Source organism: Prosopis cineraria, unplaced genomic scaffold (assembly GCF_029017545.1).
Source record: "Prosopis cineraria cultivar Desert tree isolate PC_DT_omini unplaced genomic scaffold, ASM2901754v1 PC7, whole genome shotgun sequence".
Classification (NCBI taxonomy): domain Eukaryota; kingdom Viridiplantae; phylum Streptophyta; class Magnoliopsida; order Fabales; family Fabaceae; genus Prosopis; species Prosopis cineraria.
The window spans coordinates 33,966,003-34,110,181 of record NW_026555338.1 but is presented as its reverse complement, the minus strand read 5'-3'; the positions used below and the strand labels follow the sequence as shown (position 1 = coordinate 34,110,181).

Genomic DNA, 144,179 nt, shown 5'->3' with positions numbered 1-144,179 from the left:
ATTTCTTTGTTTGCTCTTTATCTTAATCTCGCTCAACTTTGGGCTGAAATGGAAGAGCGCATACATTTCTTATCAGCTGGCTAGAATCATGTCACACTGAGACATATATCAATTTCCTCTCTTCTTTTGTTTTTCTTTAATTTTCCCCTTTCAATCATATGTATTCCTAGCAAGCTAGCTCCTTACTCTGCGTTATCCATAATAGTGGGACCGGATTTGATTTTAAATTACTGTGCTTCCACATGAGATTTAACACCTTGTTTCGAATTAAAGGCCCTTCTCTTGATTAATTAGTTGAAGCATTATCATCAAATACATGTGTGTATTGTCTACACAGACATCACATTTGATTGACATTCTTAAGAATATAGTTGACATTATCTCTCTCTCTCTCTCTCTCTCTATATATATATATATATGACCAAGCATAAACCTAAGTTTAGTTTTATTTTAGGCTCTAGATATGTATTGATTCATCTTAACTCTAAATCTAAAGAATTTAATTTATGAATTATCAAGTCCACTTATACATGGATAATTTAATAAAAAATAGATTATGTCTGAATTGACTTTGTTACCCATTTTTTAATTATTTTTTCTAGAATTGACTTGCTTGATGAGATGAGTGAAAGTCGTTGAATAACTAATCAATTTATTAATTACAAGATTAAAAGAATGAACCCAGTGCGATCCCAAAAACAAAGGCTCGTTGATGCAAGCGGGTGAGCAAATAATGTAGGATTAAATAGTAACTTCAAATGCTGAGGAGGAATGTTATACGAAAAAAAAAAGAGTTTGAGATTCTAAACATTCATGAATATATAGTTTAAGAGCCAAAACAATAATGTATATGGGATATGTTATGGTTACACACGCACACACAAACCATGTTGTTAATTAATAGATATTGCAGGTGAAGATGCACGGATGGGAGGATGAAGACGTGACACAAAAGTTAGTGCAAAAAAAAAAAAAACACAAAGCAAAATAAATGGGATGATGATTGGGGTCAAATAATTGTTGGACTGTGTATAGTACAAATCAAGGAGGGTTGAAAGCAGAGACAAAGGCGAGCAGAGAAGTGAAAAATGAAGGGACAGTGGCACGGGGCATTCTGTGCTGTGATTGGAGGGTGGGGGTCCCACCCCTTGCTTCCCCTGTCTTTGACATGAAGAAAGAGAGGGTCATGGAGGTGGACCCCTTCATTATTGGGACGCCTAGTCAACGCCCTCTTCTCATACGTGGCTCATTCCTCGGCATTGATTGGAAGTGGGTCTCTCCACTTCCTTTTTCTCCATTTCCCTCCACTTCCCCCATCCTCACCATTCATTAATTTTATCATTTAAAAAAATTATTTAATAAAAAAATTTGAATGGTGAGGATGGAGGAAGTGGAGGAAAAGGGAGGGAAAAAAGTGGAGAGACCCCTGGTCCGCATTGATTACCCACCTTCTCATTTTCATGCGTCTACAGGCTTCACTGTAAATATAAACTGACAGAATCAATTTATCGGGCATGTTTTAATGATCTGATATATCAAATCCATACTTTTGAAATTTCAGTTGGAGGTTATTCTTATACCTTATATTTAATTTCTTCAAGTTCTAATTATAAGATAAAGTTTTGTAGTTTTATTTGACCTTAAATATAATGCAAGGCAAAAATATGATAGTAGTTATTTTTTTAAATCTTGGCCCTCATTAATTACAAGTTATTAGTGGCATGCTTTTAATTTTTATATAAAACAATTTATTATGATTATTAATTTCATTTAATGATAAAATTGAAAAGTCGCATCTTTTTTGGCTGAAAGGAGTGTGTGTGTGAGCTCTATCATTATCTTTTTTTTTTTTAATAAACAAGGATATAACTATATATAATTAAGCTGCAGGGACGATACAATCAAGAGAAAACTCAAAAGAACAAAATGACATTTCAAACAAATCATTTCAACCTTTCATCATTCACCACCTTACAATAACAAGATGGAAGATGATTAGAAGCTCAAAATGGGAACCCTATATTATGAGAAAAAGTAGTTAAGATATTTGCTATCTCATTAGCCTCTTTAAAAGTGAAATTTAAAACTAAAGTCCAATCTTTGTTAACAAGCTCTCTAGCTTTTAGAACATCTTTTCAAATAAGATGGTCAATAATGAAATCTTTAAGAATTAAATTGATAGCTTTGATTCAGTCACTAGTTGCTTCCACTTATTTTTAGCCAAGAATCTAACAAAATTCCAGCCCTTTAGTTATACCTTTGATTTAACTTCAACATCCATAATTACTCCCCCACAGCCACAAGCACTCCTCCTATCTACTAATACAAAGGCGTTAGTGTTAAACTTAACAAAACCATTAACAGGAGGAACCCACTTGGTTGAGGTATTCCTTCTGCTAAGATTGAGAGAATAAATCATTATGTTTTTAGATATAAAGAGACTTGAGGGAGTACTGCAAAAGTTCTATCCATGTCTGTGCCTCTGCCTCTGAGGTGCAAAGATGCTGGTACGGATGGAGTTGAGAGCATAATTGTGAGGAAAGATAAGGTTGGGGGAAGATATGTGCATGAACCACCATACCACGCTCAGCAGCTGGGATCCAAATCCAATGTACATAACATTGTAGCTTAGCACGCAATTGGAAACTCCACCAGGACCTCCTCAAGTTTTGTTTCTCGTACCAATGCTGCATATTCTGTCCACTAATTCTGTCCCTTCCCTTGTCTCCATCTTACAATAATCGTGCTTCTCTCCCTCTCTTCACGCCCTGCAACTTCAACACGTTTCAATCACACACTACCTACACACTTCGGTCCGTTTGCTTATTAAAAATGAAAGGAATGTAATGGATTAAAAAAATAGAGGTAAAAAATTAAGATGATTGGAAGGAATAAGTGAACATATTCATATAAAGGAAGGATAACTTAGTTCACAGAGTTGGAAATTATAATTTATGAAATTTTTGGAGGGTGTGATAATTCTCACATTTATAATATATATTAATGAGTTTTATCATACTTACTATGAGGAGAAGGGTGATTTTATTCATTTTTATCTTAATTTTTTTAATTCATTCTATTTTATTTTATTCTAGTAACCAAATGGGACCTCCATCCTCTAGTCTACAAACTTCTTCTTTCCTTTGCCTTTTGTTGCTGCTATTTATTTCCTGCCTACTTTTCTGCCCTCAAGGCCAAGCCTTATCTTACAAATTTATTTTATGTGGTGATGGCTAATGGCATCTTTTTAAATTTTTTCACCCCTGTTAAAAATGAAGAAATTAAATTAAGAAGTTTCACATCTAGAAGATAGAAAATATATTAAAAATGTATAAATTTAGAGTGTATCTAATCAAATGACTTAAAATATTTTAATAAAATAGACTGCACCCTCAAACATAATTAATATAAAGAGTTTAACATAATATTAAAGCTATTTGATTGGGGATAAAAACGAAAAAAAAAAGAAAGATAGTGAAAGAATGAAAAATAAAAAATAAAAAAGAAAGAGAGAAGAAGACTTGAATAGATTTAGATTAAAAATGTAAAAAGCTTGTAATGCGATAAATTAAATGACTTAAAATATTTTAAAGTAGACTCCTCTCAAATATAATTAATACTACAAAGTGTTTAACAACCACCACTTGATGCTGCTGCTTTTTTCAATTTCGTTCTCAACATTATTCAGTCCCCTGTTCATTTGATGCCCACACCCTTGAATTTTTGTTCCTTCAGTTAGTGACAGAATCTGACACAACCAATATTATATTAAAAGTGACGCAGAGAGAGAATCTGGAATCAGACTATTGCATCCTCGCCATCTCCAGGACTATGAGTTTATCAACATTTTTCATGCCAATTATTCTACTAATTCTAGGTTGAGATACCGACAAAACCTTTTCGGCCAGTGGGGAGTAACCAAGTCGTATTCTGCAATTAAATCACTCAGAAGCAGCTGCTGCTTCCTTTTTTAATAAAAGAAAAAAAATAATCGAATTCATTGCAATATGCAATTTGAACAGTTAATTAGTGAGATAGCAGAAAAAAGTTGGCAAGCCTTTCCCTGAAACTACAGAAAACAAAGAGGAGTTCAGGAGTGATGGCTCTCTCGTTGCCGTCATGGGATTAGCCCCATGACACTTCAGTGAGCATAATTTCTGGCTGGAATTAAGAATTCAATTCTAACGAAACGTGATGACGATCGAGTACAGCGACAAAGTAAAAGTTAATAACTGGCTGCTATTTAGAATGGCCAAGTTCTGGACAATGCAGATTAACACAACAGTAAAGCTTCAGGAAGGGGGTAAAAACTTGAAAGCTGGCTGAAGACGTCTTTTAACATGGAATGAAACTAGAAAAGTTAGGATCAGCTTTTCCCATTACAAGAACAGATCGGGTCCACTTGTTTACATTCTTAATTCTGATTGATCCATAGCTTGTGTCCCGGAACCCACTTCGGACCTTTGGGACTAAAGTAGCTTGCCACTACCCTCGAGTTTAACAGCTCTACAACAGGTGCGAATTTGACGCACCTGGGCGTCTTGTACTGGTTTATGGATGCTCCTAAGCTGATAGCATAATCCATGATTTTATCAAACGTCCCCTGTTCCACAATCTTAATCTCAAGTGGCCCAATTGATTTGTCCGACACACGTCCTTGACGGTACACGCTGTTGAGCGATTCTTCAATGGTCTGACAGCAATCCTCGTACACAGATGCGGGAATCGGAGTCAATCCATTAAGGTTGATCTCCCAGTACAGCACATAATGCCCCGGGATTGTATTTGTGTCTGCGTAACTAGTGTACTCAGCCACGGCAGCATCAAATGGAGCCAAGTGGGTCACAGCATTCTTCATTGCGTGCTGAAGCTCAACCTCGTCCGTTTTGTCTGAATCAATGCTCAGCACCACGTTCTTCCTGCATACGAAGTTGAACTGGGGTGCCTTGTTCTTGAATCCAGCCACTCTCAGCACGTCTCCCACCTTATACCTATATAACCCTGAAATCTCCAATCCAATATGTGCATCAATATCACTGAAGTTTAAATATTTTTTCCGCAAAAAGAAGATTCAGAGAATATGCAGTCTAACCGGCAAAGGTTGTGACGACGAGCTCGTATTCTTGGCCGAGCTTGACATCCACGAGGTCCACTACCTCTTGTTCATCGCGGGATGTCGGGTCAGGAATAGAATCGGTGGGTCCATTGGTTCTGTTAACAGGAAGGAATTCGAAGTAGGCCATGGTGGGGATGAGGGTGTAAGAGACCTCGCTGGGTTTGCAAAGAGGGTCGAGATTGAGTCCAAAGTAGCACTCGCTGGAAGCGTACATGGTGCAAACAAGTGGTAGGCCATTGGAGTAGTAATCAAGCGTGGGAATGTACTGTGACATCGTCCCCGTCACAATAACATCCACGTACTTGGTGTTGGGCCACAACCTGGTGATGATCCCCTGCCAACAATTTTTCCTGCACTCGGATTCAATGAAACCTGCTAGAATCGGGTCGGGTTTCAGGATCTTCATGACGGAATCTCGCACGGAAGTGTCCGTGATCTGGGGGTTAAGTGTTCCTGTTCTAATGTCGTTGCAAAGAAGGGCCCAGTGTTTCTCAAGGAAGCGAATTCCCCGGATGAAGCCAGAGGCAAAAACAGCACCGACCCTAAGGACGACGTCGTTTTGGCAGAGACCGCAGAGCAATTGGGAGTACATGCTTTGGTAGGAATCAGGACAAAGGATGGTCTCAATGGGGCTGGTATAGTTTGCGTAGGGATCGGTGGGCGATCTGTTCTTAAAATGAGAGCTTTTGTAGTAACTAGTGAGAACGGGACGAGCCAGGAGGCCTGAGGGTGTTTTGGCCTCAGATTTAATGAAGTACAAGTACATTCCTTTGCCTTTTTCCAGGCCAGGCACAAACTGGCTCATCACGGGCATCAACAGGCTATAAAGCGAACTCCTTCTCTCGCCTTCTTCTTCAATTGTGGGCATCAGCTTTCTTTCCCCTCCCGATGTCCCAGAGCTGAATGCAAAAGCCAAAACCCATTAATCTCACCAAAAATACATACGAAGAAAAGTGACGTTTGATATAAATATACATGTATATATATATAGAAAGAGAGAGGGAGAGAGACTATGGAATTAACCTAGTGAGGAACTCAGAAATGGGCTGGGAGCAAAGGATGGGAGAAGTGTCGCCATTGGCGATGCGGTTGATGTCAGATTGGATATGGTCGTAGGAAACGAGGGGAAGAAGTTGCTTGAAAGTATGGCGGTCGGTGCGGCCGCTGAGGCCATGTCTGAGCAAATACTCGACGTTGGCATTACGGGAGAGAATCTGGGTGAGGACCTTGTGTTGGAGTTGATCAGCGTTGGAGGTGACGTCCTCAATGAACTGAAGAGCTTTCTTGTTGAGCTCAGAGAGGCTAATGGTGGAGTCCAAGGGTGCTTCAGGCATGGTGCTGGTGGCGTGAGAGAGAGAGAGAGAGAGAGAGAGAGAGAGAGAGAGAGTAGATATTCTTTAGAGAGGAGAGGAATGGATTGGGTGTGAGGTGAAGGGAATGTGATAGAGGGGTATATATAGAGGCACATTTCAAGTTAGGATGACTACGAAGCATGGACCATCACAAGTAAATTTACAATGTGATCAAGGGTGGATTCGGAACTTTGTTAATATCACCTTTTGTTGTTGTTGGATAAATTAGGTTGCTTTCCATTGAAATAAAATCTTAATTATTCCCTTTTTTTAAAATGCCATTTTATTATATTGATCAAATATATCTTTATTATTTATTTTTTATATACTACATAACTATAAAAATGTTTTTTCTATGAAAATAGTTCTAATTATTAATCATTAAGTTTTATAATCATGAAGTAAAATTTAAATATCTTTTAAGACGAAAAATTCCGGATATATTATATTTGTAAGTCCGTTGGCTTTTCATTCAATGTGTTGTCGTAGAATGTTAACTTTTTACCCGGCCTATTCATTCTTAGAATTAGGAAAACATTGTGTTAACTATTGTCAATCAGAGGACGAATCTAGACATACCTACAAGCTACGTCCAGGAAAAATACAAAATTATTCATGTAAGTTATTAATAAAAAATAAATTATTCCCCCCCTTCTTACAATATAAATTTTTAAAAATAAATAATTCGCACGAGCCTTTTGATTGGATGTGATTGATGATGGAGTACGCTCGTAAAAAAAAAAAAATAGAGAGAGAATGATTCAAGTGAGATAAAAATGAGGTGCTGGGGTGAAGATATATAATAAGTTAATAACTAGATTTCCAAACCCTAATTATGTAATTAAAATAATAATAATAATTTAAATATCTTAAAAAGAATTAATATAATTACCAACAAACGTTAGATGGAAGATGTTATGATCATTTAAGTACATGAGGTTTTGTGAGTTCGTGTAAATATTAAAAAATATTTAAAAAATTTAATCTGATTATATTTGCTCATGATAATATCTGAATATGATTCAGTCTAACATTTCTATTAAAAAAGAATCAATAATTCTTGCAGTTGAGTGTACTGTGTAGACATTCGTAGATAAGAAGCTAGCCAACAAGAAACAGGATGCATGGACGACTCTGTGATGTGAAGACAATCAACAATGACAATTAAAGAAAAGAAAAAAGATACATACATACATACATACATACATATATATATGAAGTTATTTGGGGGATGGTGACACTTGGGAAATTCGTCGTCAACACACCAAGATGAAAGAACTGCTTATTTAGTTTACAAGCTTAGTATCTCCACGGAGATAATATTAGACAATATATCTTGCGTTGTAACATTCACCTCTTGAAATTTATTTGCTTAATTTCCTAAAAATTACATGTGTCTAACTATATCTCTCCTTGTTTTGTTTTTTTTTTAATCATCCCAATCCTTCACCATATACGGGGCCCTACACACATTCACACCACACCAACCACAAAAGCCCACATACACATTTAATAATAATTTTTATATAATTTTTAATTCCTACACTTTACTTGCATTTTTGTATTAATCTTGTATTTTTTTTATGTTATAGATTCTTACATTTTTATTTTTTTTATTATTTTAGGTCCTTTCATAAACAAAGTAAAAAGACTTTAGAAAGACCTAAAATAATCAAAAATAAAAGTGTCAAAACCTAAAACATAAAAAAAAAAGATCAAAAGTAAGTTGTGAGTAAAGTGCAAAGAGTCAAAACTATATTTTTTCATTATTTTTCTAATCATTTGGGATAGAATTCACAACTTCTCTCTCTCTCTCTCATATTTTTGGATGCAAGCCAGCTTTGAACTCTCCTTTTTAAGAGAGTTTGGGATGCCACTAAACCAATAAGCTGTTAGCATAATTATATATCTCTTTCAATTGTTCCACAATATAATTCGGATTTCATTCAATCTTAACCATGTCAAGAAACCAAGTTCTTCAAAATTTTGTTCAAATTACACATAATTGGACGCCATAATTGTTTTTGCTTTTCTCTTTAGTCAGCATGTATATGCGAAGATTTACCAATATAGATTGCCCCTACGTGTCCTGCTATATTTGAATGAGGGCAAATAGGTCAGTGGCGAATTGGAATGAGAATGAAAAATTTTCAGACTTCCCATCAAGCATAATTGTTTTAATTGGTAAAATAAGCAACAAATAGAAACAGATCAGCGTCTTCGATTTAATTATCGATTGATCGCATTAATTTATCACACTACGCCACTCTTCTCTTCACACACACACACACACACACACACGAAAGTTTCCTTTGACACATTCTTATAGTCTCTTTAACCTCAGTATAGTATACTAAGAAAAAGCCGACAAATTTGTCGAGCGCTTTTGTCTGAAAATATGCCATGTTGAACTGCTGACCCGTCTGTATTATAAATCAAGTAAAAAAAAATTGTATTATTCATACGAAACGTATTTTCATCATGACATGATGAGTCCTCCATTAATGTTTGCGTTCTTTGGAATTTTACTCAAATTAAAAACCAACACTCACTGGGCAAGCCGCCCTTAAACTAACGCTCATTAATTTTACTCCTAATCATGGAGATTATCTGGAAATTTTAAAAAGCTCTCATTAATTCTTGTCTAGAATTGGAACCAGTTTGAGAGGTCATTATCTCTGGACAGTTTAAATTTAATTTTCATGGTCCAGATTTACAATTTTTCAACAAATATTTTTTAAATAAAAAATATTTTTAAAAAAATAACAGTTAAAAGATTATCTTTATTTTAGATTCTGTATCAATTAAAATACTTTTTTTAAAAAATAAAAATAAAAAATTGTAAATCTGAACCACCCATATTAGATATGAATGATCTAGAGGTGATAAGCTCTTAATATTCATCTATATGATGAGTTCAAATGAGTACTGAAACTGGTTTCTAATTGATCAATTGGAGAGATCCACTAAAAGAAATTAATTAACCTTATCGTTTTACTGTATATTATTAGTAATAGATCTGGCCGATTATAGTGACAGCAATGGACAGATTATATTGACGTTTTATTCTCCTTACCAAAAAAGTTTCATTGAATCTTTGCCAATTTATTCAGCGAAAATGAAGGGCAGGCAAGCCCTGTACATTTATAACTATGGCACCGAGGTACATTTGACACGTTCATGGTTGAAGATATATGAAAACAAAGAAATTAAATAACTATCAAAATAAAATCATCAACATAAAACATATAAATTTTAACAAAAACACAGGCAATATATTCATAATGAGTAGCTAGTAAATGGCAGATTGCACGTCACATGAGGACTGAAGTCCTGAATCGGAAAGAAAACATATAGTGTGTTACGTACGTTCGTGCATGGTGCAAAGTGGGCACCGGAGAACAGTCAAGCTCGTGTGTCATATTATTCAGATCTCTACACATTTTCTGGGTTCTGTAACATCTACAAATCGTTCTTTGGCTTCCCACTACTTCATCTTTTTTCTTTCATCCTCTTGCAATATTCTACGTACCTTCCATATCGTGTTGTCTCTGATATATTCAGCACACAGCTACAGAGATCACCACCTCCATCACCATCAATAAAGCATCATCTTAATTAAGTGATTTTCAGAATGTGAACTCATACTTTGATATTTACAGTTCCACCGGGAAATATAGCGCTTACGTTGGTCAATGATCATTGAAGAGTTTAACGCTATCATTTTTAGGCACAGATCGAACTTTATCAAACCTATTACATTACGGCTTGTTCCTAGTATCAAACCTATCAAGACATCCACGTTATAATTAAAGTAATAAACAAGTGCAGATCAAATTCAGTTAATATGTTTTCTTTTCACGACTCGATGGAAACGCGGTTTAATCATTCTGCATTCAGCTCTGCTAAACCATCATCAGTTTCATGATGTAGCCCCCACCACCAAAATGAAGACAACTTTTGACAGAACGAAAAGATGTTCCACGCAATAAAAATGTGCATTTTTATCTGAGGGCGCCGAATGTGGGACAGATTAGACCCGCTTATTATTTGTGTCAACCTCACTTTAAATTTATGGCTTAGAAACTGAATGGGAAATAAACACTTGTTCATTCTTTTCAATTTGAGATGCTTTACACAGGTAAAAAAGGTCTCATTTATAGTACTAGAATCTTGAAACTGAAGCAAACAAAGTAAAAGAAAGGTTACAGGAATTAAGGGAAGGTTATAGAGGTTACAAGAGTTTATTGTGCTCCATTATGTGACTTCCATTTTTTTCTCTTTTATTTTTCCATTTCATCCTCCCCAGGTTGGACAGAACTCGCCCTTGAGTCAAATTCATCATCTTCATCAATGTAAGGAGATAGATTAACAACATTGAAGGTAGCAGATATTCCATAAGAACCAGATAATTTCACCTTGTAAGCATTGTTGTTGATCTTTTGCACTATCTTCAATAGATCATTAGCTCTCGGGTACAGCTTGGCATTAGTTGTTTAGGAAATCATTCCTTTCATAAATGTATCCAAATCAATTCGCTCACGTTAAAAGTTTGATACTTCTGATGCTTGTCACGTTGAGTCTTATATCTCAAGTTCTGCTTCTGTATTCGTGCATGAACTTGTTTATGCAACTTCTTGATTTCTTTAATCCTTTAGTCAGTATCAAAACTATATTTCTACTTATCAAGTGAAAGAGTCAAATTTAGCGGACTAAGAGGACAAGTGCCACAAACAACTTCGAACAGACACTTTCCATTTGCTAGGTTGAAAGAGTTATTGTAGAAAAATTCAACTTGAGCAAGGATGAGGTCCCACTGTTTCAAATTCTTCCCCAAAAAACTACAAAGAAGATTATCAAGAATCTTATTTACAGCTTCAATTTAACCATCTATCTGGGAGTGACTAGCACTGCTAAACTGGAGCTTAGTTTTCATCTTTTTTCATAACGTCTGCCAAAAGTGGCTGAGAAACTTTATATCACGGTCAGAGTTAATAGTCTTGGGAATGCCATGAAGATGTACAATCTCCTTAAAGTACAAGTCTGCTACTTGAACAGCATTGTTACTTTTTTGGCATGGAATGAAATAGGCCATTTTTGTGAAACGATTCACAACTACCATGATAGAATATTTTTGCCTTTGAGTCCGTGATAAAACCAGAACAAAATCTATAGTCACATCTTCCTAAGGTGTTTCTGGAATTGGCAAAAGCATGTATAATCCAGTATTTTAACCCTTAGATTTGGCCAAGTGACAAATTCTACATCTCTGTAATGCCCGTTGACATCCCATTCAAGTCGAGGCTAGTAAAAGTTCTCCTTCACTAGGTTAACTGTTTTATTCCATTCAAAATGTCTAGCCAATCCACTATCATGTGCTTCCCAAATTATGACTTCTCTTAAGGAACCCTGTGGAATATATAAGGTTTTGCCTCGAAATGAAAACCCATCTTATTTGTAAAACTGGTGGAAAGGTTGATTCATAGTGCTTTCCACACTCCTCAAAAATTAGGATCATTCTAATACAACTCTTTGACAAGGTCAAACCCAACAACTTTGGTCTGTAGTGTTGTGAGCAGCATACGTCGACGGCTAAGAGCTTCAGTTATGGAATTCAAAGTTCTAGCCTTATGCTTGATAAGAAATGGATAAGACTGCAAGAGTTCACTCCAACAGGCATGTCTACGACTGATCTTCTGTTGAGAATTCAAATACTTGAGAGCCTCATGATCAGAAAAAAGTATGAACTCTTTGTTCAAGAGATAATGACTCCAATGTTGGAGAGCTCAAATAATGGCACAAAACTTTTTATCCTAAGTAGAATACCTAAACTTCGCATCATTGAGCTTCTCACTGAAAAAGGCAATAAGATAGCCCTCCTGGCTTAAGATAGTACCAATGCCAGTATTAGAAGCATCACAGCTAATTTCAAACACTTGGTCAAAATTAGAAAGAGCTAGAACTGAAGCTTCGGTCAACTTCTTCTTAAGCTCCTTAAAACTTTTCTGAGCTTACTCTATCCACTAAAATTTTTCTCCTTTAGTGTAATCTGTAAGCGGTGTAGCAATAGAGCTAAAATTATAGATGAACCTCTTATAGAAAGAAGCTAATCTGTGGAAGCTCCAAACCTCTTAGATAGATGTTGGAATTGGCCAACTGTCAATGGCTGTAACTTTGCTTGGATCAACTTGAACACCCTCTGTAGTAATAATATATCTCAAGAACACAACTTCACTAGTGAGGAAGGTGCACTTCTTGATATTAGCATAAAGCTTCTGTTCTCACAAGGCTTGCAAAACTTGCCGCAAGTTATCTAAATGTTCTTCTTGACTTTTGTTGTAAACGAGAATATCGTTAAAGCACACAACAATAAATTTGCCAATGAAGGATCTCAATACCTGATTCATCAGGCGATAAATATGTTAGGGACATTTGTTAACTGAAAAGGTATCACATTTCACTTATACAAGCCATCTCTGGTCTTGAAAGCAGTCTTTCACTCATCTCCTGGCCAAATTCTGATTTGGTGATACCCATTACGGAGGTCAATTTTGGAGAAGGTAGTAGCACTATGTAACTAGTCTAGCATATCATCGAGTCGAAGTATTAAAAACTGATACTTAATAGTGACCTTGTTAATAGCTCGACAGTCAATGCATATTCTCCAACTCTCATCCTTTATAGGTACTAGAAGAATAGGTACAGCACAAGGGTTGATAGTTTCTCAAACCAACCCTTTCTTCAACAACTCTTCAACTTGCCGTTGGACTTCAGCATGTTCTTGGGGTCTCATCCTGTAAGTAAGCTTGTTAGGAATGACTGCTCCTAAAACAAAGTCAATGGCATGTTGTATGTCTTGCATGGCAAGCAACCCTAGCAGTATCTCATCAGATATTACATTTAAAAATTATGACAGTAATGAAATGACTCCTGGTGGATTGGCAGACTCGTCGTTCACCTCACGTACCAGAATAAAGCTCATCATTTAGGCTTTAAATTTTATCACCTTGAATTCCTCCTTAGTCATCAAAGATACCAATGGCTTAAAGGCATTAGATTCCCTCAAAGATTAGCTAATCTTGGTAGAGGAGTTAATTTGAACTTGACACCATCTTTTGTAAAAGAATAGGTGTTTGCACGCCTGTTATGCATAGCATGTCAATCATATTGCCATGGCCTCCCCAAGAGAAGGTGGCATGCATCCATAGGATCAATATCACATAAAACTTCGTCACAATATTGATTCTCAACAGAAAAGATCACAAGGCATTATTTAAAAACTTTTACCCTATTCCCCTTATTGAGCTAGTGAAACTTGTAAGGTTACAGATAATCTTATGTTGGCAACTTCAATTTCTCCACCATGTAATCAGATACTACATTTTCACAGCTTTCACTATTAATGATGATATTAAAAACTTTTCCTTAGGCTATGCAACGAGTATGAAAAATATTACATCGTAGCCAAGGTTTTTCTTTAACTATAGTTGTATGCAGACTTCATTTAAGCACCAATACTTCTCCTTGATTAGCAGGCATGACCTCCTCATCATATATGGGATCAGTTCTATAAAACTCAGTCTTCTCCTCATCTTCTTCACGTTCTTCATGCTCTTGTCCTTCTCTAATGGTGACAGCCCTTCGAGTGGGACAATCCGTAACAATATGGCCAAATCCTTAACATTCAAAGTATTTGATTACTTTAAAGCCAAATTCCTTGGCAGTATTGATGGTTTGTGCATAACACTAGATTGCGGTTTGCTTGAGGAGTTAGACTGTTGAAATTTTTGCCTTAGGGGGTTCTGGATAACCCTTAAAGAAAGAATGCTGGAAAGAGGATCTCTTAGGCATCTGCTTCTCAACATGTATGGCTAGACGGATTACATCATCCAAAGTCTAATACTACTGAAGCTAGATTGGCCAGCTGATATCAGTGTTTAAGCCTACAAGGTACCGGGCTATTGTTTTCTCCTCCTTCTTTTGAATGGCACACTTCATCATAAGTTACTCAAATTCTCTAGTATATTCTTCTATAGATAAAGACCTGTGTCAAAGATTTTATAGTTGGAGAAAATTATCCTGGTGGTAATGGTCTGGTAGAAATTTTCTGGTGAGCTGGCATCTCATTTTTTCCCAGGTCTCAATCTTGTGCTTTTTCCAGGGCTATTATTTTCTCCTCTCTTTCTCCTGAATGGCACACTTCACCATGAGCTGTTCAAATTCTCTAGTATATTCTTCTACAGATAAAGATCTATGTTAAAGATTTTACAACTGGAGAAAATTATCATGGTGGTAATGGTCTGGTAGAAATTTTCTGGTGAGCTGGCGTCTCATTTTCTCCTAAGTCCCAATCTTGTACTTGCCCTCATGTTCTCGCTTTCGTCTGAGATTTTTCCACCAAATGGAAGCATGTTTCTTGAATTTGAGGGTGACAATCTTGACTTTTTGCACATCTGGAATCTCCTTATATTTAAATACTTGTTTAACAACTTGAAGCCAATCTATGAACTCATCTGGCTAGAGTTTTCTCTTAAATTCAAGAATGTCTACCTTAATGTGATTAGGGCAGAATTGTTGTTGTCGTAGACGATGACAGTTGTTAGTGGATGATGAACTACTACTTCCCGAATCTCCTTCTAGGTTTTCTCTGTTATTATTTAATAGAGTTCGCTGCATTTCCACACTAGCTTCTAACTCTCGTATCTTACATCTCATCTCTTCTATCTCAACCTTATGCACATGCCTGCATCTTGGAGACATTTTGATAGGTGTCAAGACTAAGGATATTGGGAAGATTGAGGTGCAAAATGGAAGTGTTGAAAGTATATAGGGGTAGAATGGGAATTTTGGAAGGCATAGGGGCAAAATGGGAACTTTGGAAAGTTTAGGGGTAAAAATAGAAATTTGAGAAGTACAGGGTCAAGTGTAATTTATGAAAAATATAGGGCTCAAAATAGAATTTAGGTTAAGTTAAGGGTAAAAGTGTAATTTTAAGAAAGATTTAAGGTCAAAATGAAAATTTGGAAAAATTTAAGGTTAAGATGAAATTTCATAAAGTTTAAGGGTCAATACAAAAATATGAAAAGATTTGGGTAAAAATGTAATTTCAAAAAATGTGGCTAACTAGGCAGAATGACATGGTGATCGTGACATGTGGCAAAAAATTATTGGCCTGACTTGTTGTTAATTGATCAAATCAATGACGTGACAGATGATGTCATCATCTTCTACCTACAGAAGGTGTGTGAACTGGCGATGCGATGAGTGGAGTTCCGACGGTGGTGCGTGGATGATTTTTTGGCAACGAGAAACTTCTTGTTCCACGTTTTCAGATCTCCTGAGCATGATGGTGATGTCAGTTTTTTGAGAAAACACCTGGATTGCAAAATGTGAAGATGTCAAGGATTCCTCCTTTGAATCTCTCTCTTCTCCAGTGTACTTCCTCAAATGTAACTCACTCTCTCACTCTTTAGACCTACTCTGATACCAAAATGGCTCAAAAGCCGAATGGGAAACAAACATTTGTTTATTCTTTTCAATTTGAGATGCTTTACACAGGCAATAGATGTCATATTTATAGTACTAAAATCCTAAAATTAAAGCAAACAAAGTAAATGGAAGGTTACAGGAATTAAAGAAATGTTACAAAGGTTATAAGAGTTTATTGTGCTTTATTATATGACTCCCATTTTTGCTCTTTTATTTTTCCATTTCAATTTAATTTGTTAGTTATTTCACCAATTGTATTTGACATTTAGTCGGTTACAAGTTCATATTCAATTTGCCTGAGTAATTTTATGTTTCTAATGATTATTTTTTAAACTAGTAATTTTGATCTACTACAGGAATCATTTCTGGTAAAAAGAAATGTTAACTCCAATTGATATTGATATTATGTAAAAATGCCTTGTATATTGAAATATGAGACTTTCTAAACATGACAGTTTATAATATGAAATGAAGGGAGTGCCACGCAAATTCTTTCTTTTTCAAGGTCAATGCAAGGAAAATTCAGCTTTACAATAGTAGTGAATAGAAACTCCTAAGTTAAACAGATTTAAATTTGATGATTATATTTAATACAGGTATTAAGTATATATATTATCTGAGTGGTTGAAATTTAGATTAACAATTTAAATAAACTCACTCATTCATTGATCTCAAGTGAAGTATAAATTTAAAACTATTAATTTAAATTTTAATGGTTCAGATGGTATAAATATTTAATGCCTATATTAATAAATATAGTCACTAAATCCAATTTTAAGTAAAAAACTTTGCTAAATATATATGATTAGTTTATAATTAATGCAGTGAGAAATAATTGACGAGCCGTTTGCAATTTAGCTCAGAGGGAGGACGGAGGAGACACCACGATCTACAAATAATGTACTTTTGACGGATATTTGCGCGTCAAAATTTCTTTATTCATTTCGGCACTGTGGTGTAGTGGAAGCGGGGTGACTTCCAGGAAAAAAAGATCAGACAACTTGGATTCTTTTTAAAATTTAACTGTGCTTTTAGTTGTCCTCGCAGTGGGAAGCTTTTTTCACCGTCAAGAAGATCGTCGTTGTATGCTGGGAGAAGAAAATCCATGCTTTGCTCATCAGTACTTTGGCTGTACCATCAGAAAGTAATGAAGAGTGCAAAGGAAAAGCAGATAAAAAGTAAAATATACCCTAAGGCACTATGGTTTGATAATCAAGTATTATGATTCCTCGTGTCTACCACTTGATGCAAAACAAACAGATGACACAGTGCGCCATTACTACAAGAAAACAAAACAAAGTTTGCTGGCAAATTCTGATTCCTTCTACGAACTGCGTCAAAAGCTCACTGCTAGGAGAAAGATTTTTCAGAATCTCAACGAAAACCTTTTCCTCGTGAGCATTTTAAGAACTCTTCTTCCATGATAGATGGGTCAGAATTCATGTGCGCCATTATTTTGAATTTGAAACGACGTATACCAATGATTTAGAACTTGAGAAAGCGTTCCTTTTTGTCCGTGCTTTCACCTTTTCCTGTCTGATATTATGTTGCTTTCTCTTTCATGTTTACTCTTGTATCGTGAAGAGATGCAAAACTTCGTGCTCATGGCTAGGTCTTGATGGCTTATAGCTGGTCAATCCAATATCTGCTGCTTGAAAAATACAGATATAACCTTGATCAGTATATACTGGAAGCTAGCAGGAAGACCTGGTTTTATGTTTTAACACGGCACGCACATGAGCAATGATGAATAATCAATAGAAACAAGATTTTTATTCTTGTTTGTTTGTTATTAATCTGCACATAACGTCTGTATAACAACATAGTGAAATGATTGATGTCGACTGGAAAGACAATGTTGACTCCGTAGCCTTCTTGTCTGTATTAACTAATTAGACAACTTGACTAGTAAGTCGTCGCTGAGTTGTAAGATGCACGTTAAGCATGTAAATTTATATAGTCTGTGTACAATGCACTGCATGTCGTGTGGTTCGAGGCTGGAATGGCCCTCGAAGTCTGGTTGGAATCCACTTACTATAAAAGTACAGTCAACCAAAAGCTTTTCAAGCCACCTTACCATTAATTAACAGTGGGAATAGATCATCACCATGCATGTCAGGTCTTTTTTACTGGGGGGCAACTAGGAACGCATGTTTGATGTTGGAATTACAGCAACATAAATTAAAGAACAGATTGGAGGCTGCTAGGGCTCCGAAAAAATACATGTATTTGGAGATTGGCGCTCAGTTTCTCCAAGTTTTCTGAACTCCTTGGTTCCCTTTTTTTTTTTTTTAAGGTAAGGTAAATTGGGTTTGGAGGTTTACCAGGATCAAAACATATCTTCAAGCTCGAAAGATACTTCTAAAAGTACTTACATATCACCTATTAATAAGATCTTCACATTGATAGATAGATTATTTGAACTTACAATCTTATGAAATGTAGGCCAAATCTTTATTAATTAGATCAACTTTTATTAGCTTGGTTCCATGTTGATTGTGTTCAAAGAGCAGAACCCAAGTCTATGGCATCTTTCCATTTTTATAATACAGCCATTTCCAAAAGCACCATGGGCAATGGACCAAAACTGGTGGGATGGCAAGGATATCAATCAATCAAAGATTTCATGGCTTGTCGATTTGAGCTTTGAAGCCCAGGAGCCTTAGTTTTTTGCCTGCTTTGAAACTCTTAATAATATTCGGAAGCAAACAAATGGAGAGTGAGCGTCAGTTTCTTTCCACCAGAGTACACTATGGGCCTTTTCATGTGGCCCATTATTCTCTAACGGGCTTGCAACCTAAACTCTGAAGTGAATCGCCGAGAATGGCTCGAGAGAACCACTTCAGTCCCATAAAAGGTCACGTGTGTAGCATATGATATGAGAGGGAAACAAGAAAAGAAGCAAATTCATTTTGATTTAAAATTGGAAAAACAAGAAAGTATAAGAGAGGTAGCTTGGATTTGAATAATGACCGCGAGGAACAGAAGAGGAGGGGGTAGGTCCATATATATATATATATATATATATTCTTTCTTCCTTCTTCAATCATTAATTATTATAAACTCAAGGGCCTACTCTCATTGCCTTTGCTTCTTAGGTTGATAATATTCATTGCTCACTAAAAAGCACACACCCCCACCCCAACGTATATAAAATAAGCTATCCTTCTACATTATTTTTGGCCGTAATTATATCATCAAACAATCAAAATAAAGAGTACTGGAATAAATAAATTATGCCCGAATAGCTTCTTCTTCTTTTTTTAAATTTTGGTCGTCTGTTAATAATTATATTATTGACGTAAATGTGAGGTCATGCTGTGCAGCACCTGCTGGCCTCGAAACTGACCCACGCGGCTGAGTTTGATTGTCCGTGTGAATCCTGTTGGTGAGAAATGGATATAGTTATCATTAATTAATAAGATCATAACGTTGCTTACCAACATGCATGTTGCTACACGAACTGGATGGTTCTGTGTGCTAATAACATTGATGGTATGCAATAACTCTCACTTATTAACTCGTAGACTTCTCCTGGCTGCCTAGCTATTTTAAGTTGGAATCATGGGTAATCCATGATTCATCTCGTTGAATGTTAAAAGTTAATTGATGATAAGTGAATTGAATTTAATTTGTTGATTAGCGAAAGGTTTATACCTCAAATATTCAATTAAATGGATGAAAATTGAGAAGGCGCGCAATATATATGGGTGAAGAGTGATGAGATGTGAATAGGCTTTATAAAAAGGTAGCAAGGGATGGACTGGTTGACAACGTCACGCATGTCAAGTTGCTATTATCTAAACATTCGTAAAGAAGCAGGGAACGAGAGATAATGACAATAATACTTGTTTTGAGAAAATTGTCGTCCTCAGCTTTTTATCAGCTCTTCTTCAATTACCATCAAAACATATTCCTGTCTAAACATCACAGCTCTAAAGATCATTTAAATAATAGAACAACTTTATTTAACTTAATATATATACTTTGATATGTATTTTATATTTTAAAAAAAACTAAAACACGTACGGCTGAAGTGCTTTTAAAATTAAAATAAAGAAGGCCGAAGGGTAAGAGGACAAAGAAATTAAAGGAAGGGAATTCAAAAAATGAAGGAAGAAGAGTTGAAGAATAAGGAATGTCAGATGGAAGAGGGTCAAGATACTTGTGAACCCCACCATATCCCATTATCAAAGTCTCAAATTTTTTTTTTTTGGGGGTCCACGAGACACAGGCTCCACTATCTCAGCTCCTACATAGTCAAATTCATTCCTTTTTTTCGGTGGGATTATCAGTCATCAGTCATCACCATCATATTCATCTTCGTCATCTTTTCTAGCTGAAGCGTCTTCACCTAGAAAAGATCAAATTCCACATACGAATTCTATTCCCAAATCACCACTCTTGGGTCAATGAAAACTGAAATGAGACACGGTCCTACTTAATTTGTGCACCACCAAGATCCTAATTTCTTGTCGGAGGACCAATTCATTCATTAATATGTTAACAAATATATAACATATACAACAAAATTTGCTTTTGTGGTTCCTGGAGAATGGGGATATTAAACTTCGGTAGGGTTTGGTAAATATTATGTCTTCTTAATTATAGACAATATGAAGGGATAGAAATGATAAAAAGCATCTTGCGTCCCTTAAAATTCGCTCCAGAATATTTCAGGTCAACTCTTATTTTCTACCTCAACGCCCCCCCCCAACCCTTTTTTTTTTGGCGTTTCATGATTCTTAGTTCTCACGGTCTTGCAACTTGTCGGATTTAAACAAATTATAAACTAGAAAACTCTTGGACAAGAGGTGGTGGCCATTCACATCTAGGAGCATAAATAGACAATGATTGTGATAAATAATTATATGCACTCACTAACTAAGAAATATATATTAGTTTTCGGGTGTTCTAGAAACTGTGCATGCGCCGAGAGACTTACTCCCTTCATTTAAAAATATAAAGTATTTTTAACTGAATTTTACCCTTTAATAAAGTAGTTACTTACTTTTGAATTAACTTTATTTTTTTATATTTATCCCTATTAAACACCCTATAATAAATATAAAGTCATTATCAATAAGGGCATTTTTAAAAAAAAGATAATGATTATACCTCAAAATATTAAAAATACTTTACATTTTTTAACATACAACTTCTCAAAAAATACCTTATATTTTTTAATAAAAAGAGTATGTAGTTGCGTGTTTATATATTATTGAAAAGAATTATTTTTCTAATTAATACTTTATCTTTAAATATTATATACCACATTATTTGTTAATCTCTCTTGGCCGTGAAAGGATTAATGTGAACGCGGCGTTTCGCACGAATCAAGTGGAATTCTTAGCTGGTTTCGTTGGAAAATTATGTGATTAAGTGGTAAGGATGTTTCGAATATTCCACAAAATAATGATGTTTTCCCAGAAGGAAGAAAAAAACAAAGGTAGGAATGTAATAAATGGAATATTGGTTGAATTAATTAGCAGAATAAAAGCGAAATTTAAAGAGGCTTTATCATGATACTCATGTATATTCATATACACATTTTCTAAATCTGTTAATTAAGTCCAACAAGTTGTCACATAATTCAGACATGACCAACTATATCTATGTGTGTTTACAGAGACAAATGATTGAAGTTAATTAAAATGATATGCTTCATTAATTAATCTATTAAGAAGCTACATGAAACTGTTCATATTCTCGTGTGTGTGTGTGTGTATGATCAGTTTATTTATTTAAAAGTAATGCTTGCATTTTTCATTTAAAATATGAATTACCATGAAATTTAATTAAAAATTTATATACACCGGTAAAGATGCTGCGACATATATTATGTAATATAAAAATGTACTTTTCATTATAGACATGTAAGAGACACATCACACATGTATATCTGATTGTAATATGTAACATTATATAATGTTTTTATGTATCAAATGCACTTCATGTGTGGTATCTTCACAACAATTAATATATATAATATATAAATAAAAGTTTGCATTATGAAAATAATCAAAATACTATATATTATTTTTTAAAAATATTAAATGTTTTTATCTGGCCTGTCTTTTAAGGGTCGCTTGCTAGATCAACATATAATATTTTATTATTTTTAATAATCACTACACACACATACACACACTGTATCTCCTTAATTAGAGACGACAAATTTGAATGTTATACATGCACGCGCCTCACACAAGATGGGAAAACAAGAAGGAAAAGGTTAAATGAGAAATAAAAAAACGTGATTGGCTAATTGAAGTCAAAGGCTTTCGTTGTAAAATTTAAACCATTCAATATGCTCCCGAAGCTTCATCTGCTCCCATTAGTCAGCCTCCAAAATTATATCATTTGACTTCTATTATAGAAGTTTATGATTGTTGACTTATGACTAAGCACTGCCTATAGCCAACACTCACATGCATGCCCCACCACCAAGAATATATATCCATGGCCATCCTACGACCACGCTTGTAAAAATATCTTAGCTCAGAGATCAAAACGCGCTCATTAATTTATTAGTCAATATCTGCTTTAAACAGAGGCTAAATAACTTCAAATTGATTAGTTCTAATAAATTAATATGTTAATAATTTAGTTAAAGAGAGTCAATTCGGTGTTACATGTCCGAGAAGTGATGAAATTAAACCAAAGATATATATGATGAGTCTTTGGCGTGCAAGGCACACATGTTTCAATATTTCCATGCGCCCCCCTCTTCATCTTTTTGTGGCTGACTTGACCTAAAAATAATACAAAGAGCTTTATTGAAATGGAGGACATTGCAACAAGTCAAACACGTCACCTGATTAACACAAAATGATAAAATGTAAAGTAAAAATTCTCCTATGTTCATCACCGGCGGATCAAATCTTTGGGGAGAGATAGGGAGAGACTAAGTACTGCTGAATAATATATGGTTGATGATGTTGTACTAGACAAATTTCTCTTTGAGGTTTCTGATTCCTCAATTGATCGTGTGGCTTTGTCCCCTTTCCTTACTGATCATGTGGAGGAAGGTCACCACTCACTACTTTCTGTCCTTGGCACATCTTTGATTTTAGCTTTCCTTTGTCCCATTTTTGTCTCTTAGCACACCTCAAGCTTACTGCACTGTGACCTCATTCTCGTATTTATTTATTTATTTATTTATTTTCCCACTACAGTTTATATGTTCAGAATGATTAAGGGCAGCATTCACGGCTAAGTTTGCTTCCATATAAGTTTTGTTTCATGCATGGATCGGTCACCTGTTAATGATTGCCCAAAACATATAGCAAATAATGCATCAAATTGGCTTATCTAGCATGCATGCAATGTTATAGATGGGATTTGGGGGTTCATAATCAGGAGATATATTTTGTCCCGAATTGTAATTTTCTGGTCAGCCATTAGGCATTATAATTAATCAAGCATAATTGTTATACATATGTGGAGGGATGATGAATGATTCTGTTAATCATAGAGAAGCCCTGTCGATTAGCTGCTCGGTGACTTCCACGTACAGCATTCATAATGCACTGGCCTCCCAATATAATTTCTCAGACCCATTTAATTATTAGTATTTGTTTTCATTCCATTCGGACAATCAAGCAAACATCATTCAAAGTCCTCAGCTATACATATATTGGGAAAAAAATCTAATAAAATATGTAGACCTGTGGACTTAAACTAATGTGAAAAATTTCATATAAGATAAACTTGAGTTTAATAACTAATTCAAATAAAATGGTTTTAATTTGAGTTAAGATGTACGTAGTTTTTTTTTATTGGTATTACATTGTTCATTTGTTTTCTCTTCTATTATTTTCCGACAGCTGCCTCCCATTCCTGACAGTAAATTATCTTGAAAGACGCTCGGTCCAATTAATGAAGCCGTAGGATTTCCAGTATCGAAACTTTGGGCTTGTTATTATTCGTTAGCCTGGGATCAAACTTATACTAACAATGTACAAACACTGGTCAGCTATTACTCTTTCCATGTTACATATGGATAATAGATGTTATAAACAAGCACTAGTGTATGATATTTAGTCCAGAAACATTCTAAGACGCACCCCTGACCTAATAAATTAAGAGCCTTGACGCATGCCCCGTTGCAACCATGGTTTAATAATATGTTGTTGAAATTAAACTTATATTATCCGACCCAAAATCGGTGGTGTTTTTGTTTTTTTGGAACGAAAATAGGAAGGGGAGAGTAATTAATAATTTGAGGAGTGACGCCCCCTGCTTATTGAGAGATGACGAAATTAAGCAGTGGGGTAAATATATGCGAGACTCTTATATATCCATAAAGCACAAGCATGGCATGGCCGATTTCATCATCTGCCCAAAGTCTACCATTATTTTAAATATTTAATTGTATAAAATTATGTACTTTTTCTAATATTTTCTTAATATTATTTTTGAATTTGATTTAGAAATACTGTATTGGGGAAAACTATAACGCAAATTGATTATTTGGTTTGGGCGGAGGGGATGATGGACACGTGAGAATGAGATGAGAATATTCAAGCTGATGAGTGAATGAAGGAAGGGGGGATTAAGGAGTCATTTTCAGGGCTCTGACTCTGGAGCCTGAAGGGAAGGCTTCGGAGAATTAAGGTGGGTCCGACGTGTCGCACACGCGTGCACGCCGTCCCTGCCCCACTCGTTGACTCGTGTTTCCATTCCCTCCTTATTTTCAAGCAGCACGTCACTCCCCCCCCCCCTCTCATCTATGTCTTCTTAATTCTTATGCTCGCTTCTCCAAGTAGTTTTTTTTTTTTTAAAAAAATATATTTTACTTTATGGTTTTAATATATTTTTTTAACAATCCCATTATTTACTCTCTCACTTTTTTTTCTTTTTATTCAAAAGCAATTAATCTAATGCGCCTAGCTTTTCTTCACACACACCCCCCCATTTAAGTCAATGATATTTTACTCATATTTAAATAAAAAATTTTAAATTTATATTAAATTCTTTTTCATGAGTGATGAATTTAAATATAGATACTATAAAAAATATAATTAATACCTCATTTAATGTTTTATATTAAGGATTAAAAAATCATTCTAAAAAATGTCCTATAACTATAATAAGAACCCGAAAAAATATGTATTTTCAGATGACCAATTTGGGCTTCTCATTAGGTAAGTTATTCACCATAAGTTACGGTTCATCATCTTTCCGTTTTTTTTTTTAATTTCAAATATACGAGTATTACATTAGTTTCTAAAGTGTTACTTTAATTTACTAATATAATTATAAAGTGAGGTCGTAAAAAATATACAGGCATAAAGGAAAAAATTGGAAAACTACGACAATTTAAAAGACGAAAAGAAAATTAATTGGCGTGGCGTCTGGGGCCATGTAAGAAATTGACTCTGGCAAGAAGTAAATGGAAGAAGACGTATGAGAATATTTCACCAACCTACAACCATATATTTTCCTCCAACCGTTACGTACAGAACAAAAATGTTTACTTTTTCGGAGAATTTCGTCAAATACCTAACATCCTTTTCCTCTCCTCCCAAATCTTGGCCCAACCATATTTTCAGGCTGACTTTTGAGAAAATGAGAAAATCTTTTTATTATTAGAGCTTTTGACCGAGTTGCGATATAATTTTTCCATTTTATTTTCAATTCTTATTTTATACCAAAGGATCCCCTAGCATCTCTCATCGGTTTTTATATGATCTTGAATCTTAATGGTTGATTACTAATAACTTCAAAAAAAAAAAAGTACAGTACAATTTTATTTACAATGCTGTTGATCATAACTATTTTTTTATTTTTCAGTTAGGAATTTGTATACAGAAGGTCTAAATTAAAGTGGTCGTGTCTGTCTTTAATTTCTTATATTTAATTGAGCACAATCATCAACATTCTGAAATTGATGTTATTTTATAAGCATGAATCAATTATATATAATTAGTGCTGGAGAATGACATAAGGTCTTCAAAATGTGGGTTGACGTCCCAAAATATTCAACTCGGTTTTACACGCCACGATTCAACATTGTGATCATTAGAGCACGACTCCTAAAAGGCTTTAAAATATCTTAATATATATTGATTATGATTCCTCAATAAAATTTTTCAACTCACGCCCCAAAAACATTTGCTACCACGCATGGTTACAAATTAAACTATGGTCTTTTCGATCACTTCCCCCTATTGATACAACCATTTTTCTTTTCTCCTCTACTTGATGGTACTAATTATAATTTAAAATATTTTATTATTGTTATTATTGTTGTTGTTGTTATTTTAATTTTACTCCGAACCTAGTCATGCACCCATGCATACATGCATACAAACATGTCAATAATGTTGGATTTGAATACAGAACTTATTCCAGAGGAAAAAAGTGGCATTACCATTGAAACACTTCCATTGACAAAATATTTTATTATTTCGATGTTTCAATGGTGCCTAATTAATATCTTTATCATTGTTATTTATAGGAAAAATATATCCTTACACTTTGTCGCATTTTATTATTAGTCCTGCACTTTTTTTTTTGTGTTTAGGTCCTTATACTTTTACTTTTTGATGTTTTAAGTTCTTCCAAGATCTATACAATTTGTTTATGAAGGGACTTAAAACACTAAAAAATAAAAGTGTAAAAATTTAGAATACAAAAAAAAAGTGCAAGGAGCAAAGTGTAGGGACCAAAGTTATTTTTTCCCTTATTTATATCATATTCTTTTGTTAATGTTATATTATACATATATATATGCCTAATACAACTTATTATAGTTTCTATATTATTTATACGCCCATATATGACACTCCTTATTTAATTTATGGCACTTCTTAATTCTCATTGAATGATGCATGTCTAATTTACTTAAAATAAATTCGCGTTTTCTTGTTGTCCTAGGCTCAGAGAAGGATACGCTTATCTTTTTACGAGGAAAAATTTTAAATATCCTGGCCAGTTGTTTTTGAAATTTAATTTCCATCATATAGTTTTTTTTCCTTTTTAATTTAACATAGTACATGAAGTTTGTAAGTTTGAGGTAAGAAAACAAAAAACAAAAAAGTTTGTAAGTTATCCAATTTAGCTATTTTGGTGAGTGCTATTATGCTAATAAGGTGATGCAGCGCCTACACACGCATATCAATCACTGTAATTTTCACTAATTATCAATCACTGTAAATTTCACAAATTAAGAACATTAAAATTCATGTCACCGTGAAAGATTCTAATTACTCTATCTTCTTTTTTTTTAAAAAAAAACTAAATTTACTTTATATTTAGTCAATTCAATATGATTTTTTTTTTTGCGAATTTATATAAAAAAATCCATCTTTTAAACGAATTTTGTCGAAATTGATTATTACTCTAAACGTGGGAAGCTTTTTACAACTGTATTTTTGATATTAGGCATCATATTTGGTCTCTTTATTTACGCTTTCCTGCGGTAAAAATAAAGAGTTTTTAGTTAATATAGAGAGTTTTTTTGGCCGAAACTAATGGGTAGTTGTGACTTGTGAGCTTGTGATCAATTTGAGTTAATGACCTTTTAATTTTTTATTAAAAAATTAATTCTTAAAATTATAGTCAATCTTGATCAATATTTTTATATATAATACTCCCTTTGTCTCAAATTATAGGGCATTTTTAAAAAAAATTAATTCTAAAATATAAAACATTTTAGATAGATTAAGATTTTATTAAATACACCAATTATAATATTATCCTTTTTCTTTTTATAATTAATTTTCATCTCTTCTCTTTTTAATGTATTAAATGATAGGTATTTTAAAAATTTTATATTTTTATTTTGAAAAGATAAGACTGTTAAGTGTATTTAATGAGATTTATTGACACGTGATATTTTATCTAAAAGTGTCTTATAATTTAAGATGGAGGAAGTACTTTCTTTGTTCCCAATTATAAGACAATTTGACACAAGATTACATATATCAATAAAGATTAATAATGATACTTTACAAATTATTTTTTCAAAATAAAAATAAAAACTTGCAAAAATTACCTTAATTTAAATTTATATACTTAATCATTACTCCTCAAATCCTATTTATAGAACATAGAGAAAAGATTAATTTTAATCATACTTATATGGTATTTCAGTATTTTATATGTTCATCTTTCTGTTATTATTAAATACTAAAAAAATTATTAAAAATACTTTTTGTCCATATATTAACTAGGAAGTAAAGGTAAAAATTTATTAAATTTTAAGATAAGAATGACTTATAAATAAGATTAAGAAGAGCACACTATAATCATCTTAATTCCACTTGAAGAGTAATATTAAAAAACATTATTAATAAAATATTATTTTTGTTAAATTATCTTATATTTCAAGATAACCAATATGAGTGACAATAATGTTTGATAATACTACTAACTTTCACCAAAATTGACCGTAATTGTTTCATGATTGACTTCTTAATAAAAAATTACAAATATCTTGACCCAGTTGACTAAATATAACTTTAGGGATTAAAAACTATATTCTCTATTAAAATTTGATGGTTTTTTTTTCAAAGATTTTAATTTTTGTTGCTACTTTATACGCATAATTTTTATTTGCAATTCGAAAAAATGTGTGTCTTAATATTTTTAATTATTATAGTCCATAAATTCCCTCCTTCCCATTTTAGAAAATAGTTTTAAATGTCATTTGATATCTTAAAATATAAAATGATTTAAAAATAATATTTCAGTAAAGATGATTATTCTAATATTACACCATTTCACTTTTAAAATATATTTTCTTTTCCTCTCTTAATATTATAAACTATATTTAATAAATTTTATTGATATGTTTAACTTGAAAAAATACCTTATAATTTGAGAGGGGGGTTTAGTATAATACTGTGATTAACTCTACCCCCTACGACCCTATAGGTACAATAGCATGTTTCGATTGCCACTGTGTGTCACGTTAATGAAGGTTCTTGCATGTGCAGCTTTTATAAACACGGTGTGGCAAATAATAACAAAATTATAAAAATAAAAATCGTCACTCGTTAAAAGAAAGAAATTAAATGAAGGAATCGGCAACCTGGCAAGTCCTGGTTTTAAAAGCATGGCGATTTATCGCTTTCCTTTTAAAATTATTAGCAAAATAGAAACCAGTGATCTGAAAACATGCTTTTAATTTGCAATATAGTAAACTAGGATGCTTGGCGGCCGAGAATGTGATTCAGCATTTTAACCAAAATAGAGTCAAAAAAGAAATTAAATAACCAGAGAACCAAAGGAATTCAATTTTTTTAAAAAAAAGGACGCTTTTAATTCCAGCGTCTAATCAAGCGCTCCCCGAATTTTCCCAAGTGCAGGTCCTCAACTTGCCTGTTTCACTCTTCACCTCCCAATATAAATACTGCGAAGTTGCGAACCGTTTTAGATTCATTTTCTTCTCACGAAACAAGAATCTGATGCTCTTCGCAATCGCAAGAACACCCACCCACCACCATTTTCATTAACCAGCCATGGCGGAAGATCAATTTCAAGCCACTGGAAACTGGTGGGACAGCTCAACCAGAACCTCCAGGTTCGAAACTGAGGCTGCTCAATCTTCCTCCTCCATCCCCAGCTTCGCTTGGCAACATACAGATATGTCTCATGATGTCAAGCCGAGGTCTTCCATGGCTGCCTCACCTCCTTCCTCCGACCCCAACTTGCATATGATGGGTTTAGGCCTCTCTTCCCAACCTCTTGACTGGAATCAACCCTCCTTTCTGTAAGTGCACTCCGTAAAGATCTTTTCTTTCTTTTTTATACCGCGTTAATGATGAGCATAGAATTTAATCTCCGGGAGGAAAAAAAAGTTTGTAACTTTGTGCATGTCGTATAGTCGAGTTGCGGAGAAAGGTGGGGAGAGCAGTTTCTTGAACACATCAAGCACGAATTTTCAGCAAGAAAGTGCGATGGGGTTGTCTCAGGTTCAGTGGAGGGACAAGTTGTTTTCTACAGAGTCGTCTTCTTCAATGAACGAGTTAAAACAAGTGAACCGGGGTTTCTCTTTGGATCAAACGCAGTTTAGTCCTCAGTATAGTTCTGGAGATAGTACTGTCACAACCCAAGGCTTGGCCTCAAGCACTAACTTTCAGATGGATTTGTATGGAAACTCGTCCATATTACAAGGACTATTAGGACCTGATCATAATAACAGTCAAGTCCAGTATGATCATCAGAATCGCCAGGTAAACTTCCCGTACCAGTCAAGCTACGGATTGAGCACTAACGATCAGTTAATGCCTTCATGGTCTAAAGTTCCTCAGTTTCTGAGAGCTTCACCTCCAAAACAACAACCACCCCATAATAACAATCAGTTGCATTTCACAAATAACGCTCCCTTCTGGAACGCTTCTGAGTCTTCCAATATTAAAGATGTTAGATCTGGCGTCTTTCCCTCTTTGCAACCTCCATTCCCCTCACCAAGCTTCGATGTTCAATTCAAGGTATAGTTTACTACTATCTCACATACTTTTGTTTGTGTGTGTGTGTGTAATTAAGTATGCGTAGTTGTAAGTTAATCAATGCATTAATGTAACCATAAACGTATGGTTTTGCAGAATATGTGTGAAGTGAGGGAATCGAGTAGTGTGGCGAAGAAAAGTGGGAGCGAGGCGGCACCCAAAAGGCCTCGGAACGAAACTCCGTCTTCTTTGCCAGCGTTCAAGGTAATCAATACTTTTTGACAAGAAGGGACGTTTAATCTTTTCATAATTATTGTCGTTGATTTTATCTTTTTGTTGTTTCTGAATCCATAAACATGGATATATGAAGCTGAAGTTCTGGTGTTAACAGGTGAGAAAAGAGAAGATGGGGGACAGAATCACTGCACTGCAACAATTGGTTTCGCCTTTCGGAAAGGTGAGAATGATCATTCATTTCCCTCTGCAAATTTTATGATCACAGAACATGTGTATGTTTATATTAATGAGATTTGAAATTCCTTGTTATATTATTGTGTCAGACCGATACTGCCTCGGTGCTCTCTGAAGCCATTGAATACATCAAATTCCTCCATGGACAAGTGACAGTAACTCCCATTACCTATTACTGTGCAACTATAAGATTAAAATTATAGTACAAAGTTTCGTCTTATCCTTATGTGCTTTCCTTTTTCTTTTGTAGGCTTTAAGCACACCGTATATGAAAAGTGGAGCTCCCATACAGCATCAAGAGGTAATGATACAGGCACTCGTAGCTTAATATTACCACAACCTGTAGAACACGACTGAGTTTAATAGGAATTTTTAATTTTAATTTAAATACAGAGTCCTGGTAAATCTAAAGAAGGTGAGGGTGGAAAGCAAGATCTGAGAAGTAGAGGGCTATGTCTGGTGCCAGTGTCGAGTACATTTCCAGTGACTCAAGAAACCACGGTTGATTTTTGGACGCCAACATTCGGAGGAACTTACAGATAACCAATGGTGGCAAATTGGTGCACGAAACTAGGACATACCTATCTTATCAAACCTGGCCAAGTTGGGGATGGCAAGATTTTTATAACATCAAAGAAAGAGAAGACACAGAAGCCCGCATAAATTTGTAAAGTTGTCACCTCTGTACTTCTGGGTTTTGGAAAGAGAGAGAGAGAGTGAGAGAAAATGTGATGAAAGAGAAAGAAAGATGAAATGACTCTCCAAAAGAGAGAGAGAGAGAAAGGCCATTGTTGGGCCAGCCGAATGCAGAATGATGCAGCGTGTGGCAAAATATTGGGACCAGTTGGAGCATATTAGTTTGTAATAATTGAAGAATTATATGCTGGGGGTGGCCAAGTGTGATTAGGAAGGACAAGGTTGGTCAGTGTAGGGAATGTTATTAGACTACACTAGACGGTAATTTGTTGTTTGTAGGAGAAAAAAGAGGGCTTTATCAATTCCTTGTTACTACATATATTGTTAATAGAGTTGGCACTACCTTAAAAAAAATCCAATCTGTAGGAATAATTGAGATATAGAATTCAATACAAGATTGAGTTAGTGTGAGGATTTGTTTTTGATTGGAAATCTCACTGATTTTTTTACATCCTTGGAATATGTAAGTGGAAGTCAGAGGGTGGCCCACACCTCCTCTTTTCATGTTTTAGTTTCAATTAACTTTCATGTATCAGAAATAATTTGCAGTAAAATATATATTTTGCAGATGCTTTTTGCACATGCTTCTGTGCTTTATACCGAATGGTCACATAAAGGGCCATCTATTGGAAGTATATGGAGGGAGGAGAGATGACCCCTCAATACTTTATCCTCGTCAAAATTCAGAAAAAAAGACTTTCTTTTTACCATTAATCATTCGCAATATTCTCCTAGAACTTCCCTGCAACGTAGAACAATTTGAACCTATGTTTTAGAATATTGCATCATAATACCTTTAAAGTATTCACCCCCTTGTCGTCCGTTTTTTAAAAAAAAAAATTAACAGATATGATAACAACAATCCAAGCCACATGATTGTCACATATATTTGTAAGTTCCATCCATGAAAATAAAAAAAATTATATATGATTATGTTATTACCTTGAACTGGCTCACAAAGTTTTCTAATTTTAAACTAGATAACTTGTTATGAGTTATGACTTTGCAACTATAGGACAGGGAATGATTACTAATGTTGATCTGGGCCAGGGGATTGGAGCCTTCTGATTTAAAGTACTTTACCAAATCTCACTTTCTAACTTGTGAAGCAAGATTAGAACATATATTAGTGCAAAGAAAGAGCATCTAAGCATTAGTCATTATTATGCTAACAAAGCTAGCCTGTCATGGGGCTCCTTATGTTGCCCTGCATTACTTTCTGCAAATTTTGTCTTCATTAAGAAACTGTCAAACATTATTTCAATCTTTTCTCTTCTGTCTCAGCAACCTGAACTTGTACATTCATCTTACATAGGGTATGTATAGTGGGAATCTGTTATCCTCCTCCTATTAGACATTGTTTATGTGAAAAAGGCCTTTAGCATGAAAGGTATGTAGGTAAAGGAGAACCCCCTCAGAACTGCTTCCTTATTATTTTCTTTGGTTTTTTTTTCTCCTTTAATTGCTACAGATTGACTTTAAAATTAAATATAGCGAACGGCATGTTCAAGCGAAAAGACTTTGAAAATAACGGGTGTTTCAGGTCCTGATATTTTCTTATTTTTGTTTCTCTCACTGTTTGATTATCGTGTTCTCCGTCAGGCGTGATTGTTCCCATGGATATGCCAGTTCCTGTCTAGGAACTAGAAGACGCTATATGTCATTTTACATTATTCTAGCAGTTTCCTTTTTTAGCGGTAAAGAAAAATCCTTTCGTTTGTCTTTTAATCGTTTGCTAATAAGTGAACTTTAGACACCTTGATTTATAGATTAGAAAGTGGAGGAATAGAATCTTTTGGTTATTTTGGCCTCTATAAATTTACTGATGTTTCCATGATTTCTATACCTTTTTACCTAACACAAGTCCGCGGACAATTTTTGGCTTAGAATTCGCTTATTGCTCTTCATCATGGTGAGCATTTATATAAGCAGCTGAGGAAACAGTGAGCTAAGCTTATTCTAGAACTTGACCTCACACCATAGATAACTTTAATGCAGATTCCATTCCCTGATTTTTCTTTTCTTTTCTTTTTTGCTCTGAACGTGTCAAGTGTATGTCAGATCCTCTTCGTGATGTTTGAAAACGACAATGCCATTGGAGACCGAAAAACTGTTGCTAAAATTCATGGGCGTGGCTAGCTAGTTAGAAAAAGATAATAGGGCAGGTGGCTTTGTGAAGAAATGGTGGCATTAGATGCTTCAAGGCCACATGTAGAAACAGGTCGACGCAAACAAATGATAGGAAGGGGAAAAATGGGACATAAATGGACAAGAATACACAAAAGCTCTGTGAATCACATGTCACAGCGTTTCTTTCACAATAAAGAGAAAGTATAACAGGTTTGTATCAGAATATATTTCTTTACTGTGTAACCACTGCCTACTTAATGTCCCCTGGAGGGTCTTATCAGTACCGCCATAATCAAAATTGATCAACAAAAAGTTGATAGAAATAAAGGAGAAGTTGATAAATCATGCACAAAGCCTTATCATTGTATTTGCTTGCTTATTGGAACTAGAATTCATGAAACGGTAGTACAATAGAAGGAAACGGACAAAAATGAAAGGACAATACAGTACAATACAAACTCTCTCTCATTAATAGATAGCAACAACCACCACTGGACTGTATAACACCCATAGCAATAATTTCTATAAGAAAGAAAAAGAAAAACAGTTATTACCTGCAAGCAGAGAAAAATAGAACTTGTACATTCTAAAGCTAAAAAAAATGGGAAAGTATTTTAAAGCAATATTTCTGTATCCATTTTTCCTTGATAAATAGTATGTCTTGGTTGACCTAACATAATTATGCAGCTTGCTTGAGCTTCTTTGTAACGGTGGCAACATATTTTCCTTGATGGAATGCTTGCTCCAACTCCAGCTCAGATGGCTGTCTTGAGCCATCACCGGCATAAGTTCCGGCACCATATGGACTTCCACCTTTCACTTTCTCCATCTCGAACATGCCAGCGCCAAATGTGTATCCAATGGGAACAAATATCATCCCATGATGAACCAGCTGAGTGATAGCAGTCAACCTGTCATAAAATCCACAATTTCTTAAACATAAATTTTTTATTCATTTTGGATTTGAGAAGAAAACTAAATTCCCAAGGAGAGGCTCTTACGCTGTTGTCTCTTGTCCACCACCTTGAGAACCAGTGCTGTAGAAGATTCCAGCAGGTTTGCCTGCAAGCTTTGTGTCCTCCACAATCCTCCAGTTGCATCTAAAAATGATTTGAACTGAGCAGCCATCATTCCAAATCTCGTTGGAAAACCGAAAACAAAACCATCAGCCTCTGCTAGTTCATTAGGAGTAATGAGTGGTACGTCACTCTTGGGTGGTGCACTCATCTTTCCAAGCACCTCTTCTGGCAGTGTCTCAGGTACCTGTTCAGAAGCTCAATAGAGTCAGCCTGGTAACTTCATCATATTTTTCCTAATGAATTCTTTTAATGAACCTTCCCAAAATTAGCAAGGACGAATTTGGAAGGCACTGAGAGCCTTCCACCACAATGAAGGAACTTGGCCAACAAGGGACAACAATATTGAGTTAATTTAATGCATGAACCTGCTACATAGAGCAATGAGCCTTAGCTTTGAGATTGGTGTAGCTAGCTTATTACTTTTTTATGCAGTGAAAATTTGCAATGCATGGGAATGAGAAATTAAACAGACACATGCCTGCCATAGTTTAGCCTCAACTCCTTCTACAGATGAAGCCCCTCTTTTGATTTCCTCTGCTAGTTTCTCCACATGTCCATACATTGAGTAGTATCTGTCAAAGTGAAGGAACATTTACGTTGTGCAAATAAAGCTTACAGGAACTTTGTCAATCAAATAAATAATTTATATTTTAAAATTTCCAAACACAATAACACCTTGCTTCCATAAGAAAGTTCCCTTCATAGGTGATATCTTTTGATATAATTGCGCTTTGCCACTTCAATAATTAAAAAAAAAAAACAAAGAAAGTTTAAGATTGTCTCTCTAATTCTAGTAAAAAAGTGATTTGAACAACCAAACTGACTTGATAACCGCATACATCAACAGCCACTTGGGAGTTTACACCGACCAGGATCAGGAAAGTCACAACTCAAAAATATTCATCTTCTAAAACTGTGTCTACTCAAAATCATGCGCCTATAAGTACATCCTACTGACCAATTCCTTTCATATTACAACTATTGTAAAACTATCATGTAAAAGTGATTCACAAAAACTTTAATTAACAACAATTTCCAAACAAAATAATGACGACATACATAATTCACTTTGCTCACTGATTTTCTCTTCCCTCATTCACTCTATTCTAAATAGCAGATAGATAAGTAAACAAAAACACCACCTTAAGATGCCAAAATGCATTCATGGACACGTTCAACAGATAGAGAAGTGACTTTCTATTTCAATGTCAGCATTATTGGTCAACTACTGTAATAATATGGTTCTTGCTATGATCATAAACATCTTATATTGTGTCAATTTTATACAACAGAAGTTAGAGAAAAAAGGAAAGTCAAGCAATATAAAGCCTTAGAAACTCCCAGTAAGGTAATGGGGGGAGGTGAAGAGGATTGCAACCAATTTCTATTTTTACGAAGTCATAATAACTTCTGTTTATTTGCAACTTTTTGGTCTGCAGTCCCTCGAGGAGCAAACTAATGATGTCAAAGAATATCGGCTCAAAGTAGCATCAAAAACCTAATGTTTCAGTGATACATTCAGAGACTTGTTAAGCCTTGCTCCACAATACCAAAAAGAGATATGCTCCATTCTCATTTTCTTCTGTCTCTTGTGGTTTAACAACTATTGTCTACAAGGTAGATAACACATTCACTTTTACTACAACCGTGCAAATACAAATTCATCTGATGTGCCCATTGTTTGACATCGCAATGGAATAAGCCAAAAGTTCCAAATAAAACAAATCTATAACTAACCGTACGCAAATCTAGAAAGAAAACAAATTTTCCAACTCATTGATTTGCTGGGATCTTTCTTAGTAAAAAAGGATAATGGCAGTTTGAGACAAATCTGGAATGAAAACAATCAACGATCAAATCCTAAAGCATACACAAATAGACTCTACATCTTAGCTCCAAAAGGAGGAAAAGTTTCTGGTTGGATAGTTTGAGCCATCCTAACTTAATATTCTGCTAAAGTAAATAACATTTATAATAATAAATTTTTTAAAAACCAAATTCGACGCAGAACAATGGAGTGTGCGTTGCTATCATTCTGATTATTTCCAAATAAAATGCATCAAGACAAAAAAGTTAATGAAGGGATCTTCTGAATCAGTGCTCAACAAATCGATAAGGTTAGTCAGGGAAGCTGAGAAATAAAGAAAGAAAAGGGCTTTTGACATTCATGGCTGTTGAGCGGTACCCAACCAACAGCAGACAGTAGAAAAAAGAGAAGTTTTTCTTCTATTCCTTCACTGATCAAACAAAGCAACATCTCAAAACAGAGCGAGAAAGAAGAGAAGAGTGAAAAGAAGAATGCATCAGATCACAGAAAATTATACTCGCAGCTCAAACTCAAGATCTCCAAAGAAGTTTCAAACACATTAATTTTCAGTACCCGTAGAGCAAGAAAAGGAAACCCAGTTTTTTTGGATATTGCAGACAGAGAACCATAAAAGGCAAGCAAGAATAACAGACTAATGACAAAGACAGTTCAAATCAGAGATTGTCATTGCAGATAAACGAGTTCAGAAAGTTAAGGAAAGAAATTCAGCATAACAAAGAAGTAGAAATACATACACGATATAAACTTTGACAGCCATCGATCAAGTTCTGCAAAGTCTCTGTTTCTTCTCTGTATGTGAGTGTCTCCGATTTGTTTCCCAGCTGAAGAAAAAAAGCAAGTGATTGTGAAATGGTGGGGAACGCAGGCCGTATATATAGTTGCTCATTGGACTAATTAAAGCAGAAAGACTTTTAGTTCCGGGAAAAAAAGGAAAAAAAAAAGAAAGAAAGTAGGAAAACTTAGATTAATTTTGGGCGAATTTAATGATGAACAAATGTTATATTATCTGTGATTAATTTAAGAAAGAAAAGAAATTTGAATGGGGAAAGAAATAATGATGGGAGAGTGGTGTCACGCTGATCAGCATCATCGTGGTCTTTGGTCGTTTTAAAACAAACGCAATTATCTAGAAGACGTCAATTTTGGGAGAATATTTTAAAATTAGAAATAAAGAAAAGTAAAACTAACTTGATTTGAATAAGTTGCGTGCGAGAGGACACAGAGAGGGTGGTTTGAACGTGGCTAAGTAATGGCGAATTATGATGGCTTTTGTCATGTGGAGCAGGACAAGGGTAGGATTGACGGAATCTGAACCGTTCATGTGGATTACGTGGCAGCATAAGGCGTGATCGGAGATTTGGAGATTTGGAGACTGATGGAAAGTACTAAAATTGGTATTCAAAAAAAAAAAAAAAAAGAGTACTAAAAAAGTGATAGAAATAGAGGCCATTTGACTTGAGGAGATTGATATCTGACGTAGCTCGCGCTGCATGCTCATGACATAAATATTGCATTCAAAGCTCTGAGTCTGTGACAGCATTCCTGATGTCTTGTGTTATTATTTGTTACCCAATATACTTTTAAAAAATAATAATAATAATTTTTTAAAATATATAAATAATAATAATTTAATTCTTTAGAATGTCAAAATTTCATAAAATTTTTAAAAATTTTTTATCATTAATAAATTTATATAAATTATTAAATTATTTTTATTAAAAATAAATGATTCACAAGTTTTATTTAAATATTTATAATTTTTTTTATTTATAACAATGCAATAACAAATCATATCTTCATATGTTAAATTTTTTTTATATATTCATATTTTTGAATATGAAAAGTAAAACTGTAAATATTTAAACAAAATTTATAAATTATTTATTTTTAATATTTATATATTTTAAAAAAATTATTGTCATTTTTCCTTATACTTTCATGTTTCATCCTAAATGTCTTTTTTTAGTTTTATTATTATCAATCTTTCTTATTTAATATTTTTGTTTTTTACGTGAAAGTGCAAGATTTAACTTTTATTCTGGTAACAAAAGATTTTAAGGGGAAAAAAAAAAACTCCTTGCAGCAATTGGAAGACCAGCGTCATCAATGTAGGTATCTCCAAATTAAGACGTGCACTGATCAATGAGTTAATTTAAGCTTCAATTATGAGTTTGGTTTGATTTAGTTACACAGATCTTCCAAATAACACGCCTTCCGTTTACTATAAAAGAATCCATGTGTACAATATGAAATAAAAAATATAATGAAAAGGCTAGTTTTTTTAAAAAAAAAACTTTAATCTTAAATTGATATAGGAGATTAGGATTTAGATAATTAATTTATGGTAGAGATTAAGAAAATTTATTAAGTTAGTTATCAATATCAATATAAATAAAATATATATATATATAAAATATATATATATATATATATAAATCTTGCAGAATGAAAGTGATTGGTCACAAATCTACTCTCTTCCATTGGTCAACATACTTTGATATAATGTTAATTATCCTCTTTCATTGGTCTATTAATTTTATATAATGAATTTAATTTTAGTCTAATATTAATATTACAATTTCATTAGTTGATGTGATTGGATATTTTTTCTCATTGATTAACAAAATTTAATTTATTTTAATTTATTTTTATCTTCTCACGAGACGAGAGCATTAATTAAATTAAATATCTACAAATATTGTAGAATGAAGGTAATTGATCATAAATCTCTTCTCTCCCATTGATCAACATACTTTGCTATAATATTAGTATTAATCATCATCTCCCATTGGTCCATTAATTTTTATATAATCAATTTAATTTTAGTCTAATATTAATATTTCATTAGTTGATGTGATTAAGTATTTTTTCTAATTGGTTGGTTGATAGAATTTAATTTATTTTAATTGATTTTTATCTTTTCACAGGACGAGAGCATTAAATTCTATTTTAAGAGTCATCTATCATAAGAGTATTAACTATGATGTTTTCTATGCTTTCAAGTCCTGCTAGAGAATTTTTATTCCCAATACAGGAATATCTTGCGTCTCTCAATTTTATATGCCCCAATTGATGATTGACCAGCCATTCTTTTAAATGAATTTGTTATCAACGATAGAGAGTTAGGCAGCTAAGATAGAGGAGTTGTGTGTCTCTTTCTAGTCAATATCAAGGAGAGGGATCTCGTAGCTTTAATCTAATTAGTAAAAAAAATTGACTCTCATTTGATTAATGGATTTTAGGTTAATTTTAATATAAATTTTTTTGATCTATTAATAATATTTAATTTATTTTTTTATTTTTATGTATTTTTAATTTAATCCCACAAGAGCATTGATTTGAGAGTAATCTCATTTTTAAATTTTTCTATTTGTTAACATTAACTCCATCTGGCTATCATTCTTCATTCACTGTACTTTCTCATACCTTTTTAATTTTTCTTATCAATGTAATTTAATTTAGTTTCCTATTTTTCATATATTTTTAGTCTATTTTCATGGGAGTATTGATTCAAGAGCAGTTTTATTTTTTAATTTTTTTGATTGTTAGCATTAACTCTATCAAGCTATCATTCTATATTCGTTGTATTTTTCCATACCTTTTTAATTTTTTTAATCAATGAGATTTAATTTTCATGTACCTTCCTTATTCATTGTACTCAATATCAATCAATTATCATCCATAAAAATTATCTGTAAAAAGAAAAAATGAAATTACAAAGAAGTTTAAGTTTGATTTGGATAATCAATCCTTATTTTATGGTCTTGGCTTTTCAAATTATGCATGTTTTACCATATATTCTGCACTATTAAGATAACACAATGACTCTTCATCTTTTTACATAAAAAAATTGAGGTGGAAACGATTCAACAGACATTACATATTTAATTCTATGACCACACATACATATACACATGTGTGTGTGTAAAAAAAAATATATCTCTTTCCTTCTTGGTGAGGAAGAGATAAGATTGTACTTTCTTATATCTTAGGCACAAATCCTTTTTTTTTCCTTATGACCTTTTAATATTTTTAAATATTAAAAAAATTAACAATTTAAAATATTAGCAATAAATTTTAAATTTAGCCAGCAACAAGATGTGTACAAATGAAATACTCAAGAAGAAAAATAATTGAATAAAAAAATTTTAAAAATTTAGCTATCTTAAATGTGTCAGTGTCAATGATATGAATAGTATTTATTTTAAATTTCTTAATTTTAACTTGTGCAACCCGAAACTCTAATTTGTATAAAACATGTGCTAGTTTTCTTAAAATGTCTCTTTAATTATTTGCACTGAAAACTACTCTCGTTGATAGAAATATTTTTTAAATTTGTATAATTAATAAGAATAGTTTAAAAAAACATAAATTTAGAATACAAAATGGATTAAGTTTTTAGGTTTAGAACCAAAGCAAACTGATAAATATTTTCTACATTTAGGGTCCGTGAGAGAATTATAATTACATTATTATTTTTAAATAATAACAAAATAAATACTAAAAATATTATTAGATAATTGATACAAAAAATTTAAAAAGTACTCCACCCATCTCATCTAAATATGAGCAGTTTTCTATAACAATCTTCATGTTAATAAATTTTTATTCTCAAAAAAATATATATTATTTTTTAAAATCTTAATTCCAATTATGATAAATGAAAAGAACGTCATAAATTTACAATAAATATAAGAATACATATTTATAAATGCAAGGAGTAAAATAATTTTTTTATATAAATACTAAATTATTTATATTTTAAATCAAAATTTTAAAAAATCAATTTATATTTTGAATAAGAGGAGTATTTCTTATATTTCATACCATTTGGAGGATGATGGGCTAAGCAGATTTGGTGGACCCGGCAGTCGTTGATATATGACCTTCCTTGCAGTTGCAGACTCGCAGCGTTATAGCCTCCATGTACACAAGAAGTCTATATAAAAATAATAATTATTAATTTGGACGTATCCCGAAAAATTATCCAATGAACATATTCTCCGAATCTGAACCCAGACCGAGAATTTGAGACTTAGTAAAACAAATAATTTCATATTATTAGTTTCTGCTGAATTGAATTTTTTTATGATAAACAACGGGAAAAATCTGGTAGAGAATATACACAATAAAGAAGATTGAGGAAGAAGAAAGGGAAGAGAAATCTCGCATCGTGGGCATTAATCAAATATGAAAAGTCAAATTTCCAAAGCGGCTAAGTTGGGATTTTCGCTGCCCCTCACGCGTTTTCGGACGATCACGATGTTGCCGAATTAAGGTTTTGGTTTTCCAAAACGGTGTTTCCGCCTTGAGAATACTAATCTTGACTTTTTTGTGTCTTAGCTTTTTAAGATAGGATCAGCCTGTCTCTGTTTGTCTGTCCATCATATCTTTCCGTGTAGCACCATCAATACGGATCGACAGACTGTAAGAGTAAAACAGACATGTGAGCAAAGTTAATGAATTCTCAATGTCAAACTCAGAATTACTTTAAGCTAAATTTAATTCGATCGACCGACAGGTTATCGATTGCTGGTACAAAATGGACCATTGGACCGGATTCAGATGCTTTATAAAATCGGCATATCATTTTTTCATGGTCAACAAAGTTCAGCCTCTTTATTCTCCAACTTTGAATTGATTGCAGGAGATTCATATTAGAATTGTCGTCCAAAAGCTTCAAGGTCCAATAACATGCGGGTGGCCTCAATAATGAAGATGGAAAATGCAACTTCAACCTTCGTGATACGGTGGTGGTGGTGGTTGGCGGTGGATATTATTAGCGTTTAATTAGTTAAACTATTAAGTTGATATATGAAGCTTCACTCAAAGTTTTAACAGTTTACATGTTTAAATTTAGGTTGATAGAATGATTCTTAAAAAAAAAAAAAAAGAGGTTGGTAAATGCAGGGGCCCAAGAGGCAGATTTCATCGCCGGCAAGTTTTGTCATACAGTTAGAAAAGAAGCAAACTTTGCTTCACTTGGATAATCGGGAACCACCTGTATCACCATCATTGTTATATCTTTCATCATTCCTAAAAGAGTAAATCTGCAAAAGAGTCCTCCTGAGTCATGTTCACGCTCAATTGCAAATTGCCTTTTGCTTCACCAAATTCAACCCATTATTAATTGTCTCCTTCCATCGTGTTCAAAAGTCTCTCATTACTTCTTCATCAAGCTCGCCCCCTTCATCATCCCTCAACCTTTTTGGCTGCACCAACATGTTTTGTATTCTCGTGCTCACGCTATATACCGCACGACGTTCAGAAAGAATACCAAAAAAGTAATGATAACTCTGTTTAACTGTGAATTAATGTGCCTTCCGAAAAATAGTTGGCCTTCGATCCATGACTTAGGGATTTAATAGAAGAGTTTTATATTGATTGTTGGAGGCTTAAATTTAACACAACCATTTTCCTTTATCTAGCCACTAGTTATAAAGAAATATGGGTAGAGTTACCCTAGAAAAGGAAAAAGATTATGATTCCCACGTGGGCCAACTCAAGCACATACCTTTGAGCCTGTGACTCTCTTTAGGTTGCTTTCTTTTATTTTATGCAAGGGTAATAATTAATTGAAGAACGATGCAGCCCTAATCATTTAATTTTGGGTTATAATTAATGGAGCTCATTTCACTTCTAAATTTCACATTCATTATGTCCTTGCTAAGAACAAATATTAAAATTAAAGCTGACGGGTGCTGAAATTTGAATTGTATTCCATTGCAAAGGTTCATGGTTTCCTACAAAACTCTTGCTTGATGAGAAAAAAAGTCTGTTAAAAAGGTCCGAGTCCATTCACCAATTGGGATTGAAGAAGATATAAGAGGATATCAAGATGTAGTATGCAGCAATTTTTGTGCAAATTTGAGCATAAATGAAGCTGTTTTTGTTTGATGGACAAAAAGTGTTGATTCCAACCAAGGGCCTAACTATAGTGAGTTCTGAAAAGAGCTTTGACTCTATATTTTCAAGAAAGATAACTTCACACACATTATGATCATTTTACCACAGAGAGTATTAACAACAACAACAGACTTTATTCTATTAAATGAGATTGGTTATATGAATTACATAATATTATTGTATTATATTATCAACCAAGCTTTTAAAAATATTATTAATTAACCCCTTGTTTAGTTGGAGGTAATTTTCCCTCCCCTTCCTTACCCATTTTCTCTTTGTAGATTGTTTAGGGCCATGGTTGTTGTTATCGTCATCCTTCGGAGGATTTTTGTTTCTACATAGAGATCTAAGATGCTTGGGCTCCCTAGTCCTTCTTCTGAAACTACAATCATCATCATTTGAATCGTTCCAAAGATAACAATCACAATTTGAATTACACATTTCTAGGCACAATTTCAGATAAAGTGACCATTTATGTGAGAGACATAAACTGGTTTGGCTTCTACAGTAAACCATTCAATTAGAGGATCTTTTTCATCTCCTACAAAAGCTGGAGAGATTGGCAATATCCTACTAGAGATCTTGGCAATATCCTACTTGAAATCTGGTTTGGATCTTAAGCTCCCCTCCCCTTGTTTGGCAAAGTAGAGGGGAGGGAAAATTTTAACCTCTAATACCTCCCCTCGAAATTAGGGGCATTCCTCCCCTCCCTTCCTCTCCATTAAAATCCTTCTTGTCTCCTCCCTTCCAACCAAACATAGCATAAAAGATCTCGTTCAATAACTTTCATAATTATTCGCTTTGGTCTTCCTCAATCTCTCCTCATAGGGTTTAAGATTATTTATTTTACTTTCTTCACCGATGCCTCCAACAACCTTCTCTGTACATGTTCAAACTATCTCAAATGATTTTCTATCATTTCCCTCTTAATAGATGCCATACTTACTTTTTCTTGTGTATGTTCATTTTAACTTTTATCTTTTTATATATGCCCGCACATTCATCTTAGCATTTACATTGACCTTTATTACTCCAGATTTATGCTCATGCTATCTCTTAAAGCCCAAGATTCCCTACTATATAATATGGTTGATCTTATAGTAGTTAGATAAAACTAATCTTTAAGTTACTTTTCAATCACAAATAACTCCTTTAACCTTTCTTCATTTGAACTACCCAACTTGTATTCTATGTGCAACATTCTTATCAATTTCTCTAGTTGAATAATTGCTTCCAAATATCTAATTTTCTAATTTACTTTCAAATTATTATTGATTAATCTCTTATCAAAATTATAATGTAAATATTTCGTCTTACTCTTATTTAGGCAAAGAAGCTAATTTTTTATGATGCTTTACACAGCATAGTATCTCTTTGAGCATCACAATATGCAGCTTTACTTCTTAATGAGTAACATGTAAATCTAATTCAGCTTCATTATCTAGCTTAAATTGAAAACTTGATTGTTGTGCTAGGTTACTTACTATCAATATTATGTTATGTCAGTCAAGCTACCTGTTATGCTATTTAATACAGTGTCATGTTTGCAGCTTAATGTGAATGCAAGCTTCTCTGCTATCTTGACCTAGTCTGCATACTTACTAATTTACATTCACAGACTATACCAAATTAAACAAAGGAAGGAAAGACGAGAGAAAATATAGTCCATGACCTTTATATTAAATTCCTAACATAACATGATACTGCATCTATACAATCTGGATCTGCAAAGTGAAGGAATATCATCGAGGTTCTATTAGGGTAATGGTTATTTCATTTGTTGAGCTCAATTCCTGCTTACCTGTGCAGGAATATGCTTCCACAGAAGCATTCCCAAAGTAACCTGGTTGTTTAGGCTCAGGCAATTGGGTCTCACTTAAGAACATCAACAGGGCACATGACATTCTTGGTCTATCCTCTGGATGTTGTTGAACACACAAGAGACTAAGATGAATGCAATGCAATATTTGAGATAGGAAGCATGAGTCTTGCATGCTTGAATCAATCAATTCTGCTGGTTTCCCTTCTTTCCAACATTTCCATGCCTGAAACACGTAAAACTTCCTTATCATATATCTGTTTGATAATATGAATAAAATGGATACCTGTCATACACTTACATGACCAATGAGGTTATGGCTGTGATTTGGATCATAATATCCTCTACTTCTCTTCCCAGATATAATCTCCAACACTAAGACACCAAAACTAAAGACATCGGATTTCACTGAAAAAAGTCCATCAGTTGCATATTCTGGTGCCATATAACCACTGCAAAATTTTATTTGGAATAAGCCTCTTAATGAAAACAAGATATATAAAATTTTAAATTTAGAGTAATGAAAAACACTCACTAAGTTCCAACTATTCTCTTTGTGTTTACTTCATTTTGATCTCCAAAAATTCTAGCCATGCCAAAATCTGAAATCTTTGAATTCATATCTTTATCTAGTAAGACATTGCTTGCTTTGAGATCCCTATGAATGATCCTTAGTCTAGAATCTTGATGAAGGTATATGAGTCCTCTTGCAATCCCTAGAATAATGTGGAAACGCTTTGACCAATCTAATAATTTACCCTTGTTCTCATCTGTCAAATTTTTAATCAAAGAAAAATAAAATCATCAATCCATGTCAATAACTTACAATTTAGCTCTCAAATGGTACTAAAATTATAAAACTAGACAATATCATTTCCTTAAAGTATTGTTCCTCCAAGCCATACCAAAAATAAAGGAGTCCAAGCTACCATTAGGCATATATTCATAAACCAGCATTTTCTCCTCCCCTTGAAGGCAGCAACCAAGGAGCCTTACAAGATTGCGGTGTTGAAGTTTGGCAATTAGTTTTACTTCATTCTTGAACTCAGTTAACCCTTGTCCTGAGTTTGCCGAAAGCCTCTTCACAGCAATTTCTATCCCATCTTTCAGCCTTCCCTGGAAATATAAATGTCAATTGATTGAAATGTGTTCAATTAATCTTACTTCTTTTCCTAATTCCACAATGGTCTTAACCTGTGAAAAAAAAAAAAAAAATTACCATGTATACAGGTCCAAATCCACCTTCTCCAATTTTGTTGTCGATTGAAAAGTCACAAGTAGCAGCAGCAATTGATAACAGGTCAAAGAATGGCAGGTCCATGTCATCCACTTGGCTCTCTCCGTGATCTACTCTAATGCTGCGGTCTAATTTAACACATTTGACGCGGGTGTTGTCAGTCTGTCATATTTGTGATGATCACAATAAATTGACAGAATATTTACTATATAGACCTCCATTAATATTCAAAGAGGCAAAACTCGTTTCCCTTTTCAAGCAATGAAATATAATCTACTTCTTTCCTTAAAATGATCAAGACAACTACTTTCAACATGTTCTATTTCAATTGGTGGTTTTTTTTTTTTTAATCAAGTGATGATTATATAAAACTTCCGTTGAGAAACATTTCACACAGATGTTACTGTGATTACTTCTAGTCTAGTCATCAGAGAGAATTGACAAAGAAATTATTACAACAATTTCAAAATTTCAACGCAATCATCATTTTAGCCTCTATTATTAGTTAGTTTAGCATGTAGGGTTCAGAACAAGTGTTATAATGATTACTTCTCAAGCATTGTTTACTACATTGTAGCATGTAGTTACACACCAAACATCATGCATTGTTTACATTATCTTTTACTTGGCTAGTACGAACTTTCAAAGTCAGTTATCACTAACTTGCTGAAAGACTGTTTTATGAACATGAATTAGCAATATAGGTCGTCTCAGAAGAGAAGGGTGGAGATTTACCTCTCTTTAATTTGCTTCCTTTCTGGGTATAACGCCACCCCAATATGAGTGCAGCAGTAACTGTAGCTATAGAAACAGTTGCTATCACTGCCACCATGACCCCCACCTTCTTGCTGTTACCATCAGCCTCTTCATAATTTAATTTCATCAGACAGGAATTTGAGGTTAGATCATAAATTTGAGGAGGGAACTTAAAAAGTCCAAAAAAGAGAATGTCTAAACGAAAGTTCATGGTCATACCTAGTTCTGAGGCAGACATTCGAACATTTAGATCCTGCCCACCAGCTGCAAACTGTCTGATGTCAACTAGATCGCCAAGCCACAAGGCGCAGCCGCTACCTTTTCCTCTTATATCTGAATTAGTGTAGGCCATACAAGAACAATTGTTCAAGCACTTCTCTCTGCATTGCTCTAGATTCATGGCCTCATCAAGCCAAGAATGTTCAGTATCTGGCAATTTCAATCCACCGAACGTGACAAACCCATCCTTGAGTTTGTCCTCGCAGCTCAGTGGCTTCTTCCGGACACAGCCTTTAGACCAGTCCATTGAGTCCCATGCTTCTGGTGACTTAGGCCTGAATCCTGTTAAACATTGGCACACTGGTGATCCTGAAATCACGCAGATTCCATAAGGTCCACACAGATCATAGCTATCACATAAGTCCAATGGCACCGAAGCATAGGGCCTCCAAACTTTATCATCTTCTATCCACACAAAGCGTTGTCGAGCTTTAATTGTTTGGTTCAGCACTTGTCTTGAGATCACAGACTTGTTTTTAAGGTTGTACATGAAGTACACCTCATTCTTGTTTTGTACAAACTCAAAGTGAAAAAGTGGATTGTCCTTTAGCTGTGGTGAACCAGTAGGACGCAGTCCATTCCAAGGTCCAGCTCTGTAAAACTTCTGATTACCCAACATCATGTAAGCATCAGGATAGCTATTAAGAACCATGCCCCATGAGAAATCCCCTGTAGCTGGATCATCTGGGCTCTTCCATGCTGTTATACGCCTATTCAGACCAGTTCGTAAGTCCCACCCAAACTTCATGCCCGGCAAGAATGTATCACATGGATAATCGAAGCTTTGCCACAGATAGGCATCTGAGTTTGGGTCTTTCTTGTCTCTTACCACTAAATTGCCAGAATCTAAAAGCAGAGCCTCAGGACTCTCTGGCTTTCTCAGAGAGGCTGTAGACCAGACGACTGTGTCATTCTGACTGAGTACGAGGTTACCAGTGCTGTTCAATGTTAGGATGCCAGTGGAGTCATTGATTGGATTGTTGCGGTTGGCAACCCAAACGACCGTTTGAATTGGGATGTTTTTGTACCAAACTCCAAGGTAACGTTTGTTGGAAGAACCAGGACTGAAGAAACCTAGTTCAAATGTTCCGCCTTCGGAAACTAAGGTCATGCCATCAGTAATGAGCTGGGATTGAACAACACCAAAAACTGCTAAGGATACCTCAAGACAAAGAACAAGAACAACGGCGTAAATATCCATTGGGGAAAGAATGGAAATGGAATATCGGTTTATGGTTCGATATAGCGAAATTCATCGACCGGCCATAGTGCAACTGTTTTCTTCTTGCCAGCGCATATGTTGCCCGCATAAACATCGGACCAGAAATAAAGTTATGTATTTTGCACGTAAAGACATGAAGTTGACAGAAGTATGGAAGAAAATCATATTAATAAAAAATAGGAAGAACCATCCTGCTCATAAGATAAAAACAATGCAAGCCATTCTATCAAGTTGTTTCACTTAGCCCTTCACCGACAATTTTTTATGTAATTAATGCACGCTTCCTTAGATAAGAAATGTGAAAGGGTCAAAGACTCTGACAGAGTTAGGGTGAGCATGAAGGATAAAGTTCCATAGGACAATATTAGTGCGAGAGTTGGTGTAAAAACACCGGCAGCTCCAAACCTACCGTGATTTTAATTTCCCAGAATCGACCTCCATCGCCCTTGCTAGTCAATTTTCTGTGGAAAACTTTTCAACCACGGACCCACGTACAGTCACGAAAACGTAAGCCATTTGTCATGATGGACGCAGAGTTTATTCATCGCTATTAACTCGCTTTCCATTTATAAATTACATTTTAAAAAATTTATTTATTTTTATTTATAAGTTACAATCTAATTTTTTAAATAATATTTAAAATATATTTTTAAAATTATTTTTTATAAAAAATAACATGACATTATTTTTTAAATTTTTTATATAAAAATATATTTAAAATTTTACACAATTTTATTTTTTATATTTTTTTATATTAATATTGATGAGGTTGATGAAAATAATTTATAAAAAAAAACTGTAATATCACTGAAAAGAAGACAGAAAGGAAAAAAGAAAACAACAAGAAAGAAAGAAAGAAAACAGATTGCATATGTTAATGAAACGAAAATAATTGCAAATACCAATACGCTGACAAATAAAAATAGTGATGTTGAGGCAAGTTAGGCGTAATGAACGCTAATAAGAATCTAAGTTGAATCTAGAAGCAGAGCACAGAGTGTTGACCTCTTAATTGTGGCAGTTTGATCATCAAAATTCATTCGTGAGGGTAACCAGAAGGATTGAGTGGGTAGGATTTTTGTGGGGGTTGGTAATAACCAAACAAAAGCAACTCTGGCCAAGGAGTATTTTTATTAAAATTGTACCGAAGAGGGTATTTTAAAGAAGATTTTGACAAAAGAGAAACCAAAGCTAATCAGAGATTGAAGAAAATTCAAAGGGAAAGAAGAGGAGGGTGTGGGAAAAGTAAAGGGGTGGGGACGTTCCACAACAATCAATTTTGCTCATTTTTTATTAGAATTTGAAATTTCTTAACGTAGTTTCCAGCTTTTGCCTCACGTCGTCCAATGGCACTGGGACGGGTGTAAAGTAGATGAACAAATAAATTTGCAAAAATCAAACATGATGTGAACGAGAACAGATGCCATGACTTGTACGAAAAGAAGGCAATGCCGCAATAGGGTTATGAAAAATCACTTTCCAAGTCTTATATAAATAATTTAAATACAAAATAATTTTCCACAACAAGAATGCAAAATATTTTATAAAATTATTAATTATTGCTGGACAGTTATTAATCATCACTAATTTTATTAAAATTAATTATTATTACTAAATTGTCAATTAAATAACTCTACTGAGGACTATTCAATATAGTAAATTGACAATCTACTGAAGGAGATGGAATTTTAAAATAATTTATAGTTTTATAAAAAAAGTATATTTAAATTTTTCATGTGGGACTGAAAAGTGAAAATGATTTCTTTTAGAATGATGGGAGGACGCACAAGATGAGGTCATGCTATTGTAAGGTTTTTCTTTCTTCCTGTTTCCCCCATTCTTGTCGGGGTTCAAGCACAAAGGGAACTTTTTCAACTGTAGAAATTCCCCAGCACGCAATCACCCATTCCACTAGGTTGGTTGATTCAGGGTGTTAATCATGGGGCCAATAATTAGGAGATGAACAGAATGCCAGAATCTGATCCCCGACCATATCAACGGCAGATTCGTACCTCGGATGAGCGCTACACTAACTACTCTTCCATGTTTTGGTCTTTATGGACCGAGTGCGATCCACTGCAGTCAACCCATATGAGCTGAATTTATCCTTCCTTTTTTGGGCCTAGAAGTATTCCAATTAAAACGGGGATATATTTCACAAGACACATTATATTGTTCCTTTCGTTTCACAAATATCACCTAACTCATTTATGCTTTGACATACACCTTTTTTTATCTATTTATTTTGTTTATTGATATAGAATTAGCTTTTTCTGCAACTCGACACTATGATTTGTTTTTATTACGGCGATCAAATGAGTTAAACGACTTCATATTTTTTGAACGAATGTGTGTGTGTGTGTGTGTGTGTCATGCATAAGTTCAATATGTTGCCCTGCACGGAAAAATTGAGAGAGGTATTGAATGACGATTGTTTGACAGAAAAAACAAGTTGAAGTCAAATTAGCTGAACTTTATAAAAATATTAATATAATTCAATCTTATTTTGTGTACGTTCTCTCTCTTTTATAATCCATACATTTACTGCCACAAAATTATCTAAATAAGAAGCTTCATGCTACACGATTAATTGAAATAAGCAACGAAAAAAATACGTGAATCATACTTGACAGTTTTTTTAAAAAAATTTCCAAATAATTTAATATATAATTGATAATTATTTATAAATAACAGTCGAATATCACACGCGTGGATGCACTTTTTATGCTTGTTTAAAGAGAACCATCAAATATAAGCTAGATATGCTTAACGATTTTCTTTTAACAAGCGTCAAGTGAATAACATTAAAAAGAATTTTTTTAAAAAAAATATATTTGATGCTAGTTCTATAAAACCCATCAAGCATATCAAGTATATATTTGATGGTTATTTCGAAACCAATGTCAAATATAACATGACAGTTTTTTTTAAATAACCGTCAACTATTATGTTTTAAAATCATATTCCTAAATTGAATTGTTCTCACTTTAGACATGCCTAAACCTCTCAAAAACTCTCTAGACCCTTGTGAAAATGTGTTTTTGGCGATCTAACCACGCTTTTACACTATATCAATGATGGGTTTGTGATTATTATATTGTACTTATTTTCTCATTGCAAGGCTTGTTTGTGGGTTTGTCATCCCTCTCATGCCCTCCCCTCCTAGTTTTTGGTGTTCTCTCATCTTCTTTGATTTTTCTATCATCAATCTCTCTTTTGACTTCATAAGTTATAGAGATTTATTTATTGCAAAAGGTAATTTCAAATTTGATTCTTGTTTGACCCATGGTTGTTCTTGATTTTTTTAGGTGGTTTTAGGTGTTTTGGGTTTTGATTTTTCAAATTAAATAATCATCCTATTAATTTTTTACTTAATTTGAATATTTCCATTATTGTTGTGTGCATTCCCTTACTCTCTTGATATTTCCTATTGGTGTGTAGACTGAGCTTGTGCTATTGTTGCTAAGTACTTTTGAATGTAGTTAAAAATTTATTATTTTGTTGTTGTGTTGAATAGACTAGAGTATTTAGGATTAACATTTAGAATGAAAAGCATAACATCCTAAAAATTTAACCCTAATTAACAAAGCTAAATTAGGATAATTTACTAAATTAATTTAGTGTGTGGCTAGCAAGGTCTAACCAATATTTTGAGTTGTGGTTTTAACTTTAGATTTGAGTCTAAAATGAAGTCAGGTCATTTGAACCCCAAAAGGGAAGAAAAATTAGAGAAAAATGGGTTTGTGTCACATGTCATCATATATCCCACCTCCATTGTGGCACATGTGTGACAACTCACAAAGGGATAATTTCTTTGTGCCATGTATTGGGGCACATTGTCAAATTTTTACATAAGTGAGGCTCCATTAGTTCAAAAATCAAAAGGAGAAAAAGGGAGAAAATGAGGAATACACATCAAGCTCTATTAGGGCTCAAAATTTTAGACTATTAGGGACATTTTAGAGCTTTCATACTAAGGGCAAGTTTCTTATGTTCATTCCTTTCATCCTTCTTCATTTTTTTGAAGATTTGAGCTAAGGTTTGTAATGGGATGGTGCTTTTCTAACCTATGAAGTTATGGGTTTGAACCTAATGACCTAAATGGAGTTAATGGAGTTATTTAGTTTATTTAATGTCAATATTAATGATTAAATGGACTATGATGGTTGAAAGGTAATCAATACCCATAAATTAGCATTAATTGGGGTTGTTAAAGGTATTGACTAGCCTTTAATGGTGGCTTAATGGTTTAATGATACCTATGTGAATTAAAAGAAGCTAATAGACTCTATAGGTAAGTTTAAATGTGAGGGATTGAAATTTTGGATAGTTATAGAAGTGTTGAGTAAATATTAGAAATTATCCTAATAGGGATATTAATGACAACTGATATAATTAATTGTAGATTAATCATCTCTTGGTACTAAATGAGGCTTTGGAGGTTTGGAATATTAAAGAGTAAACATTTGATCTCTTAAAAGCTTGAGGTAACTAGAAAAAATTTAGTTTGTGTATTTATTTATTAGTTAATATATGTTGAAATGAATGGTTGAAAACCAAGTAATGCTTGCAAACTTATGCTCGATGTATATCGTTGGAATTTGTCAAGATTTGCAAAGTGATCATGAATTGATGAAAATGATATATATGTATATATGCTTGATGTGATTAGGAGTAAGAACATGATAATATGAAATTGTGTAATGACATTAGGTGAGCATGATTGAGCTTGTGCATGAAAATGAATATGATTGTTGAAAATTGGCACGTTATGTCTATTTGCTTGAAAAGCCACAAACTAATGATAGGACAAAAAGAGTCATGCTATGTGTAAGCATAAGTTGCAATACATGATCATTTAAGATAAGAGTTCGCCTATAAGCTATAGGGAGAGGAGTTGTTGTTAGAAATCCACTAGTTGTTGAAAATCTTTGAGGGATTATCCTATTTATTCATTGAGAGACTTAAATCTAACTAGTTTTTACAAGTTCATGAGAATGTTAGCTTAGAGGTATGCGTACTAAGGGTGTTCAGTCTGGATCAGTCCCGATTGGCCTGGTATCATTCCAATCATATCGGGACGGGTCTTGTCCTGGCCCGAAAATAATCAGGATGAGACTTTATGGACGAGATAGGAAAGCGGTTTGGGATGGGACGGGACACGGGATTACCATCGGGACGTCCCGTCCCATCCCGAATATTATATATATTATTTTTTATTTTAAATATATTAATTATATTAATATAATTTATACTTATAATAATTATATCAATTATAATTTTAGTACTTACAATTCTTATTTAAAACTAAAGTATTTTTATATTGATAATTTTAATGGCATGAAGTAAACATGACGATATCTTTCTTTATAATATATTAATTATATTAATATAATTTATTCGTATATCTATCTATTTAATAACTTTTATTTATAACATATTTCTTGCTTATTTTTAGAAGAGTAATTAGCTTAGTACATCTTCACTAAAGTAGAAAAACAATTATTCGATGTTGTGTTTAACTTGTCTGTTGTTGCTAATCTTATAGCATAAAGATCACTTGTATTTTTTATTATAATATGTAATTATGATTAATATAATTCAATGATTGATTTTAAATTATTGTTATTTATGTACTTGTGTTATTTTGATTTTAAACTTAATAAATTATATAATTTAAAATTTTAATGAACGTTATTATCCAAATCTTTTTTTGATATTATTTCATTTATCAGGACGGCGGGACGTCCCGATCTTGTCCCGATCCTGTCCCGACTCTTAACAGGATGGGATGACTTTCGAGACGGGACGAGACACGGGACCAAAATTCAGTCTCGATCTTTTTTTTGGGACAGGACACTGGACTGGGGTGTCCCGATCCCATCCCGTCCCATGAACACCCCTAGGTATGACACTCTATAGTTATTAGTATTGAGAAAAATCATGATTCACAAGTGAGTGTAGTAGCCTGGGCTAAATAGCTCCTCATAAGAGAAAAACTTAGGTAGTCCAATCACCTAAACAAATCATACTAAATCGTCACCGATTTGATGTTGCAGGTGTCAATTTTATGTTAGAGGTATCAAAAGAGTGTAAAGATGACATTGATCATGCATAACATCTAAAGGTTATATGATTGTTATTTTTATGGTTTCGTAAGTCATTTAGAACTACATGGTTGTTATTGTTGTGATTTTGCATATTACTTGTACGGGCATATGGTTGATATTTTTATGTCCCTTTTGATGATTTTGACATATGCAGGTGCCCAATCACATATTTTTTTTTTAAGTTTTGTGGCTATAGCTAGTAATTTGAAAAAAAATATAAAAATTTATGAATGTTATGATTTTTTATTTGCATTACTATAATCAATTGACATGTATATATATAGACTAAATTAAATTTGGTTAATAAGTGGTTGTATTTATCCCTTTCTTTAATATTTACAAGTCCTGGCTAAAATCAAGACAAGGGAAAAGCACCGGTGGCTTAGGACATTGATTTCTAATTTAGAGGCCTCTATTGTTTTGTAATGTGTATTTTGATTATATAATTTCCAACTACAAAAATCATATTATTTTAGCTTACTTACACTACATGATGATTTGGAAAAAATTGGGTATTTTAGGCCTTAAGTTGTTTTGTATGTTGAATCTCAATTTATAATAGGAGCTAAAATACTAGTGCAAGTATGACATTCATGATGTGGATGATTCTAGAGAAATATTGTGAAATTTCATGGTAAATTTGCTCCCCTTCTATTTTTTGTGCTTAAAGAGTTGAGCATTGAAATTGTAATTTATGAGTTGTTGAAGTGTCAACATGTGTTATAGAGGTTCCTCCTAGTTTATTAAGTATGATTTAAGGGGTTGTGTGAGCTTTAGCACTTGAAAAGGGAATCGGACATGATAAATGTGTTTTTGAGTTTGCAAGGAGCAAGTTTACAAATGAATGTCTAACTTTTTAATGAAATATAATATGTGAGTGAAACCTGTAATATACTAGAAATTTAACTATGCTTAACCAAGCCTAATTAGGGCAAGTAAGTTAATTAAAGTAGTGTGTGGCCAGAGAGGTCTAATTAGTATTTTTTATTATGGTTTCATCCTTAAATTCAAGTCTGAAGTGAAGTCAGGTCATTTAAATGTTTAAATATAACAAAATTTGAAGGAAGAGTTTCTATGCCACATGCTATTACGTATAGCACACCACCATGGCATACAGGTGGCAACCAATGAATGAGAAGCCCTCTATGCCATGCATCACAGCGCATGGTGTATGTGTTGTGACGCATAGTCAAAATTTTGTAGAAATAAGATTGCATCAAAAGTTGAAAATGAGAAAGAATCAAAGAGAAGACCAAAGAGCACACTACTTCTCTACTACATTGGAGGTTTATGAGCATTTATAAGTCATTAAACACTTAAGATAAGGTTTCTAAATTCCTTTCCTCCTTTTCTCTTTCATTTTCTTGAAGAGGTGAGTTTGAGTTTGGGTTGGGAAAGTAATTTCTGGTCCATAAAGGCTATGAATCCGAACCTATTAACTTAAATAAATTTAATAAGAGTTGTTTAAGTTATTTAAACCTTGTATTGATGATTTTGTAAGTATTTGATTAGTAGAGGCCATTAATGCAAAAAAATTATCATTAATGAAGGTGAGTGGAGTTGTTTTGAAGTCATTAATAGTGGTTTAATGGTTCATTAATGACAATGTGAGTTAGAGGAAACTAGTAAACTTAATGAGTATTTTTGAAAATGAGATTGTGACTTAGATGAGTTAGGAGTTTTGAGTTAGAGTGTTGAAAGTTATCTAAATGAGGATAATATTGATGAATGATGTGATTATTTGTAGATTTAATTACAAAACTAGCATCATTCAAGTTTGAGGAGAGCTTTTTAATTTTTTTTAATTTAATTATTTTTTATTTTCCATTAAAATAAATTTTAATTAGATGCTATAAATTTTTTTTTTTGTTTCAATTTTTAAGATATCTTTACATTTGATAACCATGAGACTAATCCTTTAAAATATACGAGCATCATTCAAGGAACTATCCTCTCCTAAACAAGTTGTATCGAAGTATTTTATAATTAAAAAATATAAATTTTTAAATATTTATATAATTAAAAACAATTTTTTCATTTAATGATATTTTATAAATTATAAAATTATTTAAAATTTTTTAACATACATATGAGTATGTTAAATTTTAAAATTGGCCCCCAACAGATTTTGGACTGATTCCACCCTGGAGGATAACCTACCAATGATGGAAGTTTGAGATAATCAGATAAGTATGTGTTAATGTAAAAAAAAAAATGCTAATCATATCTATGACTAATTACAATAATTAATAGGCGAAAACATCCCAGGTGCAATCAAAATATCAAACCAAGTACTCAATTTTAGGTCACTCATATTAGTTGTTGGCGTCTTTTCTATTTAAACTGGGAACAGTAGTTTTCTGTTGACAAAACGGTGAATAATGTCAAGGTGCCGGGGCGAGTCCAAATTAAAGGCAAGGAACACGACATTCAAGCCTTAAAAAAAAAAAAAAGTTACATTTCTAATAATTTTTTTAAAAATAAGTTATAAGTATCAATTTAAATAATTATAAATTTAAAATTTTAATTACAAATAAAATTTTTTAATTTTAAATGAAACTCTCAATGTTTACATTTTATTTAGATGCTGATTGTGATTAATTCTTTTGAGACATTTTTTTTGACCATTTTTTTACCCTTATGTCCTTAAAATATTCCCAATTTTGTGCCAATAATGGTTGAGTACGCTCATAAACAGGTAAATGATAGTTGGGTTCTGACAAAATTTTCTGTAAAATAAAGTGTAAATATCAATTTAAATAATTATAAATAAAAATATGAAGTATAAATTAATTGTTATATTTAGAATTTACATATTATATTCGCGGTTGAATCTTTTAAATTTAGAACTATTTAAAATGATATTTGTAATTATTTTTTTAAACAATTATTGAAGATATAATTATCATTAATTTTTCCTTTTGAGATTTAACTACTCTTTTCATTAAAAAATATAATACATTTTTTAAGAGATTAAATGTTAAAAAAATGTAAGACATTTTTAGTTTTTTAAGGTGTAATTATTTTTTAAAAAAATTTTTTATTAAGTAAATCACTTTATATTTATTTTAAATTTAAATACTATATTAAATAAAAATAAATATAAAAGATGAGATTTGTTAAGAAATAAATAATTATTTTATTAATGAGTAAAATTTAATTAAAAATATATTATATTTTTCAACGGACGGAATATCGGTTTTTCTATCTAATTTTATACAGCGATCTGGTCTTCGTTAGCAAAACAACTTTTTTTGCTTTGAATTAGCACCACACGTCTTCGAAGTGCTTCAAATTATCTTGACGCGTATGCCCCTTGAATCATCTCTGTGCATTCTTTCTTTCGATCGGGCTCCAAGCTTTTTTGTACCCTTTTTCTCAGAAGTTTCGGATTGAAGCGGCTTTTAGTTTTATGTTCTGGCTGCTTCTTGAAAACTAATCGCTGGTGAGTATTTAGCATCGTAAACTTTTATGTGATATAATTTTACTTTTTAACATTTAAAAAAATACATTAAATACTTTATCATATATTTAAAAAAATTAATTTTAATTATTAATTAATTTAAAAATTATAAAAAATAATATCAAAAATAATAAAAAAGACTCATAAAATTATACATAAATACCCTATAAAAAATTACTATCAATTAAATTCCTTAAGTTACATATAAATAATATAATACAAATATTATTTCCTACCATATAAGGCCAAAACATGATTTTGACCACCCATTATTTTAGAGATCTAATCATCAATTTTATTATAGAGTACTTATTTATAATTTTATGAGTCATTTTATGTAATTTTTAAATTTTTTTAACTTTTTAGCAACTAACTGCTAAAGTTAACATTTTTAATGGTAAGATGTCTAGTGTACTATTTTCAAAATATTGAAGGATGAAATTACACCACATAAAAATTTAAAATACTAGATGCTCTCTTGAGCAAATATTTAAGGGATGAAAATGTCTTTTAACCCTTTTTTTCATTAAAAATATTTGAGACAATATTATTTAATCATTCGTTTATCTTTAGTAATTCTAACTAGATATTAGCCCCATGTACGGGAGTCTAATATTTTATCTAATTTGAAGATAATGAAAAAAAATAAGAGGAAGATTTTAATAACATTAGAAAATGAAATCAATAAAAATATATTACATTGTAATTTTTAAGGTCCTTTTGTGATAAAATAATGATGAAAGTTAATTCTTGTTAATAACAAATGTTAGATTGCATCGTTTTAAATTTTAATATATATACATATATAATAAATTTGAAAAATAAACTCTTCTACTTAAATTTTTGATATGGTCAGCAAATTATAAAAAATATAAATTACAAGAAAAATTATAAGGTAAACTCATCTTTACATGTTAAGAATGTAAATAAAAACTTATTCTATTTTAAAATGTCTTATCCCATGTAAATTTATTTTTTTTTGGTTTCACACATTATCCTTACAATCAACAATTGTGAGACTAAAATTTTAATAAAAGGATACCATATCATCCCCATATACATATGCACTAAATTATTTTTATCTAAACCATGTCATCCCTTTGTAAATATACGTTGTGCGATGCATGGGAACGTTTTAATTTTTAAGAATAAAAATAAACAAAATATTAAAAATAATTTTAGTTTCCTTAAAATGAAATATATTACTTTTTCCTTTATTTTATCTTAATTATAAAGATTTTTTTAAATCTATGTGAATCCCTAGTAAAAATCAATAATTAAGAATTATAAAATACAAATATGCTTTTACTTTTAAATTTTTTTTTTACCCATCCAATCATTAATTGATAGTCGCATATATGTTAGACTAAAATACCATTCGTGATATATTCTTTTAAATTTTTATTTATATTTTAAAATATCATTTGTAATATAATGTAATTTTATTAATTAAATTATAGGTCCCACACCCAATTTTTCATCATTAGTAATTTCTTTATATATATAAAACACCTATTATTTTTACAATAGGCTCCCACTCACACATTTTTTTAATGGTAAGTCCCTACATTACTTTTTTAAACCACACTACTCTATTTTTTAAGAAAATTAATTTTATTAAAATCTCACATTCTCTCCATTTCCATTAGATCCTCAATTCACATCAATTTTAAAATATATAAACATATAAAAAATTATAATCGAGCCTGACTCTTGACATCTTTAACTTTTAGAATTATTTAAGTTGGTTTAACTACTTTAAATTATTAAAAATTATTTTATTTTATTTTTCTCTTTATTGAATCCATAAACTGTGTCTTTGAATATTTTTTAGTCAATTTATATATTTAATTTTTAAAAAGTTACAAACTAAGTTTTTTTGCTAAGTTAATATCATATTTAAAAAATTAACAATATATATATATATATATGAAGAAAAATTCAGACCCACCTAAAAAAGTTAACAAAAAAATAAAGAAAGAAAAGGTTGGATGGCGGGCTGCTCAATAAAATTTACACGAGTTACTATTCATTCATTGTAGATGAAAGATCCTAAATTATATATATATATATATATATATGTAGATTATAGTTGAGTCTGACTCTTAACACTTCTAATTTTTATATTTATTTAGGTTTGTTTTACTATTTTAAATTATTAAAAATTATTTTTTTTACTGGGTCCATAAACTGTGTCTTTGAGTTTTTTTGGCCAATTTATATATTTAATTTTTGAAAAGTTACAAACTTAATTTTTTTGGTAATTTAATATCATATTTAAAAAATTAACAATATATATATATATATATATATGAAGAAAAATTTTGAAATGCAGGAAAATTTTGACATCATCATCTTAAAAGTTAGAGCTGATATGAATTTCTCAATGATGTTAAAGGACCCAATAAAACCCACCTCAAAATTAAGGGCTAAACGTACATTTTTATTTTTCTTGTTAAATTGCGAGGGCCAGCGTAGCTCATCCTCGCCCACCTCATTGCTCCACTTGCATATTGCAGATGCCTTGTATCTCATCTCTGACTCTCCCCTACACTTATAAATAACAACTGCCAAGGCCTCTTCTTCATGTACACTTGACTCCTTCGGTTATAAAACATGGTCACCGTCGACGAGATCCGCAATTCCCAGCGCTCCCACGGCACCGCCACCATCTTGGCCATTGGCACCGCCACGCCTCCTAACTGCATCAACCAAGCCGATTGCCCCGATTACTACTTCCGCATCACCAACTGTGAGCATATGAGCCATCTTAAACACAAATCCAGGAGCATGTATACGTGCCTCTTGCTTCTTTTATTACATTTCACATACTTCACTCATTAAGATGATCCACCGTGTGATTTTTTTCAGGTGAAAAATCTATGATCAAGAAGCGTTACTTTCACGTGACCGAGGAGTTTCTGAAGGAGAATCCCAACATGTGCGCTGCCGTTGCTCCATCGCTTGATATACGTCAAGATATAACGGTGCGGAGGTGCCTAAGCTAGGAAAGGAAGCCGCCGTTGAGGCTATCGAAGAGTGGGGACAACTCAAGTCAAAGATCACCCACCTCATCTTCTATACCTCCTGCAGCGTCGACATGCCCGGTGCCGATTACCAGCTCACCAAGCTTCTCGCCTCCGACCCTCCGTCAGGCGTCTCATGATGTACCATCAAGGCTGCTATGCGGGCGGCACCGTCCTTCGTGTCGCCAAGGACTTGGCCGAGAACAACAAGGGTGCACGTGTTCTCGTTGTTTGCTCCGAGATCACTGCTGTTTGTTTCTGCGGCCCCTCCGACGCCCGCCTCGGCCACCTGTTAGGCCAGGCCTTGTTCGGTGACGGTGCGGCCGCGCTCATCGTCGGTGCCGACCCAGAAACCTCCGTGGAGCGCCCAATTTTCCAACTGGTTTCCGCGGCACAAAGACTCCTACCAGACTCAGACGGAGCCATTGAAGGACACTTGCGGGAGGCGGGTCTCGTGGTCCAATTGCTAAAAACGTTGCCGGGGATCATCTCGGAGAACGTCGAGAAGAGCTTGGTAGAAGCGTTCACACCGATCGGCATCAACGATTGGAACTCTATTTTCTGGATTGCGCACCCGGGTGGACGGGCCATTCTGGATAAGATGGAGGCGAAGTTAGGGCTTAAGAAGGAGAAGATGCAAGCGACAAGGCACATTCTGGCCGAGTATGGGAACATGTGGAGCACGTCCGTTTTGTTCGTGCTGGATGAGTTGAGGAAGAAGTCGTTGAGGGAAGGAAAAGGTACCACCGGAGAAGGACTAGAATGGGGAGTGTTGTTCGGATTATTTGGGCCGGGTGTGACGGTGGAGACGCTAGTGTTGCACAGTGTGGAAATTAAGAGTTAAGAGTGTGCATTAGTCATGCTGTTATGGAGTTCAGTGGAAAATGATGCTTAAGGGGCAATGGGACGATGGCATGTGAGGACATTATCATATCACGTTTTTTTTAAAGAGAGAGAGAGAAAGAGAAAATGACAATAAAAATACTCCAAAATTGTATAAATGACAATATAATTTTTTAAAATATTATAATTTTATTAAAATTTTTAACAACTTTTGTGTTAATAAATTTTAAATAAAAAAATTATTTTATTTTTATTGACAAGTTGTAATTTTTTGTTTAATTCTTGTAATTTTTTGAATCAAAGTTATTATTCTTTAAATAAAATTTGTGATTGAATTTTATTATTTTAAGAGCCTTTTTTTTAATAACAAAATTTACACTTAACAAGTTATAATTTTTTGTTTAATTCTTGTGATTTATAGAACAAAATTATTATTTTTTAAACAAAAGTTTTAAACGGAGCTTTTTTTCAATAACAGAAATTACACTTGATAAGTTGTAATTTCTTATTCAATTCTTATTATTTACAAAATAAAACTTGTTATTTTTAAATGAAAGTTGTGATTGAGACTTGTTACTTAAAGGTAAAATGACCTTTTCACTTTGAAATTTATTAACATAGAAGTCCTAAAAATTTTAACAAAATAATGACATTTTAAGAAATTAGATTGTCATCGTTTATATAATTTGGGAGATTTTATTATTATTTTCTAAAAAAATCATAAAATGGGTTAATTCTTCTTAAAATTTTAGTTCCTTTTTTTCTTTTTACATAAAGTGAAATAATCATATTTCACATCTTAAAAAAAAAAATCCTACCAGCGCCAGCTGCTAGATATCCGATGACCAGTTATCGACCAAAGGTCTAACAACTAGCCGCTAGCCAAAGCTCTGGCAATCAGAGAATTAGTTGTCACTAGAGCTGGGAATATGAGTTGAGTTATGTGAATTGGCTCGAATAATTGATCATAAAGGTCAGGTTGGGTTGAAAAAAATTGATCCAACTAAAAACAGATTTTTTTTGCTCGGGCTATATAACTTGTGAACCATCTAGGTTAACTCTGATGGGTTAGAGTTGGCCTGTTTAACCCATATTACTGTTAAAAAAATTAAAAAAAAGGAGAAAATGAGAAAATTTTATGAATATAAACTATATCAGATATGATTTACTTAACTGATCAATTTATATATTTTATACAAACATTATAAAATAATATTTTGATATATTTAGAATGAATCTTGAAGAAATATCAAATTAAAACTTATTATGTAAGTATATTTTTTTAAAAAAAATCATAAAAAATACATTTTTAAAAATAAATTGAAGGGTAGACCCATTTAGCCCACCAACCATTAAGGGTTGGGTTGGGTTCAAATTTTTTCAACCCATATAAAAATGAGTTGAACCCATTCCAACTCATATTTTTCTTAACTCATATGGGCCACCCCATATGGATCGAGTTGGCCCATATTTTCACCTCTAGTTGTCACATGTTAAATATTTTTGGTCAAAAATAAAATAATCATTATCTTCATTAACAGTGATTCAACTTGATCCAAGGACTCATTATGGTCTCTGGTTCACCGGCTTCGACAACTACAATAATGAGAATTTTTTATTTTAAAGATAGGCAATATGATTATTTTTTGAAAATTTATGTCAAAGAAAGGAATAGACATTCAAGAGGAATTGATTAACTCATGTCGTGATTGTTTTTTGGGTGATATGCATACTTGAGAACTGCTGACATGTGATTTCCCCCCGCCACAAACGCACACGTATGACTTAAGACAATCATTAATCTACTTTAATATAAATTGGATTTCTCAAACTTAAATATATTCCCCGTGCTTCAAAATTTAAATAGTTTTTCAAAAACTGGATATTAATAAAGTTCTCATTTTTATGAAAATATATAATTTCTTTGTTTCAAATTATAACACATTTTTAGATAAAATCTCATATATCAATAAATCTTATTAAATACGCTCAACAATTTTATCTTTCCAAAATAAAAATATAAATGTTAAAAAATATCCATCATTTAATATATTGAAATGAGAAGAAACATAAATTAATTATAGATAGAGAAAATATAATATTAAAATTGATGCATTTAATGAAATTTTAATTTACAATTTACCCAAAGTATCTTATATTTTAAGATGGAGAAACTCTTTTAAAAATGCTTTATAATTTGGGACGGAGGGAGTATTACTTTTTTTTTTTTACTCAGAGTTTCAATTACCAATGCACTTATGATGAGTAAGAAATACATTTATGCAAATATTTAAATTAATAAATATTAGGGGTAAAATGAAAAAAAATATTTTTTAGATGTACTAAATTGTTTATATTTTGAATTAAGATTGAACAGAGAAAAAATACTTATATTTTAAATGGGAAGGAGTACATAATTAACTTGGAATGGAATTGGAGAATATGAAATTAATTTTGGTTAAAACGACCGATGGAAGGAGAAGACGTGAAAAACATCTCTCTGCAGGTTGGTCTGCATGTATGGAAAGGAGCAGGTAGGTGTTCCTTTGAATCTCAATTAGTGCTTTCAGGCAACGCTGCACAATAATCCCAGGTTTGGCGTTTTCGCACGTTGCTATTCCCTTGTTGGAGTCCTTGCCGTCTCTTCCGCTTCAAAATCAATTGTCTTCGTCAGCTGCTACATATCTCAACCACCTTACAATCCACATAATATAAATAACTCATTTCCTACAAGTTAAAACTAATATATTCACACACGTAAACAAGCTATTTATAATGGAATAAAATTAAAGGAAATTAAATGAATTGACAAGAACTAAGGTAGCTAGATACAAAGGCTGCGGTATTTATCAGATACATTAATATGAAATGATACTTTATGTAGTGATTTTTTTTTTCGTGCATTGTACGGGAAATTTTTTATTCACATTATACACCTAAATATGAATTACTTTTAAATTACATAAAATACATAGGATAATCTGATCAAGGTTTTATTCAAACTTGCAGCCGCCCTTATTTATGTCAAATAGAAAGCCAAATATTACTTTATTTATGGGTCTAATGGTTGGAATTGTTCAGTCGATATACGGAAGATTTGTTCAGGATTAATACTTACTCATGAATCTTGTCCTGAAGAGGAAAAATATACAAAATAGATCACACAAGAGTAAACAGTAACATGGCGCAACCTGGTCCTTATGACATGCTCACATCATCCTGCAAAATTCGCTGAACTTAAGCGGTGGCTTTACAGACCAATATGATTTGATAATATCCATGGTAATGATGCTCTTCTAATCATATCAATGAGGCCACCGATGAATTTAAAGTTTATAATTAAGAAAGACTGTGGAGACAGATAAAGAAGGTACAGAGAAGGTGGCGGACTGTGTTTTTCATTCGTTCTAAATTTTCGATAGATAACAGAAGGTAAACGCTGTTAGAAGGGAGAGTTGATTTTGGGTTGGAACAAAAAGTACATGCAGCAACAATCTATTGGAGAGCTGTACATTAAGAACAAAAGGTGATATATATATATATAAGGTTTCTCGTTTTTCTTTCTTTCCTTGGAATGAAAATATGACTATAATTGATGATCAACAACAGCGTACAGTTGTGCTGATAATTACAAAACGAATCCAACTTAATAAGAGCCCTGCGACCTAAAGGGTTGGCACATTCTTGAAATCTTCGACAGACAACTACAATCAATTTGTGGACCTAGAATAGAATAGGGGTTGTGCTGATGCTAATTACAACAAGAAACCAACTTAATAAGAGCCCTGTGACCTAACGGGTTGGCACATTCTTGCCATCTTCGTTAATTTGACAATTAAATTACATACCAGCTTGAAATCACGCCCATGCCTGCTCAGTATTTAGAACCTTCAGCTTTGTTTGGCATGAAAATAAAATAAGGAGTAGAGAAAATTAAAGAAAAGGGACATTTTTCACTCTTATTTTCCTCTAATTTCTGCTTAGATAGGGGAAACTATGTTAGGAAGGGAAAAATGTCTTCTTTTTTTTTTTTTCCCGATTAGCTTTCTTTTTTCCCTATTTTCTTCACATTCCAAACAGACGGTTAATGAAATTAATCTGGCGTTTAAGTAATTAATTAATTGACCTCAACCATTGATTGATCAGAAACTAACGAAGCACTTGGAACATGCACGAATGCTGGTTGCACGCCAGTCCTCTGCTCTAAAGCAGAAAAGTGGTTTCCTTAATCAATAACAATTAATACCAAGCTATATAATTAGAAGTAGTTGATGTTTCAACCACAGCATCATTGTTGCTGGCCAAAAAAAAAAAAAAAATACATCATTGTTGGAAATGCGACTCTTCATTTTGTATTGTCTCCTCACATTGTCCGCCTCTTTCCGAGATCATTGACAGACACTGATATATGTAGGCCTAAATGTACATTCTGGCCTTGTCCCTGCCTGAAATTTGGAATATTCGATCAAATGGACCGTGCTTTCATGTGATTAATTGACCTTAACTATTAATTGCTCAGGAATAAACGAGGTACTTGGAGCACATCCCAGATTCATAAATATTGTGTCTACATGCCAATCTGCTTTAAAGTAGAAAAGTTTGTAAGCCAAAAGTGGAAAGCTTGGCAGTCAGGCTTTCCAAAGTCATAGTTGTGCTGAAACACTCCCCTAATGATTCCCATGTATCGTATCAGTGGGTTCAAAGTAAAATAAGTGAGGATAGAAGCAATATGCAACATGCCATCTTATATTAGATTAGTTGAACAGTACAGGAGGTAACATAAATTATCCCCTACCGAGGCTCTAACATGGTAAAACTTAACTCATTAGTTGAAGAAAACTGATTCTTGCTTGGATAGTCTGCTTCAGGAAATTTCTTCTCCATGATGTAAGCAGGTTCCATGGGTTCAGGCAAGACACTCTCACTGCTTAACATAACAACCACATTAGACATACTTGGCCTGTCTTCAGGATGTTGTTGCAGACATAGAAGACTGATATGGATGCAACGCAATGCTTCAGATATATCAATTAAATCATCCAAGCATGAATCAATTAACTCCAAAGGCCTGCCTTCTGTCCAAAGTCTCCATGCCTGATACATACAAATATTTATCAAACTTTTAAGGTTTTATGAAGTGTAACAGAGAAAAGATCTTGTTCCTTTGACACTTACATGACCAATGAGGTTAAGACTCTTGTTTGAATGGATAAATTCTCTATTCTTCTTTCCACTTACTATCTCCAATAATAATACACCAAAACTAAACACATCTGATTTTACAGAAAATAATCCATGAATAGCATATTCAGGTGCCATGTAACCACTGAAAAAATTATTAAAAAAAATGGTCAAGATATGTTTAGTTAGGGGTAAATGTTAATCATAAGCCATATTATGAATACTTACTATGTTCCAACCACTCTGTTTGTATTTCCTTCAGTCTGATCTCCTCCAAAAGTTTTAGCCATGCCAAAATCTGAAATTTTTGGATTCAACTCATTGTCAAGCAAAACATTACTTGCTTTAAGATCTCTATGTATGATCCTCAATCTAGAATCTTGATGAAGATACAAAAGCCCACGAGCAATTCCACAAACAATGTTGAAGCGCCTAGGCCAATCTAGAATCTTGCATTTTACATGATCTAGCAAAATGCAGGTTTGATTAATTCATTTTCAGCTTATGAATAAAGTAAAAGTGAGAGGAGAAAATATGAAGGAGAAAAGATATGGAAAGCTTCTCGGCGTAAAAGAATAAATTATTATCATGTAGTGATAGATACAAACCAAAAATAAAGGAATCCAAGCTTCTGTTGGGCATGTACTCGTAAACAAGCATTTTCTCCTCCCCTTGAATGCAACAACCAAGAAGTTTAACAAGATTTCGATGTTGTAGCTTGGAAATCAATATGACTTCATTTTTGAATTCATTCAACCCTTGTCCAGAACTTTGTGAAAGCCTCTTCACCGCAATTTCTTTTCCATCCACAAGCATGCCCTAAAATTAAGTCACATATAACATCAGCATAAATATTAAGGAGAATCATATTTCGTTAGACTAGTGTGCTTCATAATTACCCTGTACACAGCACCAAATCCACCTTGTCCAAGTTTCTTGCTCATCGAGAAGTCATCAGTTGCTTTGACAATTGTGGGAAGGTCAAGGAAAGGAAGCTCCAAATCTTCTTGGTCGTCTTCATCATTATACCGTGCCATCAGGTTGTCATCTGTTTCCTCTGATGTAATGTGAACAATAAAATTGGAAGGTTGATTTCATTAGCCAAAATGTGTTATCAAACAACGTCTAAAGCACATCTTGTTTGCTTCTTATCCAACTGAAATCCCAATAAGTTAGATGATAAATTGACAGAAGAAACAGAAAGGTCCAGTAATGCGCGTCAAAGTCATGGGTTGAATTTAAAATTAAAAGATCACATAAGATGGAAAGAAGAAATCATTTAAGATTACAGTTATTTGATAGAATTAAAATTACATGCTTTCTAGGTTGTGATTGCCATAATGTTGATCATAGTAACAATTTAACAAATGATTTGCAGACACTTTCTATAACCAAAGGAAGAGGGGAAAAAAAATATTAGCAAAATTACAGATTTTGGAGAAAATGCGTGAATGGATGTTCAATTTATATACTAGTAGTGCTCATTGAAAAGACTGTTAGTAAGCTCTTAATTTTAGCATTTTGGGGTTAAATATTGTATGAGAGAGAAAGGGGGGACTAAGTAAACTAACTGAGCTGACATCGATGTTGATTAATCTTGTTCTGTATGCAATGGCAATTCATTAAAACTTACGAGTACCTGTAAACAATTTCATGGTCTTGCCAATGTAGAAGAAAATCAATATTATCACAGCAACTGAGGCAACAATGATGATTATCGCAGCCACCTTCATCTTATGTCCATCTTTCTCAGCTTCATGATTTGTCAAAAGAAATATTAAGTAGAGAAACAGTTGTGAATCAGTAAACCAAGTATTGCCCCGGAAAGGGAGGAAAACATGTATTAAATTGTGGCAAAAGTAGATAAAATAATCAAAGATCAAGACCTTACCTATCTCAGAACCTTTCATGCGAATATATAAATCTCGGCCATCACCAGAAATCTGTCTAATATCCATGAGGTCACCAAACCACAAAATGCATCCACTACCTCCTCCTCTGATATCTGACTTTGCATAAGCTGTACAAGAACAGTTTACCAAGCACTTCTCCATACATTCTTGAAGATTCATACTCCTATTGACCCAAGAATGCGTAGAGTCAGGAAATTTCAGCCCGCTAAATTTCTTAAATCCTACTTTATTCTTGTCCTCGCAGCTCAGTTGTTGACTGTGTACACACCCTTGAGTCCAGTCCATCATGTCCCAGTTCTGTGGTGATTTGGGCTTAAACCCACTTAAACATTGGCAAACTGGAGACTCGCCCATGACACAATTTCCATAAGGGCCACAACGGTTATAGTAATCGCAGTTGTCTCTTGGAACAGATGCATAAAGCCTCCAACTTTGAGCTTCCTCGATCCATATGAAGCGTTGCCGGGAATAAATGGTTTGGTTCAGGACAATTCTTGATATCATTGACTTCTTCTTAAGGTAGTAGGTATAATACACCTGATCCTCAGTGGAGACAAAATTGAACCCAAAAAGAGGATTGTTCTTTAATTCTGGGGCACCATCGAACCCAAGGCCATTCCAGGGTCCACTTCTGTAGTACTCTGATGAGCCTTTACACATCACTAATTCGGGGTAATCTTTGCTTACAAGTTCCCAGGTGAAGTCTCCGGAAGAAGGGTCGTCCCAATTCTTCCAAGAAGAGAGACTCCTGTTCCAACCAGTCTTTAGATCCCACCCCAGCTTCATTCCAGGTAACAATGTATCAGAAGGGTAGTCAAAGCTCTGCCACAAGTAATTTTCTGGACTCTCATCTTTCTCATCTCTTAATACTAGATTTCCAGAACCAAGAAGCTGAGCAATTGGGTTCAGGACCTTTCTTCTTGGGTTTGCTGACCAAACAACAGTCTCGTTCTGGCTGAGAAGTACGAGGTTTCCCTCTCTGTCTAATCTCAACGTCCCAGACTTGTCCTTGATTGGATTGTCTCGATTGGCAACCCACACAACAGTTTTTACTGGGATTTTCTTGTACCATATTCCCAAGTAAAAGTTTGCCGAACTACCGGGACTAAAGAAACCCAACTCAAAACTTCCATCTCCAGAAACTAGGGTCTTACCTCCAGAAATTGACTGAAATTGGGACAGGTAATCAGCTGCACTTGAAGTAGGAAAAAACCAAAATAAAAACTGGGCAATGGAGAGCATATAAAATAGATTTCTCCTCGATTGACAATCATGAAGCTCCATGCTTTCAAAGAAACATTCGGATTCAGCAACTGAAACAAGTATTCCACTATGAAGTGTCAAAGTGGAAAAGAAGAGTGGCTATGTAGACCAAAAACATCACGCAACCTTTATAAAATATCACCAGCTGCTGGAAAAACAGATTTCTTGTGGGAAAGTCTGGTGCATTATTGGTCCACATGTAATATTAAAGGAAACCTTGCTAGACTCAAATGGGCGTCGACTTCCAAACAACATAACAAAGTTACTCATCTCTTTTTTCCGACAGCTACTATCAAAAAATGGAAATAAGATTGTATTCCTATAAGTCCCCTTGTTCACACTCACCCGGCGGCCATGCATTAGCTTTTAGGTGAAAGCAAGCATGAATGAGAACAGGGGCAACCTAATCCGCACAAACACATGTTGGAAAAATATATTGTGAAATACTGCTTCCTTAGATCGATACTTCCATAAATATCATTATGCAGAGGCAAGTTCACAGTCACACGCGGAGGCGATCATAGTCAATAAAGAGAATTAATGAGCTACCAAAGTCCACTGAATCCTTTGTTTTCTTTTACTAATAGCGACGCGTACCTAATGAACCGTCAAGCCCACTAATGACAACAAGAAGACTCACCTTTTCACTTAGTCCACTGTTTTAGCTACCACTAATCTGAACGGAATCATAACCAATTTAGAGTTAAAAGAAGTGTATAAGGTTTGAACGCAAGCGCACACAAATGCCAATCCTCGAAAGGTCAAAGAAATAAATTACGGTTGGTTGTAAAGTGGCAATAATGGAGGGTATCAAGGAGCGTCAAACGAATATTTTGTTCCATTTCATTTCTATCTTTTTTCTTACAATTATATGGGGCAATTGCCCAAAATAGACAAATTAAAATGGAATAATGATGGAGGGAAATCAAACATAATCATTGAGTTCATGTTGAAGGACTTCCTGTAACCACAATTTTGACCCTTCCATGAGTTCAGGACTCAAGCTGAACATCAAAACGCAGAATTCTAACTGATTCAGGGTCCCATCACCGTCAAAATCACCTTCTCTCAACATGGAGCGAAGATCCTCATCGGCAAAGTCTTGTAGCCCCAGCAAAGCGGAATTCCTCTTGAGGCTGTCCAACGTGATGACCCCTTTATTAGAATCCATCAATAGATTAAACCCATTGCAAAATTTGTCTATCAAGCCATCTCCCCGAAGCTTGTTGGCCATAATAGGCAAGTAATCTTGGAAATTGACTTCGGGATTTTGAGATGCCATTGCTGGGAAAGAGAACAGGGTGAATGCTCGCTCAGAGGCAGAGAGAAAGAGAGAGATGGATGAGAAAGAGCAAGGAAGGAGATATATAAAGGGGAAAAGCATAAGGGATTGGATTTCCAAGAAGAAATCGCGGAAGATAACTAATCTACAGGTCTGTATTTTGAGTATTGAATTTGCCCATGGCTTTCGCAGGAGGTCGTGAATCGTCCACGAGTAACTGTGCAAGTTGGAGCATTGGAACTTTCACTTCAAATGGGAAAAAATGAAGTGGTGACTTGGCTGGGCGTTGCGGGAACTGGAAGGAAGGAAGGAAGGACGCTGTCAGCTTGACAATTGACAGTTGGCCCAGAAAAACACAGAAATTGAGGGAGAAAAGGCCTGTAATCTAACCGCGTCCTCAGTCACGAGCATACGAGTTGTGACTTCTATTCTTCCAATAAATGTTTCAATTTTCTTGACTGTCTCCAAATAATGTGAAAGTAAATTAGTTTAGTACGGCACAAGAAATATGCTCCAGCTGGCGCTTCCTGGAAAAAAAATGTTGACCCTTAATACAAAATATTAAAAAAAAAATGATAAGAAAGGATCTTATAAACGTTAACTTAAAATTTTTTCATAACTAAAGTTCTAAATTTAGTACTCTTTCTCCCCGTTTGAATACTAAAATTTTTAATTTGACACTAATTTTTTTTATAAAGTTCTTACGTGTGATTCTTCTTAAAATATTTTATGGGTATTAATTATATATTTATGATATTACTTTTATTTAAAGTCATTGATTGTTAAAGAAATTGTAATGAAAATTTAAAATTTTTTTATTTAAATAAAAAAATTAAAATTAAAAGTTTATTTTATTTTTAGACAAAGTTAATAAATTAATCATATTTTTTAAATTTATTAAAAATGTGTTATAACATGGATGATATACATAATTTGGAATTCCTGTCAATCAGTTGTTTGATTTACACTGACTTTGGAAATTGCAACAACAGCATTTACAATGAAAGAGAATAGAATACGATTTATTAGAATTTTTATACTCTCCCAGTCTCTAAATATATAATGCTCAAGTTATAAAAAATATAATACTCAATTGTCAAAATTATACAGATTAAAAAAAATAATAAATTTAGCCCTATATTTATTGGGGGATAAGGAAAAAATCATTAAATAGGAGTAAATATATATAAATGTATTATAAAGCATTCTATAACTTTCAACAAGGTATTACAAAATTACAGGCTTGATTACTGTGTATATTTAGGGAGGGAGGGAGTGTTATAATAGGTTTGGATGTTCTTTATCTGAGCAATGGATCTTTATTTATTCACCAAATTTTGTTCTTCAAAATTATATAATGTACAGTATTGAATTTTTGAAGGGTCCAGCGGTCAACAATAAATTGTACAGTTGACAAGTAGTTGCAAAAGAAAAAAATAATAATAACAGGCACACTACTCGAGAGGGGGGATCTTCGTAATCCATTGGACCACACTGCAGTAATCATTCTTGCGGGCTAAACCTCTCGAACTTCTCCGATGGATGAGTCATGCAGCCAAGTCCTTGGCAGCCAACTCCGATCCTCAATGCCTTCTCTGCCATCTCATTAACGACTTTATCACCGCTCGTTTGAGCCCAATGCTAAATTACTCCCCTAAACTCTTCACCACACTCCCTGCTATTTGTTGCGGTGTAGTTGATTTGCAGTATAACAGGGAGGTTCAAGTTGAGTTCTTGATTGGTCAGATTCAATTTGAATTCAATCATGTGGGTTCCCCTCATTGCAATGGCGTCATCTGTCCCGGGTAGAGATGCAAGGACTTTTGTTTTGAAACCTTTAACAGTAAGTATGCTTCCCATACCATCTTCGAAAATAATCCCTGTTGCAAATTGATTGTTGGAATTACCAGATGCCGTACGTGCTTGTATAGTTGTATCGCATTTTTGGTTCCTTTGATTGTTGTTAGCTCTCTGATTTGGCGAATTATCAACTGCGATTAGGTCTTCATTAAATCACACCAATGTAAACTCCTGATTAATCTGATTAGTTCCCTATAGTACGGCCGTAGGGTTGATATTTTTGTTCCTTGAACATTTTCTAGACAACCGGTAACGTAAATAAAAGATCATATGGCTTGTTTGGTTCAATTCCATGCATCTCAATTACATGTAATCATGATGCAGTTGGCCTATTCCAAGCGTTTAGTTGGACTTAGTAACGTAAAGGAGATTACATCGTGTAATCCTGATTTCCTTAAATGACAACATCTAGATTACATCATTGGACCATATGAATGAGAATTATAGGATGAGGAAAAGATATTATTGCCCTTGAAAAATACACAATCACTCGCCATCTCCCTTCGTTGAATCAACTTCTCAAACAAGAAGCAGGAGGAAGAAGAAACCTTGGCCGTTGTCATCTACCATCAGATATGCTGCCACACTCCTTTCCTTCACCACTAGTAAGACCTTCCTGATTGTCCATACTGCTACTGTCGTCCACCTTCATATTGCATCGCCCTATCATCGCCGCTACGACATAAGCCCACCACCATTAATGGTTGTTGTGCCAAAGATAGATCATCTATCCCAAGCCCACCTTGCCATCGCCTTTTCACACCACCATTCTCAAATCTCATCTCCTCATTTGCATCTTCCTCCATTCCTCATTATTTTTGAGTTAATTTCTAGATGGTTTGGGTTTGATTATGCTGCTTTGTGTGGTCTGTACTAGCATAAGGTATCGATTTTCCAGATTGAGAGTGATATTGCCAGATAGCCATCATCGAGAAAAGGAGGAAGATGGGTGGAATTGTTTTTGTGGTTAGGGCTAGAAAGGACATTTCATCATTATTTTGATATTTTTTTCTTAGAAAAAATATATTCATCTTATAACATACCAAATAAATACATGTAATCATCATTACATTACATTCCATTCCATTCCCTATCATTCAGTGAACCAAACGAGCACGTAAGATCTTGAAATAAGAGGAATATGGGTAACTAATAGTTGCTTTGATTTATCTTTGATTCTGCTTTTTGGGGTGGGGGGAACACCATGATTCTGCTTTCTCCATGGTTAAGCATGTTCTATTATAATTTGATTCATACCAAATAGGTCGTAGTGCGTTACTGCTTAAAATTAAGTGCTCATTCATTTCTTTTCCTCGTAAAGATAGAGAAGCCCTTAAGTAATCCTAATGATAATTTGGAAGCATCTATCCATGGAGGAGTCAAAAAACTTCTATTGGGCATGTGTTAGATTCCTAATCCTTTAGGTGTTCTTAGGTGTATGAGGAAATCTTGAATTACATCACACATTAAAAGGACTTGAGAAGGGTCTTGGGTATATGAACGGATATACTTATTGAGCTGGCTTTTTGAAAGATAATAATGGCCTCGCGACAAGCCGCTGACTTGGGTGTTTGTGACAAAACATCTAAACCCATGATGGATGACATAAGTTAAAGATGCCTAAGGAAGACAGTTAGAAAAGAAAAAGAACAAAGTGGTTAGCTATAAAAGAGTGAGAGTAAGAGACTCAAAGAGGGACTTGGGTTGAGGGAGATTTTGGAATCCTTTAATTGTTTTGTATTGCTTTTAATATCTACATTATCATATTTTTATTATTTTAAATTTATAAAATATCTCTAAATAATATTTAAAATGCATTTCAAAATTTCAGACCCACATTTTTTTAAAAAAAGTTAAGTCTTCTCCATGTTTTAAGTTTCCAAAAAATATATTTTATATTTTTTATAAAATAAAAAAAATCAATTTTAAAGTAAAAATTAATTTTAATAATTTTTAAATTTTAAAAAATTAATAATTTGAATATTTGGATTAGCTTGAACCCAAAAAGTTTTAAGCTGAGCTTAGCTATTAGGGCTTATTTGGGATAGCCTGACATGAATATGCCTTGCCCGCCTAAATCACTACTAAAAAAATGTAAATTAGTGAGAAAATTTAGTAAATGATCATCTATTCTTCTCTAAAATATCAAAGTGGTGAGGAAATTAGCGAGAAATATTGATTTTGTAACTTGACTTAAAATTAATGAGAAAAATAGTGAAGGACTGTCAATCCCTCTCTAAAATAAGATAATTGGTAAGGGATTATATCCCTAACTAATTACTACAAAAAAAACTTTTGACAATAACTTTTAATTATATATTAATTATTTTTATTTAAAAATTAAAATTAAATTTAAAAATTAACTAAAATATTCATAATAAAATTATTTAATATTTAATATTTTCTTTATTTTAAGTTGATTTTCATTTATAAAATAATATTTTATGAAAAATATAATATAAAGAATAATTTAAATAAAATATAAATATTTTTAACATATTAATAATTGAAAATAAAATTTAACATGTATATATGTGTGTATTTTTATGATATATTATTTGATATATTTATGTAGTTAAATAATATATATTTAATTTCTCATATAATGACTGTAGGTGTCTTTCAGTTCAATTGGCAAAGAAGGAGAGTATAAGGTTTGAAAGATATGAGGTTAAGAGTTCAAATCTTAACTTTAGCATAAATATAATGAATATATAACATGTTAAGGAATAAGTGACATGGCGTAAGGTGGATAATAACATGTGATGAGTTATCACACATGTAGTGGGTGATGGGGCATGAGATGGTAAGTGACATGACAGTTGACGAGACACGAGGTTGTTGGGGATATGTCACAAGTTGACGTACACATGGCGAGTGATGTGGCATCATTATTTTTAAATATAGGCATATTTAGTGAAGGATGAACCCCTCACTAAATTATCGAATTTTAAAAGTATTAGCTAAGGATTAGTGAGGGATTTAATTTCTTGTTAAATCCATCACTAATTAGCGAGGAAAATACAATTTTTCGCTAAATTTAACAAGTTTTTTTAGTTACAAATTTAGTGAGAAACAAAATTCCTCGCTAAAACGTAATTTAGTTAGGGAAAATAGTATTTAGCAAGGGATTTCCTCTCACTAAATTTTATTTTTCTAGTAGTAAATTAGTGGTTCTAGCTTTAATTATCCCTCGTTAAATTTCATTTTTTTAGTAGTGAATTACTGGTTCTAGCTTTAATTATCCCTCACTAAAATTCATTTTTCTAGTAATAAATTATTGGTTCTAGCTCTAATTATCACTGGCTTTTGCTAAGAGGGAATGGGCTAAGGTATTTTTGCGGATTGTTTGGTACATAATGCCTTTCAATTTTCATGCTCCTTATTCCTATTCCTCGCAAATTCATTCTGTGTGCGCCAAACGCAGTGTGATTAGAATAAACAAAATTGACTTGTTTTTTTTAAAAGCATAATTGACAAGTTAAAACTCAAGTCTCGAGCTAAGGATATATTCACCAGTTTTTTTAAAGCCTGCACCTACTTATTCTAAAGTCAACTGTAAATAAACATAGAAAATGATGCATTTATCACATTCATTGGACTAGTATCATATAAGCATCAATTGAACACCCTTGCTCACACTCCTAAATTATCATCAACCAAAATAAGGCCATAGTAAAAATTGGAAAATGTCCATTTTCATCAACTTTTGGAACATAAATTTATTTTGAATCGTATTACATGCGACCTTGAGACATTTGGAAGGCTTCAAATAAACTGGTTTTGGCGTTCTATCTTGGCTCTAATGTTGAGTTGGAAGCCTCATTAATTGAACACTCTTCACTACTTCTTATAGTAGAATCTGCCAGGGTTTGATTATCCCTTCCAATATAGAACCCAGGCTCGCTTGGGTTAGGAAGTAACTTTTCCCCATTCAACATCAAAACCACAGTTGACATGTTAGGTCTATCCTCTGGTCTTTGTTGCACACATAATAGGCCAACCTGAATACATCTCAACAGTTCCGATGAAACCACTGAATCTTGTAGTTGTTCATCCATTAGATCCATTGGTCTTTTTTCAATCCAAATTTTCCACGCCTGAAAAAGAAACAATATAGCTATATGAATGAGTTTAATTTCCAACCCTAGTTGCATCAAAGAAAATTATTCATGAAACCTACATGCCCTAGCAGGTTAAGATGATGATGTGGATCACAAAATCCCCTATTCTTTCTTCCACTAATTATCTCCAATACAATTACTCCAAAGCTAAAGACATCAGATTTGTCAGAAAAAGATCCATGCATTGCATATTCGGGAGGCATATATCCACTGCAACATGATAAGATAAAGAGAGAAATTAAAAAGGGATTGCAAAAATAAAACTACTATAAAAGAAAAAAAACCAAATCCATACTATGTTCCCATCACTCTATTTGTATTGGCCTCCGTTTGATCTCCTCCAAAAATTCTAGCTAGACCGAAGTCTGATATTTTTGGATTCATATTATTATCAAGAAGAATATTACTAGTTTTGAGATCTCTATGGATAATTCGCAATCTTGAGTCATGATGAAGATAAAGGAGCCCCCGAGCAATCCCGTCAATAATATGGAATCGCTTAGTCCAATCTAATAGCTTAGTTTTTTTTGAATCTGACATATTTAAACTCCTTGGTTAGCATGGAAAACGACTGAATAAATTTTGATAAAATTATTAAAAGAGCCTTAGATTTATAGAGCTCATACTGAAAATGAAATAGTCTAGGCTTCCGTTAAGCATGAATTCATAAATCAACAACTTTTCTTCTTGTTGAATGGAACAACCAAGAAGCTTCACAAGATTGCGGTGTTGGAGTTTTGCAATCAACAAGACTTCATTTTTAAACTCGTTCGTTCCTTGTCCCGATGTTTTGGAAAGCCTCTTTACTGCAATTTCTTGCCCATCATGTAGTATACCCTGTTCATCAGGGTTGCAAAAAGTTCAAAGTTTAGTGATTGAGGAAAAGGAATAACTTGGTTAATCAAATCGTTACCTTGTACACCGGTCCAAAGCCGCCTTGTCCCAATTTATTCCTCTCTGAAAACTGATTTGTGGCATTAGAAATGGTTGAAAATTCATATATTGGTAAATCAATGTCCTCTTTGTCACTCTTGTCCTCCCGATAAATCGCTTTCCCTGAAATGGTGGAAGGTGAATTCTTTACAAGTGGTCATTTACGAATAAGAATATATCTTCCAAACATCTAAAGGCAGAATCTACATATGTTACGTCAGAATCTACATATCTTTGCTATCAATATTTTTGATAAAAGGATGGCAATTTAAGCTTTTTTTTCCCAAACATTTGATCATGTGATGCTAGCCCAGTAATAAAAGATTTTGAACCCGTTTGTTTAAAATTAAAAAAATCAGTAATTTTTAAATAATTGAGAGATTTCATAAATTAAATTTATTTTGTGGAGATTTTATAACAAACAAACATTATTTTATATTTGATTATAATAATAAAAAATAATTATTAGTTAATTATTTTAAAATTTTATAATATTCTTCCTTGATTTTTGTTTTATAAAAATACTTTACTATTTAATTATCTTAAAATTTTGTAATATCTTTATATATCCCGTCCTTGTAAAACATTCTCTCTCATCTACCATATTAAATTATTTTCAAAAACTACTCAAAGTAATTTTTTAGAATAATAAAAAATCTACTTTTTTCTCCAAATTATGATTATTTCTAAAAGTTCAAACAAATATTATACTCCCTCCATTTAAAAATGTAAGGCATTTTTTGAGGAGTTGGATGTTAAAAAATGTAAGACATTTTTAGTCTTTCAAGGTGTAATCATTACTTTTTTTTTGAAAGTGCCCCTATTGATAATGATTTTATATTTATTATAGGATATTTAATCGCGGTAAATATGAAAAAATAGAGTTAGTTTAAAAGTAAATAACTATTTTATTAGGGGTGAGATTCAGTTAAAAATGACTTATATTTTTTAACGGAGGGAGTATAAACTTACAAAATATATTTTTTTAAAAAAATGAGTGATTTTTTCATAAAATAAGTTGAAACAATATCCACAAATTATATGCACCTGTCATCTATTATCAATTAAACTTGTATACGTGCCTTGTTTTAATTGAAAAATGATATAATAATGTTATAAAAAATTGCATGCAAGTGCTTTTTCCTTAAAATTAAAACTTAAGATCATAAAGATTCCAGATCTAGTCGTTGTGAGTTCACCTGGATGCAACAGCCTCTTCTTGATCCATATGGTCAATCCGACTAGTACTAGGGTACTCATCATTAATATAGAGCAGCCGATCACAATTCCTGCAAGCTTCCTCTTGTCCATGCCATTTTTCACTGTAAGATCTGAGATCATCAGAGTATAATCCGCACACAAGCATGCTCTAGAAACTTTTATTAAAACACAACATTATATGAACATACCTCTCACCAAAAAGAAAAGGAAAAGAAAACCACATACCTTGGTCTGATACAGATACTCGTATATAAAAGTCTTGTCCTCCCTCTCTGAGTTCTCTCAGGTCGACAATGCTATCAAACCAATGCAAGCAGCCACTTCCTTGGTCACTGATATTCAAACTAGAGTACGCGGTGCAATTGCAGCTTCTCAAACATAGTTTTTCACATTCACCTAAGCTCATGGTCTTGTTGTACCAGGAAGAAGATGTGTCTGGCAATTTCATTCGCTGATACTTTTGAAAGCTGTCTCCCTTTCTACATTCAAGTCGAATTGCTCGGGAACACCCTCCAGAAGAGTTTGTTGTGAATCCGGTCAAGCACTTACAACTCCGAGGGTCATTGCCGTTACAGTTCGTATTTGGACCACAGAAAGAATATCCTTCACACTGGTCAGACGGGCTGGGCATGATAACTTCCCATCCATTTTTCTGAGAAGACCATGTTAAACGTAAAGGATAGCCTTCGGGCAACAGTCTGCTTCTCATTAGAGTTGAATTATTGAGGATTTTGTATTCATAGAAGACTTCATCTTCATTTAGCTCAAAAAGTAATTTCATGAATTTGATATCTCTCAGTTCAGGTGTACCTGTAAAACCAAGCCCATTCCACGGTCCTGCTCTGTATATTCTTTTGTTTCCATTTGTAATAACCAGCTGAGGAAGGCCTTTAGTATCTATGTGCATAGAAAAGTCACCAGGTGTAGGATCTTGCCAGGATTTCCAAGAAGTTATTCCCACATGCTGACCAGTCCTTATGTTGCTTCTAATTTTCATTCCAGGGAGAAAAGTATCACCTGGATAATCAAAGCTCTGCCATAATATGCTGCTCAAGTTCTTTTCCTCTCTCAGAACGAGGTTTCCTGAATCCAACAGCTGCACAACTGGGTTCTCTGCCTTTTTTGATGCATTCGAGGACCAAGCTTCAAACCCTTTGCTGTCCAAGATTCTAAGAATTCCTTTATCACTGTCTACCTGCAAAACTCCTGAGGCATCGTGGAGTGGTTTCTCTCTGTTGGCCACCCATACGACCGTTCTCTGGGCAATGTTTTTGTACCATATTCCCACGTAACGGCTCTTTGAATTTTGAGGGTTGAAGAATCCAGCTTCAAAGATTCCTCCTTCTGAAACCAGACTTTCATTGTGACCATCACGAAGGGGCTGGCTTGGGGTGATTATGTCCAGCGTGGAGGACATGCTTGTGAAGCACAGTAACAAAAAATACACAGAAAGCTTTCTGAAGTTTTCCATCGTTTTTCTCACGGTTTGGGGGGGGGGGGGGTTACTGAAATCGTTGAAGGGATTTGTGGGAATTTAAAAGCCAGAATTTGATGGATATAAACTTGGAACTTGAATGGATTTAACGAGGCAAAACAACACAACTACTTTGGAGGCCACATTGATGGCAAGATCAAGACTGATGTCGAAGACTCTTGATGATGATTTGATTTTAAATTTTACTTGTGTGGGTATTGCATTCAAGTCTAAAAAATGAGCACTATTGTTGTTAACTCGCACGCGAATGGTCTAGTATTAATTATGTATAGAATTTAAATATATAGATATTGATCGCTGTCTTCACCAGTGGTTAGTCGACGACGTAAACCGACGACTAATATAATCAAAGATATTCACATAGCTCTCAAAGTGGTTGGCTATAAAAAAGCAAGAGCGAAAGACTTAAAGAGGGTCTTGGGTTGAGGGAGATTTTGGAATCCTTTAATTGTTTTTTATTTCTTTTAATATTTACATTGTCATATTTTTATCATTTTAAATTTATAAAATATCTTCAAATTATATTTAAAATATATTTTAAAATTGTTTTTAAATTTTCAGACCCATATTTTTTTAAAAAGTTGAGTCTTATCCATGTTTTAAGTATCCAAAAAATATATTTTATATTTTTTATAAAATCAAAAATAATCAATTTTAAAGTAAAAATTAATTTAAAAATTTTTAAATTTTTAAGACTTAATAATTCAAATAGTTGGATTAGCTAGAACCCAAAAAGTTTTAGCTGAGCTTAGCTAGCAAGGCTTATTTGGGATAGCCTACATGAATATACTTTGTCTGTCTAAATTATTGCTAGAAAAATGTAAACTAGTAAAAAAATTTAGTGAGAAATCATCTATTTTTTTAAATATTAAATTAATAAGAAATATTAATTTTGTAACTTAAGTTAAAATTAATAAAATAATAATATAAAATTTTTAATTATTTTTTAAAATAAGAGAATTAATAAAAAAAACAATGAGAGATTATCAATCTAATATTTAACTGATAGTGTTAATTGTATGTGTGATTTGCACTTTGAGTCTTGAAATCAGGCAAAATAGTGAAGGACGGAGCACGTACGTCATGAAAAGAAGCCCGCTTTTCACTCAAAAAGATAAAAAAAGAAAACTACTTTAGCGGCATCATTTGCAGTAGGAGACAAACATGAGTTCTTCGCATTGATTGTGGCTGGTTAAAACTTAAAAGTTACTGAAAACAGTGCAGCAGCGAGACAGGGTATGACTGAGTCACAAAATTATTGCTGCAAAGATATAATATCAACGAGTGGTCGCCCGTGATCATAAATGTACCCACTCCCACCCACCCTCTTGACCTCGACTCCTTCCTTCACGGTTCACCCACAAGTCTCCGCCCCTGTCTCTTTTGTCGTTATCAAAATTTTATACAGGCGCCGCAAAACAAACTTATTTATTAATAAGTCTCGTTAAATTATAAAAATTACAATAAATTTTTTAAAATATGAATATAATTTAAAATTAAGGTGTGATAAAGTTATATTTATAAATTATTAATAAAAAAATAATTATAAGTAATTAATGTTAAATTTAGTAATAATAAATGATGAGTTTAACTATTAAATATATAAATTTATAGTTGTAAAATATTAAAATGTTAATTGTGAATAATTAGTATGAAGCTTTTTTAGTATGGCATGATTGGTTTAATTAACTATTAAATATGTGAATTATAATTATAAAATATTGAAGTAATTGTATACATTAATAAAAAACTTGTAATGCATAATTAGTTTAAATATTGAATATGTAAAATTATAATTATACAAAATTAAAATAATAGTTATAAATTACTTGTTTGATATAATGTATTTTTAATAAAAAAATTATTATCTACATATTTTAATTTCAAATTACACTTAAGTTTTAAAAGATTTGATTGTGATTTTTGAATTTTATAAAATTTATTTGTAAATAAGTTTATTTTACAAAATTTATAATTTTTTTAAATAAAAATATATAAAAAAATATGACATTAAGTACGAAAACTATACGATTTTAATTTGCAATTATCTCATCCTCTATTCCTCATCGCTCCTTTTCCTTGGAAAGAAAGAACGAAAGTCTTGGGCTGTTTTATTGCTACTTCGCGAACATGACTTGACGTGATCTCCACAAGCGAGTTGTAATGTTTTGATACACACTTGGATTTAAAATATAAAACATTTTGACGGATTAAACATAAAAAAATATAAAATATTTTTAATATTTTAATGTGTAATTAATTTATTTTTTAAAATATTCTTAATAAATACATCACTTTGTATTTATTTTAAAATAAAATAGTATATTAAATAAGAGTAAATATGAAAATATAATATTATTTTAAACACAATTAACTATTTTAATGGAGAGCAAAATTTGATTAAAAATATCTTATATTTTTTAACAAAGGAATTATATCATCAATTATATAACTTTTTATGAAATTCATACTCACATTTATATATTCATAAAAAAAATCTCATTATTCCTAGATCATGAATGATTTGTTTTATTCTTGACATTTTATGTAGTATATACAAGATAAGCATATTTAATATAGTAAATAAATAAATTTAAGGGATAACATCAATAAAAGACCTTATAAGAAATTTAATTTCTTAAAAGGATTATTTACAGGTAAACATTAACAAATTAATAAGTGAAATTATTGTGTTAACAAGTATTCTATTTGTTCAAAATTTTTGTAAAATATTAAATTCTTCTTGAAGTTTTTTATTGATATTCTCTCTAAATTTAAAGTAAAATACAATCTTTTAATTTTGCTACAATTACGGAGAACCTTTAAGGTTAAACTTATGCTTTAATTTACAATTTTTAATGCCATTAAGTATATTGATCTGTTAAAGATTTTAAAATAGTTCATTTTATTAATTTAAATTATGTTGAAAAATTATAATTATTATTAATTCACCCTCTTAATTTAATTCTTTTTTTTTTGTCCGACCCTTTTTAATTTTCAAAATTTAAAAGTATGAAATGTTGCATCCATGCAGAGGAAAGGATGCTAATTTATGAATTTATGCCTAACAAGATCCTGGACTTCTTTGTATTTGGTCAGTTTAAACTTTAAACTTACTGATATCAGCCAAAAAAAAAAACTTGCTGATATTATGCTATAAATACAATTACATAAACTTAGAGGCGAAATTTAGCCAATCATAAAATTGAGGTAGGAAAGAACTCTAACAGAGTGACATTGTTACCCAAAAAAAAAAAAAAACCCAGTTACATTCTGAACAAATAATAAAAGGCACCAAGGTACAAACTGCAGCAAAACCAACTCATTGTTGAGGTGGGTTTCATGTTATGAGCCCCACAATGAGGGTGAAGTGTGATTTATAAATTTAAAGATTCTTTCATTTAAAATGTTAATTTTTTAAGATGAGCTTTTCTTTTAATTTTATGCTCATAATGAATGATACTTTTGTTGATAAGCGGGTATTATTAAAAAAAAAAAAACACCTATAAAGAATTATGAATTATGTTCAATAGAAGGTCGAGTGAGTCCTGGTAAAATTGTCATGAATCCCCCTCCCAATATTGAGCTCCTAACACTTCCTCGCCTATTCTATATATACTGAGATAGAAAGGAAGTGAATTTCCAAAAGCTGCCAAAATTGATTGGGAGAAGGGAGAGGCATTTGAGAAGATTGAAGGAATTAGTAAATGTAAAAGGTGTAGCTTATTTAGTGAAAATAGCGTTGTTGAAGATCATTGTTCTCATCAATGGCGTCCAGAGGAAGTAGAGGGGGAGGGGAAAAAATGATTAGGCTTAGCATGACCAACGGCCACGGGAGTGGAAACATTGAGTCCGTCTCTGAAAATTTCTTTGATATATTGAAGTTTGACAAAGAAAATTAAGTACAAGGCCTCTACCCTCTTCTGCTCTTGTAGAAATGGCCTGAGACAATCGGAGCAACTGGTGTGCCCTCGTCTCTCAGGAAGACGACTGAAGACAAGATGTACGTCAAGCAGGGCCCAACTCCTGGTTTAGATGTTTATATCGAATGTAGAAGTTTCATCATAGTTTTAGGACTTACTATCATGTTTCGCAGCACAATGAGAGTGATTTTCTACTGATGAACGTTTTCCATTCAGGTAAGTAGAGCCTTAGTCTATACTATCTTGCCTCGAATATTGTAAGGGACATTTCATTTGGTGAGGAAGGTTTACATTTTTCCAAGGAAGAATCTGCTCCAGGCATTTTACTTTCAATGTAGAAAGCGGGAACACCTGGGTCGGCCAATGATTTCTCTCCATTCAGCATTAAAACCACAGATGACATGTCTGGTCTATCTTCTGGTCTTTGCTGCACACATAACAGGCCCACTTGTATGCATTGCATGACTTCGGATAGATTGAATCTTTCTCTTAATGCTTGATCCATTAATTCCAGGGCCATTCCTTCTCTCCAGAGTCTCCATGCCTGAAAGCAAGAGCGGGAATCATATTAGTAAGGTAAAAGCCATATTCTGATTTAATGAATCGGGTAGGAAGTTAAATCATTAAACTTACATATCCTAGAAGATTCAAGAAGTCTTCTAAATCTGAAAATTCTCTATTCTTCTTTCCACTGATCATCTCTAGTACTATTACTCCAAAACTGAAAACATCTGATTTTATCGAGAAATGTCCATGCATAGCGTATTCAGGAGGCATGTAACCGCTATAAGAGTAACATGTAAATTGAAATAAGTTTAATGTAAATACAGTCATAGGAACAATGAATCATGAAAAGGAAATCTTACTATGTTCCAGCTATCCTGCTTGTTTTGGCCCCAATTTGATCTCCCCAAAATGTTCGAGCTAGGCCAAAATCTGATATTTTTGGATTTAAATTTGTATCTAGTAAAATATTACTTGTTTTTAAATCTCTATGAATGACTCTTAATCTAGAATCTTCATGAAGATAGAGAAGTCCACGAGCAATGCCATTAATTATGTGGAAACGCTCTGTCCAATCCAACACCTTGCTTCTACTTTCATCTATTGAATTACAGAGACATGCTTATCATACCTCTTGCGGTCTTAGCATTCAAATACTAAAGATAAGAAAACAGAGCATTGCCAAAGATGTTCAATTGTAACCTATAAAGGTTCATACCAAAAATAAAGTGGTCTAGACTTCTATTCGGCATGTATTCATAGATCAATTTTTCTTCTCTTTCAATGCAGCAACCAAGAAGTTTCACAAGGTTACGATGTTGAAGTTTGGCTATCAACAAAACTTCATTTTTGAACTCCTCAAAACCTTGAACAGAATTCTCAGATAGCCTTTTCACTGCTAATTCTTGTCCATCTCCCAAAGCGCCCTTCAATTCATCATATGGAATAATTAGAAATCTCTAGAATATAAAACTGTACTTATTTGAATAATGTTATACTTCCTTCAGGTAAAAAGAAAAAAGAAAACGATAATTTTACATTACCTTGTAGACTGGTCCGAAGCCACCTTCTCCTAATTTATTGGCGCTTGAAAAATTATCAGTGGCTTTAGCAATGATTGACAAATCAAATATCTGTAGATCCGTGTCTTCCATTCTTAATTTACTGTAGCAAGGATTCTTATGACATATTTTTGTCATCCCTGCAATGGTGTAAAATAACAAATTCCAAAAATTAAGTACCACGACGAAACGTATCTCCTTTTTGCGCCTTCTAGGGGGTTATCTCAGATCTCAGAAGATGTTGAAGCTCACCTGACTTTTTGACTTTTCTTTTCCATACACATTTAATCAATCCCAAAATTATAAGCATCATGCCCATGTTTACTGCAACAGAACCAACAGCGATTCCTAGGAGCTTTCTCTTATTGAAGTTTCCATAGCGTTTATTCTCAAAAAAGTCTGCCAAATGGAGAGTACTATTAGTGACGAATTTGATCACAACGATTCAATTGATGCTAACAACAGTTGAGAGAACAAGATCTGATTAAAGCAAACTGCAATTATCTCTTGATGCTGCAGACAAAATTGACAATAGATGGAAATTTTCTGAAAAATCGATCAACAAGCACTGTATTTTTTTGCACGTGATCAATACCAAAAACTTTTAACTCATATTCTTGTTTAAGCTATTGTTGTATTGTTGTTGTTGCTTGTGGATGACATTTCATATAGCAGAACTGAAAGAGCCATCAGTATCATCATGGAAATTGCCGCTCCATTACACCCTTCTTTTCATTTTGGGGGTAAGGGTGGGGATCACTCTGAATCATGATCAAACAAGTAGGAGTCATAAAGGTTAAAGAGATAGGATGAAAACACACAAGAAACAGCATAAACAAGGAAGAAGAGTGCACCTAACTCTGAAGCAGGGACACGAATAAAAATGTCCTGTCCTCCTTGAGGTAATTGCTTCATGTCAATCAGATCATTAAACCAAAGTAAGCAGCCACTTCCTCCATCACGGATATCCAAATTTGCAAATGCTGTACAAGAACAATTTCTCTGGCATGATTGTTGACATTCCTCAAGGTTCATGGTCTTATTAAACTGGGACGAAGATGTGTCTGGCAATTTCACACCTCTATACTTTCGGAAGCCATCTATACTGCTACAATCCATTTGAGCACTTTGAACACATCCACCGGACCAATTTGATATATTCCACTGTTCCACATTTTTGGGCATAAATCCTTTCAAGCACTCACAGACACTGGAGCTACTAAAATCGCAGATAGAGTATGCCCCACACAAGCCATAGTTGTCACACTGATCTGCCATGTTAGCTGAGATAATCTCCCACATGCCTCTTTGATTACTCCATACTAAACGCATCCCCATGCCTGAAGGAGACATTGTAATTCTGGAGTAAACTGAACTATTCACGAGTTCATACTCATAATATGCCTCTTTATCATTGAAAACAAACTTAGCCATGTATACTGGATTTTGTTTTTGAACTGGATATCCAGTAAAATAAAGGCCATTCCACGATCCTGCTCTGAAATGTATGACGTTTCTCCTCAATTGAAATGATTGTGGATATCCTTGAGGGTATAATTTCAGTATATGTTCCCCTTGACTAGGATCATCTGGGCTTTTCCAAGAAGATAGGAACCTATTCAGACCAGTGACCAGGTTAAGTCCAAGCTTCATTCCTGGCAATAAGGTATCACAGGGATAATCAAAACTCTGCCATATGAAATGATCCTTATCACTGTATCTTTTGTCACTAATGATAAGATTTCCTGTGTCTAAGAGCCTTGCAATTGGCTTCTCAGCTATTATAGAATTATTAGATGACCAAACAGTCCTATTTGTGCTATCCACCAGGACAAGAATTCCCTGATCGTTCACTGCTAAAATTCCCGAGCCATCACTGAGCGGGGCTTCTCTATTGGCCACCCATACCACTGTCAAAGGAGAAATATGCTTGTACCATATACCCACGTATCGGTTCTTCGTTTTTCCAGGACTGAAAAAACCCAGCTCAAATGCTCCTACACTTGAAACTAAGGTCTGACCATCTCTTAAAGGCTGACTCGGAGTGATACTGTCTAATGAAGTGGAGGTTCTAAAGAAGAGTAAAGCAATGCAAATAGGCAGTACAGGAAAATTCTTCATTACCATTAAATATAATGCACCAATATGTATCTTTTGCCGCCCGGAAAATGTCAAGGAAGCAAGATACAGACCTGGCTGCGATGGTTGAAGGGTAATGGTATAAAGGATGTGGGTCTCAGTGAAAAGTGCTTTCAATGCATGATTTGTTGCTGTTTATGACATTTTCAACCGAAATACGATTTATTCTACTTTTATTTCTTCTCCACTTTATGAATTCCTGCAGTACAGCAAATAACTGATTTTTACAGCGCTTTTCAAGGGGATTTTTAAAAGCAATTCATAATATAAGCATAAATTCGCATTTAATCTAAAATAACATAATGATATCCACATTCTGGTTTACCCTGGTGAACCTAGCCACTTTCGACCGAAAAAAGGAACGTAGCCACTAAGAAGATCGACAGAAATCAGTGAAGATTAACTTGAGGCCATTGCAGCAGCAACAAGTCAAATGTGGAGCTGGTTTGAAGGTTGATGATAATGATCCGGAGAACATAATTTAGAGGGGTATTTTAGTGCAGAGGGCAACGCAGATTGGAGAGAACTTTGGGACTCAATTTGTATTTTTTATTAAAATAATTTCAGGCGAGGGGATAAAGTATAAAGCGGCCATGTGCGTGCACGAGTAATGAGACACGGCACGGCAACTAAAATATTCTAAGGCTAAATCTGTCTTGTACCTTCGCCTGCCATATCCGACTCCATAGACAAACCCCCAGTACCATGCTTTTTCAGTGTTTCCTATTTCAATATTATATCTAGATTAGCCAGCATTCACCCATCTCTAAATTAACCGTATATCTGACGGAAGTTTCTACGAAACCGAGTAATTAAGTGATTGATTAGTTCATTGATAAAATATATAACATTGTCATTTAGCAAGGATTTCATTGCCTGTCTTAGCTATTGTGAGAGAAACTTCATTTGGTGAGAATGGCTGGAGTTTTGCGGACAAACAATGTAGCTCTGGCATATTATTTTTCAAGGGGATATGGAAGGAAGCTTTATTTTTTCTGCAAATAACTGGTGAAGAGGGGATAGTGAAGGTTGAAGTAAGTTTCATTTATGTTTTGCTTACGAGAAGAGTGAACTAATATTAACCCTCAGCGAAGCTAGAGAGAACTGGAGGAAAACGTAATTTCTGAGTGTGCGTAGATTCAGCTTCGAAATTCATGAAACCAGCAAGCTGTGTTTAATGGGTTCAAAAGATGGACAACCACAAGGCCACAAGAGCATCACCCATTCAAGCCGATGGCTAGTATCGTGAGCAGCCTGTCACGGGTTGAGAGTCTGACGCAGCATACGGCGCCCGTGCGGCGTTCCAAGAATCCCATAATGTTCAAGACAAGCCTTACCACATACGAATCACACTGGTTTCACCCTGCCATAGGCTCATCAGGGAAGCGGCTCATGAAGGAGGCGGCACTAGCCCCCGACCAGTTGTGCACTTAGCCCGAAGACTAAGGCAGAACGCACCCAATGTCAATATCGCCCCCTTTATCCATATTGTGCGAGGCTAACCAGCAGATCGTTCATTATCTTGGTCTTTACACGGTCATGAAAATATCATTCGTGACATTTTCCCACACCCAATTTAGCACGCCCTCGTGCTAGGGGAGAAAGACTCCCCCCAAGGATCGCCCGTACAGTACTGCCACAAACACATCAGCTTATTGCTGAATGGCCACCCGAGTCTTGCATTCTTCGGACCCACTCGCACCCGTGAGCCAACAGGAGTGGAGTCGACCACGGCCAACCTTCCCGCCCGAGTCCCCACTTGTGGACCCACCTGCACCTTACAGGCCTTTGGAGCGGTGCCGAGATCGACTAGTCCCAATGTGGGACTCCACAAGCACACGGCAGTAAAGTACGTCCTGTTCTGATACCACTCTGTCACGGGTTGAGAGTCTGGCGCAGCACACGGCGCCCGTGCGAAGTCCCGAGGACCCCATAATCCTCAGGACAAGCCTTACCATATACGAATCACACTGGTTTCGCCCTGCCATGGGCTCAATAGGGAGGCGGTACTAGCCCCCGACCAATTGTGCACTTAGCCTGAAGACTAACGCAGAACGCACCCAATGCCAATGTCGCCCCCTTTACCCATATTATGTGAGTCTAACCAGCGAATCGTTCATTATCTTAGTCTTTATACGGTCATGAAAATATCATTCGTGACAAGCCGCCCCTGAAGCGTAGAAAATCCGCATTCCAGCTGGAAGGGAGAGAGGAATAGCTAGAAACCAAGAACGGGAAAGCAGAATGGAACTGTTTACTATGAAAAGGATAATCCCCCACCCAACCTGTATCAATTCAATCTAATAATTGCTGCCCCTCCTTCTCGTACATTGATAAAAAATTGTTACTTTGATTGAAATCAGGTGACATTATAATAATTTTTTTAATATTATTTTTAATAATATCACAATTAATTTCAGACAATTTTAAATTAGGATTCATGCCTAACTTGAAGTTTGATATGAAATATTTTTGACTAGGTATTTCAGTTCATGATCTAGTCCAACCTAACGATAACTCAATACCAGATCAAACTAGACTTATTTTGTTGGACTAAAAGACTAGCTTACGGTGCCTCTTTTTTATTTTAAAGAGTAAAAAAAAAAAAAAGACAAGAAACAAGTGCATTCAGACTTTTTAAGAAAATTATTCATAAATAAGATTAATGACAAGTTATCATTTAAAAAAATAAATTTCCATTATCATTTTAGCAATAAAAAATTTTATATTAATTTTTATCTATAAATAATTGTTTTGAAAGGTTTTTGGATGTGGTATTTCCAAAAGAAAAGCTATAAAAGAACTCAACCAAAAATCATATTTAAAAAATTGAAGAATCGGTAGCCAAATTTACTTAAATCTCCAAAGAAGTTTCAGGTTTTTTATAAGAGAAGGAAACTAATAAATAAATACAATTGCTCTACCTATAGTTTCATTCTTTAACAAAATTTCCTCTTAAAAAAATAATTCAAAGGCCAAATTCAAAAGACTGACAATAATCAAAAGTACATCATACATTAATAATCCGAAATCTACTCTTTCACAAAGTAGAGGACACGGAAGAGAAAGGCGAAGGTGGAGAGAGAGGATCAAGGAAGGGGAGGGTGAACTGATGAACACGAAGACAAAAGTGAAATTTTGAAGAGGATAGTGATAATGTCATCAAACGGGAGAAGGGAAATTGAGGAATAAAGTGTAAAAATTTATTTAATTATATATATTTAAAAAATAAATACAGGCACTTGGATCAAGTCAAACCAAATGGTCTAAACAATCCATCCTAGATTAGTCTTACCCAATGATTCATGCTGACTCGATTGATTGCATTTTTTAACACCAGGTCTTGTTGAGTTGGACATGGCTGATCAGGTTTTAAGTTTTTATGTGAAGTTTTAATAACGGCTAGTAAAATATATAATTAATATTTTTTTATTTTTTAAGATAAGAATAAAAATATCTACTTATTTAAAAATATCATGATACTCTTTATATTTAGAGATAAAATAAATTTTTAAAATAGATTATATATAAGGATAAACAAAGTATACTCCAACAGCCAGCTAACTCCAGTCAATATATAGACAATTATCTACAAGGCTGAGGCATGTTTTAAAATTTTTATTATAATTTTTTTCTTTCTATTTTTAATAAATATTAAAAGAATATATTATTAAAATATATATCTAATAAAAGTAAAAATATAAATTATTAAATTTTTATAAAAATAATAAATTTTAAGGTTTTTGTTATTTTTAGCAAAAACATGTTAAAATTAATTTATAAATAGAATAGACATGAGTATAATATATATATATATATATATATCTTTATTTTCTCTTTAACTTTCATACTTATTTCCACGTATAGAAGAATGCATAGAATAAATTTTCTTTTTTTCCTTTCTTAATCCTCAATTCTCTTCCATAAAAAACATGATGTGATTAGCTGAGCATAAACTGTGAATTTGCAGATATTTATCAAATTATTCAGCTTTCAATGAGGACCAAAACCATGCATGCAATCGGTGTAATATTCTTAAATGGTTAAACATTTTTTATTTTGGATTGCTTTTAAACAATTCTAAATTCTAATAATACAACTGGCTTTTGTTGACAGGTCTATTGTTTACTAAAAACAATTTATAATAAGGATCATAGGAGTAAAAACCAGGAGTGCTAGGCAATAGGCATTACTAATAGCTTCTACTAATTCAATAATAGTACCACAGACGACATGTCGAGTCAATCTTCTCACTTTTACTTAACGCTAAACAATCCCACATGAATAAATCGTCATAAGACTTCAAAAACGGTGCTTCACGGAAGAACTTATCAGTGAGTTGCAATGGTCTCTGTTCAGTCCAGGGTCTCCATGCCTGAAAAACGTGAGAATCAAATTAGTCACTAAGTTTGATTCTAATTTCAGATTTGACCTTTCAACCAATTTGTAAATTTCACTGTGCTTCCACTAACATGACCAAGAAGATTTCAGTTGAAAGTGACAATTCGAAACAAAAATGAAAAACTGAACCCTAATTCATTTGGAGGTCTTAAACGGCTGCCTCAACCAACCAAAGTCTCTCACGGACCAGGTAAGAACATAGTCAAGAAGAGCGTGGTGAGCCAACCAACTTTAACTGACACAATTTAAAAAAAAAAAAACAATATGACCAGCCTTGTTTTTATTTTTGGGCCTGATGTTGATCACTGATCAGTCCTTAGTTTTTGGAAATTGTCAGTTTACACAAGCGCAAGAGGATGACAAAAATAGATTACAAGAATGCTGACTGCTATCAATAAATTAACTTGTTAGGATGACAAGGAACTAGACATCTGATTTGTCAACCATAACAGCAGGCATTAAAATTTATCAAGCACCAATAAATTCAAAACTGGCGGCTTTGGATGATTGATCAGTATACAAAGTAACAGAACACTATAGAAAATACTCATGCATTTCAACTTTGATTTGTATCCTTTCTTTCTCCCTCTGTTTTTGAGCAGAACACACGGGGCAACACACAGACTTGCAGAAATTAGCTAATCAGCTATGTAAATAATACAATAACCTTATATATTATGATTTTCTTTGGTAATCCTTGCTTGATTCCTAATTATAATACAAGTTAACCGAGATATAACAAAAAATGAAGTAGAGACATCCTATAATGCAAACCTGCAATGTTTGCTAAGAAGTAATATACATGTAAGGAAGTCCCAGCTCATCTTGCTTCCATAACAGAAGCAGTCATGTTATTGATAGAAACATTTTCTGTTGAGCTTCCTTCTGATCTTGAAGTCCTGATACCTCTTACATTCAGGAAAGCTATAGGGTTAGGAGAAGGCAGTACGACATTCTCATTCCCAAGCATTGAAACAACATCAGACATGGTCGGTCTGTCTACTGCACTTTCTTGAACACAAAGCAGTGCTATATTCACGTATCTTAGTAACACCATTTTCTTTATGGATGCATCTTTTAATGCTGAATCCATCAGCTCTGTTCCTCTCCCACTTGTCCATAGGTCCCATGCCTTTAAAGCCACAAAGAAATGAAGAACCCAACATTAAAATGGCAATAAGTAACCGATCTCTGCTGGCTTCTAGAAATCACAATTTTCATATAATCAATCAATTCTGAACTTGCAGAAATAAGAAATTGATTCTGAGTTAGATACTTACATATCCGAGAAGATTGAGAGAGTTTGTGTTATACAAACCAGTATTCTTTTTCCCACTTATTATCTCCAACAAAAGGACTCCAAAGCTAAACACATCTGATTTTATTGAGAAAATGCCTTCCAATGCATATTCAGGAGACATATAACCACTGAAAGCCATCAATGAACAAATAAGATACTTATTAGTGGAATATACCTATAAAATACATGTATATTTATTTGCAATTGAATTGATCTACTAAAAAAAATCGTTACTTTATAGACTAATAGGAACTTTTAGTTAGACTTACTAAGTACCAACTATCCGGTTTGTATTTGCTTGTAATTCATTTCCACCAAATAGTCTTGCCATTCCAAAATCTGATATTTTGGGATTCATGTTGATGTCCAACAAAATATTGCTAGTTTTTAAATCTCTATGAATGATTCGAAACCTAGAATACTGATGAAGATAGAGAAGACCTTGAGCAATCCCATCAATTATTCGAACTCGGGTTTCCCAGTCGAGAATCCGGCGTTTTGTTGCATCTGTTTTGCATTATACGTGAAGCAAGTTTAAAATAAAATGAGAAAATTCCACATACAGGTTAAGAATTGAGATTAAAAAAAAAGTGCAGACCAAAAAGGAAAAAATCCAAGCTTTTGTTTGGCATGAACTCATAAATCAGCATCTTTTCATCACGTTCAATGCAACAACCCAAAAGCCTAACAAGATTGTTGTGTTGGAGTTTTGCAATGAGCAATGCTTCATTTTTCAACTCCTCCCATCCTTGACCAGATCTTGCAGATAGCCTTTTCACAGCAACCTCACCCCCATTCAACAGCTGACCCTACAAATTAGTCTTTACGTGTTCATTTTATTTCAAGAAGCTCTGTTGTGGACCTAAAGGATTTGAACTTGGATCTTACCTTGTAAACAGGTCCAAAGCCACCCTCACCAAGCCTATTTTCAGGTGAAAAGTTATTAGTTGCTGCAGAAACACTTGCAAAACTAAACAATGGCAATTTGACATCCCTTTTGTTAACTCTCCCAACCTTATCGACATCGCTAAGCTCTGAGATCTCAACTTTCATGCTCATGCCTGTATCAAACAATAGCAGATCCTCCGCTGTACAGTGAGAGGAAAATTAGCTCTTTTTGTGACTTCACATTATTAACATTCATATTCAAAGCTTTATACATTTTTTCTTACCTTCTCTCCCAAGCTTTCTCCTCCGGCAGTAGTATGCAAATAGGACTAGTGTAAACAACGAAAGAAATGAGATAACTACGACAATTGTTAGCACCACTTTCTGGCTCTGATTAGACTTATGATCAGGATTCTTTTCTGTATTCAACTCTGCATAGAGCAATAAGCAAATTACAATCAGCATAATCTTCCCAAATAAGGGGGGCGGTTCGTATGCAAGTCATAAGAGCTTCCTCCATCATACCATTGTCAATCAACTCAGAGCGAGCCAGTTTGAGGTGGAAACTTGGTCTAGAATTATCATCTCTAAGATCAACCGAGATGTTCTTCAGATTCAACACTCGATCAAGCCAGAACAAGCAACGACCCATAACATCGTAAGCATAAGCGACGCAAGAACAATTGATTGAGCAATCTTTTTGACATGTTAAAGCGTTCTCAGTCTTGAAGGCAAGCGGACTGTCTAAAGGAAAATCCACTCTATCGACTGGTAAAAACCCGTCACCCAATCCATTGCTGCTCATGTTACTGCATAACTCATTTTTCCTCACGCAACCTGCGGATGTGTCCCCTTTCTTCCAAGAATCTTCATCGTACGGCTTAAAACCGCGGAGGCACTCACAAGGGTCCGTGGCTTGCGGGTTGCAAATGCCAAAATTTCCACAGGTTGCGTTTCTCCCGCACTTGGATGACAGCAAAGAAACCCACTGCATGGTGTCTTGTGACCATAATTGCTGGTTAAGCTCTCCAGAAACTTCCAGAACCAATCGAGAAGAATAGTCCCCCTGCCAAGTTAAATAGCCCAAGTCCCATATAGCACCGTCTCGGTTATTAGAACTTTGAAACGTGAAATTAGATAGTTCATCGCCAACCCAGTATATCTCAGACTTCCTCCTGATTATTAGCCTCTGCCTCCAATTGGAAGTGTCAACTTCAAGAGAGAAATTTCCAGGACTTGGGTCTTCTACACTTGTCCACGATCTCAATGACCAACTGATTTCTAATTCTGAGTCAAATCCTACCTTCATTCCAGGCAAAAGGGTATTCGTGGGATTGTCGAAACTTTGCCACAAAATGTTCAACTTGGAGTTGTTCATCAGCAGGAGATTACCTGAATCCAAGAGCAGAGCATGGGTATTGCTGACACCGGAAATGTTGGTGACGAAGTATACCATTCCTTCATTCTTAACAACAAGATTTCCTTCCTCATTAACAGTGAGAACGGCATTGGAATCGCTGGTGGCGAGCTTTCTATTCGCAACCCAAACAATGTTATCTTTAGGAACTTTCTTAAACCACATCCCTACATAGTACTTGGTCGAATTCTCACGAGCGAAAAACCCCAGTTCGAAGTTCCCGTTAGCAGACACCAAAGTATCTGAGGTTCCCAGTAATTGGCCCATCCCCAACGTTTCTCTGTACGTAATTGCATCTGTGGACTGTAAGGACAGCCACATCAAACTCAGGAACAAATTGAGATTCAAGTTTAGTTTCATGTTAGTGTCTGTGAGACAGATATCCTAATGTCATCTAGTCTAATGAAGGAAAGTAGGCATTTGAGAGCAAGGCATCGTGATCAAATGCCATTCTTCAGTCAACAATCCTCTGCCACTAGGTTGTAGACTTTGATATCTTCCAATCAAAACTTTCCGCGAATATATATAAATGGACATGTGAGACTGGAAAACAAGGGATCGGAACCTCTCCTGATTTCAAAATCCTGGTGATGATCCTGCAAATCATCACCGTCCAATTTTTTTTTTTTTTCCCCATTCAATCCAATGATTGCTGCTCCTGGCTGGTTCTTTCTTGACTAATAAACCAATATTAGAACCTGATCTCCCTGGACCATTTTATGACAAAAAGTTTAAAAAACAAATAAACAAGACGCAGCATAAAGTATCATACTGATGAAAATTAAATCAATTTAAAACTAATTTATTTTCATTAAACTACGTATACATGTGAACACATTAATATAATTATCAATTAACTTATTATGAAGAGTAAATTAATTAAAATGACTTAATTAAAACTCATTCATTGACTGAGTCAACTTCAGGGCCTTAGTATTAAAAAATTGATGAAAATTATAATTTTTTCAAAAATAATTAAAAGATTTGACATTGCAAAGTTTTGGAAAATGATAGCTAAGTTTTAAAATATTAAATTAATACTAATTAAATGTTCAACAAATTCTTTTAATAAATAAGTTAATAATATCGATTTAAATTATTATAAATTCAAAAACTAAAATTATAAATATGTATTTAATATTAAATATAATTTTTAAATTATGATAAAAAAATTATTAATAATTGTTTAAATTAATATTTATAATTTATTTTATAAAATTTTTTTATTAAAGATCTCACTATCATTGACTCGTTCATTGTCTCCATGCCTTAACTTTTGCAGAAATGTCGCTGTCGAGAAATGAGCGGGCAGAGCAACTGCCATTGGATTGAATGGGAAGAAATGAAAGGTAAGGATTTGCACCTGTATCATCACCGGAATTTTGGAACCAGGAGAGGTTCCGGTCCCTGGAAACAAAGAAGAAACACAGTTCGCTAGGGGCAGTACTCCCTTCCCACCAATCCCCTGTAGAGTTATTTTGTTGAAAAATATAATAAATTTGTTAATTTTACTTTTATTAAAATGACAAATTTTAAAATTTGTATTACATCTTTTTTTATAGTTAATAAATTTAAATGAGAGTAGTATTAAAAAATTATAATTAATATCTATTAATTATTTTATATTAAAAATTAAAAGGTATTCTATAATAGACGCGGTGGGTTCTGAAATCGAAAGTCGTAGACTCGCGAGAACAAGAGAAGGGGATGCTGGATGTCTCTCTCCATGGACGACCGAGAGTCCGAGAGCATGCAATGTTGAGATCTGACAACGGCATATTTTCGCTTATCGAGACAGCCTTCATCCAGAATAGAAGAGTTCACAGCAAGCAATCGTTCTCAAAGAACCTTGTCAAAGTAAGATTTTCCCTTGTTCCAGGTAAGGTGAATCGTCTGAATCTTATCAAAAAGATCCAAGATTTCAAGTTTCACCACTTGGCCTGGTTTTTCCTTGCAACAGAGCAGACACCATCCATTAGCGGGAGCCGGAAGGAGCTCCACCGGTGAAGATCTCAACCTCAATTTTGTGCTTCTCACGGCAGTTCAAAAAAAATTATGCCAGATTGAGGCTAGAGTTTATTAGTTTAAGGTGTAAGAATTATCTTATGAGTTATGATCTTATCTATCTCATTTAGAATGGACTTCATGTCATATAGAGAGACTAGAGTTTTAATGAATCATGTTACGTATTACCGCCATATAAACAGACAATAAAATCATATGGTTTAAAAAATTAGATAATTATAATACTCCATCCATTAAAATATATAAAGTATTTTTAACTGAATATAATTTTTAATAATTAGTTAATTATCTTTAAGATAATATTATATTTTCATATTTATCCCTATTTAACATGATATTTTATTTAAAAACAAATACAAAATAATTTATTTATTATGGATTGTTTTGGGGGAAAAATGCATTAACTACAATTTAAAACATTAAAAATACTATATATAAATTCCTTACATTTTTAAATAGGGAGTAATTATTAAAAAATGGATTGAAATATCCTTATAATTAATTTTTAATGGGTGAAAAAATAAAGTTTGTCTTACAATAATGTCAAGACCAAAATTGAGTCTAAGACCTCTTCCAAAGATGAGAGATGATGGTATCATGAGCATCCAGCGTTTGTAAAATAAAATATACTTTTATACTCCCTCCATTTAAAAATATAAAGTATTTTTTGAGGAGTTGAATGTTTAAAAATGTAATGCATTTTTAATCTTTTGAGGTATAATTATTATTTTTTTAAAAAGTATCCCTATTGATAATGATTTTTATTTATTATAAGGTATTTAATAGGGATAAATATAAAAAAATAGGGTTAATTTAAAAATAGATAACTATTTTATTGAGAGATAAAATTCAATTAAAAATAATTTATATTTTTAAACAGAGAAAGTAATTCATAATGTTTGACTGGACTCGCTCCTACTTCTTTTAATTTCTCCTACCTTTCTTACTTTTAAATTTCAATTTTAATGGTTAAAATTTAATATAAGAAAATTATTATTATATTAAATAAATTTTAAATTGTTAAAATTTTAGTTAAATAATTTAAACGACACGCCTCTTGTATGTAGACCCGCGTCAAAAGTCCCCCTCTCACGCTGACGTGGATTCTACGCGGGAATATTCGACGAGGAAAGGGCGATGAGCCAATAAACTTTAGCTGACTTCAATTTAATTAAAAAAAAAAAAGTAAGCATGGTTTCTCCGGAAAAAGGAGGGAAAAAAATATATTTGGCCTCAATTTGATCAGTTCTTGGCTTCTAGAAAGTGTGACTTCCATTAGTATGTTATAGGAATGCGTACTGCTATCAATAAATTTTCATGGGATAGCATAGATTTGAAGGCCACAGAAATTTCCCCATATATTTCCAATTATGTTCTTACGATAATTTGCGAGTTGTTAAGGTTTTGACAAATAAGAACAACTAACTGTATAAAAATCCTTTAGTTGTGTTTGAATGGGTGAATTTTAGTTAAAAATTTAAATTTGTAATCTTACATTTAAAATTTATAAATTTTAATTTTTTTTAGATGATATAAAAAATTTAAAATTATAATATTAAAAGACTTTGTTTGAATTTTAAATAAAATTTTAAATTTTAAATTTTATGTTTAAATTTTAAAGTAACTCAGATGACATCAACTGGCTGGTCTAGATCAAGGATGGCGGCCAAATCTTAGTCAACTTCAGTTGTTCGAATCCAAATGATATCAATGGTCCAATGATTATTAAGCTAAGATACCGCTTTCATCATGAAACTATGCTAGGTATTGATTACTAAGCCATCGACTCCATGGGTTGGATGCTTAAGGGAAAAGTACAAATGCGGTGATGGTCAATGGAGATATGACTGTGATAGGAAAAAGAAGATAATGTCTACTACATGAAAAAGTATTTGCAATGTTTGAGATAAGTTCAAAGGTAGCACGGGGAAAAACTCTTGAATGGTTGCAATACTAGCTTTTGGTGGGATCTTTGATCACCACTTAATCAACCTATTACTATCTGTGTGATCAATAGTAGTGCTGAACTTAACTCGATAGATAAAGTGGCTGATTTTATCACAACTTCTAGGCAATGGAATGTACACAAATATTGTTTGTTTTTACCACACGAAGTCATCAACAAGATTTTATCTATCCACATCCTGATAAGAAGGGGACCAAATGTGTTTTGTTAGCGTGAATCTGGAGATGATCCCCTCATTGTGAAAGGATACTTTTTTTTTTTTTTTTGCAGGTGTTCCAAGAAAAACTTTCTACCAACTCACTAAGACTTAAAAGAGGATTAGTCAAGCGAGATAAGTGTTTGGATGCAATAGAGAAGATAGTGTCCTACACATTCTGAGAGACTGTCGTGAGGCAAAAAACTTCTAGAGACATTTAATTAACAATAATTAGTATTATGTGTTTTTTAATGGTGACTTATAGGGTTAGCTCAAAAACAATCTCTCGGCATCCTATAGGAATGGAACCTTTGCCAAATGGCTATATGGTTTAAAGTTTTCAATCAAGGCTGCTGGCTACTTTGAAAGGCTAGATGCAAGAAAGTCATGGAAGGTGCAAGCTCCCTTCCGAGGGAATTAACCAAGTCCACTGGATTCGTCTACCTGTTGGTACATTCAAATTAGATGTTGATGAGTCGGTGGATGATTAAAGACATAGAGCATGCGAAGGAGTCATCCATGACAACAATGGATGGTGGATTATGGGTTTCAGATGTTTACTAGGATTCATGCCAAGTGTAGTGGCTGAAATCCAAGCTATTGTATCAGAATTAGAGGTGTGCAATCGTCTGATTATAGGTAAAACTATTATGTACTCAGATGCTGCCAATGCGATTCTCTTGTTGATGAAAGGCATTCCACCTGATCATCTGTTGAATAGGGAAATTACCTATGCACGTGGTCAATTGCTCACAACACAGATAGGTAAAGCTATATTATGTTAGACGTGTGGCATTATAGCTTGCTAATTTCTTTCCTCGAAAGTGCTCATTCTATAAGCAATGAACTCACTCTCATTATAGAAGAACTTGTGAATTGTAGGAATTTAATTTTGGCTAATAAGCAATGGATTGCTTAAGTTATGTCTATTAGTTTCACTTGGGCTGTAAACCCTTCCAAGCTTTTGCTTGCCATTTTTGTTAAAAAATATATATTACTCTGGATATATTGTTCAGAATATTTCTTTTTTTAAAAAAAAAAAATTTGTCCACATCTACTTCACTTGCCTGACTAGCAGTTCAACGGAACATATTGCAAGTTTATATTACATTTCGCTTATTTAATAATAGTGATTTTTATTAGTTTACTTTCAAAATTATTTTATTAAAAGGTAAGAGAAATTTTCGTGTTGATAATTTTTCTTAATTCTATATTTTTTAAATGAGAAAAAGAAAAATAATTCTCATTGAAATAAGAAAATAATCACAAATAAGTACCACAAAATGATGTAATTACTCTAAAATCCTAAGAGACGTATGTAACATAAATTTTTTGTGAAATAATGTTTTTGATCCTAATGAAAATAATAAATAAACATAATTACTAATATCTAAATTTGAAGCTGTTAATATAAAAAATATAATTATTAGTTTAAATGTACAACAAAAAATATATTTTCTATATTAACAATTTCAACTGATTGATTAGCAATTTCAATTTAAGTACTAACAAAACAGCTGATCATAACTTCAATTTAATTATGGAATAACAACTATACTTTTTGTATTAATAACCTTATTTTCATTTTTACCAGTTTTATTTTATGTTTTAGCAACCTCATTTTATATTATTTTGTAAAAAGGCTAGAAATATAATTTTGAAAAAAAGAATAAATTGGCCTATTGGCTCAAAAAAATCTTATGTCCATAAAATATGAATCAAATTTTTAAAAATTTAAAAGTATGACTTGTTCATATTGATATATAATATATTTATAATTGATATACAAGAAATTTATCATTGATATACAATGGATATATCATTAAAAATTTAAAAATTTATAAAAAATTTATTATTGATATAAATTTATAAATATAATAAATTGACTATAACGTAAAATATAATAAATGTTAAACTATTTGGTTGATTTAATATTATAACATAATCTATATTTACAAAAATTTAAAAAAGATTAACAAGTAAGTCATTACAGATTTAGAATGATTACTCCATTTTATAATGCTATTTTGTCATTTAATCGAGGAGATTTATGTGTCATTTTTCCTCTATTTTTTTAAGTCATTTGTTGAATTGTATCTCAATATCTCCATTGACTATCGCGTGTGAAATAGTAATGTATATCATTATAAAATTTGTGATAAATAAACCACATTATATACACAAGTTATAAATTATAAATAATATAATTTACTTCTTATTTTTTATTATACACTAAAAAATTTTTTTATTAGAAGCAATCTATCATGAAATATTAAATTTGAGTAGCTCTTTCAATAAAAATTTAAATCTTAGTTCAACGCATTGTGATAAAGGCAAAAAAGACATGTTCTCCTTTCTGTTTTTATTATAAGGAATCTAATTATCTCATTGAAATTAAGAAGAAGTGATTAGGTCATAAATTTTATCTGAAAATAAAATAAACTTTTAATTTTATCTCATTTAAATAAAAAAAAATTTAAATTTACATTACATTCTCTCTCATAATTAATAATAAATTTAAATAAGAATTTTGAAAAACCTAATTAATACCTCAAAAAGTGCTTTGTATTAAGAAGGAGTAGAAAATATCACAATAGTCAAATGCACTATAGTGAGTTTGTAGCAATGAATAAAAATTCATATTGGATTGGCTGATTCTATTGGTAATCTAATGAATTGTTCAATTGACTGGTCTAGTTTGTGACCTAATTTAGGGTTATTTTAACTCAAGCCAACCCAATCAACCTGAGGGTGACTCAATAAACTCAGTGGTGACCCAGTCAACCCAATCTTATTAAAGCAAAATTATTTAACTTCTTATTGAGATTTTACTGATTTTGCTAAATTTTTGTTAGGATTGTATTGACATGTATAATTTTTTTCTCTTTCTCTTAAATTTTGTTAGGTTATTTGAAAAAAATTAATGAATTTTTATTTAAATATTTTTTTATATTCAAATATGAATATTTTTATGTATATAAATTAAATTAAATTATTTTAATTATAATCAACCTAACTCCATACTAAACTACTAACCTTAATCTTTTGTCTTCACAAGTTGAATAACCAATTTAACTTTCTGTATCTTGATTTGTAGACTACCCTGCCACTAAAATGCAAATGGCAGCATAGGATCATCAGTGGAAGCAATAAGCGAGTGGCAAAACCGTCATAAAATAGATATAAATTAGATTTATGTCTTGTGTAATGAACGAGAATATTTTAATTTTTGAAAATAAAAATAAAAATAAATATTAAAAAATATTTTAATATTCTTAAAGTAAAATACGTTATTTTTTTCTTTATTTTATCTTAATTATAAATATTTTTTATTTTTAAATTTTATATAAATCCCTCTTAAAATTAATAATTAAGAGTTACAAAATACGAATATGTATTCTATTTTTAAGTTTTTATTTTTACCCAACTAATTATTAACTGACAATTACTATTCTTGATATATTCTTTTAAATTTTTATTTTTATTTTAAATTTATTAATCACACAAATTAATTTATTTTGTATTTTTTAAAAAATAGATACATACTTTATATTTTAAAAAATGTAAATTATTTTTAATTGAATCTCACTCCTAATAAAGTAATTACTCATCTTTAAAATAATACCATCTTTTCATATTTATAATTTAATTGGGTGCTTTACTCTAAAATAAATATAAAATAATTTATTTATTATGGACATTTAAAAAAATCAATGATTACACTTTTAAACACTAAAAATATTTTATATTTTTTAACATTCAATTCTTGAGAAATAACCTTAAAAAATGCCTTATATTTTTTAGTAAAGGGAGTAAATTTAATGGAATAAGAGATAGACTAGTCAATATAATCTATGTTTATTTTTATTTAAATTTTATAATCTTGATTAATGAGACTAAAGTGTTAGTTTTAAAAATAAAGAAGAAGTATTTATAATTCTAGCAAAATAAAAGGAATGCTACTGTATTTTACTCTATGATTTATTAATTTGTGCAAATTAAAATATAAGGAATATTTTTATTCTAAAATTTGTTACGTTCATATATATTAAAAAAATAAATAATAACTTATTTTATTTTAAAATATATTATCCCATGTAAGTTAAACTTTAAGGACCACTGTTTCTTGAGATATTTCTACAGTTGATAAGTGTGAGACTAAAATGTTAACAAGATGATACTTATAAAAAATTGATTCTTTTTTATAATGTGCTACTCTTATACGTATTAAAAAATATCATTATTTTTTAAAATTTCTCACATCTTGTAATTTGAAATATTATTTAACTTATTCTTTTTTAAAACTTGTTGTCCCGTGTATTAAAATTTATATAATAATATTATTTATAAATCATAATTATAATGGTTCTAAATTAAGTAAACAATATAATCTATAGTCTACTGCCATTTATCAATCATACATATAAGCATTGCACGTAATACAATAGTTATTAAGAAAAGACTAGGCGTGCAATGAAAAATAAATTCATTAACATTATATAATTAATTTATAGCCCTTAATCTTTATTACTTAAACTTGAGATACATAATTACATCAATATTTTCTATAAGTGTTCAAATCAATCAACTTTTAAAAATAAATAATAGAATAATATATTTTTATTCCTTATGCTTTTGAATAATATAAACAAAAGCTTGTTTTATATAAATATGCTCACACAAATTATTTTGATTTGTTATCCTGTGTTAATAATAAATACTCCCTCCATTAAAAATACAAGACATATTTAATGGAATCTCACCCTCAATAAAGTGATTACTTGTCGTTAGACTAATATTATTTTTTCATATTTATCTCTATTTGAGTATTCCATATGGACACTTTTAAAAAATAATAATTATACTTTAAAAGATTAAAACCATTTTACAATTTAAAATATCTAACATATCAAAAAACACCTATATTTTTTAATGGAAGGAGTATATAAATTTTTTTATATATCTAACATCTATTATTTTACCAAAAATCTTATACTCACATTAATTTTTAGTATAAAATTTACATAATCTCGCAAAATATAAAAAAATTTTTTTTTTTTTTTTGCTCCTTATTTAAAATTTTAAAATTTATAAAAATAAACCTCACTCATATTTTGTATTTATTACATCATATTAAAAAATTAATAAATAAAAATAAAAAAGAAAAAATTGGACGTACCGTATCCATAAAAAATAAAAACAATAGATGGAGATGGGTAACAAATTAAAAAAAAAAAATCAGATGATCTGACAGTGACAAACTTATGTAGAAATGGATTTTTAATGTTCGAGGGCATTTTTAACAAATCAATGTTCATTTACTGTTCACTCAGACGTCATAAATATTATATTAAATTGCAGGAAGATGATCGCATGTGTTGAGTTTTGGTTTCTAGGAAAAAGTGTCGACGCTGGCCTGTCAAATCGAATTCCCCTCTCAACATAATTCTTCAAAAACTCCAAGAAAAAATTATTAAGTCTTGCTCTTTACAAAATACTCTCTATTAAAAAAAAATATAAAATATTTTTTAAAAAAATTTGATGTTTAAAAATATAAAATATTTTAATCTTTTGATATATAATCATTATTTTTTTAAAAAAAATATTTCTATTAATAATAACTTTATATTTATTATAGAGTGTTTAATAAAGATAAATATGAAAAGATAGGGTTAGTTAGAAAGTAGGTAACTATTTTATTAGGAGGTGAGATTCGGTTAGAAATATTTTATATTTTTGAATGGAAAGAGTACTAATATTACCTTTATTTTAAATTACAAAATATTTTTTAAAAAAATTTAACATTTTAAAATATAAAATACTTTAATAAAAATAAGATTTTACTATTAATATTTTTTTAATATTACCTTTCTCATCAAATTTTTTTATTTAATATATTTTTACAAATAAAGTATTATTAAAATTTTATATTTTTGTTTTAAAAAAATAAATTTATTAAGTATATTTAATGATCTTTATTAGTATGTAAGATTTTATTTACAAATATTTTATAATTTGAGGCAAAAGAAGTATATATATCAATTTAAATTTAAATATTTTATTGATTTTTTTTTTTGTAATTGACTTGACAAATGTAGTTGTGCAATATCAAATCATAAAAAGGAAAAATTGACGAGATGCTTGAATTGAGGTATTAAAATTAGAAGAGCCCCGCTGGTAAATAAAAAATAAAAATGAAATTAGAAGAGCCCCTGAACCATATGCTGTGTTGAAAATTGAATTGACAAAAACTAACAAGTGTTACTTATATATTAGGAGAGGTTATAGACACTGAGTATAAGTTCTTAAATTCAAGTTTGTTTGTGTGTGTGTCAAAAATGCTTTTGAAAGCGTTATTTTTAATTGGGCCCAATAACATTCGAACATGACATTATCAAATTGTTATATGAAAAAAATAACTTGAAAAAAGCTACACGGTAGGCTCCAAATGAGATTTTGTCACCGCCTGACCTCGAGACCATTCTCCAACAAGATTGGGTAGCTTGTTTATCAAAAAAGAAAAAAGAAAAAAGAAAAAAAGGAATTGGCTTGCTAGACAAATCAAAGTTACCGTTATGCAGCGTATTTCCTCTTCCACTATCAAGGCGTGCTGTGGAATGGAGGGAAAAAACACTGAATTTCTCAAACCTTGTTAGGGCTTGAGGCATCAATTTCTCCACATATGAACATGGATAAATTATCTGATATCATTACAAATGATATCAAACTCTAGTTTGGGTCAAAGATTCAATGTAATCCAATTAAGACTTCTCTAGTTTAGGTCAAAGATTCTCACCTATGTTTGCAGGAGACCTACTTTTGTTTGGTGGAGTGTATAGCAATATAGCATGTTGTCTCAAGAGATTCTGACATTCCGTGAAGCCTCTAAAATGAAAGTCGGCGTCACAGCCGTGGTCATGCTGCAAACTACACAATTAAGAAGATTCAATTTACACTGTGCTGACAAGATATAGGTTAATAGCCTCTTATTTGCAGGGCGTATCACCCGAGCTAGATCCATTCTTAGCTCCTTACCTCCGTGAAAAGCTATCGTGGAACTTTACTTGGGGTTATGGTGCACGCTGTCCAGAGCCTCAATTCGTTAAATAAAATACTGTTTGTTTACCCAAAGGGAAGGGAGATTTGAGCTTCAAACACTTAGTTTTTCTAGGAACAGGGCTTGTGGTGGGGAGCTGACCTGGCAACTTCTAAATGATGATCTCAGTTCTGAGGAAGAGATATATTGAAGGCAGAGATGGAAGAGGCTGCTCCTTTCTTGAGAAACAGAGTGATTCACACTTGAGAAAATTTATTGGCAAAAAATATGAGTTTATAGAAAACTCGATAAGTTGGTGAATTAGAAATGGTCAACATGCATGATTCATTTTCTTCAAGAGTACACGCGGGTGAGACCAAGGACGAACCTTAATAGATTATGGTACCGAGTTCTGATAGCAAAGTTCGTAATGGGTTGATTCTGTAGAAAATTATGCATGGTACACTCAAAAAGATAAGACGATACATCTATCTATGGGAGGAGGTTTGGTCTCTCTTTGAATGTATCCATCCCCCTTTTGAGACGTTTGGCATGGAACCCACCTAGCGAAAGAAACATACGAGGTTAAGAGTGCTTACATTGTATTGATCAAATGCGACAACTCTAATCCAAGCTGCCACTGGTGTAGCGGAACACACACACACAAACACGTAAACCGTGAAAGACAAATCATTTACAAAGCTGTAAATAATAGTACAATTTTCAAACTCAAGCTGTGCAGCACATGCATGCGGCGACGATGCGCAGTCAATATTTAAAAAAAAACCAGTGGGATAGATCTACTACAGTAAAAATAAAATCCAATTAATAATTATATAGAAGATGAATATATGAGCATATATACGGTGAACATGCAAATGAGGAATGATATGTTATGTATGTGAATTGATATCAAACTCTTGGAGACACTGCAATATGAATGATGAAGCATTGCTAGAGGAGTAGGTTTAATTTGCAGCTAAACTGGATAAAAAGATATCTAATTGGGAGAATGAAAATAAAGTCCCAAAATGATGAATTAATGATAGTTGAGTTTTGAACTAAAATTTTTATAAAATAAATTATAAATATCAATTCAAATAATCATAAATAGAAATCTGAATTGCAAGCTAATTGTTATATTTATAATTTAAATATTATATTTTCAATTGAAACTTTTAAATTTAGAACTATTTAAATTGATATTTTAAAAAAATTATTGAAAATCAAATTATCCTTAATTTTATCTTTTGAGATTTAACTACTACCTCCGTTTAAAAATATAAGATATTTTTTAAAAGATTGAATGTTAAAAAATATAAGATATTTTTAATTTTTTTAAAATATAACTATTACCTTTTTAAGAAGTACTCCTGTTAAATAAATTATTTTATATTTATTTTAAGTTGAAATATCATATTTAAAAATTATAAAAAATAGAATTAATAAAATAAATAAATATTTTATTAAAAATAAAATTTAATTTAAAATATTTTATATTTTTAAACGATAAAAAAGTTCGGGCCTATTTAAAAACCTATTTCGAGAACAGTTTTCTATTCTCTAGAATAAGAGAATAAAAAAAAATCTGTTTTGTAATTTTTTTTAAAAAGTATTTTAAAAAATAAAAAAATAAAATATTGTTCTGAAAAACAGAAAAATGAAAATAATTTTTAAGTATTTTATAATTATTTTTTTGGAGAACAAAAAAAATAAAAAAATACCTATTTTTATTTTTTTTATCTTTAAAATATACTTTACAAAATATCAATTTTTAAAATAATAAAATAAAAATAATTTTAAATAGTCCCTTCCTGTCTAATTTTATACAGCGATCCGGTCTCGGCAAAACGACTTTTTTGCCTTGAATTAGCACCACACGTCTTCCAAGTGCTTCAATTTATCTTGACGCGTATGCCCCTTGAATCATCTCTCCCTATTCTTTCTTTCGATCTCTTTCATGGGCTCCAAGCTTTTTTGTACTCCTTTTGAAAAGTTTTGGTTGAAAGCGGGTTTTAGTTTTATGTTCTGGCTGCTTCTAGGCAGGAATCTTAAAAGCTGTGTACTCTAATGAATTATCTATTGATGGAAAGAATTTTGGCATTTCATTTCATCCATTGAAATGTATAATAATTTTGCATTTGTCGGCTAAGTTATATATCGGGCTGTCTGCATTATACTCTCTCTCCATCCCAACTTTTATACAAAAAGAAAAATACATATAACAATAAAATTCATTAAATATATTTTATAATTTTATTTTTTTAAGGTAAAAGTGTAAATTTTTAAAAATATATCACTCAGTTAATACTCTATTTGTTAAAAAATATTTAAAAAATAATATATAAAAATGATAATATTAAAAAAATATTATTCATAAAACTTTATTTTTATCAAAATGTTTTATATTTTAAAATATTAATTTTTTTTAAAAGTATTTTATAATGTGGGACGGAGTGAATACATGTTTTATATTATATTTGACAAGGAAATCACATGAGATTATATATCTTAACTTAAAATCTTAAGATTTAAATTTATAAGTTACTTTCACTTTATTATAAATTACTTATTAAGATTATATTCTAACCATCTTCCTCTTAAACGTAAGTCTATAAATTCCTCATACTACAAACGCCAAGTCTGTTGCTTCCACAATTTTGGACTTCACACAGTATATCACTCGCAAGTGCCTACCATCTTTTATTTTGTTTTCCCCTTACTTCCATATAATTTTCATTTATTTAATCGTTTTTGGTTAAATTTATGTTTTACATGCTTCCCAACAATACTTTTAGACTTAAACAGATGGACAAGCGTTGAACCTATTTTTTTCATGCCTATTTAATAAATGATAATTAATTAACTATCCATATTTGTTTATAAATAGACTAGGGACATTATTTTCTAGGCTAATTAGATATGCTTATGATACTTTTATTTTTACAAATATTGTAATTTAATATTTAATTCTAGTTCTACGTTCAATATATGTCGTTTCAAAGTGAAGAGAGAAATATAAATTCAGTCTTTTCCTTGTGCTCTTATTCTTGTGATAAGCTAAAGTTTGCGTTGACTTAAACTACTTTTCTCTGTTTTTTTTTTTTAACTTTTATTGTAGCCTTGCATGGTTGTATTTCCAATTTTTTTTTTTATTTTAAAAACACGCTCCCTCAATAAAACCCAGAGCCAGATGGGCCAACACCTCATGCAAACCTCAACCTGCTGCTAAAAAGGCCGATAAGTCCTGCAGTTGCCAACTGATATTACAAGGAACCACTTTGACAATTCAAGACTGATTTAATGCCATGATCCCATGATCATGAGAAATATATACATCTGCTATATTTCAGAATTCAAACATTTAAGATGTATCAACAGAACTTCAATGAAAGTATCCTTAACTGGCACGAGTGATCTGCTAAGATTATAATAAAGGTGGTCCAAATTAAAGCTCTCATTTTACTTCCACAGACAGTACAGAAGCAGTCATATTAGTCCCACAAACATTTTCTGTTGGGCTCACTTCCCATCCAGGATTCCTCATAAGTCATGCCTGCTGCTCTCTCATTCCCAAGCAATGGGACAGAACATCAGACATTGTTGGTCTGCCTTTGCACTTTTTCCTCAGCACAAAAGCCCCCGTTGAGTGTCACCCATGAACTGAATACGCACACATATGTACGTACAAGAACACGCGATCCCGAAAATTTGATGCATCGCAGTTCACACACGTGCACCACGCCATGTCAATCATATTCTCCCAGCCAAAAAAGTCCTAAACAATGCCATTTGACTCATTTCTTAGGAAACACACGCATGTTGGGTAAGAAACACCCCCCCGGGCCAAAAAAAAAAAAAAATCATCAATGGGAATGTTCACAAAGTATATAGGCATGGCTTTTTTTATGGCTTGAATAAGGTGTAGCAGAAACCATGTTTGTGTGTGACACTAGGCAATTATGGCCGTCCCCTTAGGCTTCAAAAAATAGTCACTTATATTTTACACAACCGACCATTATTTTGTCTGTTAAGCATTTATATTAATTATATATTTTTATTTAGATTTATTACTTACTTATATCTTCTATAATTAGTCATTAAGAAAAGTGACATGAAGATAGTTAAATCATATTCTTTATAATCTCTATTATAAGGCATTTTCAAGTGAACTCATTCAATATGTTTTAAAATGAAAATATTTTTAAATTTATAACTATTAAAAATAGAAAGAGAGATATCAGTAGCATACAATAAATCATAACATTAAATTTACACCCTTTATGTGTCTATATTAAGAACTAAAGAATCTTTGTTGTCTAGTATTAGGGATCAGAAAACTAATACATCAAGCATTTTAAATAATCTCGTCTCAGGCCCAACTCCTTCACACGGCCCTGACAGAAACATTGGAGGAGGCACAAAATTAAACAACACAAGATTGACAAGGAATCAACAACCTAGGCACAGGAAGTTTCAGTGAAGGTTCGGGCTTGAAAAGTAATTAAGCATGCGATAAAGTTTGAACTACTGTTTGTAACGTTGGTGGGTCTCTAGATGTCTGGTTGAGGTTACTGTATCCTGAGGAATCGGAACCAAAAGGATTCATGGACAACGTACGGATGTGCTGAGGCTTCGATTCCTGTACGTGTCCTCTCCTATTGCATCCCCTTTCTTTTCGTACAGCAAGGGTTTAAATATATGATTTGGCAAAGCTTGGTGGCGAAGTGGATTGGCAACTTTGTCAGTAATGGAATGATAATCTTGCTGTGTGTATTATACTCTCTTTAATTTTATTTATAAATTACTTTCAACATGTTTTATTAAAATTAAAAAAACTTAAAATTTCATTAACTTTATTTTAAAATTTAAAAATTTTTTTACCTTTATCTTTTAATAAATATTCTTAAATTCTATTATTAGTATTTTTATTGAAAGCATTTAATACGGATAAAAATATAAAAAGAAACATTGAAAATTCATAAGTGTCTTGTAAATATGATTATTTTTTTTTCTCTCTACCCTATAAATAAGATTAAAGGAGTAGATTATAAATAAGAACTAGTTTGTCACGTAACATTGAAGAAAATTTCACTGCACTAATGAAGTTCCATATTATACAATTAATTTGTATTTGTCTAAGAATGATAGTGATCAAACAAAGTGGGGGACAGATCGATCTGCTACAAAACTAAAAGGAATCGAATTAATTAATAATCGCAGAGGATATGAATATATGCGTACCAAGGGGAACATGCAGGTGATGTACATTTTGAGATGAACCATATATAGATGCTTTGTTAAATTTTATCAGTATCTTTTATGAATTTGATTAAACGTGTCAGTCCACACATATAAACACACACACATTTATTGTTGAGGGTCCACGTCCATATGTTTTTGTGTGCTTTTGTGCGGAAAGCTTTTCTATGTAGGACTGACTTTATGCAATATGGATGCATTTACAGGAGAATCGCTGGAAAGCTCCAACTCACCCTCCTTTTTTTTTGTCTGTTTTCTTCTTTCTGATGCATTGATTGGAGGATTTAACCTCTCCTCGTGACTCTTACTTTCGTCCAAGCTTCCACTAATTTTCAGTTTTACAATTGCAAGCAATGAATATTTAACACTTAAAATATATATATATATATATACACACTTCATCCGCAGCAGTTTTGCGAAATCGCTTTTGGAAAACGCCGCCGGAGGAAACATATTGTCACAGGACGTTAGCACTGTTGTTTTACCCAAAAAAAAAAAACGCTAACTCGAAGAAATTAATTATGTACATTTTCAAAAATAAGTTACTCGTTTGTTTCTTGTAATTTAAATCAATCTTTTAAATAGGTATTCTTTTGCTTTAAGGATTTTTAAATCGATACGTTCAGTTTGTAATGGATTCAAAATTATAAAATACCTAGCTATAATTTAAAACTATCACTGCTCTCATCCTTTCAACTGACTATATATACTAACTGTGTTTAGCGCTGGGGCAAAAAGAAAGCTTATTTAAGAATTTAGCACGTCCGTTGCCACTTTTTGTTGACCTATTCGAAAATTGATATGAAGTATAAGGATGCCGAGAGATATTTACCTTGAAATGACGGTAAATAGTGATATTATACTTTCTTTTTGAGCTTAATCGTTTTGCATACGAGCAGGCCCAATTTTTTTTTTTTTAGTTCAACTTTTAAATGCAAGCTCTATTCTGCTAAATCAAGTGCTTGGGAATATTGAGAGTACAATTCTACCTTCTCTTGATGAGTCCATTGCTTTCCTAAACGCACGTACATGAAGAAATATTACTAAGCTTTGGTTAAAAATTAAAAAAAAAAGATCTGCATTAAGAGAAAGAATATTCAAATGGGTTTAATGTTCAAAATAGTAAAAAGAGCAGTGCAAAATCTAAAATTTGATTATCACAATTTATAATTTTGCCCAAGTGAAGAGGCGCATATACTGTGACTCGCCACTTATTGCCACCATATACGTGTCCCCCACTCCCTCCAAAAAGTTAGGAAATTTTAAAGCTCAATCAGACCCTAAACTAAATACGTATGCATGTTATTTTAATATTTTTAGATTTAAATATACAATCACAAACACGTACGTAGTCTAAAGTTAACTATGCGAATGATAATTTTATCATTGTACAACTATATTTTATGATATTTTAATTAATCAGGAGCGTCTGAGTCAAGAATAAAAGTTGCTTAAAACTTACGGGAGAGACAATACGGTTTTGAATCTAAAGGTACAATATATATATATATATATATATATTATTACCGCAAAATGGGAACCCCCTCTATCCCAAATCTCTTTAATTGGTGAGCCCTCGTGTAACACGTGCTTCTCAAATTCTCATGCCCAAAGATATTCCTTTCGTCCCAAACAAAGGCGGCCACTCGTCCTATACACTGATCTTCTTGCTCGCTTATGCACATCTTGTCCTCACACGCCAAATAATTTATCTGCAATGATATATTAGCGCATATTATATTATCAATTCTATGGATACATGCATACATCCATAAATATACACGTACGGCTTCCCTTGTCGTTACAGCATTGATAAATTAAAGTGGACAAAAGAAGTACTCCATTTATTATAAGGTAAAAGCAAAAAAAAAAAAATGTAGGGTCTGTTGAAACTTAAAATGTGATGAAGTGGTAGCAGAAACAGTGGGATTCCAAGTGGGTGATGAGTTTAATAATGGAGATAGGAGGGAGTACGCGCGCAACATTGAAAGACGCTAGCGCCATTTGTTTGAAAGGATACGTCACATCCTTAGGAATGTGGCAACGTGTCCCCGACATTATTTGTTGATAATATATCTCAGTTGCCCTTCTCCTCTGGGATTCATCATTCATTTCCAATCTCAATTCCACGAAGTTTCACTGAAGTTTCCCCCTTTCCCCCTCCCCTCTGCCCCTCACACTTCCTTCTCATCCATAGCCCCTTTTTGTCTGCATCTCTCGTTTCATTATACATTAATCATATTCTTTACACAAATACATCGTTTTTCCCCCCTATTTGTTCATATGCTTTGTTGTCAATTTATTATCTTTTTTCTGCATCTATATATTGATGGTTAGCAATATATAAATATATTTATTAAGTTGTTCAAGCGTGACATGAGTTGATATCGGAAATCCCACATTTGTATATAATGGATTTAATTTACACGAATTAGTGGTATAGCTATCAACATCTTATATATGCCAGTGCAGGTACTGGGAAAAGTACGAAAAGCATGTTCCATGTGTGGTTGTGTGTGTCAATTTGTCTGGTTAAGGGTTCAGATACATAAAAAGAAGCCAAAGATCACGGAAGATGCACGGATCAAGCTAAGTGCTACGTGCGTGTGAAAGCCTTTATTGACGCTCTTTCCATCACTTGCTCCGTTGTTTTCTCATCAATTCCACTTTAACCTTTGCTTTTCCCGTTTAACTTTTTTCTGGTTTTAACTAATGAGCTAGCTTCAAAACGCTACACTCTACTTTCTTACATCCCAAATCATATCGCATAACTATCTTTTATTGCCACAAAAACACACATATATGTCCGTCTTTAATTTTACTTGATTAGTATGTATCACGCTGAGAATGTAGAGTACATTGAAAGAATTTAAAACATGTGTCCTGGGGACCTGATCAGAAATGAGAGCTGAATCCATTGAATAATTTGTATTTTGTTTTTATTACAATTTGTGTGTGTGTGTGTGAAGAGAGAGGGAGGGAGGGAGGGAGGGAGCGAAAGGTAAGAACAGCACGGCCTGCTACCTTTACCAAGTTCCAGACAATGGAGAATGTGACAAAGGAATTCATTAAAAAGAGGCCACCATTCATTATCCTGTTCTCGGACACATGCGTTTATCCTTTACAGGATTCGTAACTTCCTTAAGAATTACCCTCCCTCCCTCCCTCTCTCAATATCTATATTATATACGAAACGTACATATGAATTAAATCACTCAGGAAGATTTGTTATGATTGTTTTCTCTCTCTGCTTAGTTATATAAACCTTATTCCTTACATCTCAAATTATAAGACGATATTAGAGGAATTTAAGAAAATTGTAATTTCATTAATGATATTTTTTTAATATTATCTTTTAAATTAAGAAAATATTGAAATAATATTGTAACATAATAATGATTAAGTGTGTGGTGATAATTTTAAAAGTTTATAGTTTTGTTTTTAAAAAATAAATTCACAAAGCATCGTTACTATGTTTTATTGATACGGATGATCTTATCTTAAATTGTTTTATGACTCGGGACATAGGGAGCAGCAAGAAAGAGAGAGAGCAGTCGTGAAATCATCACGGATATCAGCCTCGTTCAAATCACCGATATGTTTTACTTTTCTCTGTAAATGAAATTTCGTTGACGAGAGGAATGTCAGTGTCATCAAATCATAAGCCTAGCTAGAATGGAATCTTCTTTTCTTCCTATTCAATCTTGGTCATCATTAACGCTACACTTGCTTATGCTATATATATCATTAATATAAAGAAACACTTGATTTCTCAGCAATGAGCATAACAGAAACACAATACATACGGATAAGTGTCTCAGAGTAAATAGTTAATAAAATTCAGAGGAAGAAATGCCAGACACTGTATTTGAATCCTCTTCATACTCGACGTCATCCGTACATTTTACTAACCGCGCACACGCATATATATAATCAAATAATCAATAGAGATATATAGTAGCTAGGGGCAGAACTGTTTGGGTGAAAGAGTACAAACAATAATGACACAAGTCATGTGTTTGTGTGTGTGTGTGTGTGGTGAACATCGAATGCTTACAAAATAAACAAAAGCAACTTCGAGGAAGGAGAAGGCTCCACATAAACTAATGATAAAAGAAAGCCTCAACAGTTATACAAAATATGAAAGGCGTAAGAAGCTCTCCCAAAGACAGAAACACCTTATCATGTTTTCTATTTTTACCCTGCCCGTACATTCTTGGCTGTTCTCCTTCCCCTTATATAGCACCCTCACTCTTCCTCTCACTCCTCAGATCAAACCCTCCTGTTCACTCCCTTCCTTCACAAGCCACCCATCATTCATTATCAACTTTTAACTTTCATGACGTATCAGCAGCTCAATCCGTTCGACGGCATGAATTTGGACTTAGATTTTGGGTTTGAGTTCGAGGATTACTTCCCCTCCATGGTCGCGAGCATGGGTACGGAAGGGTTCATAGGTGAGCTTCAGAACGGGTTTCAGTTGCTGATGGACGTGAACAAGGGTCTGATCACGTTCGAGAGCTTGAAGAGGAACAGTATGTTGTTGGGTTTGGATGTGAGGGACGACGAGCTCCTGTGCATGTTAATGGAAGGTGATTTGGATGGAGATGGTGCTCTCAGCCAGATGGAGTTTTGCATTCTCATGTTCAGGTTGAGCCCGGCTCTTATGAATGCAGGATATGCATACTAATTTATCCGATCAATTTTATCTTCACAGCTACCACTTTTAATTAATACTTTTTCCAATGAATTTAACTTTGACCAGGAATAAATTAACGGTTCAATTGTTTAGTATTTCGCACTCAAGTACTGTCTAGTACATGTATGTTACATTTGTTGATAATGTTTGTTAACGGGTATGTGTAACTCTGTTGATTATTCTCCTGATGTACTTGCTTTTTATTGTCATGAGTCTTTGGGAAGCCTCGCAAGATAAGCGAGGTTTATAAATTCAATATTCTCTCTCATAAGTTAAACTTTTAGGTTGTGCTCCTTTCTTGAATTTGTGCTCATAACATTCACCTGCTATGAGAAAAATGTGATAGTGCGAGGTATAAGAAGAATAAAGGAAGTGAACTCGAATTATTGTGATATATATGTAATGTCTCATGCTCCAATGAGTGTCGATTGATAGTGCGATTGACTTTGAGACGAAAATAATGTGCAATTGCTGTGTGTTTGGAGATGATGTTTTTAATCTGTTACGTGAGAAACGAACAGGAGAGGGAGAAGCTTACTTTTCCTCTTTTATCTAAATCCCATTTCCAGAGGAAAAAATCCCATTCATATCGGGTGGTCTCCTATCTGTTTCTCATAAGTTTTTGGCCATTGAATCAATTTCGTGATAGAGAGAGGAGTTCATCTAAAAATAATAACAAAAAATAGGTTTCATGTTAAATGATACCTTAGACGTCTTTTTCCTTGACGTGTAAAAATATAGAGTATTTTAATAAAAATTCAAAAATTAATATAATCATAAAAACAAACCTTACATGTGGTCAGATGCATTTAAAAAAATCAACTTGTCATTAAAGAGACTTTAATATATTAGTCGATGTCATTTTTTTTCTTTTTGTTGGGTATGATGGAGATCAGGAATGTGCAGGAAATGGAATCCCTTACACGCTTTCCCAATATAGTGTATACTTTATTGATTGAACATGGATCATCCACTTTGTCCCCAACATGCTGCAGAAACTCAATGGAGCAGCAAGAGAATGTATAAATCCACCGAAACGACACTAATTAAGATTGCATAACTGCCGACACTAATTAATTCTATGTACAGGATCAACATACATCCCACAAAACGGTTAATGACAACAAAAGGACGTGCTGCAAAACACTTGCGGGCAACCTTACGGGACGATGCTGCTATATACTCCCTATAAGACTTATTTGTAAACCCCTTTTTTAAGTAATTTTTTGTTCAAAATGTAAGATATCTTATAATAATTAAATCATTTTTTAATTTTATTATTTCTTAATTAATGTAAAGGCATTTAATATAAGTATATCATTACTTAAAATTAAGAGTAAAAATGAAAGTATATCTCATTTTTTTATAACATAAAAAATTAACTTTTTTTAATATATATAAAACGATTGAAAGTATTTTATAATAAAGATTAGATGAAGTATATATATAGAGAAAGAGAGAGAGAAACGTACGTGGAGGAAGAGTTTTGACGGCTGAGCCCTAATCAACATTTGTAAATTATTAAGGAAATAAAGATAGGAGGAAAGTGAGGATTCGACTTGATGAGGTCATTTGGGAGCAATTACAAGGATTGATAGCAAAGATAAGACTGAGAAAGAAAACGAATCAATAACGGAGAAGACTGTATTCTCCAATCAATTCGTATAGTTCACCTTTTCCTTTACCTTCGAGTATGTTTGAAATTGTAAAACTCTTTTTAATATTTTTCATATATAACGTTGATCGATCTCTAAGTTAGAAAAACGCAGCCTTAAGATAAAGTCCTTTTTCTGTTTCTCTTATGCCTTTTAGTTTTTTTTTTAATATTTATATCTAATTATCTAAACAAGGTTTCTTTTAATTTCCACCTTTCCGTGAGTATATGATTGGCTGCCATATATACAAGAATAAAGAATAAATATGAAACTACAAAAAATGAATATAAATTACTTGGATTAGACATGAGTCGATTTAGGTGTTTGTAAAGACTTGGCTCAATAATGGATCAAGCTAATTAACTTAATAACTGATCAAGAGAAAAATTAGTTATTTAGGTATAATCCACCACATCAACATATTATTAATAAGACATACAGTTGTAATATTAAATAAGCCAAATGTGATTGTAATTATAATTAGTCTCCCCAATTAGGAAGGGCGGGGGGGCTAATTCCTTAGTGTTGTTCTCATTGGTTGAATTATTACTTTATCTGCTTTACACAAAAGCAGCTACATGTACCCTTGCAGGATTGCATCGTTGAAGTTCCTCATCCTGTGTGTGTGCATGTGTGAACTATCGTTATTCTACAGGCAGAAGATTATCCCTGGGTTTCGATCCTTAATTATAATAGTCTCGACTTTGTAACAGTTTGGGTGATGAAATTTCCAGATCTTCGCCATTGAATTATGTAATGATGAATTTCTTAGGTGCTTCGATAGTCATATTATTGAAAGAACCATCAAGATTATTGAGGCTATGCAGCTACTGTTCGCTCAACAGGCAAGGATACAAAAGGTCAAAAATGGACTGCAAATTATTCGTCACTAAAAGAAAGCTTTCATAGCTGGTCAAAAAGAAAAAAGAAAGCTTTCATTATTAATGTAGGCCAGCCTCAGGAGGCAGCATGGCAATGAATCAGCAAATTTGGTCCGAGGATTCAATGTTCAAATATCGAGTCCGTGCTTAAAAGGAGCAGAACCACAATCATAGGACGGACACTTTGACAAAGGATATTGTACTGATGTCAACTTTCTCAGAGAATAAGTGTCCAACGGCCGCCCAAAAGCCCAAAACACAGATTTTTGTGAAGATTTAACCTGGTTTAAAAACATCATATATTTAGAATTATAACGGTTTATTAGTTGCTGAAAATGATCCTTAAATTAAACCTATGTGATCTGATGCCTAAACTATGAATTGCCTGAAATTTCTCTATTGCAAAATTTCCGCAATGAAAAACTTATGCTAGAATAAATATTGACTCTCGATGTCATTTTGTTAGTTTATCAATGATACAATAATTTTAACCGAGTGACTTGGCTATATGACCATATATTAAACCTATGATAAGGCTTGAGGATGGCATAGTGATAGTCTGAGACTTTTGGATCTGAATGGCTAAGAAAGATACATACCATATTTAAAATAAATAACGATAGAAGAGAAAAAAAAAAAAGGAAATTGGCCCCCCGTGGAGGCCGTGGGAAATGAAAAGGGAGAATTAAATCTAGATCTGGATCCTGTCAGTATCCATTTCTCTCAATGTCCCTCAGCATCTCAATTTCGCCCCTTGGATCTGTATTCAATGTCCATACTTTGCCACATCATACAATCTTAAAATAATTTAATTTTAAAAAATAATTCCTTCTTTAGATTTTATTGTTTTCTATTTTCAAAACTTATTTCAAAGATTTATTTTACATATTTTTGTGAAGAAACTTGCAGTTTGACTTATTTAAATTCTGGCCTAATTTATTTAATAAAAATTTGTTTTAAAAAAACCTTGAGCTTTCAAATTTTGGCTTGACCTTGTTCTACAAAAAAAAAATCTTTAGACTTTTTAAGCATATTTTTATTAAATGGGTCAAGTCAAAGTTTGAAAAACCTAGATTGTAGATCTCTGTTTAAATAAGTCAGGCCAAAATTTGAATAAGTAAAACTATAGGCTTACTCTATAGATTTTCTTAAACAGATTCTTATTAAATATGTGAAGTTATAATTTAAATAAATCAAATTGTAGGTCCCTAAGCAAAATTTTACAAAGTAATTTTTTAGAATAAGTTTTGAAAATAGAAAATGGAAAAAAAAATCTAAAGAAAGAATTATTTTTTAAAAAAATTAAATTATTTTAATATAAAATGACATGGCAAAATATAGAACATTAGATATAGATCCAAGGGGCTAAATTGAGATGCTGAGAGACAGTGAGAGAAATGGATAGAGAGAGGATCCAGCTGCATTAAACCTAAGGACCAGTATAAAATGTTATTTGCCAAAAAGGATCTTAAATTTATGAACTATTTTGTAGGACGAATCCTTTTAAAAAATAATAGTATGACTGAAATGCTTTTGAAACAAATAATTTAATAGTTTCTCAGAAAATTTAATATTGAGACAAAAGGAAGTCATCTCCAAGCTTCGAGCTCGCCAACATTGGCCTCTTCAAGTTTGTTTTCCTCATCTCCTATGTTCGAGATCCCATCTCCGATACCCCAGACTAGGACAATATTTTCCCCCGCCGGATCGTTGGATATTGCTATATGATCTTTTTGATGTTACTAATTTTGATTTTTGCCAGAGAGGGTTTTTTTTTAACAAGTTAAAAGGGTCCTTTTGTAAGTCTTGATTATATTATTTATATTTAATCTACCATTTCACACCATACCATAACCATCCATAATACTTGATATTGCATTACATTGAACGAGTAGAAATCCGAACCAAAAAAAAAAAAAAAAAAAAAGTTTCACGCATGAGCTTATTATTCCAACTACTAAAAATTAGATAACATCCAGTTACAAGTAAGGACAAGTACCAACATATATATTGAAAGCCGTGTTGTTTACAGAGCTGTAAACAGTGAGTTCAGTTTCAGGATGCAGTTAGTTACACAAAATCAATCAAAATTACTGATTTTCACCAGCGGAAAACGTTTTCCGTCTCTGTTCTATCAACAACGTACAGACATGCTGACTTTCTGAAGATTGCAGTGCTTCTATCAACATAATGCAATCAAATTATCTTCATTTGGATGCTCACCATGATAATCCCATCTCCAAGATACAGAAAGGAAATGATAGCTTAAAAATAGTCGCAGGCAATTTGTACATCTAGATCGAAGAGGACATACCACTCTAAATCAATCTCCCAACAGCTTAAAAATACCGACATTACATCAAGCCAATACAAAATCATTCACGACAATGTATCGAAAGTTCACAGGCAAGAAATGCTCCAAGTACAACACAGCGGAGAGAAATACAGAGCGCTCTCCATACAGAAAATCTACCCCCAAACTGTTTCGGCCAGTCACTGTTGGAGCACAAAAATTCTGCAGAACGGCAAACAAAGGAAAGGACGTCAAGATGCATGAGACCCATGAAGCAATAAGTAATGAAGAACCAAAGGGAAGATGATTTTCTTCTACTGACCCAGACCAAAACTCAACTGGTAGTACCTGGTTGGAGGCCACATCAGATGATCACAAGAAAAAAAGACTTTTTATCATTTACATGCACAAGGAAAATGAAAGGAGGGGTAAAAGAAAAGTTAGAAGGCACACCTGCAGAAACAAGATAAAGACATGACTTGACTCCAGCTAATCCTCTGCTACAAGCCAACCGACAACGAGGAAGTCATTTTTTCATAACCAGTATAAACTTAAACAGCTAAAATGAAAAGACGAAAGCAAGTGATTTGAACATCAGGTGCAGCTCAAACAGATTTTTAAGTCACGGAAATAATATTGACGTGGCTTTATAAATTCATAAATTGAAAACATGATAATGCATGTTTACAGACAAAAGGTTTTTATGTGCTTGAAAAAATAGAAAGGATTGCTACACAAATCACAGGTGTATATAGTTCAGTTTGGTGTAGAATTCAAATTCCATCCCTCACCTTGAACTCACACTAAAACAGTAGTTATCTGACATAAATTTGGAGAGATAGTAGAATATAACAAACTCTAAAAATGATATGTGATAATGCCAAAGAAAATGAGCCATATTTCAAATAACAGCAAGCATAGTTGTCATGGACTGCCAGCTGATTTTGGGGAAAGTACAGACTGTTAATTTCTCTAAGCGGAGACATGGCATTGCATTTGCCTTAAAATTTCAGATACTTGATCCAGAATACGCTGGCTAGCCAAATCAAATCTGAGTTAATCCCAAACTGAGTTCAGGCTAGCCACAACCCTACTTGATCAAGAATGCACTGGATAGACAAGTCAATCGTTCATGGATCATGATCTCATGAGCAACACTAAAATCCGTATCTCACGCAACCAACATAGCATTCATGTTTATTCTCAAATCTCAATGCATGGCGATTACTTGATAGCCAACTACTACCATGGACTTAGAAAAATGAGCTCAAAATAACTGAAGTTTTTTTCCCATTAATCTCTGAATTTCAATATGATCACCATCAGCTATCCTAATTAATCAAATAAACAAATCGGAGTCTCCGATTGATTCTATATATCATCACGACCTAAAAAATGAGAATATATCAAAAATTGTGGTCCTGCCAAGCGCTATCATCCACCAAAGAATTAGAATCTAAAGCCACATCTACAATAAAATACGAGACATTTATCGTTCTGTTGAATCTATTCAACAGAAATAGCAAAGCTCTGGCCCGGTTGTTATGTCTTTTACAGCACGACACGATCTCCACTCTCACTCATAGGCCATTGCAGCTATCTATCTATGTCAAACATACAGAACACTGCCTCAAGTAAACTGCATCCTCCATAAAGCATGGAGATTGTGCCCCTCAGGTTCACAGCTTAATTTTGAACAATTATATCCTCAGTTACTGTAAACATTGATTCCAAAGAAAAATATAACTGTATTTACATTAACCCAAGAAGCCTAAGCAGTATGCAAACAAAATAAAAATAATCACATCAAATATCCTTCAATATCTCTCAGGATAAAATTCCTAACCTTTTGTATGTTCATGTTGCACTGGCTTGATTACTGCTTCGCCCTCTTCTTCATCCTTCACAGCTACTACAGCACTATCAACAGTGCCGCCGCCGCCAATTCCATCTTCCTTTTCATCTGGATACCGACCACGACCACCGGACAAACACAATGATGCACACAATAATCGCTGACGCTCCCGAGCTTGCCATCGCTGCCTCGACGTGCAGCTCCGAATCCTCGACTTCCCATGATCACCGCATTCAGTCCCAGCCTCTCCACCTCTAAGCACAAACGTTCCTTCATGTCGTGATCTTTTACAATATGGATCTTAAAGGGAATCTGAGCGTCTCTGAGAGGCTTAGCGAGATCGGCTGCCTTGGCCGCCGTAAAAGCATCAAAATCATTTTCGAGCTTCTTCTTGGACGGTTCATTGCTGTTAACGTTGTTGACAGCATCTTCCTCTGAGTTAGGATCTGTATTGATAGAAAGATCGATGGAGCCCCAATCGGCACCGAAAAGGACAGAGGTGGGGCTGACGTGTAAGAGGATCACCGCGTCACCGGGGCGGATGTATTGCTGAACGGCCCAGCGAACGGCATATGCACTCTCATCAGAGAGGTCAACGGCGACACCAATCTTGCGGCGGGCGCCAGCGGTGGGTGTAGGGGTGGCGGCGGTGTGGTGGCGAGGTGATGAAGGATGGTGAATTTTGATTTGTGGGAGCTGAGGATCAGAATCCAGAGAGGCCGGATGCTGCTGCATTTTTCGTCTTCAGATTCCGAAAGTGCGCTAGAGAGCTTTCTAGAGAGCTTCTTCTTCACTTCACTGCTTACTATGTTACAGTTCTGTGCGCGTGAATGGAGGAGCGATTTTGTTCGTTAATGCGGGCGCTTTATTCGATAAATATATTTATATAAACTCTAGTTGGGCCACTTGGTTGGATTGGACTTGGACCTACCCTATGGTCCACTTAAATAGATATTTTTATAATTTAGCTCCAAAGTGGCCCAAAACTCCGCGTCGTGATGGAAACGCTTGAAACCAATGTTAACAAAATCAATGATATATTTTATATATATATATATATATATAATAAACGATCAACGGGATTCAGATCAAAGTGATGAACTAAAATTTAGATTTCTTGACAAGTATTCACATTTAATACTCAAAAGCGTTTTAAATATGATTGCATGTGGGTTAAAAAAAAAGAATTAACTAAATAAGCACCGTCCAATGACAAATGTAACTACATAAGTTTGTTAACAGTTAAAGGAACACTTTTAAACTTGATACAAACTATTTAAGTTAGACACTACTGTATTAAATGTAAATTAAAATGATGTGTCATTGTAATTTTTTTCCTTCAACGATCTAGTGTTGTCTAGGTGTTGAGAGAATAAGAAAGTTTTTTAATAGTGTATTTTATTGAAATATGTCTAACCCCCCTATCAGTTTTGGAATAGTGCATTTATTGAAACTAGATTTGAATTATATTTTATCAAGTGGTTTGGTAAATATAGGTGCTGACAATTCAGACTATTTAAAGATAACAAGGATATTCACGGGGAAAAAAAAAAAGAAAAGTTAAAAAAGAGTCCGAAATCACTGGTCTAAATTGCTTAGGAATACTGAAATATTGCCAAGTGCCACCAGATGGAACAAGGGTCAACACACCTGATGCTTATTTGTAACAGAAATGATTAAGCTTGATGGTTTCTTACCCAATTATTCTGTTTTAGGTTAATATTTCAAACCACAAGCAGGATGAGCCATGTGCCTTTTATAATGTTTAATATCAGACAAAGTGCCTTCAGCATCTCGTGGACGTGCCGGAGTGGTTATCGGGCATCACTAGAAATCATGTGGGCTCTGCCCGCGCAGGTTCGAATCCTGCCGTTCACGAATTTCAATTTTTATAAAAAAAAAAATTAATTTTTTACTCCTCCAACTTTTAAATTACTTATAACTTAGTCTTTCAACTATGACTCACTGTGACTCAATAATAACTCACCTATGACTCATCCCTTAACTTTTGAATCACTTACAAATTAGTCCCTTAATTTTTGTTAATTTTTTTTATATTAACTTATATCTCACATCATATATGAACATTTTTTATCCCTCTTATTTGATAAGAATTTTTAAAAAAAATAAAAAATAAGGACCGAATTATAGGTAAATCAAAAGTTGAGGGACTGAATCGCAAGAATTATAATTGAGGGATCGAATTATAAGTGAATTAAAATTGAAAGATTAAAAATTAATTTTTCCTTCTATAAATCATAAATCATACTCCAACCAATAGTATAGCCTTTTTTCAAAACGGACATTTGGTGCCACCGGTGTTGAGTTATAAGGAGTAAGAGCAAATCCGTTGATTTCACTTTCAAGTTGCGGGCTCGAATTTCAGTTGTATAAATTTGATTTAAAAGAATATTATCAAATAGAGTTTCAAAATAATTGATAATTATATAAATTTCAAATAATTTTTCTCACAGTAAAGTGAAATCAACTCATTAAGAACGGAGTTGGACTTTAGTTACCAACAATCAATGACAACGCAAGAACTTTTTCTCCTCTAGCATATTTTGTTATTAGGCTTGTAATAAATTTTAGTTGTCTCCAAGTCTAAATGAGATTTACAAAAAGAAAAAAAGTGTTTAAGTGGCTTTTAAAGAGAAGAAGAGATATAAGAGCTATAATTAATTGTAGGGGTAACCAAACACACTTTAAAAATTCAATGACTCTACATTACTTCTCATGTCAAATGAGTTAAACTTATACAATCTTTTTTTGTGTGTGGGTTTTGCTTGTAAAGAAAATGATAACATGCAAGAATGAAATCAAGACAAGTTTTCACACAAATTAATTGTCATGAATACAAGTTTAAAAGAAAAGCCACTTCTAAAAAATCAACTTGTTAAGAGGGAGATCTCTTTAAACTTATAAACCACTCTTTACATGTAAAGCTTCCCAATATCAGACTCATTATAATGCCACCCTATCGAGAGACAAGGTCCCTGATAGTTTCACTTAACCTCCTACCGATCAAAACCCTTCATGAATAGTTCTTTCTGTCATGTCAACCTCTCAATAAAAACACTAATATCATGAGTATAAGTTCAAAAGAAGAGTCCATTTTAAAAAACTAACACATTTAGTAAGAAAGTTTTTTACACTTATAAACTCCATTCAACTAATGAAGCTTCTCAACATGGGACTCATTATATTAACAATACATGATTTTGGAACAAAATAATCCCTTAGATGGCACAAACAAATTTAAATCTACAAGCAGCCTCATGGCAGCTCTTACACTTCAAAATAGCTCGAGCTGGAAAATTGATTTTAATATCTACCACTTGATAATATTAGAACTCCAAACACACATCAGGTTTGATGGTATAAACAAGCGCAGTATGATTAAATTATAAATATACACTGATTAGGAAACTACTGCAGTAGTTGCGAATGCTACACTCTCGGGGAGGATAAATGATGCGCACAACATCCATTTTCCTGGTGCAACTAGTCGCACCCGTCGCATGTCTACATTTACTGCCACCTCCATCAGAGCAATTCTTATTCTCTGCATCACAAGGGTTTAGCAAAATGTTATACACTTAAATTGGCCTGGTAGTGGTAGCTACAGTCTACATCAATTTGTAAAGAGTCTCAGCTTCACTGCATAAAGAAACCAAATGAAATCAGCAACCTACCTCATGAAACTCAAATTCTGGATCCTGAGCTTTGGAGAATCCATAAACATGAATCTTCGGGAACTTGAGCCCTCCATCTTTGGGTCTATTTCTGTATATTCCCCGGAATGCATCTGCAATGGTTGCAAAACATCCACAAAACTCTATGAATATACATGTCAACAAAAATTGGGGCAGAAGCAAAGTATTTCCTAAAAGGAGGCATTCTATGGAACCCAGCAACCAAACTACAGACTCTCGAGAACCCCAGTCAGTGCATGCACCCACAATAAAGTGTTACTAATTTCACTTTCCAGGAATAAATTAAGACAACCTGGAACTGAAGTCACACGAATTTTACGATCCTACTTTCCCCTGCATTAGATAGGTCTTGAGGCCATGATTTCATTGGTTCTGTAGTGCATTTGAATTGGAAAGTTCAAGCGCAGCCTTGCATAATTCTAAACCAAGTCTATACACGGAAACACATAGTGTATTCTCATCTCCAGCAATTCGGCTTGACATGCATCAGCATGCAGGTATTTTGATGCCGTCGAAAAGATCAGTACATTAGACAAAAATAGACAAGGGACATATAGAACCCAAAAAAGAAAAACGGGTGACATAAATAAAGGATGATCTTGTTAGCGAAGGCAACCTAGATATTCCGCAGCATCATTCGGTAAATTCATAACCACTTGAGTGATGGCCCGAGCTTTATCACTGTTAAACAAAGATTTAATGAACCTTCTTCCGTCCATGTTAAAGACCTAAAAGAACAAATCGTAAGCTTCGTCAAAAAGAAGATGACGATGACGACGAAACTAGTTATGAGACACACTTATTAAATTGCAATTTCTCGCTCCTTGTCAGTACATAAAAGTTAAAACAAGTATATTTTAAACTTTACTAATTCACTGCAGCTTTAGAAAGTTCAACAAATATATATCACCCCGTGCACATGATGAACAAAAAAATTCGGAATACTCCTAAAATTAACCAAGATAAAATGCCTGAAGATCTGAAAATTGGACCATAGTCATCCTCAGTAGATCAGGGAATAAATGATAATTAGAGAGTATACTCTCTTTCTTTAACCTTTTCATATGTAACAGAAGATTAAATTTCTTTAACATAGAGACAAAGTGCAACTAGCTCATGTCACCTTAGACTGGAGGACTGAGGTGAACTAGATTTCCAGGGGTTTCATCAACAAGCAACCATACCTCAATCTTCCTCTCAAGTTTGTTATGCACACTATTTCTCTCCAGATATTCAACTGCATATGGATTCAAGTCATTGGCGAAAACACGCTTTACTATCTTTGCTGCAGATATAGCTATCGGACCAACTCCAGAGAAAACATCACCTGTTCATTAAGTATATGATGCAACCCTAGTAAGTAAATCATGATCTTTTTCATGAAATATAAAATGAAGATTATGCTTTATTAATTTAGAAACTGAAAATAGAGACCATAATGCATGTCAAAAGAATTCATTCAAGGAACTATTTAGGAAACTTCTGCACTGCCCATTTTATTGGATTTTCTCCCTTTTTTCCCCTGTTCAACCTCATATTCAATATCTGGAGATGTTCCAAGTCATTTCTGTAGGATAATCTGAAAACATGGATGTTCCTGATAAAGAACCAAAACTTGATCAAAAACCAGAATACAGCATCGGCACCATTTGAGATGTAATTTGTGCTGTCAAGAATCCATTCTTGTAATTTTCTGTTGTACTTAAGCAAGAATAATATACATTTCCGATTCTATCCTCACTGCCATAGTAACATAAGCACATTCTCCTCTCAATCAAAATGCAAGATATCAACGAAATCTTACAAATGCTTCAAAGCAATGCAATTCATAGCCTGATGATGAATCATAACCAATCAATCAATGGTGATACATACAAACAACATCACTGCGTGTAAAACTGCTCAGAAGCCTTTGTCTTTCGGTTGCAAGCCTTGAATTCCAATACCTGCGTAGAAGAAAATCAAGCATATAACATAGAATTCATTTCTGAAAACGGAGATCATCATTCACTGACTATCCACAGACTGATTGTGCCATGTTATATTGTATGGTGGCATCAAAAAAACATATCAGTTTGTGCTGAGCAGAAGCAACCAATAGATCATTAGTGTGAAAGCATAATTGGATCCAAGAGGCCAGAGATGTTCCACCCAACTTCAAGAGAATTTAACAAAGAAACCAATAATCATTATGAAGTATAATAGAAATTTATAAGATTGATAAAATTGCATCACCACCGATTAATGTTATAATCCACAACTTCATGAGGCAAACATGTCATCGTGAAATTTTCATAACAAAATGGTGTCATGCCATTTATGTAGATGAATTTTTCACCAAAACAAAAAACAAAAAATCAGAAGAGATAACTCACAAGTAATAGATTTTGAGCAATTCAAAACAAAAGCATTGCAAACAATTGTTTCTGCACTGACTTGTGATGGAAATAGAGCATACACTGTTGCTAGGTCAACCTGAAAGCGAATCCCATTCTCAACCACTGTGGTTACAAGTGAGTGATTTCCAGCTAAAACCTCAAGCTGCATGGTCCTATACTCGTTATGAATGGAGTCAGTCTTGTTCACAACTGTCTGTATTTTTGGCTTGTTTTTATCCAACACTACCTGTATATGAAAGTAGACAAATTGAAAATTTCTAATGCAATTTACATTACATCAAGAAATGTGCCCCATCTGTTGCACGGGGGTGATTAAATTGTTGGAAATGGTTGGATAAAATAATCATGTTGTCAATATCTAATGTATTCTACCAAAAAAACAAAAATGGAATGTAATTTGCAATGTGTTTTTCTTTTTTGGGGGGGGGGGTGGGCCGGTGATGATATTAGAATTGTGAGATTATATTTTATTGTGGAAATACAAGAACAATGAAAGCTTGGGGATAAATGTTCTAGTGCAAGCACAATAAAACCTTTGCTATAAGCTTCTTGTACGGTAAATGTTCATCTCTCAGATTCAGGTGTGCAATATGGCCAACAGTCTCAAAAGCGGAGGGAACAATCATAAACCCAGGAAGCAAGGCCTCCAATATCTGCAACAATCAAATGGACTCAGGATATCCAGCATTACTCGGATTCTGAAATCAAACAAAGAACATCAAGCAATGCCAGCATAGCATGGAGAACAAAGAACAAGGGCTTATATACTAATAAGGGACTGAAGAACAACGAATGCAATACAAGCTTCAAAGCAGCAAATGAGATATTAGTAGGATCACAGTTTGCAGAATTTATGTTATTTGCTTATGATATTCTCGTTGTCCATTTTATTCATTTTAACCTTGACCCAAAAAATCTTGATTTGGATATGATTTTGAACAATATTATCAAATAACTAATCAATCAGATATAACCACTTACGTATTTAACATTCACATGCTAATAGAACTTCAAGAGCTACCAACAAAATACAAAAAGTACAAGTACCAATAAAATAAACTGAGGGTGGAAAATGCCTTTCAGTATAAAGCAACGGAGGGACAAAGTGAGAAGGCAATATTTCCCGATGAAAAGTTTATATACTTGCACACACACATAATGAACATAATGATATATACATGGTTATGATATACCTCATTCATCTGCCAGTAATCATAAAACAGAGTCAATTGGCATTTAACAAGCTCAATGGTCAACGTTGTACTCTTTTTTCCATATTCTGCCAAGACAGCCTGCAGACAAGAGAGAATGTGTTAATATACTGCAAGAGAATATATACACCATTAGATTCCGAAAAACAGATTGAAGTTAAAAGGGAACGAATAGGAACATTGAGACTATGGAGAAGCAAAAATTTGCCCACATATTACGTAGCGATGGATCATATTATTTAAGTAACATACTTAGCATCAAGTAAACCAATGAAGAGGGCATGTAAATTTCTAATTAACTCACAGAATATCAGTGCTGAAATGAAAGAGCCACCTTTATTGCCTCAGGCAACACCTCCACGGCTTTACCCGCGTAGCTCTCATCCAAAAGCAATAACCTCGTCGATCCCCTCCATTTATTGCTTTTAAACTCTTCACCTAGTAAATTCTTCAGCTCTACACTTCCTTCCTTCTCGTCCTCAAGAACCTCCACTACGGCAAAACCATTCTTCTGAAGGTGCCTATTTCCTTCCATATTCCCCTGCTCTTTCTTCTTCTTTTTCTTCTTCGGCCTGGAGATCTTCGCAAGGTTCCGAAATTTTACGAAACCGCGAGAATTAAACGTTTTTGCCAGCTTATCCCTGTACAGCACCGGACTTAAAACGTCGCCGTCGCCCTCTGCTTTCCCGTAAATTCGACGATGCAAGGAGACAAGACTCCTTCTTCACCATCACTATGGCCGCTATTTGGGCATTCCAATAGCTCCACAATCTCGGGATCGACGTCATCACCAGGGACTCGAACGATGTTGCGAATACGAGGCCAATTCAAAAGGTGACCTCGGAGTCTGCTTTCGAGAGTAAAACAGTCTTTAGAAGGAACGCGAAGCGCTGCGATATCGAAGACCCTGGTGAAGCTTTCTTCATCAAGGAAATCATCGCCATCCTCTAGCACTGAGTTTTTGGTGACGAGAAATTGAGATGGCTTTGTTCCTTTGTGAAGTGAAGGCCCATAGGAGACTAGAGTAGAGTCTGGGAAATGGGATAGACAGGAGCAGCCGGAACTGGTATTGGCTACGGGGGAGGACAAATGAGACATAGATAATGAAGAGATGAAAGACTTGTCAATGAAGAGAAATTTTGGGCAGATTGATAACAGAGGGAGACAATGAGATTTAAGAAATAACTTGTTCATCGTGCGATGAGGAGGCTGAAGGGGAGAGAGTTAGGCACAGCAATGGGAGAGAAGATAATGGAAATTAGCAAGTATTGAGGGGTGGAGAAAGAGGAAGACGAAGCTCAAGTTGCTTGTTCGCTATTGCTATTGCTGCTGTGGATCTGTGGTTTACGAAGGGTTTCTCAGTTAACTATTCATTTAAAAAAAATATATTTATTAAAACATACTCCCTCCATTTTCACATACAAAAAAATAATTAATTCATGTTGTTAAATATAATAATTACTGTTTGAAATTAAAATATTTAAAGTAAATTATCTTATAATTAACAAAATAAATTTGGTTAGTGAAAATAAGCACTAGTAATTTGAGAATAATATAATAAAAATTTCTTGAAATTTATAACTTTGTTTATAAATAAAAATAAAGCGGCACATAGTAATTTATCTTATATTTAAATTTGCAAACATATGAAGTAATAATATATTTCTGCTGAAAAAAATTGTATTTACATCTAAAAATGTGAACAAATTGAATACAATTTTTTTCATTATTTTATCCGTTTTTAGCTAAATTATTTAATCCATGATAGGATTTTTTCCATAGGCGGATATTAAATTGAGGTTTGGAGTCTTTGGTACAGTCAGATCTTTAAGATGCAATTTTGATCTGGTTAGTGACTTTGTTCAAACTTGTAGTATAATTTTTTAACTTAAAAAGATGAAAAATAGTAAAAAAATAAATAAGATTTAGAATTCTGAATTCGTTCAATTTTGTTGTTGCTGGTGCTATTTTAAGTCCAATGAAGAGGCCATGTGTTTGGGTTACCCTCATAGTAAACGGACTGCTGTGTAATGAGCAGAATAACAAGTGCATTTGAATCATACTATATTGATTCATTCTTCATGACTCGAACACTTGCTAGATTTTTGGACTATAATTCAAGCTATTAAATTAATCTGAGGCTTAGTGTGTTTTGCCCATACATAAGATTAACTTGAACAACGCCCAGGGTCGTCACTACTCACTAGTAGTTAAAAAGACAAAAGAATTCTGAGAACATGAAGGGATGATAGAATATATTAATTAAAGAACTGTTGTTTTGTGACCTGGCTTTATCCCCCAAGCAACTAGTTATCTTTATCTGAATAAATACTTGCCAGAAAGTAAATCTGACCGCGGTGTTAAGTTTACAAGATGATCTTGTATATATTATCATTAATTCCTGCACAATGAACAGACTCTGCATAATCGTCTCACGTCAGGTCTTTATACGAGTTTTATATAATTAATTGTCTTCCTGGTCTAAAACACTGCTTAATACCTCAACTGGTTCAATAGTATCTCTCATTGATATGAGATTAAGACACTAGCTTTTATCTTCTTTATTATCAAATATTAAAATTAAATCTCTATTTGTAAGTTCAAAATATAATATATGGATAATGGTTGATGCCAACAGAATTTTCTCTTAAAAAAAATGAAATCCTATTTAGAGAGAGGGGCATGTCTCTCAAACATTGTCAAGAATACACTGCAGGTGGGTAGTATTATTTAATTTGTAATTGTCCCTTGTCCAAAAAAAAGAAGAAGAAGAAGTTCGTGACTCAAACTTTTAGTCGATTCTTTTTAGGTGTGTAAAGCTTGGATAGCATAATCTTTTTTAGAAGAATGAACAAACACACAGAAAAACAAAAAGAGAATTACAGTTAGGTCATACAGGAAAATGAACACACAGGAAAGAGAACAAAAGAAAAATATTGCACCTATGCAAACCTCACCAAATTGATGCATGCATGTCTTGAATTGAATCGTTAATAAAGATGTAAGCTAATAATTCGAATTAAATCGTAAATGTTTAAGTTTAAAACATTTTAATCTTAACTATACTGCTTAGGTCAGTATAATAAAAACAACATGACTAAAAAAAAATCAAATTATGCTTATATATATAAACTAGTAGTTTGGCACCAACTTTTTTTAAAAAAATCATGCCATTCATAAATATGGCTTTCCTCAAACTGCATATACAAATTACATGGCCCATATTTTAGTTATTTAATATCTTTTTTTAAAAGAGAATGATAATTAAAATTTCTTTGAAATATATAAATGATAATTTGATCCCTTAAAATGCTATAATTATATTGAAATCTCTAGGGACTTTGTTGTCATAAATGAATTTATATAAATAATCAAATTACCCTAGCTGAAAATAAAATGATCACAAATTTTGTTTAAATAATTACAACTTTTCTTCTTATAATCACAACAATAAATTACAAGTTCACATGTCAAATTCATAATATTGCCACAAATTTGGAAACAACAAGTAATAGTTACAAATTTTGTTTAAATAATTACAACTTTTCTTCCTATATTTACAACAATACAACAGTAAATCACAAGTTCTCGTATCAAATTCATAATATTGCTACAAATGTTGAAAATAATAAGTAATAATCACAAATCTTGTTTAAATAATTACAATTTTTCTTTCTATATTTTCAAAAATGCAACAGTAAATTACAAGTTTACATGTCAAATTCTTGATATTACTACACGTGTTGAAAATAACAAGTAATAATTATAAATTTTATTTAAATAATCACAACTTTTCTTTTTATATTCGTAATAATGTAACAATAAATCACAAGTTTGCATGTCAAATTTCTGATATTGTTATAAGTGTTGGAAATAACAAGTAATTATCATAAGTTTTACTAAATAATCATAATTTCTCTTTTTATATTTGCAATGATACAACAGTAAATTATAAATTTTTATATTAAATTTCTGATATTTTTACAAGTGTTGGAAATAACAAGTAACTATTACAAGTTTTACTTAAATAATTATAATTTTTTTCTTATATTCATAACAATATAACAATAAATTACAACTTTACATGTAAAATTCATGATATTGCTATAAAGATAATTTAATCATTTATATAAATTTATTAATAACATAAAATTTTTTTAAAAAATTTAGTAAAATTATAACATTTTGAAAAACTAAATTATCATATAAATATAAATATATATATATATATATATATTTAGATAAATTTTATTGTCATTTTTCCTTATCTTCAACACTTCAATCTTTGTGTGAAATTGAACAATTTAACAATGAGTCGCGCGGGGGAGGGGAAGAAAAAGGAAAACGGAAAAAGTAAATACACAGCGCAATAAAACACAAAGCGCCAGTGAAGCAGAGGGAAAATTTTAACTGAGGACTAGGAATATGAATTATCAACGAGTTTCAAAATCTCCAGATCAGTTTAAGAGAATTAAAATAAAAATAATTTTAATAGTAAAAAAATAAAATACCTTTCACTTATTAATTTTATCTAAAATATATAATTATTAGTTCTTAATTTTTTTATTTTACTTATTAATTTACTAATATGAGTTATAAATCACATGACTCAATTTGTTAATAATCATACAAGACTTATTAATCATTAATTACGAGTAATAACATCAATTATTAATTTACTAACTTTATTTTTTAAGTTACTAACACCAATTATAAATTATTAATGAGTTTAGTAACTTATAATGAATGTTATTAAATTAACAAATAAAATTAGTAAATTAATAACTGATATTGGTACTTGTGTGAAAAATTGATGTAATTTATAATTCATAAGGGAAGTAAAAAAATTAACAATTATTAATTTTACATATCAAACAAAATTAATAAGTGAAGAGTATTTTAATTTTTTATTATTAAATTATTTTACTTTAATCCTCCTGAATTGAAATTTCAAATTTTTGATATCTACTAATAATTAAGTTTTATTCTTGGTATTTAGTTGAATCTTTTTTTAACTAAATAACCACACACGTGCCGAAGCACGACCTATTACCCCACATGGTGCAAAAATTATTTGGTATGTTTGTTTGGTTAGCTCAACTTTCTGTATAAGGAAGGAAAGGTAAAAGAAAAATGATAGTAAATTTTTTAATTATATAAATTATAATTGATTTTCTTAAATATCATAATTTTATTGAAATTTTTAAATTTTTTTTATTATTAATAAATTTATAGAAATGACTAAATTACTCTTGTTGAAAGTAAAATGATTCACAAATTTTATTTAAATAATCACAATTTTTATTCTTATATTGCAACAATATAACAACAAATTACAATTTTACATGTTAAATTTTTAATTTTTATTGCATTATTTTGAATATAAGAAGAAAAATAATTATTTAAATAAAATTTAAGAATCATTTTATTTTTAATAAGAATAATTTAATTATTTATATAAATTCATTAATAACAAAAAATTTTCTCAAAATTTCATTATATTTTAGAGAGAGTTTATTATTATTTTTTTAAAGATAAATACAAATGTAATCAAAATGGCACATGATCATGAATCATGAAGCTGATTAAGTGTGAGAATCTCCCTTTGTAATCTTTCTTTTTCCCCCTAAAGAACATAAAAAGATGGAAGGCACGCATAGGAGACAAAGCCCTAACCTAAAAACTATGGCCCTGTTTGGTATGTAGATCTTAATTTAGAGAAATTGAGATTGGGACTGAGATTGAGAATGACAGTGAAAATGAGGTTTTAAAATTATGTTTGATATGAGGTAATACTTGTAGAAAATACTTATCTTTATTCTATTATATAATTAAACATAAATTATGAAAAGACTATAATACTCCTTAATTTTTTTTAAAAAAAATGCAACCCTAACTCTAATGAACCCTTCTCCACCTTCTCCCAAACTGTGAGCACAACAATGCCAAGAGGCCATTGCCTTTGCTCTCTGACCAAGCTCCACACATGACGGCTTTAACTGTCTAGTTCAATCCACGATAAGCGATCTATTTTCTCACTCTTTGTGTTGCTTCAATCCACTGCAATTTGGAAAAATAGTAGCAAATGGAAGGAAGTGAGATGCGATCTGGAGGGAGAGAGATGACTTGCAACAGAGATGGCGATAGGAATGACTTGCAATGGAGATGGTGATGGGAACAACTTCTGATAAAGATGGCAACGATGACAAAGACAACTTGGGACGAAGAATGCGACTAAAATGACTTGTGATGGAGACAGCCACAGGAACAACTTGCAACAGAAACGGCAAGTGGAACGACTTGCGATGAACAACTTGTGACGGAGATAAAGAAGCGAAGGGTGGCCAGAGATGACAGAGGGAAGAGAATGGAAGGGCATTTTTGTCTAAACAATATCAATCACATGCTTAATTTTGGTGGGACTAAGCAATACCATGGGGGTAGTGGGTTTCAATAGTCCCACCTAAGTGAGATTAAGCAATCTCAAGTATTAAAGAATGCTTTCTATCAAACATGTTAAAAGTGAGATTACTCTAACTCAATTCATGTCTTTGCCCATCAATATTGTGCACGAAACAGGGCCTATGGTTCTGGCAGGCCATTGCTGGAAAAGCAGAAGCAAGTCAAAAGGTTTGACCCAACGCAGACAGGTAGAGACGTAGACGGAACCTCCATCTCCATGCATGTACCCTTAATCAACTCAAACTTGTTAGGTTCTCTGTCACTGTTCCGTTCAACACAATCTCTAGCTGCTTTTCAACCCTCTCCTGGTCTTCTTTCCGTTCTCATCTTCTATTCAATCACCCTCTTTTCTTTTATTCAAATTTGAAACATCACATGAAGACGATCGAGAGCGTAACATCATGTCATTTCTCGACTTTTGTAGTATTAAATATTCCAACTGTGAATATCTGGCCCCTCGAAAGCAATAAGTAACTTTTTTTTTGCTTTCTTATTTTTATCAATTCCATTGATATCAATAAAAAAATTTAAAAAAGTGTATAAAATTTTAAATATTTTTATATAATAAATAAAAAAAGTAATGTTATATTATTTTTTTCTTTCTTAAAGGTAATTTTAAAAATATTTTTAAAATATTACCTAACAAATCACATTATAATTTATAAATAAAATTAAATTGACATTCTAAAATGTGTTTTATATTCGAAGCCTTAACGTTAGAAGCACAGTAAGTTCTTTTCACCTTAAATAGAATAAGTCCTTCTGATTCTTCTAGTGCTTCCGTCCCGTAAATGCACGAACTGGTGTCTTACGTCAACCTTGTTCTCTATTTTGTAGAATTTCGATAATTCTAACGCTTTCATGAATAATGACTAGCTTCTCTCAGAAATTGAATGCCAGTCGCGAGGACAAAATATGAAGCGTTATTCTTGAGTAAACAATGTCCAAGTACTATTCATTTACTAAATTTCGTCCAAATGACTCCTATATGTTTTGCAATAATACTAAGTTCCTGCACTATTGATCCAAGATCTCCAAATTAAAGCAAATAATTAAATTAGATAAATGGAAAAAAAAGGTTAAAATAATGGATGAACGTACAACGATCAAGTAAGCAGTAAACTGATTCATATGTCAGAACCAAATTCTGAAACCCAAACAAATAAATCTTCAGCTGCACCGACAAATCTGCCTAGCGTAGCACAATTTGCACTCCAGTTCACTCTCTCGCATCACAAAGTCACAAAAGTCCAGAGCCATCAATATTTAAGCCGTTTGAGATGTTATACACCAACATGTTGCTGCAGTAAGTGTCCCTTTCCTCTTCAGTGGCACCGTTGACAAATGTTATAGAAGATGCGGACGAGTTCAAAGTGCTCGGACTAGCGGAAGATGAAGGTGTCGAGTACGATATCAAAGACCCTAAATTGAAATTCGGCTCGCCCCTCTTGTTATGTGCAATCTGATTTTCCACAAGACTGGTAGAGTAAGGACCTCCTTCTTGCTGCCCCACATTTGGCAGGCTATTTTGGTAGCTGAAATTAGCGGTACCTGGAGAGATCATTTGATCCAGTTTTGCTTTCATGAGTTGATGAGGTTCCAGACGTAAAGGCTGAGAAGCAGCACAGGATTGGTTGTCTTGGAGAGGGAAGGTTTGGATTGAGTTATTAAGCTGCTGGCTTTGCTGGAAACTTTGATTTACAGCATCTGGGTTCTGAGATGGTGGTGGTGGTGGTGGTGGTGGTGGTGATAAGAAAGCTGTGAGCAAACTCAAGAGGCTTGGATTTAATGTGTTATTTCCCATTCCATAGAGAGGATCGGGATAGTTAACATGAGGTGAGTTGTGGAGAGAAGAGTTGAGAATGGAGGAGAGTTGTTGAAAATCCAAGCACGGTGTGTGAGTCACTGGATCGATCCCCATCTTCAGTAGCTTCTTCTTGATATGGGTGTTCCAATAATTCTTGATCTCATTATCCGTTCTTCCCGGCAAGCTAGCGGCAATGGTGGACCACCTAATAAGAAAGGTATACATTCCATTTAGATCATATCTCTAATTTTATTTGCACCGTACAATGAAATAACAGTTTGATGTTATGTGGATCATTGGCTTTGCATGGTGTTGGCAGCTCTATATATTAACCATCAAATTAATCTGCAGAATCAGAAATCTTGTAATTGTATGTTTTTCATGCAATTCTATGGCTTTGATGCACAAACAAAATGAGGGACAATAAGCAAATTTAAAGAAAAAGAGAACTCACTTGTTGCCCAGAACACTGTGTAACTGGATGATGGTTTCTTCTTCCCCGAAAGAGAATCTACCTCTCTTAATGTCTGGCCTCAAGTAATTTGTCCAGCGCAGACGGCAACTCTTTCCACATCTCTTGAGTCCTATAATGGAAAAAAGAACAATTCGATTATCAGAATTATGAATAGCTTGTGTTATAATCCGGGTCTTGTGTCTGGAAAATCAAGGGTAAATGTCGTTAAGAGATTAGTACGCTTGAATGGAAATTAGGGGGCAGAGAGAAGTAGTTTACCAGCATTCTTGGGAAGAGTACGCCATTTTCCGTGTCCATGTTCATGAATGTAATCGATGAGCTTCTGATCTTCTTCAGGGGTCCACGGGCCTTTCTTCAATCCGTTCTTTTGATCGTCGGAAGCAGGCTTCGTCATTTTGATCAAGTTTCAGAAATCTTTGATCTCGTCAGAGAGAGAGAGTATACTGCGATATATAGCTCTATTATTGGAAAGCGAGAGTGGCTAGCTAGCTGTAGGAAGGTGAAAGAGGTGCATATATATATACATACAAGGCGAGAGGTGATGAGAAATGGCGATGGAAGAGAATTGGATCCAAGTCAATGGGATTTGGTGCCGCCCTTTGTTCATTACTCAGGAGACGTGTCTGATCATTGTGAAGACGCTAATCGCTATACATGCATATATACTACAATAATTAACCTCTTGAACTTTTCTTACTAGATATCTTATCTGCTATATATCTCAATCACACTTCATACACATGTCCATGGGATTCTATAATCTCCATTAATTGCTTTAAAAATTTATCCAATAATTAATGACCAAAATATTTACGTAGAATAATATAATTCATCTAACCCTGTGTATATAGTCTCTGGTAAAAGAAATAACTATGTATAAAGTCACTTAGTTGGAAGATATTCAATATTTACCCTCAATATCTTGAGGAAGATAATTTTTATTGTTGGTGGGGATATTTATCAAAAAAAATATAATTCACTTGACCAATGGAAATTTTTGTGGTTGGGATTTTTTTTCCCCTGAGAGGTGCTTGGTTGAAATATCAACAGTAAAAAGGTCAGGCAAAAATGTTGGCATGTTGCTCATGCCAAGACGGTTGGGGAGAAAAAACTGTAGTGCATGTAAAGACTTCCATATCTAAAAGCGAATATAAAAATCAGAAATTGAAAATGTCGGAAACACCGAGTCAAATGTAAGGATTCACGAGGAGGGCAGATTAGTAATTTCGTCACTTTCTTTGCCTAACAAGGCTGATAAATTTGGATCACTCGAATTTTATATATGAGCTGCATGTATATAATTGTCTATTTGTGTATCTTTCCGCATCTCCTCCTCATGGTGTGAGGGAACAAACTTCTTCATTTTCCACAAAGCAGAGAAGATTTCTTATTATTTTATAGAAATTAAGCAAATGTTCATGACATACTATACATCTAAAACAATTTTAATTAATTATAAACACGCGCGTATATATGTTTATATCAAATTCAAAGCATTCAATTGCTGAAAATATCAATTATTCGGAATGCAGAATTGGCACCCCTAGCTAATCTAGCGCATATCTGTCACAACTAGCCACATCCGTATGGCCATGCATAGTGCAGAATTAGAAACCATATGATGAGCGTCGTGACGGTCTTTTGCCAATAAAAGGTCGACACGTAATTTGACGAGCGATGCTACCGTGGACCGTGCTACAGTGAACACCACCAGTAATCCATACGGGTGGGAGCCAAACCGAGCCACGAGGAGGGATGCAGATAAATAAATGACGCGTCACCGAACTACGAACCTACGGGTCCAGCTGTTATACTGTAAAACGACTTTAGGATTTTACTGTTTGTAGGCTTCAGAAGCCTTACCCTCTGCAGTCTCTAATTCAAAGACCAATCCTTCATGTCAAAAAAAAAAAAAAACAAGAAGAAGAAGAAGACCACACCACACGTTTGTAGGTTACTCCACTTGATATGTGTTTTTAGAAAATTCAAAGAATCATTTCTTAATTTATTTTTGGCTATTACACTTACTCCAATAACTTCAAAACGTTTATTAATCTTTAGGGAAATTTTAGTTTGAGATGTAATGTAACGTATGAAAGTCTGAACGATGAGTGAAAGGATGCGTAGACAAAAATTTCCACCGCTGGTTTTTGACGGATTTAGGGATTAATCGCTTTCTGCTAAGTAAAATGACATGTATATTACCAATTTAATTACAATGTACTTCTTGTGGAAACTGGGCACCCTCTTTTTGAATTGTGGAAGAAAATGTTAAAGAATTGCACGGCTTCGTTAGAAATCAGCACGCAGAAAATAAATTTAATATCTATAAAGATACGTACGTTATGTGGTGAAAAATAGTTTAATTAATGTGACGGACAACATCTTTAGGTTTGACTCGAAAAATGCCATGTGATGGTTTGCCAGGGCATTAAATTCTCGTTGTCCATGTCGTTGAATATATGCAACAAAGTTGTCTTCGCCCTGTTATGCGCTTGAAACTTGAAATGGCTTGATTGACACATGATTGGCGTCCTCGGTTACTGCTTCATCAGTAGGTCATGTACCAGATTTCACTTTTTCAAAGGCCTGAGAAATTCAACGTTTCTAAAATAAGATTTGACATTAAATTTAAGAGCTGTGGATGGGGAAAAAGTAAAATCAAACGCTTTAGGGATCAGTTTTCAGCAATTCAAAACCTGCATCGAATATGAATGAGTTGATCATTAATTCTGAATATTTGATGATTTGTCAATGAATAAAGGGAAAAAAATGATTGAGGATCTTTTGAGTTTTATATTATATTATATTGTAACGTGATTTGTCGAATACTACTTGAATTGAAAAGAAATAATATAAATAAAACTGTGAATGAAAAGAAGACGTATCTTTTATTCTACAAATTTTTAATATTCGGACTGCGATGAAATTCAAATGATTTGCTGTCCATGAAATTGCAGAGGGCAATCAGTCACTCTCCCATTTAGTCAGCTCGCTAATAGTATTATTGCTAGATGCCAGTGTGGCCGCGCAATATTATAATCTTTTCACTTTGATAGATTTGAGACTCGTTCATATATGATATATACGCCCTTCTAATTATTTTCTCAAA

General features: G+C 33.1%; 12 protein-coding genes, 1 non-coding gene and 2 pseudogenes across 21 annotated transcripts; 4 read left to right on the top strand and 11 right to left on the bottom strand.

Annotated features, from left to right (window-relative positions):
- Positions 1 to 4,219: 4,219 nt before the first annotated feature.
- On the bottom strand, positions 4,220 to 6,524 carry LOC129315841 (indole-3-acetic acid-amido synthetase GH3.6-like). Its single transcript, XM_054959948.1, has 3 exons — positions 6,140 to 6,524; positions 5,093 to 6,015; positions 4,220 to 5,001 (listed from the first exon to the last, which is right to left on the bottom strand). The coding sequence occupies exons 1-3, from the start codon at positions 6,448 to 6,450 to the stop codon at positions 4,415 to 4,417; spliced, it is 1,821 nt and encodes a 606-aa protein (XP_054815923.1). The 5' UTR covers positions 6,451 to 6,524; the 3' UTR covers positions 4,220 to 4,414.
- A 22,817-nt stretch (positions 6,525 to 29,341) lies between these two features.
- LOC129315943 (transcription factor bHLH123) lies at positions 29,342 to 31,937 on the top strand. The gene is made up of 7 exons (XM_054960117.1): positions 29,342 to 29,680; positions 29,795 to 30,401; positions 30,516 to 30,623; positions 30,751 to 30,816; positions 30,920 to 30,985; positions 31,081 to 31,131; positions 31,224 to 31,937. Exons 1-7 carry the CDS (start codon positions 29,430 to 29,432, stop codon positions 31,371 to 31,373), a joined length of 1,299 nt encoding a protein of 432 aa, XP_054816092.1. The 5' UTR covers positions 29,342 to 29,429; the 3' UTR covers positions 31,374 to 31,937.
- Positions 31,938 to 33,990: 2,053 nt separating this feature from the next.
- On the bottom strand, positions 33,991 to 37,458 carry LOC129314837 (NAD(P)H dehydrogenase (quinone) FQR1-like; annotated as a pseudogene).
- A 3,906-nt stretch (positions 37,459 to 41,364) lies between these two features.
- Positions 41,365 to 48,996, bottom strand: LOC129315030 (G-type lectin S-receptor-like serine/threonine-protein kinase At4g27290). 3 transcript variants are annotated; one of them, XM_054958534.1, is made up of 8 exons: positions 47,501 to 48,995; positions 47,261 to 47,389; positions 46,508 to 46,653; positions 46,194 to 46,404; positions 45,824 to 46,058; positions 45,590 to 45,740; positions 45,271 to 45,514; positions 41,365 to 41,502 (listed from the first exon to the last, which is right to left on the bottom strand). In XM_054958534.1, the coding sequence occupies exons 1-8, from the start codon at positions 48,759 to 48,761 to the stop codon at positions 41,477 to 41,479; spliced, it is 2,403 nt and encodes an 800-aa protein (XP_054814509.1). In that variant the 5' UTR covers positions 48,762 to 48,995; the 3' UTR covers positions 41,365 to 41,476. The 3 variants fall into 3 exon arrangements, with proteins under 3 accessions (XP_054814509.1, XP_054814508.1, XP_054814507.1); XM_054958533.1 differs by lacking the exon at positions 41,365 to 41,502 and adding an exon at positions 41,628 to 41,988 and having other exon boundaries at positions 47,501 to 48,996; XM_054958532.1 differs by lacking the exon at positions 41,365 to 41,502 and having other exon boundaries at positions 45,120 to 45,514; positions 47,501 to 48,992.
- Positions 48,997 to 60,962: 11,966 nt separating this feature from the next.
- On the top strand, positions 60,963 to 62,559 carry LOC129315032 (chalcone synthase-like; annotated as a pseudogene).
- Positions 62,560 to 66,943: 4,384 nt separating this feature from the next.
- LOC129315029 (G-type lectin S-receptor-like serine/threonine-protein kinase At4g27290) lies at positions 66,944 to 71,264 on the bottom strand. 3 transcript variants are annotated; one of them, XM_054958528.1, is made up of 7 exons: positions 69,297 to 71,264; positions 69,045 to 69,158; positions 68,305 to 68,462; positions 68,014 to 68,224; positions 67,634 to 67,871; positions 67,400 to 67,550; positions 66,944 to 67,318 (listed from the first exon to the last, which is right to left on the bottom strand). In XM_054958528.1, exons 1-7 carry the CDS (start codon positions 70,600 to 70,602, stop codon positions 67,016 to 67,018), a joined length of 2,481 nt encoding a protein of 826 aa, XP_054814503.1. In that variant the 5' UTR covers positions 70,603 to 71,264; the 3' UTR covers positions 66,944 to 67,015. The 3 variants fall into 3 exon arrangements, with proteins under 3 accessions (XP_054814503.1, XP_054814504.1, XP_054814506.1); XM_054958529.1 differs by having other exon boundaries at positions 67,634 to 67,703; XM_054958531.1 differs by lacking the exon at positions 67,400 to 67,550 and having other exon boundaries at positions 67,177 to 67,318.
- A 137-nt stretch (positions 71,265 to 71,401) lies between these two features.
- On the bottom strand, positions 71,402 to 72,276 carry LOC129315033 (calcium-binding protein PBP1-like). The gene has a single exon (XM_054958540.1). The coding sequence runs from the start codon at positions 71,963 to 71,965 to the stop codon at positions 71,507 to 71,509; it is 459 nt and encodes a 152-aa protein (XP_054814515.1). The 5' UTR covers positions 71,966 to 72,276; the 3' UTR covers positions 71,402 to 71,506.
- A 5,010-nt stretch (positions 72,277 to 77,286) lies between these two features.
- On the bottom strand, positions 77,287 to 81,717 carry LOC129315031 (G-type lectin S-receptor-like serine/threonine-protein kinase At4g27290). Of its 4 annotated transcripts, XM_054958537.1 has the most exons (8): positions 80,812 to 81,005; positions 80,227 to 80,653; positions 79,980 to 80,111; positions 78,761 to 78,903; positions 78,474 to 78,684; positions 78,143 to 78,380; positions 77,907 to 78,057; positions 77,287 to 77,823 (listed from the first exon to the last, which is right to left on the bottom strand). In XM_054958537.1, exons 1-8 carry the CDS (start codon positions 80,863 to 80,865, stop codon positions 77,515 to 77,517), a joined length of 1,665 nt encoding a protein of 554 aa, XP_054814512.1. In that variant the 5' UTR covers positions 80,866 to 81,005; the 3' UTR covers positions 77,287 to 77,514. The 4 variants fall into 4 exon arrangements, with proteins under 4 accessions (XP_054814512.1, XP_054814510.1, XP_054814511.1 ...); XM_054958535.1 differs by having other exon boundaries at positions 80,227 to 81,717; XM_054958536.1 differs by having other exon boundaries at positions 79,980 to 80,102; positions 80,227 to 81,715.
- Positions 81,718 to 85,351: 3,634 nt separating this feature from the next.
- Positions 85,352 to 89,670, bottom strand: LOC129315602 (G-type lectin S-receptor-like serine/threonine-protein kinase At4g27290). The gene is made up of 8 exons (XM_054959440.1): positions 89,449 to 89,670; positions 87,839 to 89,322; positions 87,237 to 87,383; positions 86,967 to 87,124; positions 86,642 to 86,849; positions 86,286 to 86,523; positions 86,053 to 86,203; positions 85,352 to 85,963 (listed from the first exon to the last, which is right to left on the bottom strand). The coding sequence occupies exons 2-8, from the start codon at positions 89,109 to 89,111 to the stop codon at positions 85,658 to 85,660; spliced, it is 2,481 nt and encodes an 826-aa protein (XP_054815415.1). The 5' UTR covers positions 89,112 to 89,322; positions 89,449 to 89,670; the 3' UTR covers positions 85,352 to 85,657.
- Positions 89,671 to 94,175: 4,505 nt separating this feature from the next.
- LOC129315601 (receptor-like serine/threonine-protein kinase SD1-7) lies at positions 94,176 to 97,609 on the bottom strand. 2 transcript variants are annotated; one of them, XM_054959438.1, is made up of 7 exons: positions 96,238 to 97,609; positions 95,997 to 96,143; positions 95,713 to 95,912; positions 95,423 to 95,633; positions 95,094 to 95,331; positions 94,805 to 94,952; positions 94,176 to 94,656 (listed from the first exon to the last, which is right to left on the bottom strand). In XM_054959438.1, exons 1-7 carry the CDS (start codon positions 97,487 to 97,489, stop codon positions 94,345 to 94,347), a joined length of 2,508 nt encoding a protein of 835 aa, XP_054815413.1. In that variant the 5' UTR covers positions 97,490 to 97,609; the 3' UTR covers positions 94,176 to 94,344. The 2 variants fall into 2 exon arrangements, with proteins under 2 accessions (XP_054815413.1, XP_054815414.1); XM_054959439.1 differs by having other exon boundaries at positions 95,423 to 95,627.
- A 20,167-nt stretch (positions 97,610 to 117,776) lies between these two features.
- LOC129314809 (calcium-binding protein KRP1-like) lies at positions 117,777 to 118,569 on the top strand. Its single transcript, XM_054958241.1, has one exon. It carries the CDS (start codon positions 117,954 to 117,956, stop codon positions 118,302 to 118,304), a length of 351 nt encoding a protein of 116 aa, XP_054814216.1. The 5' UTR covers positions 117,777 to 117,953; the 3' UTR covers positions 118,305 to 118,569.
- Positions 118,570 to 122,828: 4,259 nt separating this feature from the next.
- On the bottom strand, positions 122,829 to 125,841 carry LOC129316000 (universal stress protein PHOS34). Its single transcript, XM_054960214.1, is given in 3 exon segments — positions 122,829 to 123,490; positions 124,989 to 125,117; positions 125,120 to 125,841. Coding segments are annotated over 3 exon segments (756 nt in total). The 5' UTR covers positions 125,733 to 125,841; the 3' UTR covers positions 122,829 to 123,476.
- A 952-nt stretch (positions 125,842 to 126,793) lies between these two features.
- TRNAS-AGA (transfer RNA serine (anticodon AGA)) lies at positions 126,794 to 126,875 on the top strand. The gene has a single exon. It is a non-coding gene; the product is annotated as a tRNA-Ser (tRNA).
- Positions 126,876 to 128,308: 1,433 nt separating this feature from the next.
- Positions 128,309 to 133,665, bottom strand: LOC129315640 (tRNA (guanine(37)-N1)-methyltransferase 1). Its single transcript, XM_054959510.1, is given in 10 exon segments — positions 128,309 to 128,562; positions 128,693 to 128,805; positions 129,330 to 129,441; positions 129,898 to 130,040; positions 130,589 to 130,659; positions 131,172 to 131,338; positions 131,646 to 131,765; positions 132,306 to 132,404; positions 132,658 to 133,040; positions 133,043 to 133,665. Coding segments are annotated over 10 exon segments (1,827 nt in total). The 5' UTR covers positions 133,518 to 133,665; the 3' UTR covers positions 128,309 to 128,418.
- Positions 133,666 to 139,688: 6,023 nt separating this feature from the next.
- LOC129316042 (transcription factor MYB41-like) lies at positions 139,689 to 141,813 on the bottom strand. The gene is made up of 3 exons (XM_054960280.1): positions 141,326 to 141,813; positions 141,047 to 141,176; positions 139,689 to 140,797 (listed from the first exon to the last, which is right to left on the bottom strand). Exons 1-3 carry the CDS (start codon positions 141,459 to 141,461, stop codon positions 140,026 to 140,028), a joined length of 1,038 nt encoding a protein of 345 aa, XP_054816255.1. The 5' UTR covers positions 141,462 to 141,813; the 3' UTR covers positions 139,689 to 140,025.
- Between the last annotated feature and the right edge of the window lie 2,366 nt (positions 141,814 to 144,179).

Coding starts and splice junctions, on each gene's coding strand:
- LOC129315841 (XM_054959948.1), bottom strand. CDS start 6,450: ATGCCTGAAGCACCCTTGGACTCCACCATTAGCCTCTCTGAGCTCAAC. Junction 6,016..6,139: donor ATTTCTGAGTTCCTCACTAG/GTTAATTCCATA, acceptor TTTTGCATTCAG/CTCTGGGACATCGGGAGGGG. Junction 5,002..5,092: donor CGTCGTCACAACCTTTGCCG/GTTAGACTGCAT, acceptor TGGAGATTTCAG/GGTTATATAGGTATAAGGTG.
- LOC129315943 (XM_054960117.1), top strand. CDS start 29,430: ATGGCGGAAGATCAATTTCAAGCCACTGGAAACTGGTGGGACAGCTCA. Junction 30,817..30,919: donor TGGTTTCGCCTTTCGGAAAG/GTGAGAATGATC, acceptor TTATTGTGTCAG/ACCGATACTGCCTCGGTGCT. Junction 30,986..31,080: donor TCCTCCATGGACAAGTGACA/GTAACTCCCATT, acceptor TTTCTTTTGTAG/GCTTTAAGCACACCGTATAT.
- LOC129315030 (XM_054958532.1), bottom strand. CDS start 48,761: ATGGATATTTACGCCGTTGTTCTTGTTCTTTGTCTTGAGGTATCCTTA. Junction 46,059..46,193: donor CTTGGACTCCTTTATTTTTG/GTATGGCTTGGA, acceptor AAAATTTGACAG/ATGAGAACAAGGGTAAATTA. Junction 45,515..45,589: donor GCCATAACCTCATTGGTCAT/GTAAGTGTATGA, acceptor TACGTGTTTCAG/GCATGGAAATGTTGGAAAGA.
- LOC129315029 (XM_054958528.1), bottom strand. CDS start 70,602: ATGGAGCTTCATGATTGTCAATCGAGGAGAAATCTATTTTATATGCTC. Junction 69,159..69,296: donor CATGAAAGGTTCTGAGATAG/GTAAGGTCTTGA, acceptor CAAATCATGAAG/CTGAGAAAGATGGACATAAG. Junction 67,319..67,399: donor GTCTTAACCTCATTGGTCAT/GTAAGTGTCAAA, acceptor TGTATGTATCAG/GCATGGAGACTTTGGACAGA.
- LOC129315033 (XM_054958540.1), bottom strand. CDS start 71,965: ATGCTTTTCCCCTTTATATATCTCCTTCCTTGCTCTTTCTCATCCATC.
- LOC129315031 (XM_054958535.1), bottom strand. CDS start 81,472: ATGGAAAACTTCAGAAAGCTTTCTGTGTATTTTTTGTTACTGTGCTTC. Junction 78,058..78,142: donor AATAGAGTGATGGGAACATA/GTATGGATTTGG, acceptor ATCATGTTGCAG/TGGATATATGCCTCCCGAAT. Junction 77,824..77,906: donor ATCTTAACCTGCTAGGGCAT/GTAGGTTTCATG, acceptor TTTCTTTTTCAG/GCGTGGAAAATTTGGATTGA.
- LOC129315602 (XM_054959440.1), bottom strand. CDS start 89,111: ATGGTAATGAAGAATTTTCCTGTACTGCCTATTTGCATTGCTTTACTC. Junction 87,384..87,838: donor TGTCCCTGCTTCAGAGTTAG/GTGCACTCTTCT, acceptor TCCATTTGGCAG/ACTTTTTTGAGAATAAACGC. Junction 87,125..87,236: donor AAGAAAAGTCAAAAAGTCAG/GTGAGCTTCAAC, acceptor ACACCATTGCAG/GGATGACAAAAATATGTCAT.
- LOC129315601 (XM_054959438.1), bottom strand. CDS start 97,489: ATGAAACTAAACTTGAATCTCAATTTGTTCCTGAGTTTGATGTGGCTG. Junction 96,144..96,237: donor CTCTGAGTTGATTGACAATG/GTATGATGGAGG, acceptor TGCTCTATGCAG/AGTTGAATACAGAAAAGAAT. Junction 94,953..95,093: donor AACCGGATAGTTGGTACTTA/GTAAGTCTAACT, acceptor GATGGCTTTCAG/TGGTTATATGTCTCCTGAAT.
- LOC129314809 (XM_054958241.1), top strand. CDS start 117,954: ATGACGTATCAGCAGCTCAATCCGTTCGACGGCATGAATTTGGACTTA.
- LOC129316042 (XM_054960280.1), bottom strand. CDS start 141,461: ATGACGAAGCCTGCTTCCGACGATCAAAAGAACGGATTGAAGAAAGGC. Junction 141,177..141,325: donor TACTCTTCCCAAGAATGCTG/GTAAACTACTTC, acceptor TTTCCATTATAG/GACTCAAGAGATGTGGAAAG. Junction 140,798..141,046: donor CACAGTGTTCTGGGCAACAA/GTGAGTTCTCTT, acceptor CTTTCTTATTAG/GTGGTCCACCATTGCCGCTA.